This window comes from Lynx rufus, unplaced genomic scaffold, assembly GCF_022079265.1.
Source record: "Lynx rufus isolate CCGP_SWC_20201006 ecotype Redwood Valley unplaced genomic scaffold, mLynRuf1.p SCAF_6, whole genome shotgun sequence".
In the NCBI taxonomy this organism is placed as follows: Eukaryota; Metazoa; Chordata; class Mammalia; order Carnivora; family Felidae; genus Lynx; species Lynx rufus.
Window position 1 is genome coordinate 27098090 of NW_025814878.1, and position 110065 is coordinate 27208154.

At 37.7% G+C, this 110065-nt stretch overlaps 1 protein-coding gene across 3 annotated transcripts; it reads right to left on the reverse strand.

Annotated features, from left to right (window-relative positions):
* Positions 1-22537: 22537 nt before the first annotated feature.
* Positions 22538-100745, reverse strand: ENPP3 (ectonucleotide pyrophosphatase/phosphodiesterase 3). 3 transcript variants are annotated; one of them, XM_047102881.1, is made up of 25 exons: positions 100639-100745; positions 94086-94161; positions 88384-88506; positions 86511-86636; positions 82993-83053; positions 81194-81291; positions 72608-72687; positions 69605-69724; positions 68973-69082; positions 67436-67501; positions 66623-66695; positions 59045-59153; positions 57861-57989; positions 57069-57100; positions 54345-54472; positions 48747-48813; positions 46012-46099; positions 44286-44464; positions 42744-42795; positions 41270-41424; positions 34271-34406; positions 31681-31758; positions 30936-31068; positions 29171-29327; positions 22538-22804 (listed from the first exon to the last, which is right to left on the reverse strand). In XM_047102881.1, exons 3-25 carry the CDS (start codon positions 88442-88444, stop codon positions 22634-22636), a joined length of 2409 nt encoding a protein of 802 aa, XP_046958837.1. In that variant the 5' UTR covers positions 88445-88506; positions 94086-94161; positions 100639-100745; the 3' UTR covers positions 22538-22633. The 3 variants fall into 3 exon arrangements, with proteins under 3 accessions (XP_046958837.1, XP_046958836.1, XP_046958838.1); XM_047102880.1 differs by lacking the exon at positions 100639-100745 and adding an exon at positions 97683-97988; XM_047102882.1 differs by lacking the exons at positions 82993-83053; positions 88384-88506; positions 94086-94161; positions 100639-100745 and having other exon boundaries at positions 86511-86598.
* Between the last annotated feature and the right edge of the window lie 9320 nt (positions 100746-110065).

The window sequence follows — 110065 nt, forward strand, 5'->3', positions numbered from 1 at the left end:
TTAAATTCTAGTTAGTTAAAATATAGTGTAACATTGGTTTCAGGAGTAGAATTTAGTATGTGTGTCTAACCACACAGAAATGATGCCCATCAGGGAGCATCTTCAATCAGACCGAGGCATCCGCAACTGCTCCCACATATATAGGGTAGCAAATATTCAATTTTCCAGTCAAGCAGAAACCACCATTTAACTGTTATTGGAAAAGTAAAAACAATGAAAATGGAAATTTGGACACAAAAAGCCACATAATACCTAAAATAACTAAAATGGTTTTAGATAGTAACATGTTCTCTGTACCTGATTCAGCCCTGGTTTCAACGGTCATTTATTAATTTAATTTTTTTCTTTTCCAGGGAAGGTTCCATTTTTTTCTTTAATAAATCATAATTGGACTACCTAAGGCCATAATTTCCCTGAGGCCTATGACATATTTCATCTTATTGAATCCCCCCAAACAACTATTTGGGAAAGTGCTGAAGCTTAGAAAGGCTAAGTGATTTATTTGTGGTAACAGAGGCAGGACATGAAGATGTCTTCCAATGACTTCCCCACTCCATCATATCTCCTGGCCTCCAAAACCTTACAACAGGCATGAAATCAAGCAAAAATGTACTGAAACATGCTGATATATTAACAGACATAGGTAATTAGATAGACAAATAAATATCTAGATTCATACATATGCTATTTCATGCATATTGAATTCAACCATCTGATGAATTCATCTCCCAGAACTCAAGATCACCTATTCATTTTATGTATGCATGCATGCATTGATGCATATATATAATATGTATGTATTTGCTCACCTTTGGTCAGCTTTCTCTTGCATATCCCACAGAACTGATTGTGGGTTTTTTTTTCATTATGGTAAAAATTATGGTAAGTGTACTCTTTAAGCCCCATCACCCATTTTACCCATGCCCCCACCCACCTTTTCCTCTGGTAACCATCAGTTTGCTCTCTGTAGTTAAGAGTTTCTATCTTGGTTTGTCTCTTTCATTTTTCCTCTTTGTTTGTTTGCTTTGTTTCTTAAATTCCACAGATGAGTGAGATCATATGGTATTTGTCTTTCTCTGATTGACTTATTTTGCTTAGCGTAATACTGTCTAGCTCCAAGTACATTGTTGCAAATGGCAAGATTTCATTCTTCTTTATGGCTGAATAATATCCCATTACACACACACACACACACACACACACACACACACCTTCTTTATCCGTGTACCTATCAATGGACAATGGACATTTGGGCTGCTTCTATAGTTTGGCTATTGTAAATGCACTAAAACATTGGGATGCATGTATCCTTTTGAATTAATGTCTTTATATATTTTTGGTAAATACCCAGTAGTGCAATTGCTGGATCATAGAGTGGTTCCATGTTTAAGTTTTGAGGAACCTCCAATCTGTCTTCCACTGTGGCTGCATTCCCACCAACAGTACAAAAGGGTTCCTTTTTCCTCACATCCTCACCAGCACTTGTTGCTTGTTGTGTTGACAGGTGTGAGGTGACCACAGAATTGATTCTTAAATTTCACACCCCAAGCCCTCTGGCTTCTTTTCTCTCTGCAGTTGACAGAGAAAGTTAAGGCCCATCTTTAATTCATTTATTCATATGTTTACTCATATGCATGAAACTGCCCTCGAACCTTCTACGAAACTTATAAAAACATCCTCAGTGTCTTTCAACATAAACACACACACACAAACACATACACGCACGCACCTACATTCTGCAATCCTGAAATCTCTCTGGTTTCAGTAACTTACAGATATGATCTCAAATTCTCCTTTTAGTCATTAAACATTATATTATTTCAAGCATACCCCAAGGACCATACTAATCACCTAGGTTTGACAAATCTTAACATTTTAACATTTTACCTAATTTTTCCTTTTATTAAAGGAATACAACATTATAAATACCATAGGAGCTCTCATATGCCTCTCCTTGACCTCTTTTCTTTCTCTTCCTCACCGAAGGTAACCACCAACATGACTTATCATACAGGGGTTACATCTTTTATTATTTGTATATGTATTAGTTAACACTAATCTTTCGTACTCTTAAAATTTCCTTTAAATGGAACATTGAAGTATCATTCTGAAACTCTCTTCATTCCTCCAATACTGCTTTTGAAACTTATCTGCAACAATACATGTCGTCAGTTAATTGTGACTGCATTTTAGTAGTGGGCTTCTGTAAGTACATGTTACCATTTGTTTATACTGTTACCTCTTTATGAATATGTAGGTTATTTCTATTTTTTTTTTTAATTACAAGATTCCATCTCTTGCTCCTTCATGGAAATGAAGCTCTCAGCACCAACACTGGTACATTCCCCGGAGGCTGCTCATTGCGTGGGGGTGAAGTTATCCCTTTGTGTATGGGCCCTGGGGATATCTCTTACTTTTTGCAAATTCAGCTACACATTTAAAGTATGTTTGCCATATTTTATCCAACATAGTAAGTGTTACTTAGCAAGGATGTTTTCTGGTTAGCAGATCCTTCTTACCACCTGAAATGGGAACGTTACTACTTTCTTTTCTAAACTTTCCTTTTTGTTGGTGTCACCACATTCTGTTGCTTCTCTCCCTTTTTGCTCCTCTTCCCATCTCTTGTCTTTTAAATATCAAAATTATCACAGGGTTTGTCTTAACCCTTCTCGCTCTAATGAGTACTTCCTGGGTGATCATTTTCGTAGACATAACTGACCACAGCATGCTGATGACTCACCAATCAGGAGCCCAGAATTCTCTGACCAGAATCTTCCTCACTTTGTGCTCTGTATATCCAATTATCTCCTGTTTATTTCCACCTGAATGGGCCACTGGCACTTTAAATTCAGCACTTCTAAAACTTAACCCATTCCATCCCCACAATTTTCTCTTTGTCTTATATTTCTAATGTCATCCACCCAAGTCAGAAAACTTGAAGTCACTCTATACTCCTCCCTCCCTTTCACTCAGACCTTGGCTTTCTGTATCCCACAGAGTCATTAACTACCACATCCATTCAGGTCCACCTGCCTTCTCCTCTATTCAGTCCTCCCACCCCCCGCCTTTTTTTTTTTTTAACTTTTTGAGGTCTTTGTCATCTCTCTTTGAGCAATCACAAGAGTCACTTTGCTCTTGTGCTTTCCAACTACGGTTGCCAAATTTAGGAAATAAGAATACCGAATTGTCAGTTAAATTTGAATTTCAGGAAAACAATATTATTTTAGTGGAAATATACCTCAAATATTGATGGGAACCTATAATTTATCTGGCAACCCTACAAACACACCTTTAATATTGCCACCAAAGGGAGCAAAAAATTTTACCATGGTGTTTCTAGCTTCATGTCATCCAATTTCCCCGTTGCCCACAAGACTGTCTTTGGACAAATCTTCACCTGGGACACAAAACCTTCCATGACCTGGCCACTCTATACCTCTCCAATTTTCCTCACATATCTATCCCCTCATTCACTGTGTTCCCACTACACTAGCCTTAGTCCTGGAATGCCTGGAGCTGTTTTCTGTCTTAGAACTTGCAGACCCACCTACCCGGATCACTGACCCTCAGATCTTTATATGGCTGACTGATTCTCATTTCTCCAAACTTAGTGAACTGTTACTTCTTCAGAGAAACCTTCTTTGGGCATACTATCTATAGTAGTTCCTGGTTACTCTTCGTCTCATTCTTGGTTCTTTTCTTGATAACACTTTCATAATCTGAAAGAATTTTGCTTATTTGCTCATCAGTTTATTATCTATCTTTTCATCAGAACATAAGTCCTATGAGATCAAAGACTTAACTTGTTCACCACTGTTACTCCTCAGGCTTAATACAGTTCCTAACACATTGGTGGTATCCAATAAGTATTTATAGAACAAATGAACAGGTGAAGTAATGAATGAATGAATGAACAAATGATTGAATATTTAAGCCCATGAGTTCCTTCTGAGTCCTTGCTTACACTTTATGCTTTCAGCCTATCTTTGTCAGTTTGGGCTGCCATAACACAATATGGTCATTTAAACAATAGACATTTATATTCTCACAGTCCTGGAGGCTAGAAGTCCAAGGTCAAGGTGTTAGCATGGTCAACTTCTGATAAGGACTCTTTGGCTTTTCCATGGTTGCCTTCTCACTGAATTCTCACATAGTAGGGAAAGACAGAGTGAGCAAGCTCTCTGGTATCTCTTTTTATAAAGACACCAATCCCATCATAAAGGCCTTACCTTCGTGACCTCATCTAAATCTAAAGATCTCCCAAAGATCCCATGTCCAAATACCATCACACTGGGGGTGAGGGTTACAATATCTGAGTTTGAGGCACACACAGTTCAGTCCATAGGATGTTCCAAGTGTATTGCCCTCTTTTCCCTTCTGAGTGCTCAAGAATCTCTATATAGAGATTCCAGGTAAAATAAATCACTTCTTCCTTTGAACCTCACCAACATCATATGTACCTGTTGTACTTACTGTAATGAGTTTTTTACACAACTGTCTCCCTCTCTGAGACTGTAAGTTCCTTGAGGGCTGTACCAACACCTCTCTGTGCCATGTCTGGCATGATGTCTGGAACTATATTCACAAGGTTTAATACAGTCCAACCAATATTCATTAACTGCATAGATAATTGGATGAATGAATACTAACATCTAAGAAGTCAATATAAAATAACGAGGATTTGAGCAGCCAATATTCATATTATGTAGCTCGTAAAAGCTACTCCTAGAAGATATATTCCTGGACTATTTCAAAGCCTATTTATAGTTAGTTTTCATGGTATTCATTAATTTGGTTACATGATTTTCAAATCAATCTGTATTAGTTTGCTGGGACTGCCATAACAAAGTACCACAGACTGGGTGGCTTAATCAACAGAAATTTATTTTCTCATAGTTTTGAAAATTAGAAATCCTCAATAAGGAGTTTGGCTGGGTTGGCTACTTCTGAGGGCTGTGAGGGAGGGATCTGTTTCTGACTTACTCCTTGGCTTATAAATGGCCATCTCCTCCCTGTGTCTTCACATCATCTTCCCTCTGTAAGTGTCTGTGTTCAAATTTTCTCTTCTTATAAGGACCCTACTCATATAGGATTAAGGCTTACCCTAATGACCTCATATTAACTTGATTATACTTTCAAAGACTCTACTTCCAAGTAGAATTACATTCTGAAGTATTGGGGTTAGAACTTCAACACATAAATTTGGGGGAGAACACAATTCAGCCCATAATGTAATCTCCATTATGCAAATGAGAAAAGTGGAAGACAAGGCCCGTCTAAGCAGCCACCTAACTGCAGAGAAAGAAATGATAAACAGTCACCTGAAACCAAGGGACGGAACATGGTGGGCATGGAATGCAGAGGAGAACACAGTGAAAAGCAAGTGCACGCGCGTGCATACACACACACACACACACACACACACACACACACGGCTGACCAAAAAGCAGAGTGTACTGCTGTATAATAAACAGAGCCTATAGGATAATACTTGGTTATGTTCAGAATGGCCTGTTTAAAAGGGCAGGAAAGGCTGTGATACATTTTATAAAGTGATCCTTCAAGTAAGGTTAAGTACTTCTAAATATAGCTTCTTGAGATGAACATCCAGACACATGAAAAAATTCATTACTCAGCCCTCCAGTGGTCCCAATGGTTTCTAATAGCTCCAATTTTGAAATGAATTACCATAGATCATAGAGTAGAAATGAAAAACCAACATATCAAGTTGTTCCCCAAAATGGGTTAAAATACCAGGAATATGCATTCAGGCGAGAAATACCATGTGTAAAATAAGATACATCCTAGCGTTTAATTTTTATGTTTGCCCTTAATTTCTCCTTTGCCACCCACCTTCTAGAACATCCTGGAAGAGTGAATCACCATGTGTTAAGGAAACTCAGGAGCATTGGTTTCTTGGAAGTCTGGCAGGTGACTCATATTTCATAGATTTTGTCTTAAACAATTTCATTTGGAAAAAAGTCTTCACATTTCCCAAATATACAGTGTGTCTGTTAAAAAAATTAAACATGATAAAATAATTCATAGCTTGGTAAAGCTGGAAAGTGTTATGTACTTTTTGTAGCATAAGATATTTTCACTTCATCTTGTCACCTTCTACACTCATGTTTGTAACCATAACTACACTCAATAATTGTATTGATCATGGTAATGCTAATTGTTTTGGCGAATACATGACCAAAATCAGGTTTCTGTTCGAACACAAGCACCTTGAATATTTTACTTTGGACAACTCAGCTCTATCTTGGCAATCCTACCACTTCTATATTTGAAAATAAGCTGACGGGGCGCCTGGGTGGCGCAGTCGGTTAAGCGTCCGACTTCAGCCAGGTCACGATCTTGTGGTCCGTGAGTTCGAGCCCCGCGTCGGGCTCTGGGCTGATGGCTCAGAGCCTGGAGCCTGTTTCCGATTCTGTGTCTCCCTCTCTCTCTGCCCCTCCCCCGTTCATGCTCTGTCTCTCTCTGTCCCAAAAATAAATAAACGTTGGAAAAAAAAAAAAAGAAAAGAAGCTGACTATGAGGGCACTTCCTATTAAATTTCAATCAACAAAAAGAGAACTCTGTACGTTGGATATTCCTGAATTCTTTCTTCTGTAGATTAGATAGTTTGGTTTTGGTCTGGATTTCTTTATATTCCTGAAATCTCCTTGTGGACTTTTTCAATTTAGGCCAGTGTCTGGACCAAAGTAACAATGGACCTTACCTTTTCAAGGCACCACAGCCATAAATAATAAAAAGAGTGCCCTTGTAGAACTCTCAAAGCAGTTAATTTCTACTTCTTTAGACAGTCATGTAAGATAATATTTTAAATTCAGCACAAGTGTTTATTTATTCATCTCTTTTTACAGCTGAAATTCCCCTGTTAATCGCATAGTCCAAACTACCCATTTGCACAATGGGCCCTATTTCCCCATTAAGAATTTCATGTGTTTAGGGGTACCTGGGTAGCTCAGTTGCTTAAGCATCCAACTTTGGCTCAGGTCATGATCTCACGGTTCGTGAGTTCGAGCTCTGTGTTGGGCTCTGTGCTGACAGATCAGAACTTGTAGCCTGCTTCAAATTCTGTGTCTCCCTCTCTCTCTGTCCCTCCCTCCCCTACTCTCTCTCTCAAAAATAAGTAAACGTTTAAAAAATTTAAAAAAAAGAGTTTAATATGTTCAAATTTTTGTTAGTAATATAAATTATAAGGCATAAATGAAAGGAAATTTTTCTTGCCTAAAAAAGTAGTCACCCTCTTTGGCTTCAACATGCTAAATTTGGAGGAAAAGTATTAATGGCAGATAACATGATAATCATAACAGCATTTTCCATGGAGATCACTGCCTGGAAGTTTGAGGAACCAGATGTGCTCCCATTCCCCTCCTGTGCCGACTCTGAAGCCAAACTCAGCTTTTTGTCACATCTCCCAAATAAATCCAACACTACAATGCATTCATAAGTAATAGCCAATTTTACTGATGCTTTCTCGGGGGAAGTGAGGAAAAGAAATTACATCACATATCACCCAGAAAAACTTAATGAAAGTTGATCTTCACTGTTTGTCCCCACATTCCCGTCTCTCATCAAAAAACAAACAAGCAAGCAAACAAAATCTTTCTATTATCTTTACATTCAAATCCAGGATTTGACTTGAGTTCCTCAGTTATCAAAAAGAAACCCAGGCAGGTGACCAGCAATGCTGTCCACAGACAGCCATCATCACCACCACAGTGAAAAAACCAGATCAGTTGATATTTAGTGTTAGTTAAGTCTGGCCCATTGGTGTTTCATGCTTCATCTCAAGCAGTTTATCAAAGTATTCACCCACCAAAGCAGGTGTATGTGTTGGTGGTGGGAGTGAAATTCTGCAGCTAAGAGAGTATTATTTTCGCCAGATAGACAAATATGCAATATTGTCATATATCTGTATATGTATAGATAAATATACACGTATTTATACACGTATAGATAAATATACAACAGGAAAATGGCAAGGACTCTTTGACTTTAAGTCCCCTGTATGTGGGAGCCATCTATATGCCCTCTCAGAAAGCACAGAGCAGTGGCTTCTGAGGACACATGGAAACTCCCAGTACAAGTAGTTTTTCAATAATTTTTTTTCAAATGTTTATTTTGGGAGACAGAGTGACAGAGTGGGGCAAGGGCAGAGAAAAAGGGAGACACAGAATCCGACGCAGGCTCTAGGCTCCTAGCCTGTCAGCACAGAGCCTGGTACGGGGCTCGAACCCATGAAGCACAGGATCATGACCTGGGCCGAAGTCGGTCGCTCAACCGACTGAGCCACCCACATGCCCCCCCCCCACCCAGTGCAAGCAGTTTTTAAGAAAACTTAAAAAAATTTTTTCTCTATACTTTTATATAACACACTTGACTGATCAAGATGAGTTTTAATTGGAAATACCAAGCAAACCTCTACTTTGCTTCAATAGTCAAGGGTCTTGTTGGTATATAAAGTTATCTATAACATAAGAATAAGAAATCTTACCTTGATAGCTGTCACGAATCCACATTCAAGCGTTTTTCCAACTATTGACGCCATCACTCAGCAACCAGTTAGTAATTGCCTAGTTACTGTTTCCAAGTATGTAGGCTCTGGCTTGTAAAGTCGGAGTGGGAAAAAAGGAAAACCCAGCCTACAAAGTTTCCATCAAATAAGTCTGAACTCCAGACATGTCTTGAGTCACTCTGAGTCTACTTGGTTATTGAAATTATATGGAAACTTTTTCTACTCATTGGCACCGCTAAAACCTCCAGACAACTGGTTTCCAGCCTTACGGAGTGCTGTGCTGTTTTTCCCTAATTGCCTCTTGAAACGTAAGAGAGTCTAACTCTTCCATTCTCTTCTTTGCTGTTTTGAGGCTTCAAAATTTATGTTTGTGTGTTATCCAGGTCATTCTTATTTTGAAATAAAGATAATTGCCACTTTAGATTTTAATATTGCATTTCTTCATTTGGTATTGCTCCTCAAAACCAAAGTCAACCGCTTGTCTAAAGTGGCTACATTCCATGGTCGTCCCAGACGTACCTGATGAATACGGAATACGGCTTTCCGGCAGCAAGCGTGAAGGAGGATTTATTTGCCCTGGGTTGCCCCAAGCTCTCCTTTTGTGGATCCTTTCTCATTATCAGCATCTATCCTCCAAGTTTTACCCAGAGCTCTCAGGCAACTATCATCTCTAGATATCTTTAATAATAATCATAATAATAAAGAATTGAGTGAGTTAATCTCTTAGGGATACATACAACTCAAAATAAGGCACACATATTTAGGATGAATTTAGCAAATCTCTGGTGGGAATAGTTAAAACTACAAAGGAAAACATGTCAGGACATACTTTTCAGAGGGGGGGGGCATCACACTGGGATAGGAACAGTACTCTAAATTTTCTGACCCTCACTTGCTGCATCTCTAACCTACCCTCAGGATTGTGTAGAAAATGAGATTGTGTAAATAGAAATAAATAATATTGTGTAAAACACGTAAAGAGTGGTGAGGTCTGAATAAGGCCAATAGTCTAGTTAACAGTATTATACAATGGCATTTCCCAGTTTTGATATTTCACCGTAGGCACGTAAGATGTTACCACCGGGGGAGGCTGGGGGAAGGGTATACTGGACTCTGTACTGTTTTTTCAACTTCCTGTGAGTCTATATTATTTCAAAAATACTTTTTAAAAAGATGAGAAAGGATTTTAGAGTCTTCCTAGAAAGGTACAGTGCACTGAAGAAATAATATTAAAATCTTATGTCTCATTTCCAATTATCTTCTGTGTCCTGAAGAGCAACATTATCCCCTCAGTATAACTCATAAACAAGAAGCATCTTCAGTTCTCAAAAAAAAAATTGTTTTTGAAAAGCATTATTGTAATTTTTCTCTTGTGCCTATTTTGAGCACAGTTATTCATCCTGACTTGCCCAAAGGTGGATAAGGGTGAAGTAGGGAAGATTAATATGTTTTTCATTCTTTAGCAAATATCAAATAAAAAACACTGGTGTTCTGATAGTCAAAACTAGGACTTTGCCCAGAGACATTAACCTTTCACCACAGATTATTATTTGGGGAAATGATTATGTGAATTCCTTGGTCTCCTCTTCAAAATATTCAGAAACGGACTTGACTGCCAAAACACAGAGCTTTCAGTGCAGCAGATCCAGAAGGAGAAGAGGCTGCTCCTTTTTGGCCTCGTTGGACTGTGGAAAGAAGGAGAAAAAAGAAAATGGCAGCAATTAGTTGTCCCTGTCAGTTTTTACATCCCTGGGCTGCAGACCAAATGTGGTAGGTTTGTGAGGAAATAACTTATGAGGATACAGGGGAGGTGGCCCTGCGTTGTGGACTTTGGGAGCAAGCTGCCTGGAACCAACGCAGGGAGACGGGGCACGGTCATGGAGGCATGGAGCAGATGAGGCCCCTGAAGCTCATTTTCTAAAGTTACTGTTTCCCTGTGGCATGGATCCTGGTTTGGAGCCAGCTTGTGTGAGAAGAAATCCCACATTTGGGGATACGATTGGATTTCGAGGCCAGCTGGATAGAAAAGATGATGCTGAGGTGCCTTAGCCAAATAGATGGACCTTGAGTTCAGACTGGTAGATTTCAACGCTGGAAACCAATAGGGCACTTCCATGGCAAGGCAGAGGGGAATTTACCTCTAAGCACAGAAGACTTGAACCCAAGTCTAGTCCTGTTTATTTTATTTTTTTCAACGTTTATTTTTATTTTTGGGACAGAGAGAGACAGAGCATGAACGGGGGAGGGGCAGAGAGAGAGGGAGACACAGAATTGTTAACAGGCTCCAGGCTCTGAGCCATCAGCCCAGAGCCGGACGCGGGGCTCGAACTCACGGACCACGAGATCGTGACCTGGCTGAAGTCGGACGCTTAACCGACTGCGCCACCCAGGCGCCCCAGTCTAGTCCTGTTTAAAGCCTACTGTGGCCTTATAATGTAAACAATTGTTTTGGGTAGTATTCAGACACTCTAGGATGAGAGATTCTTTTAGTCTGCTGTGTATGTGTGTTATAAGTTACGGGCACTCTACAGTGTACCTGGGAAGCTAAAGAAAAGAAAAAAGATTAAAATTGAGCAGAGTTTATACTCACTTAGATTTGAATATACGTCAGGACAAATCATGTTACTACATCGTCACGAGTAAAGTCTCTCTGAGCATAGTTTAGTATAGCTGAAGCTTTTAGCACTTTTCTAATGCAAGTTTAAATGGGCGCAGATAGGTTTACTTATATTTTCTGAACTGCTTCCCGATCAGACACCCTGGTGGTTGCTGGGACAAAGATGAATGAGATAAGATTTCTACTCACAAAGTGCTCACAAGCATATAAATAAATAATTATGATATAATGAATATATACACTAAAATTACTTTCAAGAGTAATGGTATCAGCAGAAGTTCTGAAGTTATGGAGGAAACAAAGCTCCATCAGCCAGCTTTTCGCTATGACTCTATCCAGCAATGTCATTGAATCAATAATGTGTCTAGTAATAGTACCATCTATAGTGGTTCAAAGGATCATATTTTAAAATTTGTAGATTGTTTTATATTTTCCAAAAAAATGCATTATGTTCCTGCAATCCAACTTTTAAGACTAAATTCTTCCACATTGGAATCTATAATCCCAAGGTTAATTCTCAGGGCAAGTAGATTATAATAACAGCAATTTTCACTTTTCAGAGCATGTGTCCTGTGTTAACTCACTTAATCTTTACAACAGGTATTGAACTATCCACACAGAGTTCATGCAGTATGATACAAGAGCCCCACCTTTTAACCATTGTGCTGTACTTACGGTTCCCTGTGCTTTCCCTAAAGCACTTGGCAGACCCTTCCATGTAGTACTAGGCTTACAAATTGGCTCCACTGCTTATATTTACAAGTATATTCCCCAGAACACTAGCACTATATGCACAGCTTACTGGTGCCTTTTGTTTTTAGTTACAAAGCTTTTGTTTTTCTTTTTTAACTGAAAAAAGTCCTTGGAGCCTTTGATATATGAATGTGCACTGTATATACTTCTGAAGGACACAATAGTGTTTAATGCTTCCCAAACATATAGACTACTGGGTAATTGAGCATTCCAGGTTTGTTAGGTTTCTCTAGAGAAACAGAACTAATTAGATATGCACACACACACACACACACACACACATACATATATATACACATACATCTATATAAATAATAAGATTTATTTTAATAATAAACTGACTTACACAGTAATGGAGGCCAGAGAATTCAAAATCTACAGGGTGCTCCAGAATGCTGGAAACCTGGGGAGGAGCCAATTTGCAGTTCAACTCCAAAGAGATAATGCTGCAGTTGAAGTCTGAAGATAGTCTTCTGGAGAATCCCCTCTTGTTTAAAGTCAAACTTTCAGATAACTGGATGAGCCCACCCACATTATGGAGGGCAGTGCACTTTTCTCAAAGTCCACCTATGTAATTCAAATTTTATCCAAAAACATTTTCTCAGAAACATCCAGAATATATCCATCCAAGTTAACACATACAATGAGACATTATACCTGAAGATCAGGATTCCAAAGATATCATCTTAGAAAACACTGCCTTGGTTGAATTGTTAGCTCCTTGAAGGCAAGACCTGAGTTTTGAGATTCTTGTATCCTTCAATATTATCATTGATTGATAGTAATAGACTGTAATTATGGTAAAATGGAATGAGCACTGAACTTGGAGTTAAAAAACCTGGAGACCAATCCTGGCTTAACGTTCCATGAACTTTGAGGTCTTGAGTAAATAATTCAAACTCCATTCTTATCAGGTTTGTTATATGTGAAATGGGAACAATAATAATTGTGTCAAAAGATTGTGGAATTAAATGAGGAGATATGTGAAAGTGTGTGGTGCATTCTATGAATTGAAAAGTTTCATAAAGCAAACAATGATAACTCCATGACAAAAGACTATGTCAAAATATGGCAATGTCAAAGTACATCTCTGAAAATCAAAATGCTTCATTTTATTTCAATGTCACCGAAACATGGTATTGGTTAAACCATAGGAAATTGTCAATGTTTAGCATATTTGTAGTTTTGTACAACTTTTTTTTATACTATAACATGAATAGAGCATAAAATGCAGAGTTATAATACTTGAGGTTATTGCTAACAGACTTGTTATTGCAAACTAGAACTTGATATACCCTATTCATTATTGTCTTTGCCCACAAGGAGATTTTAGTCTGGAATAGGGTGACTCAGAGTACCTATTAAACACAACAAAAAGGAAAAAAAAAAAAAAACGATCACTTTCCTGAGTTGGTTGCAACTTTGAAAATAATCTCCCTTATCTATTTTGTAAGGTGGATCCCAGGAAATGGTTGTAAGTTTGAGAAGACAAGAAATTTTTTCTAACAGCCATTCTGGCTTTCTACAGCTCCCTGAACATACCAGTCATGTGCCTTTATAGCTTCCCCCACGAATCTGCCTGGTTAATACCTCATCTTCTAGTCTGCTCATATCTCGCCTTCTCAAGGAAGGCTACCCTGACCACTCTATTTTATATGTTCAGCAAACTGCCCTCACAACCCATTTTCCTGATGCTTTCTAACATTTCTTTCTTTCTTTCTCTTTTGATAGCACCTATCACTTTCTTACACATATAATTTAATTTTCTTATCTGTTGTATTTATTATTTATTTCTTGTCTGCCTTGCTAGAATATAAGCTTCTCAAGGGCAGGGATCTTTGTCAAGTTTGTTCATTGATTAGCCTAAGCTCCTGGAACAGTGCCTGGGATATAGGAACTCAATAAACATTGGTTGAATAAATAGATTTAATGAGAAGATCTTGAATAGGCAAGATATGTTGCTGAATGGCTAGGAAAAGGTAGTTGGTTCCAGATTCGAAGGGAGAGCAAGAGAAGAAGGTATTTAGTATCAAAATAATTTTTAAAAAGATTATTGGATTAATTAAGATTATTATTAAGATTTGATTCTAAATTTCTTATTTTCATTTAAAAAAAATTGCTTAAATGCTTTAAGAGGCCAAAGTTGGAATCTGAAGTGATACTTGGTGAAATCTCTGCAGAATAAGCTTATTTTCTGAGATGAGATCCACACAAATCTGGAAGAAACTCATGAAATTACTGCCAAGGCCAGTTGATCTGAGCCACTGTGGTCAATCCATTTCCGTTTTTTTTTCTTTCTTTCTTTCCAATATCCCAGAGTAACAGGATTAACCATGCCATGACTCCTTTTCCCCCCTCCCCCCACACCCTTAAATTGCTTATGTGGCCATAACTTATAAAATATTCTTGGACCTAACTAATGGATAAGGATTGTAATAGAGGCAGGCCAAATTTAAAGATCAGGGCAACCACAAACCATGATGGAGGATGCTATTAATGTGACTAACTCGTCCTGGCAGGAAATATAGGAGTCAAACCTACAAATCACAGGACAAAGATCAACTTGACACAATCCACAAATCTGAGTCACTAAGACTGTGCCTAAACCCAAGTGAAGCAGTAGCAATTGCCTGGTTAGCTCAAAATGAGTGCTTTCTATATTCCTTAGGAGACTATCATAAACAAATCTCATAAGTATCACATTAAATAGACAAGATACTGTTGTAATCATTAAGCAAATTTCTTAATTTCAAGAAATAGGAGAACATTTTTAGATCTTTGTTCATCTCTTAGAGATATAGAACATTATTCCTTAATTGATTAGCCTTAAGAGAGAGACTAGATGGCCTCTCCAGATTTCTTCTAGACCTATGAGTCTTTAACTTACACATTAACAAACATAGTATCATAGGAGAATGGAAATAGTATAGTTCTAAGTGCCAATCCTGCTTTACTAGTCATCAATCAACCATCTCGATACTGTGGATTTGGGAGTCAAAACTGCATGAATTCTCTGTCACTGGAAGACTGAGGTTTGTTCCTGTCTGGAAGTTTGTTCAAGCGTGAGTCCACTGATTGAGGGAGTGATTGTGGTCTGCCAAGGGTGCTGTGTAAAAAGGAAGTTGTTTCTCCCAACAGCCTTGTTTGTGTTTTCAAAAACTGTTTCAGTTTATGTTCTGTTTCCATTCCCATGCCCAGCCCTCCCAAAGTAAACAGATGACAAGTAGTGGTGGTGGGATAGCGGTGATGCAGCGGTAGGGATGGAGGTGGAGGAAGGAAAGAGATGTCCCCAGGGCAAGAGGATTTTCAAAGAACCCAAATGTAATTTGGAAATGAACTCAAGTGCCAAACCAGATGGGATTTATACCAACAAGATCAGCCCAATCTATAAGCATAAAAACAGACTCCTAGAAGTTCCATTTACTTATTTGAAAATGATCAAACACTGATGGGCACTTTTATACTAAACTCCAGCTAAATTAGTGGCTAAAGATGAATCTTTGGCACATCAAAAGGTATACCCCTTTCTTCCATTCATCCCACTCTTCCACTTCTATTTGTCCAGAAAACTCATTTATTTCTCAGAATTTCTAGAAGAATGGACCCTGAATTCTCTTAATTCCAACTATGGCACTAAAAACTCTGAAAGGTTAAAAAAAGAAAAAAAGTAGAAAAGAGAAGGAAAAAGAAGCAAATGCACTAAGAAAATAAACTTCCAGAATTTTAACTAAATCTGGAAAATAAGTCAACATTTAGAATTTTCTTTCTTTCCAAGTCTACTCCCAAGACCTTAGGTGACCTCAGTTGGATTAGAAAGTTCTCTTTCTACAAACAAAATTAACCATAATCCTTGATTCAGTAATACTGGAACTCATAAAATCTTCCTTTTATATGCCTGTCTACCAAAATACATATAACTTAAAATAGTAGTGCTATGTGGTTCTTCTATTTAAAGGCAAGTAATTCTATTGTATTAAATTATAATTTATATAAAAAGCACTTGTCAAAATTTAGTTGATCACATATTCCTATGTTAGCAGAATAAAAGAAAAGATAATCACATCACCTGAGATGACATAGTTCTCTTGTCCAAAAGTAAAAAATAGCTACATCTATCTATCTATCTATTTATCTATCTATCTATAAAATAACAACATGTATATATATACATGTTTGTGTAGTGTTACAGTGAGTATGTGTTACTTTTATGATTCAGAAAACATAAATTATTTCCATTTTTGGTGGGGGAGAACTTTATTTCATTAAATTCAGATTTTGAATACACCGATTTAGAAATTAAAGTTGTATCAATATAGTACTTATAGTTTTAGAAAATAAAACTACCATATATATGTTTTCCCACTTCTAGGAATATTCACAAGAGATATTCTTCCAACAAAACTGCATATGCATATGGTTATACACTGGTGTATATTTGTAACTATAAAATATTGGAAAATCTAACTGCCCTTACATAGAAGATTGACTTAATAAACTACGGTAGCCCACAGGTTTGATAACCTCGATGAAACAGACCAAGTCTTTGAAAGACATAATCTATCACAAGAAGGAATAGATTATTTGAATAGACCTATATCTTTTTAAAAATTGACTGAATCATTAATGAACTTCTAAAACATAAAAAAACCAGGCCTAGAGAGTTCACTGGTAAATTCTACTTAAAGAAGAAATTATACCAATTCTCTACAATCTTTTTTCAGAAGATAGGAGTGGATGGCATACTTCCTAACTCATTTCATGAGGTTAACATCACCTTAATACCAAAACCAGAGAAAGACATTATAAGAAAAGAAAGCTAAAGACCAATATCTCACGTGGACATAAATTCAAAAATCCTCAACAAAATATTAGCAAATTGAATTCAATAATGTATGAAAATAATTGTACTACATGACCAAGTGGGATTTATCTAGGTATGCAAGGCTAGTTAAACATTTGAAAAGCAATTAATGTAATCCATCACACCAAAAGGCTAAAAAAGGAAATGTTAATAGTCTTATCAATAGATAGATATAAACAGAAAAAAGACTAGAATAGAATAGGCAAGAACATTTAACAAAATCCAGGACCAATTCATGATAAATAAGTCTCAGTAAACTAGGAATAGAGAACTTCCTAAACTTGACAAAGAATACCTACCAAAAAACTACCACTAACATCATACATAATGATAAGAGACTCAAAACTTTCCCACTAAGGTCAAGCACAAGGCAAGGATGTTCCCTCTTACCTCTCCTTTTCAACATCATGCTGGAGGTTCTAGCTGATGTAATTAGACAGGAAAAAGATACAAAAGGTATACAGATTGGGAAGGAAGAAATAAAACTGTCTTGTTTCTCAGATGATATGACTGTCTATGTAGAACATCCAAAAAAATCAACAATAAAAACAACAAAAACTCTTGGAACTAATAAGTGACTTTAGTAAAGTTTTAAGATACAAGAAAAATTTATAAAAGTCAATCATTTTGCTTTATGCTTGCAATGAACAAGTGAAATTTGAAATTAAAAACACAATACCATTTATATTAGCAGCTCCCCAAATGACATACTTAGGTATAAATCTAACAAAATACATATAAGATCTAAATGAAGAAAACTATAAAAGTGGTAAACAAAACAAATAACTAAATAAATGGAGATATATACCATGTTCATGCATAGGAGGATTCACTATTGTCAGGATGTTAGTTCTTTACTTGATCTATAGATTCAATGCAATTTCAATCCACATTCCAGTAAATTATTTTATGGATATCAACAAACTGGTTCCAGGTTTATAAAGAGGTAAAAGTTCCAGAATAGCTATCATGATATTGAAAGAGAAGAACAGAGTTGGAGGACTGATGCTAGTTGACTTCAAGACTTACTATGAAGCTAGACTAATCAAGAGAGTAGTATTGGTGAAAAAACAGACAAAAAGATCAATGGAATAAAATAGAGAGCACAGAAATAGACCCAAATAAATATAGTCAAGTGATCTTTGACAAAGGAGCAAAGGCAATACAATGGAGCAAAGATAGTCTTTTCAATAAACAGTCCTGAAACAAGTGGAGAAAATCCACACGCAGAAAAATGAATCTAGACACAGATCTTACACCCTTAAAAAAGTAACTCAAAATGGACATATATGTAAAATGCAAAACTATAAAACTCTTAGAAGATAACTTAAGAGAAAATCTAGATGTTCTTAAATTTGGTGATGACTTTTTAGATATAACACCAAATGCATAATCCATAGAAGAAATAATAAGCTGGATTTCATTAAAATTAAGAACTTTTTCTCTGCAAAAAGACAATATTAGAAAACAAGCCACAGACTAGGAGAAAATATTTGCAAAATATACACTTGATAAAGGACTGTTATTCAAAGTATACAAAGAACTCTTAAAACTCAACAATAAGAAAACAATCTGATTAAAAAATGGGCTGTAGACCTTAACAGACACGAAACCAAAGAACATAACAAATAAACATATGAAGCTTCTCCATATCATATATCATCAGAAAAATGTAAATTAAGACAATAATGAGAGGTGCCTGGGTGGCTTAGTTGGTTAAGCATCTGACTCTTGATTTTGACTCAGGTCATGATCTCTCACAATCGTGAGATGGAGCTTCCTGTCAGGCTCCAAGCTGGGTGTGGACCTTGCTTAGTATTCTCTCTCTCCTTCTCCCTTTCTCCCTCTGCACTCCCCCACTGGCACACATATGTGCTTTCTCTAATATAGATATAGATATAGATATAGATATAGATATAGATATAGATATAGATGTATAGATATACTTATGCACACATATATATATACACAATGTATATGCATATATACATATATATATACATATATACAATACAGTGTCTGTGTGTGTGCATATATATATATATATATATATAAAATGAGATACAACTACACACCAATTGGAATGGCCCAAATCCAGAACACTGACAACACCAAATGCTAGCAAGGATGCGAAGCAAAAGGAACTTTGATTTATTTTTGGTGGGAATGCAAAATGGTAGAGCTGTTTTGAAAGACAACTTGGCAATTTTGCACAAAACTAAATACACCCTTATCATATGCTCCAACAATTTTTCTCCTTGGTATTTACCCAAAGGAACTGAAAACTCATGCCCATACAAAAACCTATACATGAACATTTATAGTACCTTTATTCATGATTGCCAAAACTTAGAAGCAACCAACATGTTTTTCAGTAGGTGAATGAATAAATAAATGAGTATATCCAGACAATGGACTCATGGTTTTTTGTACACATAGTTATAAATATGAGTAGAGATACAAATAAAAAGATCCTAGACAAAAAAATGTAGACATCAATTGTACTTTTGTTGACTCAAGTGGAACAGTTTCAATGATACTCCAGAAGTAATGAGGGCACCAGTGCCCACTAAATAGAACCAGGGCTCCTTGGAGAAATAGCTGATTCCAGAGTTAATATAGGGAAAGTATAAGATGAACCTAAACATTTTTTATACCACAAAGTAAGGAGGTGCTCTAAAAATGATAAGGATATGTCAAAGGACACAGAGTCCACTTAAAGGAGCTCCCACACGCCAAATCTGGAGCGATTTGAGTACCAGAACAAATAATAATAGTGTATTTTATTTCATTAGGATAAAAAGAATCCGTGAGTCTATATAAATCATAAACAAATGAACACATAAGAAAGGAAAACTTTTCCTTACAGTGGAATGCTAATAAATGTAGAAGGACTAATGGAATTTTAAAAAATCACCCTTTTGCTAACTATCATAGTAAAAATTTAATCAGGGAAGAATTATTAATGGATACTAAAGACAGTGGATGATTTAATGAAAAACAGGAAGTTTATAGGGTCTCAGGTATACCCCCAAAATATCTTATAAGTTATGAAGGGGGAAATACTACCTTTACAGAAAGGAAGCCAGGTAAATACAGACTTCACCAACTGATCAAATTTGGCATCAGTAATAATGGCACAATTGAACATTTTGTGCTTCCTGATATGAAGTGCTGAGAACACACTATCACTGATGTAGTATTGTTCTTATAAAAATGCAAAACATGGATCCAATTATGAGGAAATGCCAGAAAACCCAGTTTGAGGAACAGTCTACAAAATAAATGATCTGGACTCATCAAAAATGTCAACATTATTTGGTAAAGGCTGAGGACCAGTTGTACATTATAAGAGAACAAAGTGGAAAGAAAACTTGATGCAATGAGTGATTCCCTTCTGGATCCCAGAAAAGAAAATATTATAAAGGACATTACTGAAAATATGGAAAATTTGAATTAGGCCTATAAATTAAATAATAGTATTGTACCAACATTAAACCTCCCACTGCGGTTGTATGAGTTAATGTCCTTGATCCTAGGAAATACACATTGAAGTTTTGGGCATAAATGGGTGTGATGACTACCATGTACTCTCAGAAAGTTCAGGGAAGAAAATAAAGATGTATATAAATTATATCATGAGAATATTAACAATTGGTAAAGTTGGATGAAGGTTATAGAAAAGTATAACCTTATTTATTTATTTTTTAAATGTTTATTTATTCTTGAGAGAGTGCAAGTGGGAGAGGGGCAGAGAGAGAGGGATACACAGAATCCAAAGCACTTGTCAAGCTCTGAGCTGTCAGCACGGAGCGTGATGCTGGGCTTGAACTCAAAAACTGTGAGATCATGATCTGAGCCAAAGTTGGACGCTTAACCAACTGAGCCACCCAGGTGCCCCAACCTTATTTATTTTTGAGAGAGAAAGCACAAGTGGGGAAGGGACAGAGAGAGAGGGGGGAACAGAGGGATCAGAAGTGGGCTCTGAGCTGACAGCAGCAAGCCCCATGCAGGGCTCAAACCCATGAACTTTGACATTCTGACTTGAGCCAAAGTTGGACCCTTAACCAAACTGAACCACCCAAGCACCCCTAAATTCAGGTGATCTTATCTAATTTCCACACTGTGGTGGGCAGAGGAACATGAATTGGAGGAATTCTGACTATATTAATTTTTGCCATGTAGCTGGGAATAGTTTTCAATTTGTGCCTTACATTTTTCACTGCACAATTTTTTAAACTAAATCCTACAAGTGGAGAAAATATGTTTTAGAAAATCCAATGGCATTTAAACTATCACTTCAATTAGTTGTAGTTAATGACCATACTTCAATTGACCTCCTAATAGAAATAGTTTATTTATTTTTTTGAAGCTCATGTCACAGGATTTTTCATCACTAGCAAAGCCTTTGTTCCCTGAATGAACTGGTCTTTATATCAGAAAATAATCTGGAACATTGCTAGTCTAGTAATCCAAAAATCTGACTAATGGCATTGCTCTTCAAATAAGTATGGGATCTCTTTGATTAATAACTATATTTTGAAAAATTAAAGATAAACATATACAAAGTGATTTTTTTAAATTTTAGATAATCCCGAAGGTCACAAAATAAAAATTTTATTTCCCTATTTCTCTTTACTATTAATTCCTACCTCTCCCCACCCCAGCTTTATTATGCAAATCAGGGGTTGACAGAGTATAGCCCATCCAAAGGTTTGGGCTTTTTTGTTTTGTTTTGTTTTGTTCTGGCTTTTGGTTTTTTTTGGTTTTTTTTTTTTTTTGGTTTTTTTTTGCAAATAAAGTTTTCTTGAAGCCAAATCTAGCCCTCCATGGTGTCTTTTGTTTTTGTTTTTGTTTGGTTGTTTGTCTGTTTTTTGTAAATAAAGTTTTCTTGGAACACAGCAACTCTCCCCCTTTTTTAAAATATTATCTATGACTACTTCCTTGATGTAATGGCAGAGTTGAGTAGTTGCAAAAGAGACTATATGCCCTAAAAATTTTTATTATCTGGCCCTTTAAAGAAAAAGTTTGCTGACCCCTAAAAAATGATAGAATGCTATTCTACCTTGTTCTTTATTTAACAATAGACATACACTCAATATATAGATCTACTTCTTTCTTCATAGTATTGGAATAGCATTGCACTCATATTGTTTGTATAAACAAATTCCAGAATTTGTTCAACCAGTCTTTTAGGTTGTTTCCTAGTCTTTCCTACAGTAAAACATATACTGGCATGGGGTTTTTTTTATTAAAAATTTTTTTAATGTTTATTTTCGAGAGAGAGAGAGAGACAGAGTGCGAATGGAGGAGGGGTAGAGAGAGAGGGAGACACAGAATCTGAAGCAGGCTCCAGGCTCTGAGCTGTCAGCACAGAGCCAATGCGGGGCTCAAACTCAGGAACCGTGAAATCATGACCTGAACCGAAATTGGACCCTTAGCCAACTGAGCCACCCAGGCACCCCTGTTGGCAGGTTTTACAAGTGAAATTACTGAATGAGGTAATGTGCTTCTTTTAATAAATATTGTCTAATTGTCAAATGCAACATTTCTTGTATAACCTTCACCAAAGTGACACTTAACCTGGTCTCCTTTCTCTTTAGATAATGCTGGGCAGAAAATATGGCCAAAGATTATAAATAAGATAATAAATATAATATGGTAGGTATACCACAGCACAATCTCTGTGCAAAAAAAAAAAAAAAAGAGGAACTTTAAAATAACACACGTTTGTAGAGATGAAAAAGAGAGGGGAATAATGAAAATTCTGTGACATGGCTTTTTAGAAGAGTTCAGGAAAAATAGAACACTTTATTTTGTGATTATTTAACAGAAAAATCATTTACATTCTGCCCCAATTCATTTATATATTAAGTTAAATAACGGTTTCAAATGTGGGTAAATATGTCTTAAGTTGCAAAATTTCAGAGACAGGCTGTACTTTTTCCTGGTAAAAGTCCAGCCCAGTAAGAAGTTCCACATCGCGGACCCGGGCAATGTGGGCTTTCCATCTCTCTTCAATCCAAACAGCTTCTGGTTTATCTTCCTGTAAAAGTGAAACAAAAGCCTGTTTTTCATAGGGCATTATTTTTCATTAACAGAGGGATCTTCTATTATTTAGAGGTTTTCCTTTTCCCTGTGTTTTTTATTGCCTTAAATCTTAACTTGATACAGCTAAATTTTGTTGTTTACTAAAATAAAAGGAAAACAGAAGTACAAAAAGTATGTTATAACAAATACAGACCACCACAAAGTCATAAAGCTTAGCTATTTTAGTATTTACTTCAGATATAAAAGAAATAAGATATTACAGATGAAGTTAAATCCCCAATGTCCTTCTACTCAGAACTAATAATTAGCACGAGTCCATGTTTTAAAATTTTTACAGCACATCAATCTACAAAATATAGCATGAGTTATGAGTGTTCCAATTTATATAAGCGGTATTATAAGTGGTATTCTATAATTACTTTCTCAATCAGTATTACATGTGCAGGGGTGCCTGGGCGGCTCAGTCAGTTGAGCCTCTGACTTCAGCTTAGGTCATGACCTCACATTTCATGGGTTTGAGCCCCATGTTGGGCTCTATGCTAACAACTCAGAGCTTGGAGTCTGCTTCAGATCCTCTGTCTCCCTGTCTCTTTGCCCCTCCCCTGCTCATGCTCTGTCTCTCTCTCTCTCAAAATAAATGAACATTAAAAAAATTAAAAAGAAAAGAATTATGTGTGCAATCTATCCATAGAGATATATCCAGAGCCAGTTAAATCAGTTGTTTTTAGCTGTGGTTTGTGGTAGCATAGTTTATTTTCTTTTTATTGCCATATTGATAGTATTTTTGGCATTGTAAATAATCCTGTAATGAATAACTTGGCACATGCCTCCCGTATCCAAGAATATGAGTTTCTAGGATACATAAATGGAATTGCTGGATCATAGAGTACATGCAACTTAATTTTCCCAGATATTAAACCTCACGCTCCTCAGGTTATTTATACCAATTTACACTTGCATTGATAGTGGAAGAGAATACCTACTTCCCCACATCCTTGCCAAATCACAGTGTGAAATAGTGTTTTATCTGTTTGATTTTATTACCCAGAGTATCATCAGAGTTGAGTATCTTTTCACATATTTCTTGGCCATCTGACTTTTAATGGGTTTTTTACTATATAAAAATTAGTTCAATCCTTTAGAGCTAAGGATTTCTATAAAATTTCTTATTTTTTATATATTAATTTTCTGATATTCATATGGTACTGCTAATTTCCATTTAGATTTTTTTAAAAGTAAGAAAATTTAAAGGTTTGTTTAGATGAATGTGTTTTAATAACTCTCATTTGACTTCAGCATAGTAGTTTACTTGTTTTTTTTAAATTTTTTGTTTATTCATTTTTTTGAGAGAGACAGAGACAGCACGAATGAGGGAGAGGCAGAGAGAGGGAGAGAGAGAGAGAGAGAGAGAGAGAGAGAGAGAGAGAGAGAGAATCCCAAACAGGCTCTGCACTGTCAATGCAGAGCCGACATGGGGCTCGAACTCATGAAACCATGAAATCATGACCTGAGCCCAAACCAAGAGTGGGATGCTTAACCAACTGAGCCACCCAGGTGCCCCTGGTTTACTTCTTTTTTTTAAATATGCAAGCTTAAAATAGGCAGCTATTATTTGAGCCAGAGGAAGTGTAAGAGGAAACTACTTCTTGTTTCTAACCACTCAAGCATTTCTCTGAGATTCACGATGTGCATTAATTTTTTAAGTAAATACGCAGTGTACTAACTTGAGCCTATTTCCAACGAGAATCTAATTGATTCTTTTTTTTTTCTGCCCTTATTTCCCATTTCAGCAGCATTCACTATTTTTTATCACTTTTTTCACAAAGTTTTCTCCCACTTGATTTATATTACTCTGCTCCCTCATGGCTTAGTTGGTACCCATCCAACTAAATGTTCACTCAACACCTGACTAGGTCTACCCTCTTTTAAAACTGCAATGAAATAAACCTAAAGCAGGCCACCTAACTCTGTCTAGTCAGGGGTAACACTCAAGTTCTTTAATACCAGGTAGTTCACCTGCACCAAGCAATCTGGACAGAAGCCAGCAATAGACAACTCTTACTGTACTAATGCATCCAACAGAAGAGCAGCCTTGCAAACATAGAGTGATTATGAGCTATATTTAAAAACAACTGACCCTTGAACAACATCGGCTTGAACTGTGAGGATCCACATATATGCAGATTTGTTTCAATAAATACAATACAGAACTGTCATTGTAGTTTCTCTTCCTTGTGCTTTTCTTAATAACCTTTCTTTTCCCTAGCTTACCTTATTGTAAGAATACAGTATACAATACATGTAATAAAATATGTGTTAAATGGGCTACTAATGCTATTGTAAGGCTTCCAGCCAACAGTAGGCTATTAGTAGCTAGATTTGGGAGTTAAAAGCTATATGTGGGTTTTCAACTGTGTGGCGGTTGGCACCCTTAACCCCCCCCCATATTGTTCAAGAGTCAACTGTGTATGTGTTCAAATTGTTACATAAACAGAAGTATTACATACCCCTAAAATACAATGCCCTTTGTTGGGTTTTTCAGGCAATATCAGTTTCAGTATTTTTCTACCCTACTTCTTTATCTTCTCCCCTTAACCACATACAGTTTGGTTATTGCTGCTACCACACTAATGAAATTGCTTTGGCAAGGATAACCCAGCTGAGTGGATTTTTGTTTTTCGAACTTTCACTTAGTTGATCACTACAGGCTTCTAAAATTTCCTTTTTTCTTTCATAGCTCTAACTGATGACTTGTTCAGTGAACACTATCTCTTCAACTGATGCTAGTGATTTCCATCCTAGCAGATAGACATTTCCCTCAATTTGAACTTTGGATCTCTTCTTTCCACTTCCTTTCCTTTGGCAACTTTACTTCACTCCCATGATTTAATATCAGATCTATTTCTTTTTTTTTTTTTTCAACGTTTATTTATTTTTGGGACAGAGAGAGACAGAGCATGAACGGGGGAGGGGCAGAGAGAGAGGGAGACACAGAATTGGAAACAGGCTCCAGGCTCCGAGCCATCAGCCCAGAGCCTGACGCGGGGCTCGAACTCACGGACCGCGAGATCGTGACCTGGCTGAAGTCGGACCCTTAACCGACTGCGCCACCCAGGCGCCCCAATATCAGATCTATTTCTATAGTTTTGGTTTCTCTTCCAAGTTCCATGCCTGCATTTTCCAATATCTGCTGAGCAAGCTACAATAATGACAGTCACTTGGACTCATGACAACATTCTCTTCTAACTGACAGGGATTTAACAATACAAAGCTGAGGGAAAAAAAATAAAAAGGGGAAAAAAAGGCAGAAAATACGGAAAGGACAAGAGACGGAAGAAAATAAATGAGGCAGCATGAATCTAATTCCCTAGACCAAGTGTGGGGTGGAATCATGAATCTATCGTTTCTACAAAATGGTGTTAGTTGCCTCAAACCTCTTCCAGTGGTGGAGTGATTGTTTAAAAGTGCAGTTTCCTTACAACATACCCCTGAAAGCAAGACAACTATTTCATTGGGAGCTTAAAGCACTCGTACCTTTTCTAATGCTAGTGGAAATATTGGTTGATTTAGCCATATTAGGATATAGTTTGTATATGTACTGGTACTTATTGGGTGATTTGATATGTAGAGGATTTTGCTTGTATGCAATTTCACTTTATGTTGACTGTAGCTCCAACATAAGATGTGATTTCTTTAAAACTTATCTAATGCTCACAGCAATTTTATTAGGGAAGGTGATTTTTTTATACAGTTGAGGAGATGAACATTCAATTATTTACCCAAAGAAGCCATATCAATAACTGAACACAAGATGTCCAACTCCCAAATCCGTGCATTTAAGATCTATCCTATGCTGCTTCTCATGTAAAAAGACTAAAAAGAGCGAATTCATCCTTCCCAAAACAACTGATTGTCTTATATGTGTCCTAGTCAGTTATGCCTAAGTTTTCAGTTACATTTGACCCTTTCCATACTGCCTCTCACTTCCCTCATGTCTGACAGCCACATCTTGTTCACAATCTCTCTCATAGCTTGGTTTAAATTTGCTTTACACTCATCATATTATGTCTCATAATTACCTTTATAAATGCCATACCCTTATTAGTATACTTCAAATTCCTTAAAATCTTAGATAATGTTCATTAGTGTTGATGTCTTATTCCATGGAGATGACTCCCTATTAATTCCAAGATCACCTTTACTTGGGATGTCAGAGGCTTTATAGCATTTGTTCTTTACCTTGAAGCGTAGGTAGAATTTTTAGCAGATGGAAAACAAGGGCACTATAGGAGAGAAAAGTAGGAGCAGTGACGCTGAGGTAGGGAAACCCAAGATATGTCAAGTAGTTTCAAGGACTTCAGTTAGCCCACAACTTGGGTTTGCAGGTCTAACCAAAGATAAATTGTGAAGAGTCTTAAGTGCAGGCTAGGAGTTTTTTGTTTGCTTGTTTTCATTTTTTATTCTGGGTAGATAACGTTTTGGGATGAAAAAGTATGTCATAATGAAAACCTAAGGTTTAAGGTAAACTGGTATACTACAGAGGTGAAGGGGAGGAGGACAAGAGACAATGAAGCTACTTAAGATTCATTTTTAAAAGTCCTGATAAAAGGTAATAAGGACCTAGATCAGGGATATCCAATAGTTTCTTCTACCTAGAACCCATTGTAAAGAACTATTTAATTCTGATTCAGTGGTAGCCAGCACCATACTGTATTAGTCACCACTGTCTGCCACTGGAAGAGTAAGTGAAGAATGATGGCTTCCCTGTTTTTGGAAACCTTTCCCCACTCTAGGACTATGAGGGACCCACTGTTTAGCCTCTAACCTATGCCCTCCATCTTTAGTCACTGAAAAACCATTCAAACATTCAAGTTCACATCCTATCTTCAAGACCCAGTTAGAATGTCGCCTTCCAGGAAATATTTCTCCTTTGAAGTCCTACAACAATTTTATCTGTCCTTCTTTGTGCCACTTTTCTTTCTTCTATTTTACTAGGTATCTATGGGCTAGCCTATGAGCACTTTTGATAGAATTCATGTCTATTTCATCTGTGTATCTCCCACAATACATAGTATGATGAAGGCAGTTATGTGTTGAACATCTAAAAGAATAAAGATGAATCCCAGTCTGGCCTAGAACCTATGCTTTTTCCAGTCTCTACTAGCCTATGGGATTTTCCATGTGAACGCCTATTTCTACAACGGACATGCCTAAACTTAACTATCTTATCTACCTGCCAAAATAGTTCTCATTCCTAACTTCCCTCTATGTTTTGTTTTGTTTTTTCTAATTACCTACATTTAAAATCTCTGATTCATCTTCCAGTCTCCTTTTTTCTTTGGCTCTTGCATCCAACCCGCTACCAAATCTTTTCTCCACTGAAGGTTCTTCTTAATCCTCTCAATTTGTACAAATTCTGCCCATTGTCAGGGCCCAGCCCTACTCCCTTCTCATTTTACGTAACCTTCCTTTATTGATTATTCCTGCCAAATGTGTTTCAAATTTGAAACACTAAATCCTTATAGCAGTATTTAGCAATTAATAACAACTTTGTGACATCTCTTACTTTTATATTTTAAAAATAATTTTTATATTATCAACTGATAATATTATATTATCTACATGTCCATATTTAATTTATCCTTACTTATATTTCATTTTTATGTCTCATTTACATATCAAAGTTATAGATGTACTCCATGAGGGCAGAGACTATGTGTTTCTCCTTGGTGCATTCTAAAAAGTTTCTTTCACAGTACTGTACACTGTGAAAATATATTTGTTGAATGACTAGTGAAACCAAATTACAAGAATACATATTTTTTTCTAAAAAAATTCAGGCAAATTTAAGTAACTAGTTACATACAATTTTCCTTGATCCATAAAGATGCTGAAGTAGACTAACACATGATGTTTAAAAAAAGAGTTACTTTAACTCATTGTACGTATGTATATGTAATTAATTTCAGACCTCACGTTTCAAGTTGATGGAGTTTTTTTTACGTATTCCTTCAGGAAACATTAATTTAGTGCCAACTTTGGCACAGCACCTTAAATTTCTATATTAAGAATCAAAATATTAATAAGGTACCAACCCTTCCCTTCTGAGTGAGTGTGAATAAAATGTGTATGAATAAAATACGTAAGATACGCATATCTAAAACATGTTCATGTAGGCATATCCATATTTAAATTGATATCTATTACATAAAGATCAATAGTCTAAGGAAAAGCTTAAAAATGTGGTAATTTTTAGTACAACCCTGCCCATGTTGTAGCCAAAGCCACTTTTATAAAAGCCTGGAGGAGATCTGACTAATCATTTTCTCAGGTCCTGAGGACTCTCCAGGAGCATACTCACAGGGCAGCTCTCCACGTTGGTAGGTCGGTGAGGGATAATAAAGGGCAGGACATCCAACCACCCAGGACAGGCGTTGGGGGTGTGGCTCTTATTTTTGCAACTGCTCAGCACCACAAAGTAATGAGTTGGGATGGGAACACTAGTGTTCTTTATATATCTAAAAACACAATGGAAAAGATTGGATGTTGTTATACTTTTGCTTCTAAAATTTATAAATGTCATTATATAAATATTTTAAATGCCAAGGTAAAAATATAGTCCAAGAAAAAAGTACGTGAATAGAAAGTACAAAATCTTATCACATATTTTTAGACTTCCATGAGCCAGAACAGAAATTTATAGAAGTCCAAACTTGGTCATTTTAGCATAAATGAAGAATATTAGAATCCAAAGAAAAGCAGACCATGACATTTTGCCTCCTGTGTTTCCCAGCTTTGTTGACTTTATACTTCACAGAGACCTTTTCCAGGGGAGCAGGGACTGGGACAAAGAAGCCCCAATTCCAACCCTAACCGTGCATTTCCACTAGATATTTGGGCGGGTGCTGATCCTCTAACTTTCTATGACTTAGTAAGTTTCCTCAACTTTAACACGGAGGTGATCCTGTGCTACCTACTTCACAGTGAGGATATGGAAATAAATCCGTACAACAGATGACAGTCTTTTAGATCATGAACATGAAAGTATTTTAAAAAAAATTTAAGAGCACGATAAAGGAAAGCTATTATTATGAGCCTGGTAAAAAAAAATATGAGCTGCTACAAGGAGCGATATTACTGGGATTTTAGGATTTTTACATGAACCAGAGCTAGACTTCTGGGTTTGTATCTGGCTTTGCCACTTAGCAGCTGTGTAACATAGACAAGATACTCAACCTCTCTGTGCCTCAGTTTCCTCCTCTCTAAATGGGGGCTAAAAGAATCTAACCTAAGAATGTTTTGTGGACTAAATGAAGTATATGTGTACAGAAAAATACTTGGCATATAGTAAAGTGCTATCAAAGTGTTTGTTAGAATTATCAACTGGTGAAATATAGGATTAATAAACACTAAAATAAGAACAAGGCAAATGAAAATAGAAAAAGGCCACACACTGGGTCATCAAAAATGTTAATCAGAAGGTATAGGTAGAAATTGTTGTGTTACACAATGTAGGCTTAGACAGCACAATGATTTAGTTTGCCTTTCATACATTTTGATAATAAAGATAAAACTTCTAAAACTCTGTATGCCTGTATACTGCACTCAAAGGTAGTTCTTAGCAACATATTATGACCAGGTTTAGTACAAAAATGTACAGATTACTAGGACTGGTTTTCTAGGGGAAGCCTATACCCTCTCCTGGAAGGTATTTTATGGATCACTCACTATTGGACAACATTGTGAATCGTCACTACTTGACATTTTATTTATTTATTTATTTTTTGCTGGAATGCTTCTATGTTTACTGATATACAGTGAGTCTTCCTTATCTCTTTAACTTTTACAAAATCACATTTTCCCTGTGCCCATTTGTTTAGAAATTTTCCAAATAAAAATTTTGCTGAACTCTTCCTGGACATTTTTTCCTTGCCTATTAGTTTAAATGTTTGCCATATAAAAGTTTGGTATATGTTTAGATGGTTGAAAATAGTCAATGATAACATCTCTATATAAATATATTGTGTAATATTTCAAATACTAAGCTTTTATTTAGAGTACTGAGGTTTCCCCTCATGATATCCCACTGCTAAATCAAAAAGTCCATTTGTTTTCAAATTACTTACTCTGTAATTTCATTTGGAGCATCAAAATGACCATCATAATTATAATCAAATACTGGCCCACTAACCACATTTACTCCATTTCTTTCCATGGCATGTTTTACAAGAAGAACACTGTGGAAGTAATCCCACATTTCTAAAAATAATAGAATAAGATGTTAAAAATATCAACCCTTATTGCATATGGAAATATTTTCTATTACAGACAGGTACATTTAAATAGCATCAGAGACTGCTTTGGTAATTGTCCATGGTGATTAGGTAATTCTGCAAAACAGTCCATACAACACAATTAAATAGCCACATTGATGATATTTCTTGTTGCCGATGTAGTTGCCGTTGTGAAATTACAGTAAAATTTGTTTCCAAATTCCTCCCTAGTGCTGAGTTGCTTTGGGGACAGTGATACTAAATAATGGTCAGAACCTACAGACTGCTGTATTGATTATGATTCTAGGGACAAACCACCTAACATTTACTTACGGTAAGTGTCAGTAAAATTTTGTTTTGTGAACAGTCATTTACAGCTAAATTAGGATTAAAAATAAATTATTGAAGCTCTAGTCACAAGGCACCCAAAGTTGAAGTAAAAAAAAAATTATGCCAGAGGTCCTTCCTATTCCTAAATTTAAAGCAGTAGAACATAATGACCCAATATCATGGAGAAATTACCATAAAAGATGTGTTTAGTTTGTAAATTCACAAAGTCACTTAGGTACTTAAATTAATAATCTAAATGTATACTTACTTTTAAATGCTTTATACATAGGGACCAAGTTACTTGTGATTAAAGCATCATATTGACTATCAGAAGTTCTATTGTTTGCTGCAAAACAAATGAATTTGATTAAATCAAACTAGAAGAGAAAATATATCATACTCCATACTAAGCAAAATACAATTACATACTAATGAAAATTCATTAGCAGTCAAAACATAGGGATACTAAGTACTCTCCAGCAGACATTATCAATAATGCCAGCAGTTTTATGCATTTGATGCCTGTAGGTTGAATGGTGACCCTCAAAAAGATACGTCCAAGTCCTAACCCCGCTGTACCTGTGAATGTGATATACAGGAAAATTGGGTCTTCACAGATAGAACTGAGTTACGGGTCTCAAGATGAGATTATCCTGGACTTAGAGAGGGCTGGTGTTTTTTATAAAAAGAGAGTGCGTTGAGAACAGGAGAGAGTCAGGCGAGAAGGCACTGGGAAGACGGAGGCAAAGATTAGGAGTGATGAGCCATGTATCAAATGATGCCTGGAGCCCCCAGAAGCAGGAAGAGGTAAAAAAAGGATTCTCCCCTAGATTCTCTCCTTCAAAGAAGGCCTGGCCCTGCCAACACCTTGATTTAGATTTCTGGTGTCTAGATCTGTGAGAGATACGTTTCTATTGTTTTAAGCTAGTGGGTTTGTGGTAATCTGTTACAACAGCCCTAGAAAACAAACACTATACCAACGTGAATGCATAGTTATTGAATGTGCACAAAATAATAATGCTATTATAAGTAACCATTCTAAAGTCAAATTTTCTTCAGAGAGCTAGTTTTAACTCAATGAAGACTGCTAATGACACCACACAGGATTGGTTCTGAGGACTCATGGATGTGCTGTCTAGCACAGTGAGTGCTGGGCATAGTATGTTCTAGAACCAAGACTACCTCGGTTGGAACCCCAGCTCCATCACCTACCAGCTGAACCACTAGAGCAAAATGCTATGTCCCTCTGCATTTCATTTGTCTCATGGCATCTATGTCATATAAATATCCTGAGGATTAAAAAAGCTGCAAGCCTGTAAATGTTTATTATAATTATAATGCTCTTTGTGTTTAAACATACATTTGGGTGTGTTAACTAATATTTAAATGAAAGGCTAATGAGGGGGCACCAAAAGGCAAGGAAAAACAAGTTGTTGGGTTTTTTCTTTAAAATTTCACATGTTATTCACAGTCCTCAGAACCCCTAGAAGCCTTTTCTACTTTTTAAACTAAGCCCTGAAAGTTGGGATAGCCATCAATATAGCATTACCTCCTTTTCAGAGAAAAATAAGATTAACTTACAACGGACTTTTTAACAAACAGAGTAGTGGAGAGTTAGCAGAGTTTCATTTCATCCTTAATAATTTTTGAGACAAGTTGTTTACTTATTAATTTCATCTCTTTGTCAAGGCAAACATTTATATATCAACAAATGCCTTATGGCTCAACAGATACAATATTATATGCCAATTTAAAAATTTTATTAATAAAATGTTGCAACTATGTAAGGTTTATCCTATGGTTTGCATAAGTTTGGGAGCTTTGTCTGAAGATATTTTAATAAGATATATCAGCTTATTTGTCCTAATTCAGCATTAGGAATTTAAACTGACATGCTACTTGGTTTCATTAAGCCTTTCTTTCCTTACTGTAAGAATCCCTAAATTATAAATCTCTAAACTGACCTTGTAGGTCATGGCTTCCAGAAAAATGAAGCCAAACAGCAGAAGCAAACCCATTCCCAGAAGCTGAAATTGTTGAAAATCTCATGAGTGAGTTAACAAAAATGACATTTCCTGCTGAATAGGGAAAAGATTTGAGTTTAGAAAAATGACATGGGTGGGGCACCTGGGTGGCTCAGTCAGTTGAGCATCTGACTTCAACTCTGGTCATGATCTCACAGTTCATGAGTTCGGCCGCGTCGGGCTCTCTGCTATGGGCGTGGAGCCCTCTTGGGATGGTCTGTTCTACACCCCCCCCCGCCCCTCCCCCACTTGTGCTCTCTCTTTCTCTCTCTCAGAAATAAAAAATAAACATTTTTTTAAAAAAGGGAAAATGACACTGGTTTTTGTATGTTCCCAAGAGAAGAGACATTTTCTAAAACAAACAAATGAAAAACGTAAAGTTCATTCAGCTATTTAATCCACGGTGTGAAATTGTCGGACATGAGCTTGCCCCATGTGTGACAGGCCAGAATTCCAGCCTGATTTCTCGCCACAGACACAGCTGCACTCTCGGTGCAGGCCTTAGCTGGGGTGGCAGCCAGAAAAAATATTTTTTTAGACGCTTTGCATCCATCTCCAAAGAATCTTCCGTTTTAAAATTAAACTTAAACCTGACGAACTCTCTAAACATCTGGGCCAGATTAGAGCCGATGTGTGGTTCCCACTGCAAAATTTATTAGTCTTTATTATAGCTGTTACACTGTATCAGGTCAGCCCACAACCACTGGAAGCCTCTGGGCAGCTAGTTTAGCCCAAGCAGGTAGTTTAGGTGGGGAGCATATGTTTAAGGCACATGCCCACATCCAGCTGATGAGGGCTTTCTAAGTTGTTGCCCTAAAAAAGAGTTATACTAACCAGGAGGATAGAGGAAGCCGTGGGTGATATTCTCGTCTGCTAAATAAAAGGAACAGTTTTGGCTTTCAGAAGGAGCAACCCTAACATCAGCCCGCAGACAGTCTGGGACAGTGGGAGGAAGAGGCGATGTGTCTCCCTGTTGAAAGAGAGAAAAAGAAAAAAAAAAGTTACACCCACAGTTGTGGCTAACCCATCACCTTATATGGTTTGTAACTTCCCTAGAATGTTTTTCATTTAACCTTTTCCTATTTTCTTAGTGAATCAGGTCTACGCAAGCAATGGAAATGGATGTCTTCAGCAATGTTTTCTTCTGTGGTTCCCTTCTGGTTAGGGACACTGCGAGGGCAAATCAAATACATCTTGGAAAGGAATATTTACAGAATAAAATCCTGAACTGGGAGTAAAAAAGGAATAATGGGAGCTACTGCTAAAAACCAAAATTCTTTTTAGGATCTAACTTTTAGGTGGTGAAATATATTGTACCTGCAAGTAAATTTTGAAAATAAATAACAAACAATTTATTTCAGAAATACACATATGAACTAAGGATGTTGTTATTCTTCAACTGGGCAACCTGAGATTAATTCAAAGAAGCTATGGTTGTCTGATCTTACTTATTTGGGGATTTAAAAAAAATTGTAGCCATGTTTAATTTATCATGAAATATAGGAACAAGTTTTTTATAATTTTCTTTGTAACTCTATTTAAAGACTAATACAATAATTTATCCACTAGCAAGCATCCTATAAATATGCTGCCTAACCCAAGTACTTAAGGTAATACAGTATTAAATCATCATCATATTTCAATTAGGTTGTAACCATGAGTGAGTAAACATTTTGTTATTCATTTTTTTTCAGATTTTGATTCATATGCCCACTACTGCCCACAATGTATATATTTCTTAACAAAATTTTTTTAAATAATTTATAAAAAATGGTTAAATTAATTTAAGATATCCTTTATTCACTGCATGTGCTAAAAGCAAAAATAAGCTATGATGTCTAAAATGTATATGGCAATCATTTTACAATATACAAATCATGTTGTATACTTTAAACTTATACAATGTTATGTGTCAATTATATCTCAATAAAGTGGGAGAAAAATAATATGCATAAGCTCAATTCACAAAGAAAAAGGCAAAAAACACTGTGCACTACATTCATAGGCAAGAGAGTACGATGAAGAATAGGTAGGAGAATAGACATTGAATAGACATGGAATAGGTAGGAGATAAAGATGAGGGAAGTCTGGGGAAAGTCACCCAGAGAATGTACCCTCTAACATACTACAACACTTCGGTTGTAAAACACTTATACAGAAATTGAATAGACTTGTCAACTTGATTGAACACATTTATCTCTGTTCCCTTCTGAAATCCCTTGAAAAGAACATTAATGATGAAGACACATAATGGATAAGAAATTTTCAGAAGCTGGAAATCCTATTTGTTTACTATTGTAACATGACTTGATAGAGCAGTAAACACTGACAACCAAAAGCCTGTGATTGGGGAAAGCACAAAGAAGCTGATTCCTACTGCCAAACCCCAAGGGTAGAACTTGGGAGTTTCCTAAAGACAGGTAATGTACATAGGGCCAGAAAGAAGAGTATAGGTTGAAAGTCTGTAAAAGAGGCTAGATAAAACATCTACTCACTAGAGAGGTTGAACCAGAGGGATGTCCAGACTAAAGGACACCTGCCCAGAGAGCAGGTGCACCATATTGAAAGTAATGGGATTAAATAAAAATCTATATACTGAATGATAAGACTCCTGTCAGTCTCATTGCTACCATGAAGGCTACCAATTATATATGCTGGATCAGATTAAAAGTGTCGCTTTTCAGGGAAACAAAAGCCAGCCTGAAAGGAAACCTAGATGCTTACCATTGGGAATCCCCAACAAAATGGCTGGTTCTCATCCTGATCAACCTATAGCGAAGTCTATCATCTTGCAAGCCCCAGCCACATAGCTTAGTTCCTCTCCCTTAACATATAAAATTACAGCCAAGGATCATCAGGCGTTTTGTCGGGGTGGGGGAGGAACCAAGACAAAAAAGAGACAATGCAGAGAGAGAAGAAAACTCACTCCTTAGAGAGATGAGAGTATGTACGGCATCCATACAGAAAGAAGAGAACACAATAGAAAAGCAGAAAGAGGGGCGCCTGGGTGGCTCAGTTGGTTAAACATCTGACTTCAGCTCAGGTCATGATCTTGCAGTCTGTGAGCTCCAGCCCCACGTCGGGCTCTGTGCTGACAGTTCAGAGCCTGGAGCCTGCTTCAGAGTCTGTGTCTCCTTCTCTCTGCCCCTCCCTGAGTCATGCTTTGTCTCTGTCTCTCAAAATAAATAAATGCTAAAAAAAAAAAACGGCAGAAAGAGCTCTTGGATATAAAAAGTTATGACAGCAGAAACAAAATATTCAATAAGAGTTATAAGATAAAGTTGCAAATATCTCTCAAAAAGTAGAATTTAACAAAAGATGGAAAAAAAATTAGAGAACATATAAAAACATTAGAGAATCAGTCCAGGAAGTCTTATTAATTTGAAGAAAAATCACCTCTAAAATCTAAACGTAACCCATCAAGTAAGTGTGTAGATGGAATAAGAATTTGTTAAGATGCACAAAGTCGTTGGGGTGCCTGGGTGGCTTGGTCAGTTAAGCGTCCGACTTCGGCTCAGGTCATGATCTCATGGTCCATGAGTTTGAGCCCCGCGTCAGGCTCTGTGCTGACAGCTCAGAGCCTGAAGCCTGTTTCAGATTATGTGTCTCCCTCTCTCTCTGCCCCTCCCTTGTTCATGCTCTGTCTCTCTCTGTCTCAAGAATAAATAAACGTTAAAAAAAAAAAAAGATGCACAAAGTCTCAAAAATGTACCTTTCCGTCTTCCTTTCTCAGGAAGTTCCTGAGTGATATAATCTACCAAACCAAAAAGTAAACCAAGAAACATGAAGATTTTTGTGTTAGAGGCAATGGATTAGCTCTCATCATTTATTTCACTCTCCTGGTGCAGACACTGGAAAGCTAAAAACATCTGTTTATATTCTTTCAAAAACACACCCTAGCAAACAGTTCTCAATGACCAGGTTTCTCCACTTGACATAAAGGGGCACGTGAAGATGTTGCAAAATGGGAGAACCAACAATATCAACTGTCAGCTGCGTAGACAACCAGAATATTGTGAGTTGATGGTTCCTACCACACATCCCTATCGCTTTCCTCTAAATCTTCACATGCTTTGTAAGCTTTACTTGAAGTGTGCATTACATGAATGTAGCCACGGTCACATTTTCCGTAATGTAAGCAAGGTGAAATGCCTGCATTCAACAGTTAAAATAATAAAAATGTTAAGGAGGGAAGTGTATTGTAATTTTTAATGAGACTGCAGCTGTAGAAGTTGTACTCAAATAACGGGCAAAAATATTTGCTATTTTCTCTAAGTAGCATAGACTTTGGGGCACATGGATCAAAATGGGTTTAGTCAGAAAGTACTAAAAAAAAGTTACACTTCTTTTGCGTACTGAAAATCCTGTTTCTTACATACATACCATACTTGAACCCCAAATATAAGTGCATCAAGACTAGGAAAGACAGGATGTGGCCTCCTGTATGAACATGAGGTTATGCATTAGGCAGCCCTTTAAAAGGATAGAGGGGAGGTGTGGTCACGTCATTTCTGAGTCCTGGGTTCCTGAGAGAAGATACAGTGAACCATTGCCCCCACCCCCCCCCCCCAGCACCTCCACACACTGAAACAGGTTCAGCCCTGCTAGCTTTTCAGAGTTCCTTAGAGTTTTTTAAGCCAGGGGAGAAAAGTCAGGAAAAGAATAAATAGAACTCAGACACTCAGATAAAATCTGAACTCCCTAGCTCTCAAAATTCTTCAAGAGAAGTAGGTGATGAGCACAGACAGGAAAGCAAGATACTTTCATTTCTAGTCTGGCATGGGGTTAAAATAAAACTTGAACAGGAGATAAAAGTATTTTTATTGAAGCTACAGACTCTCTTTACCTGTAGGCTGATCATAAAAGCTAGTTATTTATTTGAAGATTGGATTGTTACCATCTGAACTTATGGTAACAATACTAACTGTATACTTTTTAAATTATTCTTCTGGGCATGTGGCTTTTTTCTATAGGGAAAAATATTTCTTATAGTTAAAAAAATGTTTGCAATACATAATAATGTTCCTAGTTTTTTAAAGAGTCACAAAACATGATTAAGTCATAATTTATAATATTAGCGCTAGGAAACTTTGGAAACAAAACAAGGCTATTTAAAAATCCAGCGAAGGAATGTCTGGGTGGCTTAGTCGGTTGAGTGTCCGACTCTTGATTTTGGCTCAGGTCATGATCTCACGGTAGTGAGATTGAGCCCCTCCTCCCCGTCCACCGCCCCCCCCCCCCCCCCCCGGCCAAAATCCAGTGATAAGCGAGGTATGTACGAATATAGATCAAGAGAGAGAGAAGTGCTTGGCAAGTGTGCTAGATTTTCTTCTCTGAAAAAGTTCTTTGATTTATTTTAAATTTATAAGGCATACATTCTAAAACATAATCATAGTTCTTGCTCTTAATTTCAGTTTTTCACCTAGCAACAGAAAAAGCCATTCATCTGGCCCTACTGAGCAGGCCCAGAAGCAAAATGCATATACAGTCTAATCAACTCTAATGGTTTTGAAGCAGTTGTTGTTAGGACCATGATTTCAAATCACAGCTACTTCTCCAGAACTCTTCTGAGATAATAACAACAACAAAAATTAGAAAACCCACCAAAACCACAGAAAAACAAAAGCTCCATAAAACTTAAAGGCACAAGCCAATTGGGCCCATGCTCCAAAAAGTGCTTATTTAAAGTCTGATTTTTTTTTTTTTTTCAAACACAGGGCTGATTTACAACATTTTTATGTGAATCTCAAAACATCCTTGTATGTAATTTTCTTGAACCACAACATACTAACAGAGTAATTTCTGAATTAGAAAGCAGAAAATTGCTAGAATTCCATCCTGTCACATGGAGGGAGAAATATACAAGTAGGTCTGTGGGATCAGTGAAAGGGCAGGAACTTTTGGTAACAATGAAGCCAGTTTTAAAACAATAACAAAAAAGAATTGTACTAAACGCCTGGTCTGAGCCCACTTAAAATCTCTCTGCCTCTGATTTCCGCTAAAGCTCATATAAATTCGGGAATGCAAGACAGCAGGGGAAAGTATTAAAAACATCAACATTCCCCTTAACTCCACAGAGTCCCTGATAACCTGGACTTTTCAAAATAGAGAACTGAATAATAAGACTGGCCTTAAATATACTGCCCTTCTCAAAAACAAAAACAAATAGAAATTATTTCAAGGAATAAACAACTTCATATTGTTGTTCCACAGTATGTTGAAGAAAATCACAAACACCATGTTGTGTATTAGGAAAGTGATGTTGCCATTAACCATACACATGAACTCAGGTAACTGTTGGTAAAATATTTGCCCACATTGGGAAATATCAGGGCTCTCCTACCACTGACCACAATTAAACCATTGTCAGCAGCAGAGCTGGTGTTCAGAACACACAAAGCTTCAATTAATAGTGGGAAAATATGCTTATTTTTCTCCAGAAATCTTAAATTGGAACAGAAGAAAAGTAAATAAACCAATCACTTCCTTGCCATTAAAAGGGGTGGAATATCTGTACCCTTAGGAAGAACAGTATAGGTTGACGTTTGTCATCAGAATCTTTGGATCTAAGATATCAAGATTTTCTTTACAAAACAGCTTCCTGATTATTTATTTACCCTGCTGGTTGAAAGTACTGCATTGTCCTAAAGCCTTTAAAAATAATGGTTGGGATTAATCTAGCCAACACAGTCATTCAGGAAGCATTGACAGGGCAGCTCTATTGTGCGGATACGTTAAACAGGACCATCCATGCCCTGAAGGGGGGTTTTGACTGGTTTTTGGCAGACTGATTTTTGCTTTGATTTACATTTCCCTGATTGCTAATGAAGTTCAATTGCATGGCTCATAGTCTTTGTCCATTTATTAACTAAGAAGTTTATCATTCTCTTGTTCTCTTGTTTATTGGAAGAAATTTATTAGCTAGTCTAGATCCTAATTACCATTCTGGATACTACTCATCTCTTGTTTCTTATATGCAATGCAAATATATTGTCTCATCCATAACTTTGTCTTTTTGTCACACATTAATGTTAATATGGTCAAATTAATAATTTTTTTTATTCTTGGGTCCTAAGAAATCCTTTTCTATCCCAAGGTCATAAGGATATACACAAAGGAAAACAGATTTGCTGTTCACGTTTAAGTCTATAAATCTACCAGCAATTTAATTTTGTATACGGTGTGAGTTAGAGATCTGACATTTTCTTTATTTTGCTAGCCACATGTCCCAGGGTCACTTACCCAAAAGGTGTTTCCCAGACAGTGAGAAAGGAAGAGAATATAAACAATTGGATTCTCAACTTCAGTCTGGAGAGCTCTATGACAAGGCATATCTATACATGTAAGTCTAGCCTGACTTACTAGAATACTGTATCCTTCAGGGAAGGATTACTTTTTATTCACATTGTGTTCCTTGTGCCTGCCATAATATACACAGCAGATAGTAAGGTATTTGTTAAATAATCAAATAAATATAAAGCCCTTTATAATCTAGTTACCATCACCTTCCAGGTGCACCCACTGTGTATGTAGGATATACAAAATAAACGGTGTGCCTCTGTATTCCTGTTGCTTCTTTTTGAAATCTTTCCTACCTGCCTTACCAATTGGCCTGTAAGCACCTTCTAATTTCTCCAGGCAAAACTCAGTGTGTTCCTCTTTTGCACCCATACAGCACCTATAAATACCTTTAAACAATATCTGGGCTATTGTCTTACAAGACAAACTCACTTTGGGACCTCTACTGAAAATCAAAATTCAATTCTTAGAATATTAGAGAGCTACAAATGTTTTTTTCCCAGTCTTTGGAGATCAATGGACACAGAAACTTACTGGCTTGAGTACTGTATATGAGCTCCACATGGGCATCCTGATAGCTTTTCCAAATCCACTGACATATTCCCTGTGATAGAGAAGACAGTGCTCCTTGTTCTTCTGCATGACCCTGGGCCTCCCAAATGGCACATTCAGTTTCTCTGTGGCTGTTACTAAAATGACAATAACATAAAAATGGTTGTAAAATTAGCAAATGCTTCTATGCATAACGCTATCATTCTCAGGGTGCCTGGGTGGCTTAGTTGGTTAAGTGTCTGACTCTTGGTTTCAGCTCCGTTCATGATCTCCGTTCATGTGGGTTCGAGCTCTGCATGGGCGCTCTATGCTGACAGCACAGAGCCTGGTGGGAATTCTCGCTCTCTCCCTCTCTCTCTGCCCCTCCCCCACTTGTTCTCTCTCACTCTCTCAAATAAATAAAAACTTTTAAAAAACCATCATTCTCTGGTGGTTTATTATATGCCAGTTACTCTCATAAATATTTTACATACTTAACCTCTTAATTCTTACAACTCTGAAGTGTTATTATCCCACTCTATATATTACAAAACTAGGGCTTAGATAAGTTATTTAGCCAAGCAGCTAACAGCTCACAGGACATATTTAAAGAGGGAAAAACCTCAAAATCAAAAGGGCATACTTTGTAACAAAGATGACCTACATTAATAATTATCGTAGGAACAATGTTGCAATTTTATAAAGAAAAGTATGTCCTAATGTATTTTTTTTATTTGCCCATTAGTATATTCTAAAACTCCATCAATTATTGATACTTTAAAAACCTGCAAGGTATTCATGCCATGAAATAACACTCAATAGATTATAAAAAGATTATAAACCAACCAAGACATTGACTGAACTTTTACTGTGCGTCAGGCACTATTTTAAGTGCGCACATAGATTAACTCATTTAATCTTCATAAAAACTATAAAGACGGTATCCCCATTTTATAAATGATGAAACAAGCCCAATGAGTTTAACACAAGAATACTTTAAAGATAACGGATATTAATAACGTCGCTACAGGCCAGGCGCTGTTCTAAATTCTTTCCATGGATTAATTCTTTCAGTCTTTACAACCACATGAGGTGGGTACCATTATTATAGATGAGTAGACAGAGGCACAGAGACGTTAAGTGATTTGGCTCAGGTTACACAGCCAAGAAGCAGTAGAGGTAGGACTCCAACCCAGGCAGTGAACCCTGTTCACATCTAAGAAAGGGAACAGGGGACCGTAGAGAAGGCACAACCATTTCAAGGAATTTGTTGTGTTCCTGGAACCACTATAACTACCCAGGCTTGCAACTGATCTTACCAGATCTAGTTCTGTTTTTTCCCCCTCCTATACATTGGCAATACAATCTTTATGTTCAAAGGCCTCTGTGAGTTTATTTTAAAGAACCCCCAAAAAGGCAATATTGTGTTTTGTTGGGCCTAAACATCAAAGACTTGACATGTTTTCTACTGACTTACTTTCATTTTGGGAGAGATTTAGCATTAGATTCACATGTTCTAAAGCAGCATTCTGTAAAACAATGTGGGGAAGGGAGAAAGTAAGTCAAAGTGATAACACATGTTGTAAAAGGTGATCAGGATTATTTCCTGATCAGGATTGCAGTAATCACATGAATATTTTACTACTCAACAAAGAAGCCAGACTAACTTGAGTTTAAATTCCAATTCTGCCACTTACTCAGAAATACAGAGATACTATTACTCATTAAAAGACTTTGTGTGGGAGTTTGCAAAGATACAATTGATGTTGGGGCAAAGCATTTTGACCACAGCTAGAATCAACTGCTAAACTGAAATAACAACATCCCTGGGCTTCTAGGGCTTTAATAGGAGTACAACTCACTTGAGGGTCTTGTTAAAATGCAGATTCTGATTAGTAAACCTGAGCTCAGTGGGGCCTGAGATTCTAGATCTCTGAGCAGCTTGCAAGTGAGGCAGATGTTGATCCTGTGACCACACTGAATAGCAAAGGGCATTCTTTACAGAGAAGAATTTGGAAGCTGGCAGTCAGGAGGTAGACCAAACACCCATGACCTGAGACAATTTACCTGACTTCTCTGACCCTTCTTCGTTCCTAAAATGTAGACTAAAACACCCACACTGTGATGTTTATTATTATTACCATTATTTTAAATGGCACTTCCATCAAAGTTGTCTGTAGGTAAGAAACCCGCATCCATACTTTGATCTTGACTGTGGATTTGATTTTTATTGGGAAGCTTAACTGGACTTTTACCCTTTAAAGCCTCTTTTGGTTGGCATCTATCTATATACTTTTTGATCTGTGTGGTGTAATGGTATTTGGAGGATTATAGAAGTCTTTGCTGACTCCTTGTTATAAGGAATAATTCTTGGCGGAGGCAGCAGGTGCTTATTGAACTCTACAACCACATTTTGAACTTGGTGTCAAATGCACGTTGACATTGGTTTTAACTTGATGGATTCCTGATAACTGGGCTCTGATTCCATTCTGAAACCCCAAGCCCCATCCATGTGCTCTAGTTCTCACAAGGAGAACTTGCATTTTGAGCTCCTGTTCTGACTCCTTGCCTTTTTGGGGTGGGGGTGGGGGTTCCTAGCACTGGAATCTCACCTTACTGACAGTCTCCTGGGATCTGAAGTCAAGCTCCTGAACTCAGCCAAGTGCCTGATGCACTAAAAAGACCTGTAAGAGGTCTTGTTGCTGTAAGAGGGATGATTTACCAAGGAAATAAAAAAGAGCTCCAAGATTCTACTATTTTGAATGGTTAAGGACACTTAGCTCACAAGGGAATTAATAAATTCCAAATAGTGCTTTCCAATTTACAAAGCATAGTCACGTACTTAATTTACAATGCATCTCTCATCCCCAGACAAGGTTCAGAGAAACCACATACATTTACTTAGTAACGATCCTAACTAGAACACAAACCTGGTTGTCAGCTACCCTGACTATAACCCGGGTTATGGAAATTAGTTTGCCCCTTTATATTCTTATGAATATATGAAGTTATTACTTACGCTTTGTAGCATAGGACATGAACAATGGAGAGTATCTATGGGCAGTGGGACAGTAAAGCCACAAACAGAAAACTTCGACACTTCCTCTGCATGGGATGGCTCATAAAAAGGGACCTTCAGAAGATGGTTTAAACTACCATGGGTGCCGTTATTTGGTGCTGGTTGAATGTGTAGAAGGTCTGTTTTTAAAAATAAGTTCAAAGTAGTTTTAAATTAAAAGGCAACAATATCTGTCTAGGAGATGGAAGAAAACAAAATTTCCATTAATAAATTCCGCGGTAAGGGGCACCTGGGTGGCTCAGTCGATTGAGCATCTGATTTCAGCTCAGGTCATGATCTCGTGATTCATGAGTTCGAGCCCTACATCGGGCTCTGTGCTGTCAGGCTGACAGCCCGCTTCAGATCCTCTGTCCCCCTCTGTCTGCCCCTTCCCAGCTTGTGCTCTCCCAAAAAATAATTAATTAATTAATTAATAGATAAATAAATAAATTCTGCCATAAAACAGTCTTGGACTGCATGTGCCATTGGGTTTACTGACTCTTGCCCCATGGTTTCACCACCTCCTCTTTCTAGAGAATGGGGACCGTTGCTGTAAGAGCTATAGGAATTTTCAGGAACTGTGTCTGCTCCTCTAGAGAAAAGTATTATTGCTTAAAGGATCACTTTGTTCTTTAAGCATATCATGGTCTTTCTAGCATAAAAAGCTATAGTTTTATCAAAAAACAATTTTGAAGAAGTTAAATAATTTACAATCTTATTGGTAGTATATTTATTTACTTAGTTATATGAAACTTCTCTAAGGACAGATACCTTTAAAAAGTTAAACTCATAGATTTTGCTTAATATTTAGATAACTTTTTCTATTTTGTTCTATAACAATACAATATACAAATATTTTATGAACATAGCCTTTTAAGTGGCCCCTGCTGAATACCGCCTAATAGATCTCTTCCAGAACTTAAATCCTATCTGGTTCCTTCTAAGCTTCCCCACAAAGGGCCAGCATCTCTGACCACACATCCAGGTGGGGAACCAAGAATCGAAGTTGTTAAGACTACAACACAGTATTTTCAAATGGATACTCTTTGGTTTCTAAGTCATATTCAATCACCACACGCCTTTGGCAAGATTAAGAGTGACAATGGTGAGGATATTTATGTCAGAATTCTAAAGCTCAAGGTGAAATTGCAACTTACCCATTACCTTGCCTAAACGATTTGTTAATACAATGGTTTGAAGTAAGCATGTAGGCATAAAGGTAGGGGAAATCCCCTAAAACTCTAATTATTTAAGGTTTTTTTTTAACACTGAGTATAATAATGAGCACCTATACAAATAGGATTTCTATCATCCTTTTATACCAGAAGCTTTTTCTCTGTAATTACAAGAAAATACTTGTGTTTTAGAGGTTCTTTTCCTACTCTGAAAAGTTGGAAATGTAATTTTACTCACCTAAGTTTTATTAAGTTTTCAAGTAGTAACTAACTGATAGAAAGGCTCATCTCCTGAGATCTAATCTTTGTCATTACCAGCAATCAGAAACAATAATTTCATAAACTACTATGGCTGAATAATTCAGAATGGTGATTCGTTCTTATCTTTTCTACTTTCTGTCTTCTTAGTGCAGAGCAGCCCCCTCTGGGATTCAATTTATTGCCAATTTCAAAATATGTATTTTAAAAACTACATCCACATTTTGATGTTAAATTTATATAGATATACTCACCACATATTAGGTTATAGACTTCGATATTTTCAAATGGTTCAATTTCAGTCTTCTCTTTAAAACTGGGTCCATGTGCCAAAAAGATAGCCTAGGTGATGACAGTCCTACTGTTACTAGATGCCATCTAAACTCAAAAACAAATGGTGGAAGAGACACAATTGCCTTCTGTCACAGCTCTCCTAGCTGTGTCTCCTGCTATTATAAGGATTTCTTTTCAGATTTGAAAGTGACTTGTATGTCACTTCCACCCGTGACTGGGATTCCACAAATCCCAATCAAATATAATGCATATTGTATTTATTTTTTTCTAAATGTACCTGATTCCACAGCACCTTGCGTGTCAACAGACGAGGAGAAAACAAGCAACAATGGACAATGTCAGCACAATTCTACAACATCTGGACAGTATAAATTACAAATTCATAATATAACATCAGGAATTCTTTTGGTTGTCTTTTCATATCATTGTTCAAATATGTTAATACATGACCAAAACATGCTGAAGTTTCTAAACACAAAAGTTTTTTCACAGCTTAGACTAACCCACCGATTTCTCAAATATCTCCCCTTTACCTTTCGGATGTACCTCCCCTCAAATATCTCCCCTTTACCTTTCGGATGAAGAATTCTAAATACTTTTTATTTATATTTAAATAATTAATGTTAAGTTAATTATGTTATTCATAACAATCTAATTCTTTCAGATTGCAAATAACTAGAAGAAAAGTGTCAAACATAATTACTTTTTGGTAATAGGACTATATAATATGTATATATCCTTTTTTTCCAAGATAGCAAATAAATGGAGACATAGGTTTTCTTTCTAGCAATTAACTTAATAATCAAATAGTACTCTATTTGATAGAGAGGCACTCTGTCTCTAGAGACTTTTCAAATGTTTACAAGGGGATATAATGCATCACAGCAATATTAAAAGGCAGTATATTCATAATGAGCCCAACACATTTTCTTTATTTGAGAAGGGATGTGTGTGTGTGTGTGTGTGTGTGTGTGTGTGTGTTTGTGTGTGTGTTATTAATGGAAATAGGAAAGACAATGAGGTTGCCTGTTAGAATGGCTAAAATTAACAATTCAGGAAATAACAGACGTTGGTGAAGATGTGGAGAAAGGGGAACACTTTTGCACCGCTAATGGGAATGCAAGGTGGTGCAGGCACGGTGAAGAACAGTATTGAGGTTCCTCAAAAAATTAAAAATAGAGCTACCCTACAACCCAGCAATTGTACTAGTAGGTGTTTATCCAAAGGATACAAAAATGCCGATTTGAAGGGGCACACGCACCCCAATGTTTATAGCAGCACTATCAACGATAGCCAAAGTATGGAAAGAGTCCAGATGTCCACTGACTGACAAATGGATAAAGAAGATGTGGAATAAGACTCCTTGGCGATGAAAAAGAATGGCGATGAAATCTCGCCATTTGCAACAGTGTGGATGGAACTAGAGGGAATTATGCTAAGCGAAATAAGTCAGTCAGACAAAGACAAATAACATGACTTCACTCACCTGAATTTAAGAAGCATACTAAGATGAACATAGGGGAAGAGAAGGAAAACATAAGATAAAAACAGAGAGAGGGGCAAACATAAGAGACTATTAAATACAGAGAACAAACCGAGGGTTGCTGGAGGAGAGGTGGGTAGAGGGATGGGCTAAATGGGTGATGGGTATTAAGGAGGCACTTGCTGGGATGAGCACTGGCTGTTGTATGTAAGAGATGGATCGCTGGGTTCTACTCCTGAAGCCAAGACTCCACTGTGTGTTAGCTAACTTGAATTTAAAGAAATAAATTTTTTAAAAAGATAGTGAGGTTGCAAAAAATCATGAAGTTTACCTATGTGGGCCTATCAGCTACACTTCTCTCATGGACTCTTCCAAATAGTCTCTTCCCTGGGGTTGCAGGACATACTCCGCTCCAGGTTTTCTTCTTTGCTCACTGGCTATACTTCTAGGTGTCTTTGCTAGTGACTCTTTTTCTTTCAACCTCTTCAAGTAGAAGTGCTTAGAGTTCAGGACTTGGTCTTCCTCTCTACCTATACTCACTTTCTAAGGATCTTGTCTAGCTGCGTATCTTTTAAATAATCGATATACCTAAAAATCAATTTTTTTTTATTTCTGGGTAGATTCCCTTTAGGTGCCTATAAAGCATCTCTACTTACATGTCTGATAAATATTTTCAACTTAACATGCCCAACTGAACCTTCACTCCTTCTTCTCCAATCAGCCACGCAGTCTTACATCCTTCCAATAGCCGATGAAGGCTCTCCTGCCCCCAACGCATCAGGCACAATCCTACCTTTGGGCCTTTGTACTTGGCTGTTTCCTCTGTTGGGTACACCTATCCCCTGAACATTTGAAAGGCTGATTCTTTCACCTTCTTCAAGTCTCTGTTCAAATGTCATCTCAATGAATCTTACCCTCTCCACTTTATGTAAAGTTGCATACTGCCCCCATGGTACCCTGGGACATGCCCAATTTCCACCTACTCTGTGTTACCTTTATTTCCCATGGCATTTATCCCCTAACATACCAAATAATATATTTCCTTATTATGCCAATTGTCTATATCCCTCTGTTAGAATGAAAGCTTCATGAGGGCAGGGATCCTTATCTGTGTTGTTCACAGGTGTATTCAAGGGCCCTAAAGACTGCCTATGACAAAGTAGGCGCTCAATAAATATTTGTTAAAAAAAATAAAATAAAGCAGTAAGTTACCTCCATGCTCTTAAACTCATTGTTATAACCGTGGTTGCCTCTTCCACAGGATGAATATGCTTTACTCCTTTAAAGAAATGATATTGCATTGCAATTAATACATTAATATGAGACCTTATTGTAAACTGACTTTTAGCGGATTTTTATGCAGCTTATGCTTTTATATAAGTAAATTTTCTGTCAACAACAGCATAAATACAGTTATTTTCATGCTCAAGTTCATAACCACAGAGGAACAAACAGAATGGTAGCAGAATGGTAGCAGGAAGGAGAATTCCAGAACCAGAAGTAGAATTCAAAAGCCTTTGACTCTTAGACATTGACAAGATAATAACAAAGGCATAGGTTAAAAAAAAATTGAATATAACTTCATGTCAGCTATATGTCAATAAAAATCTATTTATTAATTTAAAAATGTAAAAAATTGTCTTCAAGCTTATCTGTATCTTTACACATTAATGTCTGTGTGGTTAAGAATAGTTTAATTAGGGGCGCCTGGGTGGCTCAGTCGGTTGAGCGGCCGGCTTCAGCTCAGGTCATGATCTCACGGCTAGTGAGTTCGAGCCCCGCGTCGGGCTCTGTGCTGACAGCTTAGAGCCTGGAGCCTGTTTCAGATTCTGTGTCTCCCTCTCTCTGACCCTCCCCCGTTCATGCTCTGTCTCTCTCTGTCTCAAAAATAAATAAACGTTAAAAAAAATTAAAAAAAAAAGTTTAAAAAAAAGAATAGTTTAATTAATATACTACTTTAAGCATTTCAGTGCTTTAGAAATAAGTCTTTGAAACTGGGAAACATATTGATTCCTATTTTACAGTAGAGATATGTAGGGAAATAATGTAAAAGTATAAAGGATACTGAAGGAAAGTTCATTATAACACTCGGTAAGAAGAAGCTAGTATATTCTTGTAAATTCAGAACTTATTTTTAACTTTTGGGCTTTTCTTCTATAGGCTGTTGTGTTCTGTTACTTGAATGACTTTTCAAATTTAATTTGCCTTTTACCCACCTTCTCCTATTTTAGTATTTGAATTGAGCAATTTTAGCAGTCCAAACTGGCAATAAATAAACCTAGATTTTTTTTTTAAACAACAATGCCATACTGGTTCAAATTAGGTCTCTAATGGAAAAAGAGACTCTTATTCCCTAAGAGATTTGTCTCATTTGCTTTCCCACCCCCTACCTCCCACTCCTCGGGGAAAACACACACACACAATGTTTTTGTTTTTATGTTGTAGGCAGGACTTTAGTGTCCCAAAAAATCAGCTTCTAAAACATTAATAACTGAGTCTCAGCTTAAATAAAAACAAATCACAAAATAAAAAATAAATCATCACACTGAGCAGGCTACACTCAGCTACAGTCAACGCTACCCAATAGAGGGAAGAAAGGAGAGGCTAAGTAGTGACTTACTAGCTGGAATGGGGAAAGAAAGGGAGTCCTATTTATAAGGCGTTTAAATTCAATTACCCTAAGATGCCAGCTCATTACCTTAGTTAATTCCAATAAAATGTGGGGCTTAAGGTAAGAGTTGTTTTAAAAATATTTTTATCCTTCTTGCATACATATTTGCTTCCTTCAAGATTACTGGAACTAGGGTGCCTGAGTGGCTCAGTCAGCTGGGTGTCCAACTTCGGCTCAGGTCATGATCTGCCCGTTCGTGGGTTCAAGCCCCATGTTAGGCTCTGAGCTGTCAGAACCTGCTTCAGATTCTGTGTCTCCCTCTCTGTCTCTTCCCCTCCCCCGACTGTGTACTCTCCCTCTCCCTCTCTCTCTCTCTCTCTCTCAAAAATAAATAAATAAACATTAAAAAAAGATTACCGTAACCATTTGGGGATAATTCAGTTTTAAATTCTGTGTGGGAGGCTAGAGTATTCATTAATGAAAGAACAAAAAGGTCTTTAGAACCAAGTCATTGGTAAAATTCTCTGAAATTTGGTTTGTTATATATCTCTCTATTTTCAGAAATATCTCTTTTTATAATATTTTCAACTCCTAACCCAACTCAATCAGAAAACTTTAGTCAATATTGCAAAGCTTTATTCAGAAGTAAAAGATAAAAATTAGTGTTTGAAAAAGCTCTATTTTCTCTTCTCAAGTGAAAATGTTACAAATTTGCTCTTCTAACTGCTCATGTTTATGCTCTCCAGCCATTAATTTGGCTCTGGAAATCCATATGGAAAAATGGAAGCTGCCATTTGGAAAAGATGAGTTGATTTTATCTGTCATGATTTAGCTCAACTTCCAAGTACCATATGAAATCTTCTGGAACAAACTCTCTTTTATCTTCTCCATGTCTAATTCATAAAGTCAAAATCAAGGCCAGTGTCTCTGCCACAGTCGGGTAATGACACAGATGGGAGACGAGTAAGACTTCTTTCCTGACTGCCCCCCGCCCCTCCAGGCAGTTGCCAACTATCTGCCTGTGTAGTACCTTTCACATCTTCCCTTGCTTTCCTACTCTGCCACCATTCTAAGCTAGACCCTTATTACTTCTGACCTGCATGAAGTTCCTAATTGGTTATCCTGACTCTGAACTTCAGAATCTTCCCACATAAAACACACACACACACACACACACACACACACACACACACACACGCACACACGCACACACGCACATGCACACACACACCTAATCACATTGAAATTGAACACTGTGAGCTCTCAGAAATGCAAATCCACACAACCACATATTCACCTGCAGCCACCTTGTATCTACCAATGGTCTATTTTCTTCCCAGGCAAAGTCACACTTTTCAGTCATGACAGGTAAGGTCTGTCAGGCGGAGAGTGGCTTCATTTACCTGGTGCTCTGGCAACACAGAACCAGTGCAATCGAGGGCATCTAGCCCGTCTGCCTGCAGACCCTCCCTTGCCCCCAGAGCAGCTGCTGGCTTTAAAAAGGTGCCCCATTGCTCTGGACAGAATATTTAGAGAAAGAAGCACCCCTGAGAAGACACAGGCTGGCAGTACTCAAGGCTTGGCAAGAATATGGATGCCTTCCAGCAAAAGAAAAGTGGTTCATGGCCTCCTGCAGACAGGCCCCCCATCAGGGCTCAGTGAGCTGAGCAAGGGTTACTTTTCCACTGCCTCTCATCTTCTTGGCTGAGTGCCTCTGTACAACGCACAGACTGCCCAACAGCCTGGGGCAGACCTGTTGTATGTGATGGCATTTAGCCGATCTCATCCTTAATTTTCAAAGCCCAGAGCAGGAATCACACCTACCAGGAAGCATCCTCTGGATGTTCTGTGACATCCACATCTAGTCTGTGTAATCACTCTTATTGTTTCCTTGTACCTTGCACTTGATCCTAGTGTGGCCATTGTTATACCTGATTATAATTGTTGTCTTCCTCCCTGCCTGGGCAAAGATCCTTAGGGTGAGGACTGGGTCTATCCCCATTTCGTAGAAACGTGCCTGGAAAGTATTTGTCACTTTCCAATCATAAAATAAAAAGCTATTATTCATGTTCTCTAAGGGGGCAATACTTCAGCTGTAGTTTCAAATAATTGGGTTTCCCCAAATTAGTGAAATCCAACATGTTTTAGGCAAAATGAGGATAGTGACGATGATGATGATAGGTTGTACTAAATGACAAAGTTTGCTATAACTCTGGGAAGGGAATACAATCTAGTTATCAAACATTTGACACTATAACTAAAGACAACATACTTTGCCATAGAAACTAGGTAGCCTGACGTTCATGTGTTAAGAATTGGAGGTAGAGTGACTTAACCGGATGAGAACTTGGTTGCTCTGGTTAGGGCTATAATCAACATTTCTTTTGAGGTAAGTCAGTTTCCTTTGACATCAAGAGAATAATAAAACCACGCTAATCTTGTGTTACAGATGATGAAAATGAAGCCCCAAGACATTAATTTGTTTACATTTCCCCCACGCTAGGCGTGAAGGCGGGTCTGGAACTCAGCCTGCTGCTCTTTTTACATCTCACTGCTAGCTATTAAATATAAAAAGCTCATAATTTGAGACTGGGTGTTATGTAATACCCAGAGGTACCCTGGCGGCTGGACTCTCCTTCTATAACCCACAGGGCATGTTATAGGATGGATGGGCACTTTCTTGTTTTGTACCAGTGGCCTCCTAACTTCTTCGATCTCATACTCTCAACAGTAAGTATTTGGAGAATTTACCCACATTTGGGACTATATTTGCTTACATATTACCCACATACATTATTTAAAACCCGATATACTTAATATAAGTAAAGCTTAGTCTTTTAAAATCTCCTGGAGAAGGCTATGTTGAGCCACACAGCATATAGCCAAGGACCTTCACAAAGGGTTATGAAACTTCTTATCCCAAGAAGAGAGGCCAGTGCCATCTAGTGGCCAAGTGTGAACATGCACACTCTCTGGCCTAGCGGTGTTTTGCTTGAGTTTCCTGGTTACCTCACAGAACAGGCTCTCCCAACTCCCTCATCTTTTTTGTCTCCTCTTTATTAAATATATCTTCCAGTATCTGTAATCCCATTGTCCTCTGTGTCCCCCGACATGAAGTAGCATGCAAATAAGGCCAGAAAACAATGTGATCCTGATTCCATTTAAAACCACTTAACGCACAGGGAAAAAAAACAAAACAAAACACTGGAATAAAATACAAAAAAAAAAAAAAAAGGAAATAGTAGCTAAACTATCAGATAGTGTATATTTTTTGGTTTTCTGGCTTATTATCAGTCTTCTTCATTTGACAAGGAAGGCAGGAATCCTGTCTGTGTCCCAAATGCCTGGAACAAAGCCTGGCATACACAATAACAAGCATCAATAAAATTTTGTGAAACCAACGAATTCATTGGTTATCTTGGGATGAAGTGATCCAGAATGGTTTTTATCTTCCCTAAATGCAATTGTAACTTGCAGATGCTCAACAATCAACATGAATTAGAACTAGAAAAAAAAATGTTCACCTAATTGGTTAGCTTAGCCACAAATGTGCTCTTTCCTAAAAACCACAAAGATGACAAAGATTTCAATGACCTATCTAATCAATTACTTATGCCAACCTGGAAGACAACTGATGTCATCTTTACATCCAGTCAACTACCTGAAAAAAGATCTAACTGGGGGTTAAGAATGTGCTGGTACTTGTGGTTTCTGGAATGGCCAATAAACAGTGCTAACCTTCTTCCTTCTGTGCATCTATATTGTGAGGATCACGATTTTAAGATTGGCCCCTAATATTTCAAATGCAGAAATGCTAGGTAGCATATAGAAAGTCAAGGATTGAGGCACCTGGATGGCTCAGTTGGTTGAGCGTCTGAGTCTTGATTTCAGCTGAGGGCATGGTCTCGCTGTTCGTGAGATCAAGCAAGCCCCAGGTTGGGCTCTGTGCTGGCAGTGTGGAGCCTGCTTGGGATTCTCTCTCTCCCTTTCTCTCTGCCCCTCCCCTGCTCAAGTGCACCGAACACTCACTCTCTCTCTCAAGAGAAATAAACTTAAAAAAATACATATTGAAAAAAGTCAAGGAAATACCAATGCTCAGGAAAAGTTGCATGATCATAATAGACCGGTAAAATGAAGGCAATTTATAATGAAAGATGGTGGTTAAAAGTATTATGAAACAAGTAAATAGATGCACAAACCTCACAGCCAGCCACTGTCGGTCCACCAAAAGATGAACTTTGTCAATTCTGACATTTTTGGCAAAGTGTAGTCGTTTTGGCAAATCAGGAGTCAAATAGGGTTTGAAATGCTGATCAGGTTTTCGGCACTAAATAATAGGTAGATTATTTGTTTGTGTAAGTTATAAAATATGCAGGCTAATTTAACAATTTCATTTGCTAAGACAATTAAGCGCTCTTTAAAAAGTAAGAAGATTTAAGCATGGCTAATAAAATAAGGCTATTAACCCTATTCTCAGTGTGGCCAAATTCCCCAATTAGGTTGCTTTTATTGTTGCAACAATACTTAAATTGCAATTAAAATATATGATTTAAATTATGATTTGGTGTCTGATGTTCTAGGTTTTTATATCTTTAGCCACCATAACCCTCCCCTCCTTTTTTGACAGACAATAGATATGTCTGGATTTCAAGTGGCAATTACAATTTTTGAATTTAAATTATGTATGCATATTATATAACACATTAGTAGATATCAGTAAAAATTCTAAAAACCAATTTAATTGCACCAAAATCCTTTTACAGTCGATTCAATTTACCCTTGAAATAACCTACATTTGCTTAATTCTCAAGCCAAGTCAAAACCTAGTACAGCCTCCTTATTTGTGAACAATTCATGGATTTCTCACAAACTGGAGTGAAATTTTGTGTCTTTCATAATTACTGCTGTAACTAGACGGCATATTTTAAAACTGTGTAAAGATGCAACTCAGTCACCTAAAAAAAGAAGTGAGGAAATGAGAAACAGAACTACAAAGGAATTTTTTCTCCCTCGTGAACTTTTTTTTGAGAAACAAGAGGAAAAAAATACAGGTAAGCATATGGGAAAATAATTTTTTTCTACTTTCTCATTTTCTTATTTATTTTAAGCCTTGATAATCACACAAATATTTTAAGTCTGCGTCACTGCTGTTTTGGGCTCAATTTATATAAGAAGAAAGATACTATGAAATTGAAAAAAAAATTTAAAAGGAAGTATGGACAATAGAGCAAGGAGAGTAACAGAATGAAAAGGGGAAGAGAAATTATTTATTGCACAGATATTTCGGCCAGTTTTTCTTTGCTTATTTTGGTATCTCTACCGGGCTTCTTTTTCTTTTTAATTTATCATTACTTCCTGTTGAAGTCAATATTTTTGTAACATCCAGGCAAGTACATGATGGCAGCAGCTGGTTATGAAGCTTCGTCAAAGATACAAAGAACTAGAATGTGCCCTTGAGGACCACAGATCATCTGACAAGTCACACTTTCCTAGCTGGTGTGTAGCCAGAGTAAATCCAGAGGAAAGTGGAGGCACACTGCCAATTTCCGAAGCAGGACGCAGTTATACTTTGCATTTGAGAATTTAGGATGAAGACCTTAGAGTTGGGAAGACTGTGCTCATTTTATCTAAGAACAAGGATGCCATTGTCTGTCATGCAACCAGAATGTTGTTGAACTTAAAGAGTCATCCGTTCATGTTTGATTACGTTTGTCCAATATAAGCTCAACAGGCCTACTGGGAATACTGTACCCCCACATGAAAATTTCCTGGGAATAATGGACTATTCAGGAAATGATGGTCCATTTCTTCGGGGTTCTATAGCTCTAGGCCCAGTCTTTATTTGCGATACCATTAATGGTTTCCAAAGCCCGTGGTATCCAATCCTCCTCCACTACAGGATTATTAGAGATTTTCCCTTCCTCAGCAACAGGGCTTCTGCTATATGGCTCGTGAGGTGATGGGGAAAAGGACAACAATATGTGGTTTTAGAGAGTCCATCTGTTGAAAATTCTGAAGTACCCATCCAATCAGCATGAACACACTGCCTGTATGCCCTTCGCCAGCAGAGGGAGACATTGTCCACCATGTTTACTCAAGACCAAAATATCAAAGTATAAGAGAAAAAAGAAGTGATTAACACTCTAAAGAATTGCTGCTCTAATGGTCATTTCTGCATCAGACTTGCAGTGGGTCCTAGGTGACAGTAACATTCTTCATGCGGTGTTTTCTTACCTTCAATCATTCCCAGTTCATCCTAACAGTTTGCTTCTATAATTGCACATGACCTATATACTTAAATAAACCTAGCTCCATCCCAAGCAATGATAAACTCATGAATTCCATATAATAGATAATATGCTTGTGAATATACCTTAAATACAGAAGTATTAAAACTACATGCAAGAACATTTCAGGTCTCTCTAGGAGTAGGGAATTCTACTTTGAAAAGCCCAGTTTGCTTTAAGATCTGTATCTCGAATTTGCCCCACTAAGTTTACTCACAACCTGGAATGTGGGAACCAGTCAAAAGAAGTTGGAATTAGACTTAGAGGGTAAAGAGATGATTTTTCTGACCTCTATGAAAAGATGTGTAAGAGTTCATGATTCACTATTTTCTTATGTTAAGTCACACAACACATGTGACTGGCATGGCCCTTTTGAATGGGACAGCAACCCACTCAGTAAAAGCCAGGAGTCAGGGCCACTGTTGTCACAAACTAATCTCTAGTGGTAGCGACTGTAAATGAAAACACCTAAGACAAAAGCAGCTGATCTGCAGGTAAAATACTATCAACGGAGGGTTTAAGAAATAAATTTCAAGTGGATTGGACTCAGAAATATGGAACATAAATTTCCTCAAATCCAGATTTTAAGGACATTATATTAACTTAGATATATGTATTAGGACACTGTATACTTACACTCAGGTTCCTAACAATTTCTTCAGAATTAACTGTTTCAAAAGAAAAAAATAAATAAATAAACCACATTACAAATGTGAACATATCAGATGAATTTCACACATACATTTATTAATGACAATGACCTGGTAAAATTAATAAGAAATTCTTTTAAAATTTATTGATTTGTTTTGAGAGAGAGAGAGAGAGAGAGAGAGAGAGAGAGAGAGAGAAAGGGAGCATGAGCCAGGGAGAGGCAGAGAGAGGAGAGAGAAAAGTCCCAAGCTCCAGGCTCCATCTCACAAACTGAGATCATGACCTGAGCCAAGATCAAGAGTCAGACACATAACAGACTGAGCCACCCAGGTGTCCCTAAATAGGAAATTATTTTCAGCAAAGAATTATTTTAGAATTTAACGTATAAGTAGAATATGTTTTAACCTAATGATTAAGTAGAATATATTAATATTTTTGTAATATTGATGTTTAATTGATGTTTTAATTATAACCTAATAATTACGTGGAAATATCCATATTTTATTAATAGTAACATTTGATTGTATTAATTAATATTTTATTGGTATTAATATAGTTAAGTAGAGTATACTTTTACCTAATGATATTTGATATTACCATAGACTTTATAGGCTGATGATATTTAAACAAGGACGGGGATTTCTTATTTGCTTCTTTGTGGTCTTCCCAAGAAGACAGAAGAGGGGGCCTGGCAATCCCTATATCCTCAGAATCAGGAAGTTATGGTTACACACTTTCAATTTACCCCGTTTTTCACATGGGTGTCTTCATACTTACAAGTGTAAAAGTCCTGAGGTATATTACGAGCCCTGATACGAGGGGCAGGCCCTTCATACATGTAGAAGTTTATTCGATGAAAATAATTAGTCATATATTCCATCTTGTCACAGTAAGTCTTATCCATTCCTGAATTAAAAAAAAAATCCACTGAATGCATATAGATGGTAACAATTAGTTGTCTTTCATGATGTCAAATCAGAGATATTTTATGTGGCAGATCTCAAACTAAGTTTCACTGAGAATCTATATTAATTTAACCTATTATTTCACCCTAAATGGCAGATCTTAAAAATCCTGGCAGTGGAGGAGAAGGGTCGCATTGATCAGAGAAGAATAAACAAGAATTATAAACAGATCATTTGCTCAACATAAATCAATTAATTTCAAAGAAGAAAATCCTCTGTAGAAAGCTCATTAGATCTTAGATGTATTATTTAACTTTATATAAGTAGCATGTGCTTAAAAAAAAGATTTGGTAGTTAAAACCTCTTCTATTTGTAGATTCTTCAGACTGCCCTTAAATTTTTATTTTCATATTTATTTATAAATTTATTTCATGTTTTATAATATCTTTTATCAAAATGCACATTAAAATGGTTCCCTTTAATTTTAAAACAATAGGTCAATGTGTTAAGAAAACATTTCAGAAATTTTTAAATAAATTACTCTGTTTCTCATTATCTTGATGTCCTAAAATAAAAACAAGAGTTCTGTACACATGGTCCTTTTCCTCCTCTCTTCCTTGACTGGTTCCTTTAAAGCCTTTGGAGCTTAGCTTGACTAATGTAGAAAGTATCACCCCATCTAGAAAAGGCCTATTTCTGCTTTACACACCTCCAAACACACTGTATCTAGGAAAGTACTTGACATTGAGTAGGCACTCAAAAAATATTTGGTTGACTAACAACCCAACCATATCTCTGTTAAGTACTATGACCTCCATTTTCACAAAAAAGTAAGTATAAGGATGGATTTTCATAATGAATGTTAAAATAATTAAAGTAGAAATTTTAGTTTTAGTATTGTATTCATCACAGCCTACCACAAAACGTATTCTTTGCTTGTTTGAGAACCTTTAGGTCTAGAAGTATAGACTTTAAAATATCACTATGCTTTTTGCATGCTCCTTGAAGTGAGAAGATATCATCAATGATAAAATATAATTTTTAAAAAAAGCGTACCATGGTCGGCCAAAAGGATTATATTGACACAATTGTCTAAGTTCCGCTGTTTTAGGCCTTCCATCAACATTCCAAAAGTCTTATCTACCAACTGTAAGGCTTGAATTACCTAAGGGAAAAAAAAAATGGAGTTAAGACTGTCTTCATAAATTAAAATTTAATTGATGAAATCATTATCCAAGGGAGTGAGTAAAAACTGAACACATTTCCTTCTCTGAAATTTTTGGATTTTGAAATAGGACATCAGAGCCCAGCACTGTGCTACCACATTTACCAAATACCAATTCCCTGAATTTCTATAAACAAATAAAAAAAAGTAAACCATGTTTTCCACAAAGGAATATAGACTACTGTCCAATTAGTATTTGAGAAAAATGTTCTGCCTCAACAAATATTCAGCTGCAAAGGCTTTCATCATAATACCCAATGCTGGAGAGGGGAGTCCACAGACACTTCTATAGAAGTCCACATGGTTATTTGGGTGCTAAGGGATTATGTGACAATGCCTAACCAGAGCGTTAAAAAAAGGACCTACCCTATAACTTAACAATTCTATTTCTGGAAATTTGTCCTCATAAACACTTATAGTACAAATGGCTATTTACACCTAGGACTATTCATCACTTTATTTATTTATTTATTTACTTATTATTCATTCATTCATTCATTCATTCATTTCTAATTTTAATTTAAAATATAAAATTTCAATAAATTTCAATTTCAATATAAAAATAAATATGCCACACATGCTTACAAACATTTCAAAATGTATTTTAAAAAACCATGACATGGGGAACTGCTCATAAATACAATGCTAAACATAAAATATTAAAACTAAACTGTATGTACTCATAGATATTTCATAATCCTTTCATGTTTAAATATATTTAGCACTCCTTAGTAAACACACATGCACAGAAAACGAAAAAGAAATATATCAAGGGACTATTAACAATGGTTGTCTCTGTATAGTGAATTGGAGTTCATTTTTATTTTATTGCTTATATTCTTTTGTGTTTTAAAATTTTTCTACACCTTATCAGCATAGTACATTAAACTATTTTAAGTGTGTAACTTTTTTTTAAGTTTATTTACTTTGAGAGAGAGAGAGGGAGAGAGAATGAGCAGGGAAGGGGCAGAGAGAGGGGGAGAGAAAGAATCCCAAGCAGGGAGCCTGATATGGGGCTCAATCCCACAAACTGTGAGATCATGACCTGAACCGAGATCAAGAGTCAGATGCTTAACTGACTGAGCCACCCAGGTGTCCCTTAAATGAATAACTTCTAATTGACTAACTGTCCATTATTTCAGTGAAGAGGAAACTGTAATAGCAAATGGATTGGGGGAAAATGTGTAATCTCTTATAGTACTATTATAAAAATTATCGCTTTTTTATTTTTTGAGAAGGAATTTTACAAGCTAATTATTGTTAAGAGCTTTAGTACATTATCTCATGAAATTGTCATGGCAAACATGCATGGTTGGTGCTACTTCCACCATCTGGAATTTCCAGTTGGAAATACCAGGAAACTTGAGGCTTAAAAATTTTAAATAACATGTTTATGGTCCTACAGTTAACAAGGGATAGAACAGAATTGACTTCAAACCAGCTCTATCTACTGCTAAAATCCATCAACTCGGAGATAACTTTCCTGACTCATTCTTACGGTGACCATGCCCTCTGGTTTACGAGCATGAGTTATGGTTCCCGCCCATTGTCATGGCATGATTATGTCCCTTTTCACAGTCACCCTACTCACTGCTCCCAACTGCAGTAATAGCCCCTTCTCTGTCCTCTCCCAGCACCCTGGCATCTGTTACCATTGGACTCTCCACAGATTTGAAATCATCTGTGCGTATGTCTGCCTCCCAAGAAGAGTGTGAGCTCCTGCAGGGAAGGAACTGGGCAACCTAACTCACCACACGCTTTCCAAGCATAGGGTTTTTCACACAGTATCCACTCCACAGATGGCACATATTGCTGAATGTAAAATGACTAGATGCCAGCCCCTTACTCTAGCCCAGACAAAGGAAAGAAGAAAAATCCCTGTGACAGACCACAAGTGAGCATTTTGGGGGGTGGTAAGATAATAAATAGGAATAGAAATGTCTGCAGCTTTGGGGTAAACCAAGTCTGGGTAGAAAACCTTGCTTGTTTCACATGGAATCATGATCCTTCACTTTCACAGTGGATATTGTGGAAACAGTAAAATCAATCCTGATAAAATGGGTTCAATGCTAAGACCCTCAATAAACAGTTGCTTTTTGGATCCAAACATTCCCTTTTGTAAAATGAAATTCAAGACTGCAGAGGATCCTGCTAGTAGGAAGCTCTATGCAGCATTAACATAGTGGGCTTTTCAATAGGTACAACATCCTTCCTGTGTATTCTACCTCCACATGCTTTCTTGTGGGGGATAAGCTTAGGAATCCCCCGGGTTTACACCAATGGGTTGACAAGGCATAAAGAAATACAAAGTCATGAAATGCTCACACCCTAGTTTGGGTAAACCAGATTGGCACCCCAAGAATAGGGGGTGCAAAGGCACCCCAAAGTAGAGAGGGGGTGCAGAGCCCCCAAAATAGAGAGGGAGAGGCAAAGGCCTGAAATAGAAATGGCACAAAGGTGCCCAATACATAGGTGTATGAAATAAACAAGATTAGATATTCAGGGTTGAAGTACTATGCAGAAAAGCTGCTTTCACAGGAGGATAGGGCCAGGTTAGGTAAAATTGGCGAACTGGACTTTGGACCCCTGTGCTGCAGGCAAAGCAGCCCAGAGCGGAGATGGTTAACAAAAGAAAAGATGCCTTATTAACCCTGAGGTTATTTCCCCTATCTGTCTCATCCCCTAGGCTGGCAAAGATAAACAGAGGTGCTGCCTCACGTCCCCTGTAACCAACCTTACTCCCGATTGCCCAGCGCCCAGATTTTGTTTTATATTGACCCAAACTGCAAACACCATAAATCTTCAAAAATCCCCTTTTCCCTCACGCCCCAAGTTAATGTTACCAGTTTCTTTGTCTCTTTGTATACATCCATCACTTTTGTAAGCCTTATGAGCTGAATAAATACAGGGCAAGGACCCTTATTCTGGGCTCTTGTCTTTTCCCGGACATTAGCCATCTCTCGCTTTCAATCCTGCATCCCGCTCTTTTACTAGACAAGAGAGAACTTTAGACCCAAAGTCTATGACACTTTCTCAAAAGTGGAGGTCCTCAGTGCTGTAGAATCATTCTACCATGTACATGAGCATTATCAAGAATTAAGTCGATCTGTTGTTCATTTCAATTTTCTTTCCAAATTGAATTTTTCTTCCTAACTTTTCTTTCCATCTAACATGTAATAACTTGTTTTTCAATCAGGAGTTAACAGGTGAAACTTGTTAAAGTATTAGAACATTACTTAAGGTTATTCAAGACCCATCAGGACATTCTGTGCCTAATTCAACTTCAATACTAGAGAATCATTGAAACAAATTTGGTATCAAGAAGTTTCTGGGGTGCCTCAGTTGGTTAAGCGTCCAACTTTGGCTCAGGTCAAGATCTTGAGCTCAGGTCAGTTAGTGAGTTCGAGCCCCACGTCAGGCTCTGTGCTGACAGCTCAGAGTCTGGATCCTGCTTCGGATTCTGTGTCTCCCTCTCTCTCTGCCCCTCCCCTGCTCACGCTCTGTCTGTCTCTCTCTCTCTCTCTCTCTCTCTCTCAAAAATAAACATTTAAAAAAAAGAAGAAGTTCCTGGTTTCACAAGACTTTAAATCTCTCCACCACCTTCTACATCCCTAATTCATAAAGCCTTCTCCAGCTATACCAGGCCACAATACTCTTCCCATTTTAACACTGTTGTTTTTAGCTCAGGAAACAACAGATGTTGGCAAGGATGCAGAGAAAGGGGGAACACTTTTGCATTGTTGGTGGGAATGCAAACTGGTGCAGCCACTCTGGGGAACAGTCTGGAGGTTCCTCAAAAAATTAAAAATAGAGCTACCCTATGACCCAGCAATTGCACTACTAGGTATTTATCCAAAGGGTACAAAAATGCTGATTTGAAGGGGCACATGCACCCCAATGTTTACAGCAGCATTATCAACAATAGTCAAGTTATGTAAAGGGCCCAAATGTCTACTGACTAACAAATGGGTAAAGAAGATGTGGTATGTATACATGATGGAATACTACTTGGCAATCAAAAAGAATGAAATCTTGCCATTTGCAACAACATGGAAAGAACTAGAGTGTATTATGCTAAGCAAAATAAGCCACTCAGAGAAAGACAAATATCATATGATTTCACTCATGTAGAATTTAAGAAACACAACAAATGAACATAGGGGAAGGGAAGGAAAAATAACATAAAAACAGAGAGGGAGGCAAACCATAAGAAACTACTAAATACAGAGAACAAACTGAGGATTGCTGGAGGGGTGTTGGGTGAGGGGATGGGCTAAGTGGGTGATGGGCATTAAGGAGGGCACTTGTTGGGATGAGCACTGGGTGTTGCATCTAACTGATGAATCACTGTGTTCTACTCCTGAAACCAAGACTACACTGTATGCTAACCAACTTGGATTTGCATTTTTAATTTTTTTTAATGTTTGTTTATTTTTGAGAGAGAGAGACAGAGACAGAAACAGAGACAGACAGAGACACAGACAGAGACAGAGTGTGAGCAGGGGAGGGGCAGAGAGAGGGAGAGACACAGAACTGGAAGTGGGCTCCAGGCTCCTTGCTGTCAGCACAGAGCCCCATGCGAGGCTCCAACTCACAAACTGTGAGATCATGACCTGAGCCAAAGTCAGAGGCTTAATGGGCTGAGCCACTCAGGCACCCCTAAATTTAAAAAAAAAATGTAGGTGTGAGAAAAAAATAAATACTTGTTGTTTTAATTCATTTTTTTAGAGAGAAAGCACACATACACAGGACTACTAGCATGCAAGTTGGGGAAGGGTGGAGGGCGAGGGATAGAGAGAATCTTAACCAGGCTCCACACCCAGCACAGATCCCAACACAAAACCTGACCTCATGACCATGAGATCATGACCTGAGCTGAAGTCAAGAGCCAGATTCTCAACCAACTGAGCCAGGCACCCCTAAACACTGTTTCAGCTACCAAAATTTTAAAGGTTTCTTAAAATAAAACTTGCTATACATTAAGTCATTACTTATTTGCCCTTTCAACATAGTTTCTGGGTAATGGCTTCATTTTCTTCAACCCCTAAGAATGCCTAGCACAACATCACACCCACCAGAAACTATTACAAGTAGACATTAAAAGGATAGCAGAGCAAGAGCAAGAGAGTATCGATGACTGAAAAATGTAGAAGTTAATAAGCTTGAAAAAGAGTGAGTAAACAAACAAACTAAAGTAGCCTTTTGCTTTCAAATTATGTCACATTCACTCCAAACTAAAGTATATGACTAACAATAATAACAGCAATAAAGCCATAAAGCTTTCCAGGTTCTCCATCCATTTTGCCTCTTCTAAAGTTTTAAATGAGGCATGGTCTTAATCCTTCTATTTTCACTTTTCACTCTCTCCTTAGGACATCTTCACTTCCATGCACCATCTACATGCTGCCAAGCTGCCTGATTTCATCCCCTTGGAGCTTTCAATCCATATTCAATTGCCTTCTGGGCATCTTCATTTGGACACCACAAGCCGCTTAACCATGACAAGATCTTCTCCTTCAAAATTGACCCCCTTCAGTCGCCTCATTGATGTAAATGGAAACACCTGCCAGCTAATGATAGCAATCTGACAACTGTCCTTGATCCTCCACTCCACCACCCGAATCCTACCAAGCTGTGCCAGGTCTATCTCCCAAATGAATCTCAAATGCAACTTCCTCCTCCCATCATGGTTGCCACTACCCTAGTTCAAGGTGCAATTATCTCTTTTCAGGAATGTTGCAAAGCTAACCCATCTCTCCCCGCCTTCCTCTGTTCCCTCTAACCCATTCCTCTTGCATAGTAAAACTGATCTTTAGATACAACCCGATCTGGTCATGTTGCTTTCTTGATTAAAATGCCTCAGTGCTTCCCTTGCACATTACATGGCCAACAAGGATCTGCATGATTTGGTGCCTGCCTCCTTCTCTAGGCTTCTTTCTAGCCATTGCCCCTGGGTCACAGTGCTCCAGACATGGGAGGGAGATAATCCTCATAGCGTTCCAAACAATACTTGGCACAGAGGAGCACACAAGAAGAGTTAACTGCCATTACCATTCTTACCATTATCACCATGTCTATTTGTCCCTTTGCCTGTCTGTCCCTTTGTTCATTCTGTGCATTCCTCTACCATGCTCACCTCCTCCCTCAACCAGGCTGTTTGTGAACTTTTTTCCTTTTTCTTATTCAGAGAACTTTCTAACCAGTCACAGTCCCTGCCTCTCCTCAGACTAGTTAGGACCTCCTCAATCACCCCGCAGGGCACCTTGATCTTTTCCTTTGTGGCACTTTTCAACATTACACTTAAAATTTATTTGGGAGCTAAACTAGAGCATTGATTAGAAAAAAAGATATGGTGCCTAATATTAACTCAGCTGTATGGGTCAGACAAATACAGATTATAGTGTCCCCTCTCAAAACAATTAACCATATCAAGTGTGGATAAGAATTAAAACAGAAAAGAAGTGGTGAATGTACTTCAGATAGTTACTATGCCACTCACCCTTAAAATAGCCTGATTAAATGTTAAACTCTGGGATATCACCAAAGTGGTGTTGGAATATGGAGAACTAATGGGTTAAAAATGGTAGGACTTGAGCAAGGCCTTGTATCAGGAATCATTTTGGTTTAATGGGAAAAAAGAAGGGCATTTCTGATAAACCACAAAATCAGGGTACCAGAAGAAATATGCTTTGTTTTCCAATGGAGGATAACTGTTAAATAAGTTTCCATGAAGCAGGAAAATGCCTCCATACTCATGGAGGCCTTCATAGCTTTACATTATGTCCAGGACAATACAGGCTTCAGTGTAACAATAATAACAGCAATAAAAGAGATGACTTTTTTTTTTAAGTAATATTTAAGGTCTTTATTTCTGTAGTAAAAATGTAACATAACGGTTTAGATAATGGCAAAACTAATATTTAAAAGTCTACTTCAATTTTAATGGAGGCCCAGGAGAGGAAGGACTCTGCTGGGGGCACCAGCATATAAAGTCCAATTACAAGGATCTTATGAATGGAACGTAGTGTGTGAATAGACAGCTGGATAGTTCACAACAGACTTGCAAGTGACTTAATTTGGAATGAGCTACATTAACATGTTGAATTGGCATGCAGTATCTAGCCTTGATGGTTCCACTGTATGAAATAACAGTGCTACATCTAAGTTTTCAATGAATGTTTATCAAATGAATCAAGATGTAGTCATAAACCAGGTATATCTTTTAGACTTTTAATTTTTTTGGTAATTTTTAAAATTTTTAATAAGGTAGAGATACTTTTAGACTGTTCGCTATTTTAATGTCTTCATGTTCATATCAGATACATTTGTATTCAGTGAGAATTAAAGAATATTTTACTTTGTGGGTTAGGGCTAGATGACTTTATATTTGTTCAATAAAACCAACTTACTCCGGCACTGACTGGCCCATTTTTATGTCCTGCAGAATCAGGCTCTTCCACATAGATGGTATAAAAAGCAGGTCTAGGGGTAAAATTGAAGCAGAGAAAGACATTATCAACTTGGAATAAACCTACGGGTTGGATTTGGCAAGTGCATAGGTTTAGAACTTGGTGGCAGTTTCCTTCCTTTTCTCTGGCCTCCTTGTCTTCATCCAGGCCCAGTCGTTCCACTTGGCCCAGAGGGGAGGTACTCCTAACAGGAAGTAAGACCTTCCTGGGCCTGAGCGTTGGTCTGACTCACTTATGACAATCTCCCTTATTCTTTCTGCTAAGACCTCTCTTGGTGTGCCTCAGCCTTCTATAGTTCCCAGTCTCTGACTTTCCACCCACTCTTTGTTCTGCCATTTGAATTCTTTCTTTAGATGGCTGGTTTCTGAGGCACTGTTGACATGTTGCTCTCTTTCAGGATGCTCTGACTCAGGACTGTTGGCAGGGCCTTGCTCTGGCAACTCTAGCTCCATGAATCAATCCTCATAATGAAGTTTCAGACCCTTTCACCATTCTGCCTCCAGTCTACATCAGGTTCTGTGTCACTTGCCTCTACTCCTGGTACTGGCTCTATCTCTATTGCCCCATAGTGCCAGTCACATTCTCAAGAGCAAAAACTCAACTCAACTGCTCTCAGGAATAATTCTTGAAAATTTCTTAAAAAAGAAAATGCCAAGTTTCTTTCAGAAGGGGCCATTTAAAGTAAAGAAATAATTGCATTTTATACTCGCAGATATCCCAGTGTGCCAGCACTTCTCTGATTCTAAGTAATACCTTTCAGCTTTGGGCAGGTCCAGCCATTTCAACAACGTAAAGATCCTTTCTTCATATGGGATACTTCTGAAAAGGAGAGAAAAAATAATTTTCAAAAACTACTCAAATAAAAAAAATAACTCCACTATATTCCTACTCAGAAAGACAGTTAATATTTTCAGATGTCCATTTTGTGTTCATATACGATCACAATACTGAAGGGGATTCAGTATTACTCAATGGGATTCCTGTTTTCAATACTTATATAGAGATACGTTTGTCTCAGTGTAAATTAAATATATATTGTTTTCTTTCTTTCTCATCCTTCCATCTTCTGATTTTCCCCCAACTGAAATAAAGACCATTAATTACTATCCATTCGGTTTATTTTTATTTCATTTATTTATACATTTGTGTATATTGGGCACCTATTTGTTCATTTTAAACAAAATTTATCAGTGGGAAAACCAAAGATGCTTTCCTTCCTAGAGATGACATTCTAGTGAAGACAAACCACAAACAATAGATCTGATACATAAATAAATTCTATTGTGTATCACAAGGTGACAAATGCTAGGGATAAAAGAAACACCAGAGCACAGTAAGGTGAGAATTCAGGGTGGGGGATGGTTTGGAATTTGAAATCTTAGTTTAATCAGGCTAAGACAATATTGAGAAAGTAATTTTCGAGCAACAGCCTGAAGAGGGTGACGGAACAGGCTATGCAGATACATGGAGTGAGTTATCTCAGGCAGAGGGAACAGCCCACACAAAGGCCCTAAGAAGACAATTCTGGTGTGTTAAGGCCTACTCAGGAGGTCAGCACCAGGTGGAATAATGGGAGACAAGGTCTGAGACACAGTGGGGTGGTCGGGGTCATACCAATAGGACCCTGAAGGCTTTTACTGTGAGTGAAACAGGGAGCCATTAAAGTTTTTAGTGCAAAAGAACGTCATAATTGGACTTGTTTTTTAAAGTTAACATTCTGGTTGGTAGATAGAGAATAGATGTTAGGAGACAAGAATAGAAGTAGGGAGATGGGGAAAGTGCAATAAGATAGGCAAAATAATACAGGCAAAAGATGGTGGTTGCTCCAACCACAGCAGTAATGGTGGAAATAGCAAAAGTTCATAGATGACATATATTTTGAATTAGAGTCAGAAGCATTTACTGACAGACCAGGTGAGCGATGTAAGAGAGAGGAATCAATGATAACTTCAAGATTTTTGACCCAGGGGCGCCCGGGTATCTCAGTAGGCTGGGCCGCTGACTACCGCTCAGGTCATGATCTCGCGGTCTGTGAGTTTAAGCCCCCCATCAGGCTCTGTTCTGAATGCTCAGAGCCTGGAGCCTGCTTCAGATTCTGTGTCTCGCTCTCTCTCTCTGCCCCTTCCCTGCTTGCTCTCTGTCTCTCTGTCTCTGTCTCTCTCACTCAAAAATAATAAACAATAAAAAAAATTAAAAAAAAAGATTTTTGACCCAAACAACTGGAAAAATAGAATTACTACTAAGGTTAGTAATCATGCCTGCCTAGGAGCAATCATATCTTCATGACTACCTGTTATAACTCATATATATAGAAGGAAAGGAGCCATTGATAGCGACGTCTGATCCAGGCCAAAAGAAGCTACCAGCTTTTAAACCTTGATACGTTGCTGTCAGCCAGATCTATAAGAAGAGAAAACTTAAGGTAAGTGGAAGTCAAAAGAATAATCTGTTTGGGTAGAACTTGTAGAAATGGTGCCATTTTTTAGCAACTAAACAATATTAATTAACATTCACAAAATTTAATTATGTAGGGATCCACCCCAAAAGTCAAGAACATAGTAAGGTGTAAGAAAGATCACTCTTTTTCAAATTGGTAAAACTGTATAGTTCCTCTTTTGCTTTTAAAGAATTATAAAACAGAAAGGGGGGGGGGAGGGAGGAAATTAACAGAAAACCCTTCTGAGAAACCTCTAGATTGTTATGTTTAGAATACTACATCCAAGTTTCAACAGAAGGCAAGTTAAGTGAACAATCATGAATACTTACATGATTTAAACTATAATTATAAATGGTGAAACACCTTCCCATTACTCCCCACACTTAGAAATTAGAAAGATCATGTAAAAGTGCAGAAAGGAAAGTGATCCACTATCACACTGAAAAATGGAGATTATTTCGATGCCACATGTAGATGCTACATACTGGTTGCCCTTGCCACCAAGCTGGATTGTTTTTCTCCTTTGATGAAAGTGAAAAATTCTTGTTGAGGTTTACATCATACATATTATTATCAATGATGCCATGGGATTCTGGATATAATCCCTAAAATGATAATTTCAAAAAAGATTTAAAAGAATATATCAATCAATCACTTTTAAATTAAAATATCATAAGATCTATAACTCATATCTTAGAAAGACATCATATACTTTTCAATACAAAACCTCTGGGTCTGAACCTATACCAAATATATATACATGTATATGTATATATGCAGGTATAGGTGCAAGTGTAGGTATTGGTATGTATAAGTGCAGATATAGGTACAGGTATGTATGTAGATAGGTATAGGTATAGGTATAGGTATAGGTAGGTGTAAGTGTAGGTATAGGTGTAAGTATAGGCATGGTTCCACCATGGTCTAGAGCAGGAAATGAATGATATTAGGCAGATGGCTTGTGCTAATGACATTAATATAACTCTTATGCGATTAATAACTGTTAATTAAAGTTTCTTATATTATAATAATGATCAGCCACTGGTTATACTGGCAATAATAGCAAGAAATGTACTACTTAGAAGCTTTTAAGTATCAAATATCTTGGCTAAAGGGGTTAAAGTGTGTTACCAGCACTTTAGAAGGGAGCCTGCCAAATTTCTCTCCATCTTCCCTTCCACTTACCCATCAATCCAATAACACATATTTATTCAATTATTCCACACATTTTATTGAATGCCTATGATATCCCATGCATTTGTAACTATTTCTAGATAGATTTTAGGGTTCTTATTTCAGAACATCACTATATGGATACATATACACATACACAGTAAATTAATAGCACTTATGTATAACACCTTATTTATATATACATACATATGTGTTATATATGATGTGTGTATATTTATGTATATATGCACACATATAGTCAATTTTTTTTTATTGAAGTGTAGTTGACATACAGTGTTTCAGCAGTTCCAGGTGTACAACACAGTGGTTTGACACTTCTACACATTACACTATGCTCACCACGGTAAGTGTAGTTACCATCTGTCACCTTACAACATTATGACATAATTATTGACTATATTCCTTATGCTGTACTCTTCATCCCTGGGACTTATTTATTTTATAACTGGAAGTTTATACCTCTTAATACCTTTCATATATTTTGCGGATTCTCCCCAACTCCCTACCCTCTGGCACTACCAGTTTGTTCTCTGTACTTATGATTTGTTTCTGTTATTTTGTTTTGTGCTTGTTTGTTCATTCGTTTTGGCTTTCAGATTCCACATATAAGTGAAATCATAGGGCATTTGTCTTTCTCCGTCTGACTTATTTCACTTAGCATAATACCCTCTAGGTCCCTCCATGTTGTCACATTGCAAGATATCATTCATTTTTACAGATGGTAATATGCCATATATAACTCATCTTCTTTATACATTCATCTATCAATGGACACTTAGGTTGCTTCTATATCTTGGCTATTGCAAATAATGCTCGTTTTTATATGTCTTTTCATTTTCTTTGGGTAAATACCCAATAGTGGAATTACTGTATCTTATAGAATTTTATTTTTAATTGTTTGAGGAACCTCCACATTGCTTTCCACAGTGGTTGTACCAATTCACATTCCCGCCAACAGTGCGTGAAGGTTCCAATTCACATTCCCGCCAACAGTGCGTGAAGGTTCCTTTTTCTCCACATCCTTGCCCATACTTGTTATTTGTTGTCTTTTTCATACTATCCATCCTTATAGGTGTAAGGTGATATCTTATTGTGGTTTTATTTGCATTTCCCTAATGATTAGTAGTCAATTCTTGTTATCTGTGGTAATTATGTTCTATAAAGTTGCTACAAACACTGAATTAGTGAATACTGAACCATTGCTCCTAGGGAAAATAAGGTGCAAGCCTCTAGTCACAACACTTTTATCTGCTGATCAATACATAATCTTGTTTTTGTCTATTTCTGTTTAAAAATTATCATTTAATATATATTGTTGGTTCACTATAACTCATGCCTGAGTAAAGCTTATCTAACACACATATAGTCAGTACACTGTGAAAACGTTTGTTTACTATATGAGAGTTAAAACAAGAAAGGCAGAGTGTCACCTTTTAGACCTCAACTGGGAATATGTGAGCTGGCAACTCAAATATTTAGGTAAAATCTGCAAATATATATATATATATAATACATATGTTTTATATATATGTATATATATAATACATATGTTATATATATTATATATATATATTACACACATAATATATATACATTGCATACATTAGACATTGTTACTTAAGAGTTAAAATTTAAATAAATTATAGTTACTGTCCTATAGTAATAAAAGAGTAAATGCAAAGTGGTAAAGACATAATATCCTTTGGTAATAAAGTCTGAGGTAGAGGACTCCTTAAGATGTGTTGTAAATCTATAAATGTTAAAAAATTTAATTTGCCCTTGAGTTCATTTTGATCATTTCACTTACATCTTATTACACATTAAGGAGAATTCACTTGGTTTATTTCCTTTATCTAAAGACATATAGCCAGCATGCATTTGTTTATGAAACAGAAGTCTTTGTCAAATTAAATACAATGAAAAGATTAGGGAAAAAAGACATTTCCTACATCAAAGTGGCTGTCTTCACACATAACCTACAATTCCCAGCAGACTCAGAAAAGTGGAGGCAAATCAAAAGATCAGAGGAGAATGGTATTTCTCACATTCAAGAAGCTATCCTGGCCTGTCACACAGGTGAATTAGCCTATTGCTGGGACATTCATTCATACGTAAGACCTCAGAGCACTGGATGGCCTCACAATGAGATGCTACCTCCTAGCCTGAATGAAGCCACATGTGCTTCTGAAATGTGTGTGTGACATGGGACTCAGCCACTTCCTGTGTAAGCATGTCTGTCATGGTCAGTTGCCTGTCTATGGCCTGTCAGTCTTGCCACTGGGCCAAACACTTACCGTGACAATAGTGTAATGATTTGGGAAGGTTTTGGTTGGATAGACAGCTCTCATGTATTTTGAATGAATTCCACATGTTTCTGCAACAAAACATAGTGAGAAATTAAGAAGTTGTTTTTTCCTGGTAAGTTTTTTTAAGTAAAAATCTAAAATAAAGTTTTTACAGAGAAATAAAAAGCTAACTAAAGAGTGGATTGAAGATGGAAAGAGGTTGAAATTCTTTTTTTTTATCTAATTTTTTATTTTTAAAAATTTACATCCAAATTAGTTAGCATATAGTGCAACAATGATTTCAGGAGTAGATTCCTTAGTGCCCCTTTAGTGCCCATTTAGCCCGTCTCCCCTCCCACAACCCCTCCAGCAACCCTCAGTTTGTTCTCCATATTTATGAGTCTCTTATGTTTTGTCCCCCTCCCTGGTTTTATATTATTTTTGTTTCCCTTCCCTTATGTTCATCTGTTTTGTCTCTTAAAGCCCTCATATGAGTGAAGTCATATGATTTTTGTCTTTCTCTGACTGACTAATTTCACTTAGCATAATACCCTCCAGTTCCATCCACGTAATTCCAAATGGCAAGATTTCATTCTTTTTGATTGCCGAGTAATATTCCATTGTGTGTGTGTGTGTGTGTGTGTGTGTGTGTGTGTGTGTGTGTGTATACCACATCTTCTTTATCCATTCATCCATCGATGGACATTTGCACTCTTTCCATACTTTGGCTATTGTTGATAGTGCTGCTATAAACATGGGGGTGCATGTGTCCCTTCGAAACAGCACACCTGTATCACTTGGATAAATGCCTAGTAGTGCAATTGCTGGGTCGTAGGGTAGTTCTATTTTTAGTTGCTTGAGGAACCTCCATACTGTTTTCCAGAGTGGCTGCACCAGCTTGCATTCCCACCAACAATGCAAAAGAGATCCTCTTTCTCCGCATCCTCGCCAACATCCGTTGTTGCCTGAGTTGTTAATATTAGCCATTCTGACAGGTGTAAGGTGGTATCTCATTGTACTTTGATTTGTATTTCCCTGATGATGAGTGATGTGGGGCATTTTTTCATGTGTCCGTTGGCCATCTGGATGTCTTCTTTGGAGAAGTGTCTATTCATGTTTTTCGCCCACTTCTTCACTGGATTATTTGTTTTTTGGGGGGTGTTTTTTGGGTGTTTGATAAGTTCTTTATAGATTTTGGATACTAACCCTTGATCTGATATGTCATTTGCAAATATCTTCTCCCATTCTGTTGGTTGCCTTTTACTTTTGCTGATTGTTTCCTTCACTGTGCAGAAGCTTTTTATTTTGATGAGGTCCCAGTAGTTCATTTTTGCTTTTGTTTCCCTTGCCTCCAGAGACATGTTGAGTAAGAAGTTGCTGAGGCCAAGATCAAAGAGGTTTTTGCCTGCTTTCTCCTTAAGGATTTTGATGACTCCCAGTCATACATTTAGGTCTTTCATCCGTTTTGAGTTTATTTTTGTGTATGGTGTAAGAAAGTGGTCCAGGTTCATTCTTCTGCATGTCGCTGTCCAGTTTTCCCAGCACCACTTGCTGAAGAGACTGTCTTTATTCCATTGGATATTCTTTCCTGCTTTGTCAAAGAATAGTTGGCCATACGTTTGTGGGTCCATTTCTGGGTTCTCTATTCTGTTCCATTGATTTGAGTGTCTGCTCTTGTGCCAGTACCATACTGTCTTGATGATTACAGCTTTGTAGTATAGCTTGAAGTCTGGGATTGTGATGCCTCCTGCTTTGGTTTTCTTTTTCAAGATTGCTTTGGCTATTCGGGGTCTTTTCAGGTTCTATACAAATTTTAGGATTATTTGTTCTAGCTCTGTGAAGAATGCTGTCGTTACTTTGATAGGGATTGCATTGAATATGTAGACTGCTTTGGGTAGTATCGATATTTTAACAATATTTGTTCTTCCTATCCAGGAGTATGGAATTTTTTCCATTTTTTTGTGTCTTCTTCAATTTCTTTCATAACCTTTCTACAATTTTCAGTGTATAGATTTTTCACCTCTTTGGTTAGATTTATTCCTAGGTATTTTATGGTTTTTTGTGCAACTGTAAATGGGATCGATTCCTTGATTTCAAAAAGGTTGAAATTCTGATGCCTACAATTCCTACATTCTAAGTAATGTCAGTTTTTAATAGAGAAATGAAAGACTCTACAACATTTCTCTATAAAGGCCAGGTCATAAATGTTAGGCTTTGTAAGTCCATATGTTCCTTGTTATAGCAGCTGAATTCAGCTATTGAGGCCAAAAGCATCCATAGATGCTACACCAACAAATAAGCATGGCTGTCCTCCAATAAATCTTTATTTATGGACATTGAAATTTGAATTCCATGTAATTTGTACATATCACTAAATATTCTCTACCTTATTTCTCAACCAGTTAAAAATGTAAAATAATTCTTAGCATTTACTAGGCCACACAAAAATAGAGTGGGCCACATTTTGTCCATGAGCCACATCTTGGGGATCACTCAGCTAAGCATACCCCAAATTACACACTGCCACCAGCTTTGTATGTTTGTGTTGCTCCTCTCTTTCTGACTCAGGTCATTATGATGAGAATTTCTATGTAACATTTTCATCCCAGCTAATAGTTCTTATGTGACAGCGTCCAATATAACAAAAGTCAACACAACTATCTAGGTAACTGAAAAGGAATTTGCCCTATAGACGAGCATAAGCCTATGTCACGTAGTAACATTTATAAAATAAGCAGTAAAAATAAGTAGTAAATAACTTTACTACTTATTATTTTCAGTACAGTTTACATTTGATCAGTGAAGTTTCCTGTGATCTGTTTTCCACAAAGTGCGGCATCAACTTTGCTTTCAAATGTTCTGCTGTTTTCGATCTGTGCAATAACGCCACTCAAGGTCAGAACCACTCCAGCATTGCTATTTCCTCTCCAACAGTGAAGGATAAGAAATTTTCCATTTCAAAATACTGTCAACTCAAATTCTAAAAGAAAGCTTCACCATTATTGATTTTATTTAGGTTAAAACAAAAAGCAAAAATGATTGTTGTCCAGAAAGTTACAAAGTTTATAGTTGGAAACAATGAAAGTTTTCTCAAATAGGCTTGGAGTTGGTCCAATATGCAGTGTTTCCAATATGACCTAGGGATTATCTCCTTCAGAACCTTCTTGGGCTCCATATCAAGTTTACTAAATAGGACTCTGGTAGGAATGGAGGGGTAAGTAGAATATGAAGAAAGAGATCTGGAAAAAAAATCAACATTTGTGGCAAGCCACCCAAAGTGGTTCTGATGTACCTAAGTTTGAGGCCTGCCCTAGGATTTGATTTCTAAGTATAATTAAAGATTAAAATAACCTTTTTTTTTCAGTCAATACTACCATAAGTCTCATACTTAACCAGAGTAAGACAACATTTATTATTTTTAAGAAGTCATACAATAAGAAAATAAAATGAGATCCAATTTGCTTATATAATTAAAAGAATTTAAGTAGGGGGGGAAAACATACAATAAACAGAAATATTAAAGTCAGTTTTTCTTTTCATTTCCTTCAAACATGGGTGATGTAATCAAATTCTTAAATGCCTAAAGCCATGGAGTATAAAATAAAACACAAACTAAGCTACCAGTAATGTAAAAACATGACATTAGTTGGGATGTCCCAAATAGGACACACCTGCGGACTATCCATGATTCATGCTACAATTTTGGATCACCTGCCTTTGAACAAGAGCTGTTGTAGAACAGCTCACAGAAAGCAAAATATTCTATAATTGTTTCTTCTAGAACTTAATAATCTAAATCATAAAAGAAGGAAGGATACACAAGAAACCAACAAGAGTAGATGCTTCTGCAGAGATAAAGCTAGAAAGATCTGGAAAGAGTTTTTTTGTTTGTTAGTTGGTTGTTGTTATTCTACTATATACATTTTAATATCATTTTTAAAAGTTTATCATTTGTGTATTTTACTCTTTAAAGAACTTTTTCAAAAAGGAAGTACCAACCCCCCAAAAATCTGGAAACATAAATAGAATAAACACATATCCTTAGAAACTATAAACTTGGGGCACCTGGGTGGCTCAGTTGGTTGAGTGTCCGACTTTGGCTCAGGTCATGATCTCACAGCTCAGTGAGTTCCAGCCCCACGTTGGGCTCTGGTGCTGACAGCTCAGAGTCTGGAGCCTGCTTCGGATTCTATGTCTCCCTCTCTCTCCACCCCTAACCCACTCTCATTCTGTCTCTGTCCCTCTCAAAAATAAATAAACATTAAAAAAATTAAAAAAAAAAAGAAACTATAAACTCTAAGAAAGAGCAGAAAACTAAATGCGTAGTAGGTGAAACAGCTGACAGATACAGCAAAAACAGTACGAGGATGGAAGTGTATAGCAACAAACAGCTACATTAAAAAAGAAATTTTACATAAACAACCTAACTTTACAACTCAAAGAAGAAAAGGAACAAACTACATCCAAAGTTAGCTGAAGGAAGGAAACAATAAAGATTATAGCAGATATAAAGGAAACAAAGAGTAGAAAAATACTTGTAAAAGTCAAGAAAATTAAAGTTGGTTTTTTGAAAAGATAAAATTAACAAACCTTTAGCTAGACTACACCTCCTCCAGAGAAAAGTGTAGGATTAGAAGGCTTTACTGATGAATTCTCTCAAGTATTTAAAGACAAATTAATGCACGGGGCTCCTAGGTAGCTGTCAGTTAAGGGTCCAGTTTCAGCTCAGGTCATGATCTCATGGTTCGTGAGTTTGAGTCCTTCATCAGGCTCTCTGCTATCAGCATAGAGCCCACTTCGGATCCTGTCTCCCTCTCTCTCTGCTTTTCCCCCTCACATGCTCTGTCTCTGTCTCTGTCTCTCTCAAAAATAAACATTCATATGAAACAAAGAAGAATCAATGGCGATCATTCTTAAACTCTTCCAAAAAACTGAAGAGAAGAAAACTGTCCCAAACTCATTTTATGAAGACAGCATTTATCCTGATACCAAAACCAGACAAAGACACCACAAGAAAAGGAAACTACAGGACAATATCCCTGATGAACATAGATGAAAAAATCTTCAACAAAATACCAGGAAACTGGATTCAACAGTACATTAAAGGAATCACACACCATGACCAAGTGGGATTTATCCCTGGGATAAAAGATGGCTCAACATATGAAAATCAATTAATGTGATATACCACATTAATAAAATACAGGATAAAAATCACATGATCATCTAAATAGATGCAGAAAAGGCATCTGATAAAGTTCAATACTCTTTCATCATAAAGACTCTCAACATACTAGAAATGGAGGGAAATTACCTCAACATAGTAAAGGTCATGTATGGAAAGCCCACAACTAAGATTATACTAACAATGAAAAACTGAGAGCTTTTCCAGTAAAATTAGGAACTAGGCAAGGACCCTTTCATATACCATAAACAATATCTAACTCAAAATGAACTAAAGACTCAAGAATCTTACAAGAAAAGAGGAGGAAAGATTTGTGATATTGGTTTTAGTAATGATCTCATGAATATGACACCAAAAACACAAGCAACTAAAGCAAAAATAAACTAATGGGACTGCATCAAACTAACAAGCTTCTGCATAGCAAAGGAAACCATCAACAGAAACAACATATGGAATGGAAGAAAATACTTACAAACCATATATGTGGTAAGGAGTTGACTTCTAAAATAGATAATAAATTCTTACAATTCAATAGAAAAAAAACCCTAATAACCCAATTAAAAAATAGGCTAAGGATTTGAATAGATACTTCTCTGAAGAAGACCTACAAATGACCAATACATACAAGATGATCAATGTCATTAAACATCAGGAAAATGCAAGTCAAAACCACAATGAGGTATCACTGCACACCTGTTAGGATGGCTATTATCAGAAACACAAAAGACATGTGTTAGTGAGGGTGTGGAGAAAGTGCAACCCTTGTGCACTGACAGTGAGAATAAAAAAGTTATACAACTATCATATGATCCAACAATCCTACTTCTGGATATTTATCCAAAATAATTGAGATCAAGTTCTTGAAGAGATATTAACACTCCCATGTTCAATGCAATACTATTCACAATAACCAAGATGTGGAAACAACCTAAATGTCCATCAATAGATAAATGGATTTTTAAGTGGTGTATATATGCAATGGAACTTGATTTGGCCTTAAAAAAATGAAACCATAAAAATGAATCTTGAGGACATTAAATGAAATAAGCCTGTTACAGAAAGACAAATACAAATAATTCCACTTATATGAGATCTAAAAGAGTCAAGGTCTTAAAACAAAGAATAGAATGGTGATTTCCAGGGTCTGTGTGGAGGAAAAAAATTGAGAGTTGCTAATCAATGGGTATAAAATTTCATTTACGCAAGATGAATAAATTCTAGAGATCTGCTATACAACATTGGGCCTATAGATAACAATATTTCATTATACACTTAAAAGTCTGTTAAGTGGTTATATCTCCTAAGTATTTTTACCACAATAAAATTAAAAAGAAGAAAGAAAGAGGAAGAGGGGGAGGAGGAAAAGGCAGCAGACAGCAAACGGCATCTGCTGTGGAGAAGTTAAGAATTCTATTGTTTGTGAAAGTAAACTTTGCTAACTAACTCTAATCTTCAAAAATCTACAAATGTTGCCTGCCAGATACACCTGTTACTACTAGTGTTGATCTATCCCCAATTTCCTACTTAACTTTCCAGGAAGCCTGACTTGTGGTGCAAGTCGAGTCACTTCCATCTCACCTGACAGTCTGCTGTTCTTGGGCCTGACCCTTTTTTTTCTGTCCCCACCCACACTAAGACAAGATAATGACCTTGTCCTCTCACTAGAGTTGAGTCTGAGTCCTTTTAAGTCACCAATATGACTCACTGTGCTGTGGTATTAGTTCATGCTCAGCTTCCCAGACCGCTGTCACCCAACTCAGGCAGCTTCTTGGGATACTGGAGATGGGGTTCTAGACTTCCTTAAAGTGATGTCTGTTGTCACACACCTCACCTCAAGCCTACTTTTCCCAGGAAGTCCTAATCCTAAGTCTCATTCACATCTATTCTTAATCAGGCCTCCTGGAAACTAACAGCCCATTTTGCCTTGGTAGACCTAGTTAGTGATGTCTACACATTAAAGAATCAAATGTTGTCTGCATGACTTAAAAAATACATATTAAACTTTAAAAAGGGAACATTCTCAATGGCCCAATGTTTCATTGGTGTCATTTCCAACCCTGAGTGGGATGAGCAAATCAAATAATTCCCCTTCAGAAGGAGTTCGGTTCAGCCTGGCTAGCTAAATTCCCTTTTGGATACAGAATTGGATATCCCGATTGTCAAGGAAAATTCAGATGAGGAAATACAAACTGGGAAGTGTTAATCAACTTTCCAGGCCAAAGTAACTCAGCAGTTAAATGACAAATCCTGAATTTGAAGCTAATTCAGTCAGAGCCCCAAACTCTCAATGTCTTTGCTATAGTTCTGCCTCAGGGAATAAGAAAAAAGCTGAAGAGACAAAGTATCTTGTGTTGTAGGGGGAAGCAGTTCATCTCTCTAGAGTCATGGAATTTTAGAGCTGGAATTAACAGTAGAATTCCATAAAGTTAATCCTCTCATTTTACAAATGAAGAAACGAAGACCCAGATGAGGTAATTGACTTACTCAGGCTCAAACAGCTCTTTTTTAATAATTTGGAGAAAAATAAAAACAGGATTCCAGTAAAATTGTGATAAACTTTGAGAACCTTAGAGGCAAAAGAAGGCCTAGTGGAGAGGGGAAGAAAGAAAGGAATTGTCAGGCAGTGAAGAATACAGACTCTGGAACCAACCCTCTGGTTCCAACCATGCTCTGATATACTTCTTGGCTCTGTATCCATAGGTACTTAATTTATCCTTATTAATAACTTTATAAAATTGTATGAAGGCCAAGTGTCCTAAAAAGAAGCGTCACATCCTGATAAAGATAATAACAGAAACAATAATTACAATCACAGCTTAAAACCATTCAGTGTGTACCACATATACATTCTCACAGTATTTGCATCAGGTAGGAAGTGACCATTTTACAACTGGAGAGAAAGAGCGCCAACAGGTGAGATAAGTTTGCCCAAGGTCTCACAGCTAATAAGCGGTGAAGCCAGGTTCCAGGCAGTTTCATTCCAGAACCAGAGAGAGATACTAGACTTTTTGCCTTCTGGAGCGTATGATGTGCTGACTCTGCTCTGCCATTCAGACTCCTTCAGGATCATGTCCTTGCTGGTCATATTCTCGTTGCTAAGACCCAGAACCCAAGTCTGACAAACACGACTTTTGAGACATTATATGTGAACAGATTTCCATAGGATGAAGTTATATTCAAATACGAAACGAATCATAAGAAACAAACAAAACGATGAACATGCTTCAAAAAAGATGAGGAGCCAAAAGTATGAAACTAGGAATCCTGAGTGGTGAAGTCCTCAGGATCTCCAGAGGTCCTGGGAGAAGACAAACTACTAATATGGAAGGTCAGGGAGAAAAGTGCACATCTACAGGATGGCTAACTAGGTGTCCTCATCGTTTGTGTGCCTGTGGTTGTGAAAGACTTACTCAGTTTATGAATGTTAGGTAGGAGAGTATCCCAGGTCTGCAAATATTCAGCTCTAAATCCATCCATGGAAAACAAAATAACTGGTGGCAATTCAAATCTGAAAGTGGAAAACAGAATTAGTACATGTTTTTATTGTAAAAAAAAAAAACAAAAACAAAGACGTCTGTACTACTTACAATTCTCTAAATTAGAAAATACTTAGCACATTAAGACAATTATCATGTTTTTTTTTCTTTCCCTTTTTAACGTTTATTTTATTTTTGGGACAGAGAGAGACAGAGCATGAACGGGGGAGGGGCAGAGAGAGAGGGAGACACAGAATCGGAAACAGGCTCCAGGCTCTGAGCCATCAGCCCAGAGCCCGACGCGGGGCTCGAACTCACGGACCGCGAGATCGTGACCTGGCTGAAGTCGGACGCCTAACCGACTGCGCCACCCAGGCGCCCCATCTTTCCCTTTTTAAAGATTTATTTTTTGATGTTATTTATTTTGAGAAAGAGAGAGAGCATGAGTGGGGGAGGGATGGAAAGAGAGGGAGAGAGAGAAAATCCTAAGTAGGATCCGCACTGATGATGATGTTGACTTAATTCTCACATGAAATCTTCTGAACTTGGCATTATTATTGTTATTATTATTATTACTACTACTACAACTTTAAATTTTTTAATGTTTATTTTTTGAAAGAGACAGAGAGATAGAGAGAGAGACAGAGGCAGAGACAGAGACGGAACGCGAGTGAGGGAGGGAGACAGAGAATCCCAAGCAGGCTCCAGGCTCTGAGCTGTCAGCACACAGCCTGATGCAGGGCTCAAACCCACAAACTGTGAGATCATGACCTGAGCCAAAGTTGGACGCTTAACTGACTGAGTCACTCAGGTGCCCCTCTACTATAATTTTATAGATGAAGTTCAGAGAAGTGACTAGTGCAGAGTCTCAGGGGCAAGACCAGGAGTCAAACTCAAGTATCCTTTTTATTCTAAATTCTTGGCTCTTCCTCCTGGATGCTGCTGAACTGGGCAACTGGATCTGAGGACTGGGGTAAACCAAAGTGGCATGGTACAAAAACAGACATTATCCACACACATTTTTTATATATAAAATAATGCTATCTAAAAATGACTGCACTAACTCTTCCTATAGCCAGGTATTCCTTTTTTTCTTCTACCTCATCATCTTCCTCCCACTGCTTGGGCCAGAATGAAGTAGGGGACGGGCATAAGGGGCCACTGGAGAAGAAATCCATCCTGACTGGGACATGATGTGGGCATGTTTCCAGGATTGGGAAAAGTCCAGTAGCAGCCACCACAAATGTTTGGAGGAGATGCATAGGAGGGGTCAGCGAGGGCTTCTACCTCACATGTTCATCACGCACGTACACATAACGAGTCCTCCTCATCCTTCAAGGTCTACCTTTCCTTGTGAGGCCTTCCATGGGCAAACTTCTTCCCCTTCCCTCAGTAAGTATAAATTCGAGGTACCGGGATGTATTAATAGAGAAGAGTTCTGGCTGGAGTAATTCAGATCTAAATTCCAGTCCTGATCATAGGACCTTGGGAATGTCAGTATGTAATAGCCTAACAAATCTTTTTAAGTCATTGTTGTAAGACATGAATATAAAAAAATTAATTTAAAAATGCTTTGTAGACAAAACTCTGAGTTTGAAGTCAGAAGAATCCTCATCGTTTCTTAACTTTATTGTTTTGAAATATAAATATAGTGGAGGAAATTCCACCCTGTGTCTCAACTACATTCCATGTGCCATCTGTTAAAGGAGAATAAAAACTGCCCCTATTCTCACCCTTCTGGACACTGAGACGGCTGGGCTGTGCCACACTCTTCTTTCACCCATGGGGTTTCTCCTAAAAAAATGTAAGATCAAAATCTTTAGACAACTACACCATAAAAAAAAGAACAAATGTTCAATGACCTTGATCTTTCCAAACTACTTAGTTCATGTTATTCCAATGACTTAATTCTACCGGAACATGTTAAGTGTTATTCCACATGGTGAAAAGGTCAGTGTGTCCAGATATTTGCACAGATCGAACATCAAGAAGCTCATCTTTACCAAGAAAAACAAAGGAGATTCATTTAACTGGAAAGGGACAATTAGAAAAAATGAGTTTAACAAATACAGATATACCATCTAAAGAAAGGAGGAAAGAAATCATGGTGGGGGGGGTGGGCAGAAGCAGCCAATGAAAGTAACTGGTATCAACTGGGAAAACCTGAACAAAGATCTTAACTAAAAAAAATTTGACTTCATAAATGTTTCTGTTTATAGAACATTCCAGCTGATTAATGAAGTAGAAATGATAGTGCATAAATGTCATCACTTGCACCCCTTGATGGATACACGCAAGATCATCAATGGCTAACATCCCAGAAAAGGTGACAAGCAGTCAAGATGTGCCTCTTGATGGAAGTAATACCAACATCTACGGAGTATACTTGCAAAATAAAAACATAAATAAATAGCACCTGAATCTGAACAGTCGTCTGATTCTGATTGCAACTACCAATTTTCAGGAAATGAGATGACAAACTGCTTAAGTTACAGGGGATGCAGTCTACAAAGCTCAGACTGGAAAACTGTAGAACAAGTGGCCCTTTTACTCCAACATGTAAATTGCAAGGGGATAAAAAGAAAGAGAACCTACTTTTAAAGGACTTAAAATACATCAGCCACTTGTAATGTATGGAATCTATTTGGATCCTACTTCAGACAATCTTTTTAAAAATGTTATGAAACAAGCAGAAAAATCAGAACAGTGGATATTTGATGACAACAAACAACAATTGATATTTTTAGATCTATTAATGGTATTATAATTTTGTTAAATACTTACATTTTTTAGATATGTCCTGAAAACATTTTTTAGATATGTCCTGAAAATATTTATAGATGAATATTAACTCTAGGATTTACTTAGAAATAATCTAAAATTTAGGGAGAAAAGCTGGGGTGAATAAAATTACATTTTTTTTAAGAAAAACAAAATCCAAAACTTGAAGATAAGCAAAAGGAGGACTGATCACTAAACTTCATTTTAATATCATTCTGGGAATTATCTAAAATGGACGTTATCTAATCAAATGGATTATCTAATTACCTAGGAATGTATACCTTTATTTAGCTTATTCTTTACCATTTATTTTACTTCATAGTAACAATAGCAGTTAATTGGTAGAAAAGTGATAGCAACACAACTGATTCTTGTCTGATAGCAAAGAAATTTTCCTGTAGAAATGCAAATCATTTCTATCCCACCAAAAGTTACAGTACTTTTTACCTCATCCTAACATTCTTTCCATACTATATATACTTAGTCTCTTTCATTCTCTTTAAGCCAACTGAACATTCCAGTTGGTTATCTCATGAATGAGCTAATTACTCTTTGACATGTTCACGTTACATTTATATGAGAGTTGTGTTTTTATCTTTTGAAAATTATACTTTGTCAAGATGAGACAAGACTGGCCATTAGTTGATAATTGCTGGGGCTAGGTGCTGGACCATACTATTCTCTTCTGTACATATGTTAGAAGTTTATCATAAAATCTTTAAAATTCTAAATTTAAAATGTAAGAGTAACTGGCTGGTTTCTTCCAAAATTATTCAAATACCTTCAAGCTACTGCTTAAAGATTTAATTTTGGCAAAAATCATGTAACCTCTTTAAACAAAATGTTGAGGGGCGCCTGGGTGGCGCAGTCGGTTGAGCGTCCGACTTCAGCCAGGTCACGATCTCGCAGTCCGGGAGTTCGAGCCCCGAGTCAGGCTCTGGGCTGATGGCTCGGAGCCTGGAGCCTGTTTCCGATTCTGTGTCTCCCTCTCTCTCTGCCCCTCCCCCGTTCATGCTCTGTCTCTCTCTGTCCCAAAAATAAATAAAAAAACGTTGGAAAAAAAAAATTAAACAAAATGTTGAATCCTTACAGTAAGAACACATTTACATTTATTTTGAAAAATAAGCTGAAATGATGAAATTAACTCCATCAAAGTGCCCAATTAGTGGTGGTAGTAAACTTCTACACTGCTAAACAATTATTTTTGTATCTATTAAGTTTGAACAATATTGTGCAAGGAATTCAGCAGGAAATTTTACCATATGACCTGAGGATCAGTCTTGAGATAAAAAGTTAAAAGTTATATATTTGGGGTAAAAACTGGGAAAATATAGAGGTCAGAGGCAGTGTGGTCAGTGAACTTATAGAAATAAGCAAGCAAGAAATTATGCTTGCCTTCGTGAATGTAGCAGAATTTTTAATGATACAATACTAAATGTCAAGCAATAATTATTTGAAAAAGAAGTTACCATTTCAGGCTTTTATTTTTCTTTTTTGATAGCTCTTTTCAGTTAGTTTTCAATTACATTTTGTAATAAAAACTTATTCATCCATTAGTGCAAAACCTATTTTCTACTAAGGGATGACAGTTAATGTTTCTTCTATAACATCTTCCTCCTATTCCTCTTATTGGGTGTGGCATTATGAAAAAAAAGGTTGAGGGGCGCCTGGGTGGTGCAGTCGGTTAAGCGTCCGACTTCAGCCAGGTCACGATCTCGCGGTCCGTGAGTTCGAGCCCCGCGTCGGGCTCTGGGCTGATGGCTCGGAGCCTGGAGCCTGTTTCCGATTCTGTGTCTCCCTCTCTCTCTGCCCCTCCCCGTTCATGCTCTGTCTCTCTCTGTCCCAAAATAAATAAATAAAAAAAGTTGAAAAAAAAAAAAAAGGTTGATAGCTTGAAGCAATTTTGTTGCTGTGTGTTTATGCTCATTTTTCATAAATTTCATTAGGTGTTCAGAGGGATTGGTAATTAAAAAAAAAAAATCTACAGTATCTCACTTAGAGCTGGAATCAGGAGTTGAACCTGTATCCTAATCAGGCTCTGCATTAACTCTCTCACGGTCCTTAATCAGTAATTTAACCAGTCAGGACACAGCTGTTTCAACAGTAACATTGGTTTCAGACTGATACACAAGCCAGATAATCTCTTTCCTCATGTTTTAACTTTAGGATCTGCTATCTGGTGTCTCAAACCACAAGTATTTCTATCATAGTCATTGGACTAGAGAAACCTTGCCTTACCAAGAAATACAGAACTTTCATCTTTCTCTTCTTTTCTGTAGTCCCTATGTTATGAGCTCCCTCTCTCTACAGCACACAAGCTGCATTTCTTCCCACGGTAAACACACTGACCATTTCTTCTACGTGGAGTAGCTCAAGATTCTCTGACTCGTTTTCGTTTATGCAGCCTAGACCAGTCAGCTCTGGGGTCACTGAACCCGCGGAGGCAAATAGTTCAATCTCCTCTGCTTACCTTGACAGACACTGTTATAGTCAGCACAGCAGTCTTTCCTCTGCAGACAATCATCTGAACAAGAGCAGAGGCTGGAATCTAGTCTGGTCTCCCCACAACGAAATCTATTGCATGTCCATATTTGAGCTGTAAAATCACACAGTTCGGTTGCCAGCATTTAACTTCTTGTAAGTATCCAATATCAAACACGAATTCCATGCGTTTATCCCTGTATTACTGGGCAGTCAAAGTCTTGGCTTATCGCACTAATAAATGAGAATATGTAAGACAAACAAGGGGCTATCCACCGCTTTTCTTCATTTGGCACGGGTGCAGTCTTTCAAGCAGCATCTCTGATCCACCTAGCAGGTACACCTCTGAGTTTGGAGAAACTCTGAACACTGGCTCTGTCCCCACCCAAAAGTAGGAGTTCCCAACAGCGATGAACCTTTATGCCTGAGTGATTGTTGCCACCCAAGAGCAGTTTTGTCTAAGGACAGGCAGCAAGGAAGAGGCAGTGACAACAGAAGTAGCAGGAACACGGTCAGGTGGGTAAGGATGTAGGGAGGTCAGGGCACCTCGCAGCTGAGGGTGACAGAACTGGTGGATAAGCCTCCGCCATGCCCTTGCTATTCTCCCAGGCTGTGTACTCAGTTATGACATCAGTGTAAATAAACATCTGTGCTAAAAACAGCAAGAGGCTGCACCGCCGTTGTTTCCTAGTGCCACCTGCCAGGAGTCAGTGTCTAAAATCAACATCAGCCCTGTGCAGAGACAAATGCATTGAACAGGTAACTGCTGTGTGCTTCCATTGTGCACAAAGTTCTTCATTGCCCTTCACTTATTATTTACTTAGAAAATACTGGGAAAGATTTAGTAAAGGAATACACATCTTATCTACAGTACGTTATCCCTTCCCTCTTGTCCTTTTCAGAAAGCGTAATGTAAGGAGTTCTGTTATTCTAGTCTTACTCTCCTTGAATCACTAGCCACCCCCGTACACACATGCCGTCGCTGGTTTCTTAAAAAATTAAACATTGTGAATGGTCTCTTCTCCCCAGAGAATAGTGTTTTTCAAGTTGCATTCTGTGGAGCACTGGCATCAGAATCACCAAGAATCACCAGCTTTCCAAGTGAATCTTATGCATCCTAAAATCTGAGAGCCACTGCCAATGAAACTAAATAAGATGATTAACTTGAGTCATAGTGAAACTCCATTGTGACATCTGTACTCCATGCAACATACACAGCATCTTGTCTGCTAGAGACTAGTACTCCTCAACCTCAATCAAATCAAGTGTGGACTCTATGTTTAGTACTGTAAAGGGGGGAATGGTAATCATAGATCCCATACACAAGCTGTTATGAGTTAAATAATGTCCCCACAAAATGTTGGAGTCCTAGCCCCCAATGTCATGAATGTGACCTTGCTTAGAAAAAGATCTCTGTAGACACTCAAGTTAAAATGAGGTCCTTAGTGTGGGCCCTATCCAGTGCGACTGGTATTTTTATAAAAAGGGGAAAGTTGGACATGAACTCACACACACAAGTAAGACTGCGAAGACACAAGAGAACTATCCGTGAAGACGGAGGCAGAGTTTGGGGTTACGCTATCACAAACCAACAACTACCAGTGACTGCCAGCAACCCACCAGCTAGGAGAGGGGCAAGGGACAGATTCTCCCTCATAGCCCTTAGAAAGAACCAACCTTCAAAACAGCTATATCCTGGCTTTCTAGCCTCTGGGACTGTGAGAAAATGAATTTCTGTGGGTTAAGTCTCCCCCTCCCCAGTTTCTGTGTTATGGCAGCCCTAGAAAACTAATACACATCGGACGTGCATTCGTGAAAGCACAACCAACATGTTACAATGAACTTATCCTCAGAGTCCATACTTGATTTCACACAGGTGTCTTCAAAATCCCAGCAACAGTCACCCCGCTGTTTACATTCCATATCACACCGGCAGCTCTCCAGTCCTCTGAATGAAGAATCAAAGCATTTCTTCCTGCAACTTCCTGCAGAGTGGAGGAAATGAGAAAACCAGTGCTTAGGAGTTATCCGGTATCTCAGAGCTGGATGAATCACACAGAAGAGGTACCTAGTGCAGACCTGTGACCTCTGTAGGTCAAACAGGTATTTTGTTATTGCGCTGTATGATTCATCAGTGCAAAGTGATAAATAATAAGCAATTTTTCCCTAGGACTCCAGAGAGGTCCCAGACTCAGAAATACCAGGCACCATTAGGTGAAGGTAGGGGGGACAGGCAGAGGCTAAATGTAGTGGAATTGGGTGAAAGTCTGGAGCCGGAACAGCAACTATCCACCCCACTCTGTCTTCACATTGAAGGCTCATAATCTGGAGAAATTTAGGAAAAGTAGCTTTCCTCACAGAGGCAGACACAGAGGATAGCTACGAGGAGAAAAGAGGAACACGCCATATTCACAAACATGAACAGATGGTTACCAGACATTTGAGGATAGCAAGATAATATCCAACATAAAAACATAGACCAAAACAAATAAGAAGAAAAAGAAAGAAAGAAAGAAAGAAAGAGAAAGAAAGAAAGAAAAGGAAAAAGAAAAGCTTGATTTTAAAGGAAACAATGCAAGGAACGGAAGAGTTAAACACAAATATACACACGCACAGCTAATGGTGAGATCCTGTGAAGAGACAACATTGTATCCATGAAATAAGAAAGAAAGCTATAATTTAAAAAAGAGAAATAACATCCTGGGAGTAAAAACATGAGAGATAAAAACATAAGAGCGGTAATGAAAAATTCAGTAGAGGGGTTGTGGTAGGCAGAATCATGGTTCCCAACATGATTTGTTCCCCTAATCCCCAAGACTGAATATGCTATGCTGTTTTACACAGCAAAGAGACATTGCAGATGTAATTAAGGCTATTACTTAGTTGACCTTAAAACAGGAATGTGGTACCTAAAAGTGAAAACAAAGAAAGTGGAGATGATATTATTAAAGAATTCACATTATAAAATTCACCAGAACTGAAAAGCTTAAATTAGTACATCAACATTTTGCAGGGCAAAACTCACACCAAGAGGTCAACAGGAATAAAGTGATCTTGAAAGCTCACGGAGAAAAATCATAAGCAATCTGTAAAAGATCACAAGTCAGAATGGTATCAAATTTCTTAAAAGCAATACTGGAACCTAGAAGATAGGAAAGCAATGTCTTCATTTTTTTTTAAAGGAAAATTATGTTCATCTCAGAATTCAGTATCTAGCCAAACCATTAAGTGTTAAGTTAGGGTGATGAAGATATCTTTATATAGGTAAGAACTCAAGTTAAATCTCATATGCATCCTATTTTAGGAAACTACTAAAGATGTTCTTTAGCAAAATGAGGAAGTAACACAAAGAGATCCAAAAACTATGAGATCCAACACAATGGAGAGTCTAGGGAAATAACAACCATAGGTATATGAGAGCAAACAAAGAGAGCAAACTAAGAGAGCAAACAACACAGATCAGAGCAGCAGGACAGAGGAACAAAAATTAAAATAAAAGATATCACTCTATACCTAACTTTACACTGCCAAAAATGAGAGAGCCAGAGAATGCCAAGAGTTGGTGGGGATACATGGTATGACAGAGTAGGCTGTAGCAGCCATTCTAGGAAGCAATCTGGGGCTACTCAACTGAGTTAAAATACAAACCCTAATTATGAGGGAGCTTGGGGCAAGCTGAAGGCAAAATATAGGTTGGTACACACACACACACCCAGGTGGAATATGTGTGATATTCCTCGGACACTCCTGGCTACCCAAGAACAAAGGAAAGGGGTTTAAGTGCTTGCCATGGTAATACGGGAAATTAAAGCAAATGAAAAATTAAATTCCCTTACTGCCTACAGCCCATTGATAAGTCCTTGAGACAGGCAGAGTGACCTCCCTCTAGGAGCTCAGCTGTTGGATAACGCTTTGCCAGGGGCAAAAAGGAATCTCGGCATAACGTTATCCCAACCTTGAGGATCCCGTAAGTCTGCTTCCTTTATCCCAACTGCCCCAAGATATATGCTGGCAATCATACTCCAAGCTTATGGCCCCCCGATATACATCTAAAGAGTCTCATGACTGAGGTTTTATTAAATGGTAATAAATGGCATTTCCCTAGTAACAGCTAGCCCCTCAAGGTCCTGGAAACCCTGCTTCCAAAATTCCTTAGAGACTTACTCTATCCTTGACCCTCTCCCAATCTGAGGGTATGTAATGAGTTACTGGTCAGGACCCCAGTGAAGTTCTTCCTGCCCATGGGTCCTATCCCCATGCTTTAATAAAATCACCTTTTTGCACCAAAGACATCTTCAAGAATTCTTTCTTGGCCATCAGCTCCAGACCCCACAAACCCTCCATCACCCCAAAATTTCATCACTAAGACCCAGGAATTCTATCCCTGGTAGATGATGAAGCAATCTCACACAAGTCCATAAGGAACCTGCAGGATATATGTGGTGTAAAGGAACTAAAGTCAGTCAGGCACCAGGGGGAGGGCATAGGTTAAATAGTACATTAGATACATGCTAAAGAGTATTAAGTAGTAAGTAGATAGATGCATAAGAATAGATGCATGATAACAATGTAGATCGATCTTAAGAAACATCCAGTGAAAAAGTAACCAAAAAAGTGTTATACCATTTATATAAAAGGCCTTTACATTTTTATATTCACTCACCTGCTTTGAAACATTTTCTGCACATGGTTTCTAGGAAACAACAATCACCTGGCTTTCCTCCCACATTCCTGACAAATTCTTCCTAGGCTTCATCTGTGGGTTTTTTCCCCCACTGCATGTTCCCAATTCTGTAAGGTTAGTGTGTTCCGGTCACATTGCTTTAAGTCCCACGTATGATGCTGATAACCGCCTCACTGTATGTCCATCTAGAACTTCCCTTCAAAAGACAGCCTCATACATCCAACTGCCTTCGTGGTTTTTCCTCTTGGACATCTAGTAGATATTTCAAATTTAACATGTCCAAAAACGAGCTCCTGATTATACTCCCCAAATCAGCTTCTTCTACAGTGTTTCCCATCTCAGGGAATTTCTGTATTTCCAGATGTTCCTATCAAAAATCTTGAGGTCATTCTTCTCTCCTTCTCCGTATCCATTCTGTCAATAAAATCTATCTACCACATCAAAGATATCCAGGACCTAAACATGTCTCACCAGTTACAATCACTGCTGTAGTTCAAGACATAAAACTTGTATGGATTATGGCAATAATTTCCTAATTGGTGTCCCCACGTCTCCTCGTTTCACTCTGCCATTTATTCAAACACAGTAGCCTGAATGAGTGTACCGAAAGCAAACCACAGCATGTCATTTCTCTGCTCCAATCACTTCCCAGCACTCTCAGAATGAAAGCCTGTGGCCATATTCAATCTATCAGCCTCACTGATTTGGCTTCTCTTCAGTCCTTTGGTCCATCTCATTTTATGACCAACCTCCTTCTTGTCCTCTTAGTTAGAACTCACTGATCTTGTTACTTGTTAAATGAACTTGCCATGCAAGCTCCTGCCTTAAGCCTTTGCACTTGTTTTTTTTCCTCTTGCCTGGAATGTCCCTCCACAAATATCCCTGTTTCTCCCTTACTTCTTCAGCTCTTTACAAAAGTTATTTCACATACACCCCCAATCCTACCCCAACTCAATATTTTATAATCCCCTTTTCAGTTTTACTTACTCCCTAGCACTTCATCATATATGTATGTATATATATATATATATATGACTTATTTATTTTTTTATTGTCTCCCTTCCATGCTAGAATGTAAACTCTTTGAAGTTTCCCAGTAATTAGAATAGTACCTAGCATACAGTCAGTGTTCAATTATTGAAGAGTAAGTAAAAAGCATGTGCACATAAAAGAACACATTTTTTAATGTTTTATTTATTTTTGACAGAGAGAGAGAGAGAGACAGAGAGACAGACAGAGAGACAGAGCATGAGTGGGGGAGGAGCAGAGAGAGAGGGAGACACAGAACCTGAAGGAGGCTCCAGGCTCTGAGCTGTCAGCACAGAGCCCGACACGGGGCTCAAACTCACAGACTGCGAGATCATGACCTGAGCCGAAGTCGGATGCTCAACCGACTGAGCCACCTAGGCGCCCCAAAAGAACACATTTATAAGAATACATACAAACTCAAACTAGAAGAACTACTTTTAAAATTCACACTGCCTATGAAAAGCAGGTTAACTGGAATGGAGAATGGTGAAAATGGTCCAGGGTTGGGGATTAGGAATCAGTGGTAAAAGAATGAGGAGGTGAATATTTCAAGAGTGCTGGCAAAGGAGGGGCAGGAGTTAAATACCAAAGTCCTGGAGGGGGTGGTGCCACATGAGGGTTGACAGATGGAGATAAAAGGACAAGAATAAGGAACAATGACACTGGGAAGCCAGCCAGTAGGTGCAATAAAATAAGGAAGTGAGAGAAACAGTCAAAATAATCAGAGATTTTGTTCAGAGATTAGTATGTGCCTCTTGCAATTAATTTACGTGATGCAAGGATAAGAGAACCAAGAAGTGATGTACTTCTGTGCACACTTACATCAGAATACTACTACTAAAGTGGCCCAGCAACATTTGTTAGATCTAGGCCTAGGGCTCTGTAGTTCAGAAACACAACCTGTAGCTCTGTACTATAATTCAGTACATATAATTTTGAGCCAAGTGACTCAGAAAAGATAGTAATTTTCCAGGTAAGGTCCACCTTTTCAGTTCTGCCATGTTCCCATGCTATCCTGGGAGCACTGAGTGTTTGTTAATTTTTAAGTGAAAACATAACTGAAAAATTGTTTATCAGTCTCACCAAGAGTCTCCCTAATGAAGAAGCAAAAAGACCTTCCCCAAGGGAGTCAAACTAAAAGTTAATCGGCCCAATTAAAAAGGAGAACAGATGATCTCATGTCCGACCTCCTACTTCCCCTTAATAAAAGTACCCAAACGATACATAACAAGACTTAGACAATGCTTGTAAATGATTTATTTATTGTTCATATTGACCAGATATTGTAAAAAAAGATGTATTTTGATATGTTGCAGCATCTTTCTCCTATTTTTTCTTTGCTTCTCAGGAGGAAAAATAAAGAAACATGAAGCTTTTAGTCTGTACTACATTTCAAGAATGTGTCATTGCCTAGCCAAGAAATGGTGAGATTTCAATAAGAAAGTGATACCTTCTCCCAGGAGGTACTGGGAGGGGAGTAACCAAGACTTTTGAGGCCAAGTTTATCAGCAGGTAGGAATGACTAGAGTAGATGCTGAGACAGAAGGAGTCTTTGATCCAGTTATCAAATACTCTATGAAGGTGAGAACAAATGAGGGGAAAATACAGGAATGATATGACTCTCAAAGGAGTAAGGGGTGGGGGTAAAAGAGTGAAGCCCAGAAGTGACATTAGATAATGCTAACCACAGATGTGGGCTCCCGATAAGTGCGGTGTGGGAGAAGAAGAAACCTTGGATGAGACTGCTCCACGCAAGAGAGAGGGGGCTCGAGAGAAGGGACAAGTTTCAACGGTAAAGGTGAGGAGAAAGGAGGAATCAGGAAATGTGTTGAGAAAACACTGAGGGGTTACCTTGCTCCTCTTGTCGCCTGAGTCCAAGCCCCAGGCCCAGTCCAAGTGACACAATCACCAACAAAGCAAGGAGAACCTATATTTAAAATAAGGAAAAGTGACCTTTACAATTTTTAAAAAATGTACAAAGGTACAAAGATCCTGCCCTCTGTCAGTGAATCTAAAGCCACACAGCAAGCTAGTTATTCATAACACCAGATCCAACAGTGACAGGGGAACGTACAGTTTTAAAGGCCTGAAAATAAGAAAGCTCTGGGAACAAGTTTAAAATAGTATTTACTACGGATCTTTAAATTCCAATGTATGAGTCCTGGTTAGTGTAACCCCAGATTGAGTTAAAGTATGGATGAAACTACGAGGGCCATTTACCTTTGCCCACTTCTCATTCTTAACTAGGTACCTGTTTGGAGATGATTTATCTAAGAGCATTCCTGAGTTGTGAAATCGTAACTACCTCATTCCTAGGGAGCAGGGGTTTCCCTCCCAGCTCTGTCCTATGGAGGGGATGAGAATAGTTAATACGTGTGAAAATACAGCATTCAAATAATTAACTGGCAAATGATCGCTTTGATCTCTAGCACAGACAACCATGTGGAAGCTCTATGACCAAAGATTGTGTGTGTCACTCATTATCACTACTGCTGACAAGGCTCCTCAGTGTAGTGGACTTTATGCAATGACTAGAATTAAACTGTGATATAATTGCAGAGAATTATTCCCACTCACCTTTTTCCCCACCCAGTAAGTCCAATGATAAGCATGCTGGATGACAGAGCTTGAAAAATATATATTGCCATAGAATATGAACACAACAGACACATGAATTACTTAGGAATGTATTTTACAACTCCAATAACCTTTGTTATAGCTTTTTAAAAAATCACTTTCATAAAAAACACAATAACAAAATTTGCTTCGATAATACTGTAAACCACTGATTTTGTTTTCACTCTGAAAATCAACTGGAAAATTAACATATCTAACTTTAGAACAGCATTGGATTCAGGGACTGGGAAAATATGTGAAAATACTATGTAAACAATTCTTTTTTTTTAATATTTTATTTTAAGTAATCTCTATACCCAACGTGGGGCTCAAACTCACAACCCCGAGATCGAGTCACATGTTCTATGGACTGAGCCACCCAGGCACCCCCTATGAAAACAATTCTTACATAAAGTCTGAAACTTAGCCCAAGTTTCAGTGACCTTCCAGCATTCAGTGGAAAGAGGAGAGGGAAAAAGTGAACATAAATAGTTACTAAATAGCATCACTAGCACTGAGTCCCTTATTATGATGCTAAAAAGCCACATGTGACCAGGACTAGGAATACAAAGCAGGGAAACACTGGGATATAGTCCTATGGTAAACCTCATAGATTTACAAAATCTATGTAAATCATAGATTTAAAAATTGGTATATTTTGGTTTACATCTTATCATTAGTCCTTTTACCATTCAAACTTGATGGGAAAATAAGCAGCATCTAGCTGTCCCTAGGATGCTCTAGAACTTTTTCCTGTTAAATCTTAGTGTCTGTTTCCTCACGACTCTACTTGTTCTGTGTATTTTTGGCTTGCTCTCACATTATTCTGTAAATTCCCTGAGAAGAAGCTTCATTTTTTAAAAATTTTGTTTAAAGGGGCAGAGAGAGGGGGACAGAGGATCTGACAGGCTGACAGCAGTGAGCCGATGTGGAGCTCCAACTCACATGACCTGAGCTGAAGTCGGACACTCAACCGACTGAGCCACTGAAGTGTCCCAAAGAAGCTTCATTTTTAATCTCCTATAATCACTTCCTCTAAATGAGTAATTCTGAGTTAGCTTCTTGATATTTAGGTGCACATGCATCTTAAACTATTTATGCTAGCTACAAAATGGACAGGAGAGAACTCGGACTCCAAAAATCACCAAGAAGCCAACATTTGGCTTTAGAAAGCTGTATAAAGAGTGCCAGCAACACAGTAGATACATCTAAAGTTTCTTGAATGAAACCTATGTTAAAATTTGGAAACAGGGTATTTCTGAAACTACAATTTTAAAATACTGAGCTTCTAGGGGCCCCTGGGTGGCTCAGTCAGTTAAGTGCCCGACTTCGGGTCAGGTCATGATCTTGCGGTTTGTGAGGTCGAGCCCCGTGTCGGGCTCTATGCTGACAGCTCGAAGCCTGGATCCTGCTTCAGATTCTGTGTCTCCCTCTCTCTCTGTCCCTCCCCTGCCCATGCTCCGTCTCTCTCTTTCAATAATAAATAAGTTTAAAAAAAAATTAAAATACTGAGCTTCTATTATACATACTAGTAAACCACTGGAAGGATAGAAAGAAGGAACATAAGTGATGCACAAAATTTTGTTTTCAAGGAGTTTATAATTTCTTTAATTTATAGATGGAATAAATCTAATAAATGGCATAAGAGCTAAAAGAGCACTCTAAAGTTCCCAGAAGGATAATGACTAAATAGAGTATCTTGACAGTTTACTTTGTTATAGCTCCCGGGCTCGATGCTCACACACATTGTTTCATTTACTTCTAGAAACAATGCTTGAGTGACAGAATGGTGGTGACATTACCTAAGGCAGGGAACTTAGGAGAAAAATGCAGCAGGATAGGTGTGAGAAATTATGCAACTGTTTTTGGCTGGAGTTACTGGATGAGAGCCAGCAAGCAGGCATTTGAAGTCTTGTGCCAGAAACTCAGCAAGAAGTCAGACCTACCGGCCTACTTGAAATTCTTGGTTGAGAATATGACTTTTACAACCATGAAAAGATGAGATTGCCTAATGGAAAGATATTGAGACAAGGTTTGGTGGAACGCTATGTGCAAGAAAGAAGAAAGTCAGCCAAGAATGCAGATAAAGAGAAAAGTCATAAAAATGGGGATATCAATGCCATCACGGAAGCATGGGGAGAGAATAATTCAAGATGAGAACAGAACAATATCCACATATTGTTGTTATGGAGACACAGCAGGAGGACAGAGGAGAAGGAAAGATTTTCAAGGAGATGACTTCAGGAGAGTGAAAACAAGCAAGGGAACAGGGAATGAATGGGTGAGTGGTGAGAAAACCGGGGCAGTGGATGGAGCTCCCCTTCCCCAAACATTTGAGAGAGTAATCAAATCAAGGAAAGCTTTATTTTTCAGAACAGGGAAGATCTTAACATATAAAAAAAAAAAAAGCAAAGAGAAAAAAGGTAAAAGAGACCGTCTTTAGGAGTAAAGAAAACTAGATAAAAGCAACAGTCCAACAAAGAATATGACATACAGTGATCTTTGATTTTTTAAACTGTGGTCTTAAAAATATTCACGCAATAAAATGGTGATTTGGGATGGGGTTATAATAGTGCTAAAATCAATTCTGCAAAGTGTTTTGCCACAAGATGCCAACTTTTTAGGATGGATCAGATATTAACTTGTTATTCAAATTTCTTAGGCAAAATGGTATTCAAAATATTAACGTGGCATTGGAGCTGTCACAAGGGCCAAAGTGAATGCAATCACTTAAAACTTTACACTCAAAAAGCAACACCAATGTAAATGGGGAGTCATACACTTAACATTTATCACAAAGCTACAAAGACTGAAATTAAAAGCTGTACTTACAATACAAATTATTTTATACGTCCTAACAGTGCTCCTCTTGACAGGTTCTTCCATTGATAGAATCTGCATAGACTCCATTAGCCGTATAAACCTGTTTTACTAGAAGACAGTAGTACTCCTTCCTTTTTCTAGTCCAGCAAAGAGAAACTGAATGAGTTACACAGCTGTGAGTAACTTCAATGTTTTGGAAGGTCACAGCTCGTTAATGATTGGACAATCAAAAGGGAGGAAAAAGGCTGTAATGACAATAGTGTCATGAGATCAAAGTCCTCTTCCAGGACATTGTAGACAAATACTACATATTAATAAAAGTATATGTAACAATAATAATAATCAAATTTTAATACAATTTGATCATTTGTTTTCTTCAAAAATAACCCAAAACAAATGGTTTTGTTATAGAAATTCCAGGGAGTTTCTACATTTGTAATACACTTCATTTCACAGTTGAAAGTCAACATACTAAAAATGTGCTTTAACCATATAGGAATCCCATAACTCTGTTCAATTTATATAAAGTACTTAATTATAAAAGAATTATGTCTTCTGTTTTAAAGGGTTCACGGTTTGAAATGTTTTCATACGTATTATCTCATATCAAACTTAACAACATCCCTTATAAACATTTTATTCCTATTTTGTAGTTGAGTCAAATAAAGGTCTGATTATTCAAAGTCAGGTCTGTGACTTACTTGTCCCAAGTCACATATTTACTAGATTCCAGAAGTAGAACTGAAACCCAAGTCTTCTACTCCCCAAATTCAAGTTAACTTTCACTGAGCAATTAAACTCGCTCTTTTCTTCTTTACATAGACCAGAGCATCCTCATACATGCACTTCATGCTGAGAAGGGGAGTACAGGTTTATGATGAAAGAAATAAATTAACAGCAATGTAGCCAGAGAGTTATGGTAAATGGTGGGCATAAGCTCTTCCAGCTTAAATGACTCTAAGGCAGTAATTCTCAAAATGTGATTCCCTGGAACACTAGTCCTATGAAAACCTCCTTGGTTACATAAAGCTTTAGAACTCTTTTCTAATGTAAAGATTATTTTAAAAAATCCTGTAGGTTCAGTATAGTCTTTGGAAAACACTAAACTATTACAATCTTAAAAGCAGTGAAAAGAAATAGGAAAAGAATCTATCCCAATATACAATGACTTATAAATATGAATATTATTTCTGAAAGTCATGTCAAAATCCCCTTTTCTTTCTTTTTTTTTTTTTTTAAAAATTTTTTTTTTCAACGTTTTTTATTTATTTTTTTTGGGACAGAGAGAGACAGAGCATGAACGGGGGAGGGGCAGAGAGAGAGGGAGACACAGAATCAGAAACAGGCTCCAGGCTCTGAGCCATCAGCCCAGAGCCTGACGCGGGGCTCGAACTCCCGGACCGCGAGATCGTGACCTGGCTGAAGTCGGACCCTTAACCGACTGCGCCACCCAGGCGCCCCAAAATCCCCTTTTCTACTATTGGAGCCCATGCCCTTAAGGAAAACTGCAGAATAAGAGCCATGTTTCCTTTTAAGGGTTTGTGCTGTTCTTTCTCAGCTCAGGATACCCCCCCCCCAACTTTACCTTGATGCCTAACCAGTGGAAGTACCCGCATGAGTTGCTGACACAGAAGAAATGAGTTTTAGAAGAAGATGCCATAGAGATAACCTAAACCTAAATCAAAGTCCAAAGCCCTCTTTACATGGACAGCAAAGAAGTAAACAAAAACATGTTTGGATGCCTTTGGCAAAAGGTTCTCTGCAGAGGATAGACTTAGAAATACCCCAAGTAGTTTTTTTTAATTTTTGTTTTTATTTTTTAAATCCTGAAGCCCAGTCCACTTCAACTGAATTAGAATCTTCTGGATTTGGGGCTAAAATATCCCTCCAAGCCATTTTATATGTAACCAAGTTCAGTGTAAACACTTTGTTTTGAGCAGCACATGCACTTTTGAATTCTCTTTTGCAAATATTTACTACGGATTCTACTTAAACTTTAGGTTTAAGATAAGACTAGAGGACCTCTAGAGCTTGACTACTTGCCCAAGATCACCTTGGTTAGTGCTATCTCAGAAGTCAGATTCTGCCTGGTGTGGAAACTGCCGCTTCAGGGGGTACTGTTGTCATCATTGCTGTTGTAGCAAACAGATTGTAAGAAAGAAAAATCCAGCCTACACCACAATTTGTATCAAAATTAGGAGATTCCTAGGAATTATGGCTTTTATCTAGTTTTCTGACATATAGCTTCAATTTTTCTATTTGCACTTAAGACAATCTATCTAGTCTGCCTTGACTCTCATTAACAGTGCTCTTACTTTTACCTTCCTCTCTGTGATGGTAGTTTTGCACATCAGTTTGGCTAAGCTATGCTACCCAGTTATTTAACCAAAAGCTAATCGAGGATATTGCCATGATGGTTTTTTTTGTAAAGGTGGTAATATCTACAATCATTTGTCTTTTAATGAAAGAAGATTACCCCTAATAATGTTGGTGGCTTTCCATCCAGTTTCAGACTAAAAGAACAAGAAATTTTGCCTCAAGATTACACCATCAGCCCAAGTTTCCAGCCTGTCAGCCTGCCCTGCCCTGTAAGTTTCAGACTTGCTAGCCCCCACAATCAAGTGAGCCAATTCCTTTCTCTCCCTCTCTTCTCTCTCTCTCTCTCTCTCTCTCTCTCTCTCTCTGTGTGTGTGTGTGTGTCTTTCTCTGTCCATCTCCATCTCCCTCTCCCTCTCCCCCTCCCCCCCCACCTCCACCTTGTTCTGTTTCTCTGGAGAATCTTGACTGATACATCCTTTGAACATCTCACATTTTTCCTTCTTTTTAAGACTTTACCTTATTTTAAACTCCCTTCCTTATTTGGCCCTCCAGGATCTATTATCTTGGTTTTTGTCTTCTTGATTTCTAACTCTTTGTCTTGGTATTTTCTATAATAATTTGTATACCTTGACTCCAGAAGTCTTACCTGGTACTCATACCCCAGTTGCACTCAAATGCTCCTTGCTGGTACTCTCCATGATGTCACTTGATTCTATACCAACTTTGTTCACCAGAATACACCGACTCTGGCTCTGTCTTTTTGTTACTATATTCATTACCTCTCCCCACTGCCCAAACTTCCTTCCTCTCTGCTTCTACCCTCATCCTCTATCTTTTTTCAACCCTGAGAACACAAAAACACCAGATAAGAAAGTCAAGCGGCCTCTGATAAAGTCTTGCCTGTCTCACTTACTGGTTGACTCTTAACACCAAATTCTACATTTTAAGGTGATCTCAAATTATCTCAAAATTACTAAATTAATGGAAAAATATCTTAGTCCTTCAGATCCTGAGGTGAGTAAACCTCAGGGAATTTACCTGAGACACTTACACGCAGGAGTAGTAGAGACGTTAGATTGTCCAGTCTCTAGTCATATTTTCTGCTATTAGCAATTCCCCTAAATGAACCCTAACCCCAACCTTTTTTGAGTGTCTCAAGTCTTAAAACTTATTCCCAACAGGGGCACCTGGGTGGCTCAGTTGGTTAAGCATCCAACTATGGCTCAGGTCATCATCTCACTGTTCATGGATTTGAGCCCCATGTCAGGCTCTGTGCTGATAGCTCAGTGCCTGGAGCCTGCTTCGGACTCTGCGCCTCCCTCTCTCTCTCCCCGCCCCCACTCATGCTCTGTCTCTGTCTCTCTCTCTCTCAAAAATAAATAAACATTAAAAAGAAAAACTTATTCCTAACAGTTCACCTGAGCATTGGACTCTGGACAAATCCACACCTTCCATGCAACTTAGACTTTGGAATACACTGTACAGTCACCTGGATCTGATCCTATTACTCTCTAAGTTACTTGAACCTTGTAAGCCACTGTATTCTTTACCCTTGTAAAAACTAGAACAATCTGCACCTTCTGGGTTCTCTGAAAGCTTCCCTGTGCAGACTGTAATACTTAATGGCCTAGAACACTTATGCTCTCAAAGGCAGCGATCATTACATCTCCTACCAATCATAAATATTTCTCACACTCTACAAGGTCCTTGTGCCCACAGAATACTGAGAACTTTTCTAAAGTCAAAGAAAAAAACAGCAAGTATGCTGCTGTCTTGGGAAAGCCCCAGGGACATGCCAACATCAACTTCCTTAAGGCTCATAAACCTGTCCTTCCTGGTTCCAGCACTAGAGCTTTGGTGGTAGTTGGACAAGCCAGACTGGGAAGGCCCAGAGAAACTGGATACACTGAGGGAGGTGGTGAAGTTGAGGCAGATACTGGGCTCAGGCCCAGCAGTAGGAAGGAGTCCGTTAAAGTTGAAAGACTTCAAATAACACAATAACAGAGGGGCAGGTGGCCAACTTCAAGGAGGGCCTCTTTTAAGGAAAAGGCAAAAAAAACCTACAGAGAGGTTGACGAGCATGCCTAGCAAGCAAAAAGCTACCCTGATAGGCAGTTCCTTAGTATAGGAAAAGCAGATGCTAGTCTTTGGCCAGTGAAGATCCCGTATTGGAGCTAATTCCAGGACTGGCAGTCCCGGTGGGACTGGTGTTAGCAATGCTGAACCAGGGCTGGAAGGCAACATTTTACCTGAAGGTCAAAAGCTCAGCGTGGGCCTCAGGACCCAAGTTCTCAAAACTGAAATATAAGTAAATAAATAAAGTGTCTGGGTTACTAGACATCCAAACGATGACTATAATAAAGTAAAATCAATTCCCATAGCTTGAGATCAATATTTTGCAGTACTATGTGTGTGAAATGACATTTTCCAACATAAAACACATAAAATCTCATTGCCAATAAACACAGTTGAACATTTATAATCAACTTAGAGATAGGGAACAGTAATTTTGAACCTCGGGTAAATAAAACATTTTCTCTATAATTATTGTGTTTTTAATTTTATCAATAAAAAATTGCAAAAATTTATTTAACTTAGTATATAAACATGCACACATCTCTGATTTTATATACATAACTACATAATATCTTTAGTTTTGCTTTTTGGCTCACAATGTTTAAAATATTGACTAACTGGACCTTTACAGTATTGCTAATCCCTAATCTACCCCTAAATTCTCCCAAGTTTCAAAGACTGCCACTTACTTACCCAGCCACTAACGTACTTACCCAGAGAAACATGCACCAGCCTGTCATTTGAACCACCAATTACCACCTCTTGTGATTCAGAAGTCAGGAAGCTGGTCTGATGCCTCCTAAAGCATTGCAATTATTTTCTACTGAATAATCAACATTTCTAAGGTCGTCTCTAGGTCCTGGAACACTATTTCTCTTACTTTGTCTCAAGTGCAGAAATATGGCCCAGTAATGTCAGAATTCTAAGACTCTTTCCTATACACTTCAAAACTCAAAATTTTTACTTCCAAAAATTTTCCAAGCTTTAGTAGGCTCTTCATGTTTTCAATGTTCTCAAGTGGACCTCATTTGTGACTGAAGTTCTAGAGACATCTCCAGAAAGACATCCTAAAACTAGAGGGCTATCATACTACCTGAGTTCTCCAAGGCTATCCAAGGTCTATGAACATATAGGCTGTGGGTTTGTTCTACTTCTCTGAAGCCTGGAAGGAATTGAATTATTTCCCAAAACTCTGGAATCTCTCTGGCATGTCAGCTCCATGCAGTTTTGGCTTGCCATTTGGTCCATTATCTGTCACAATGGCCAGCACCTAGAAGACATTCAATAGACACTTGTTAAGTAAATCATTAATGGTTTCAGAAACAACCTGGGAGGTCTAAGCCCACTCTCATAAATGTCTAATAAACCAAATTATAATAAATTATGATAACTTTATTAGATATAACTTTGTATGTGATCCACATCTTTTCCTACATCTATAGCATTTCAGAAATAGCTATCACTTCAGAGGTAAGACTTGCCCATGAAATAAAAGCCCTTTGGATGCTTTCATTTAATTCAGAGTAAGAAATAACAACTGAGCACCATCAAGCCCTAGATTTTATGCCAGGTGATGCAAGAATGTTTAGCATCTACTCTAAAGATCTTCTGTCTGGTAGCAGAGACATTTTTAACCATAATACAGTGTGATATGTGCTATCTTAGTTGCATTAATGAAGTGTTACGGGAATGGAGGAGGAAATAATTGAAATTTTCTCAGAGACAGGGTGCCTGCGTGACTCAGTTGATTAAGCATCAGACTTTAGCTCAGGTCATGATCTAACGGTTCGTGGGTGTGAGCCCCGTGTTGGACTCTGTGCTGACAGCTCAGAGCCTGGAGTCTGCTTCAGGTTCTGTGTCTCCCTCTCTCTCTCTGACCCTCTTTTGCTCACACTCTGTCTCTCAAAAATAAATAAAAATGTTAAATTTTTTTTTTAATTTTCTCAGAGAATTCAGAAAGGTATCAACATTAGTTTGCTAGGACTGCCATGACAAAATACCCCAGATTGGGTGGCTTAAACTACAGAAATTTATTTTCTCACAAGTCTGGAAGCTGGAAGTCCAAGATCAAGTTGATGCAGAGCTGGCTTCTCCTAAGGCCCCTCTCCTTGGCTTACAGATGACCACCTTCTCTCTGTGACTTTGCATGGCTGGCTCTCTGTGCATGCACCTGTCTGATATCTCTGTCTGCATCCCAATCTTCTCTCCTTCAAAGGACACTAGCCGTATCGGTTAGGGCCTACCCTATTGACCTCATTTTAACTCAATTACCTTTTTAAAGACTCTGTTTCCAAATACAGTCCTATTCTACAGTACTAGGACTTCAACATATGAATTTTAGGGAAACAAATAATGCCATAACTTAAGAGGTAACATTTCTAATAAACATTATCTGACTTAAAAAGTAACTCAAGCACTATTGCTGAGTAGCAGGATCATAAGTCCCATCACCCATGCCATTTATGTTTAGAGAACAGTCTTTGACCAGGTTTTGTGCACCTGCATGTGTAGGCTTCAAGGGAAGGTTAGTGAGCCACTTGAAATTATGCACAAACTTGAATTTGTGAATATGTGTATGCATATGGATATGTGTGTATTTGCTTTCTCTGTAGCTTACATCAGGCAAAGAGCTAAACCTTGTAGAAAACACTTTAAAGGAGATAACAGGACCAACATGGCATGAGAAATGAGACAAAACCAAATTGAAGGACATTCTGCAAAACTATTTACCTGGAATATTAAAAAATGTCAATTTTATGAGGTGGGGACAGGGAGGGGTTACAGAACTGTAATTTGAAAGGAGGCTACAGAAATCTAACAACTAAATGCAAGATAAGATCCCTGATTGGATCCTGGAAGAATAAAATGGAAAAAAAAAAAAAGATCATTGAAGGACAGTATGGAGATAATGGAGGAAATGTGAGTATGGATGCATTCCAGGTAATAGTATTATATTGATGTATAATATCCTGAGTGTGATGAGTGTATTGTGGCTAGAAAATTTGGGTCCTACATGCATGACTTTCAGAAGGCACATGGTGAAATATTTCAGGTTGAAGTTATGAGTCTGTAAATAATTCTCAAATAGTTCACAGAGAGATAATTAGATTGGTGGGGAGAGGGAGAGGGGCAGAGAAAAGTGAGAGAGAGGAAGAGACAGATAAATAGTAAATGTGGCAAAATGTTTAAAATATGTGTTGATTGAAAAATTCTTCAAATTTTCTCCATGTTTTAAATTTTTCAAAATAAAAGTTTCGGGGAAAAGGAATAGTTTTTTGAGGAAGCTAACGGAGGATCTGCTCTCCTCCATCTTCCAAACGAGGAGTATACTGAGGAAGAGGAAGTCGTGAAGCTGAGCACACGGAAGATGTTATGTAGGAGAAGGCGAAAGAGAATCACCAGGATGCTATCTGTCCCCTCCCCCAACACACACACATACACAGTAGTTGTGTGGCAGGTACGACAACAGCCAATCCAGACAGGCAGAGGATCCAAGAGGATGTCCCTAACAGGAAGATGAAGTTTATAAATACCTTACGTGTCTAGTTACTGAGAGGAGATTTACATCTCAGGCAGAGGTTTCTGGATGAATTAGCAATAGTCACATCCAAAACTAAGCAAAGAAGAACACCAAAAAAAAAAATCCCACAAGACAATTATTAACTCCAAATACAAAACAAAAAATTGTACAGAAAAGGAAAACGCAATCACAATGCACTGTGTTGTTAAGTTGTAAATAATAGCTACAGAGTCAGAACAGTATGAATGGTCTGCAATTATTTACACAACAAATTCTGATATATGAGTAGGTTGGAGAAGGAGGAAATGTGAGGCTTGTCCAAGAACACTAAATGTTTGTCTTTCATGGTAACAAGTTGAAATATAATATCTAAAACTGAAACAGCAAGAAATAGTTGCAATGAAGCATGATATTTAGAAAAAGGATTGCAAGTGACTAACTTCTGAGAAAGGGAAGTTAAAGATGAGGAGGAGCTTGGTTGAAAACTTATTTTTTTAACATAAGCTTTGGAGAATTTTTCATTTTTTTAAATATTTACAGATAGTATTTTGAAAAATAATAACAGCAAAAAGGAGTTAAGAATTATATTAATAGTATTATAAATTGATTTCATGGTGTTTAACCAGAAAATTAAAGTTTTTAATTCTGGACAACACAATGAACACTACTAGCATGAGTCAAAGTACTGTTTGAATCAAATCATCTCTATACAAATAAAATGATCCAGGAAAAATGACGTTTTTACATGGCAAAAATAAATGATAAAAATCAAAATCCTTTAGGCTGTGAAATCTGTGTGGTATGATTTAGAAAATGATACATTTGGAGTTAAAAATCCATTCTTTCAAAAGAAAGAAAAAAGTCGCTGGGATTGGAGAGATTTAAACTGTGAGTCTGTAGGAAAGGAAAAGCCAAAGAAGGATCTAAAGTCAAAGAGTTACATGATGGAAGATGTGCTTTCAGAATATTTACCTGGATCTGGAGAATAGAGTAGACTGGAATGGGGAGAGATGAAAATAGAGGCACCTCGTAGGTATGGCTGTCGCATTCCTAGAGCGAAGTGACAAGCTCAATGAAACCAATGGAAACAGGGAGGTGTTGGGTTTGAGAAATATGACAGCAGCACCTCTGAACTTAGAGACCAATTCTAAACTAGTAGAAGAGGAATGCCCTTGGCAGAGAGGGGCACCAGAAATGTCTAGTGTTCTAGAAAGATTAGGTTTTGGACCTAATAAGGTTGAATTCTTTAGGGAAAATACATGTTGAAATCTTCAGCATCGAAAGTGAAGAGACTACCTTCTAGGAAAGAAGTCTCTACTCTATTTTTATAAGTATCACTTTAAAATAAATAGTCAATCTCTTCTATCTCTTTAGGTAGCCAATATTGACAGTTAGGCATTTAGATTAGTTTTCTGTGGCTGCTGTAGCAAATTGCCACAAACTTAGTGGCTTAGTACAACACAAATTTATTTTAAAGTTCTGTTTGTTACAAGTGTGATACAGGTCTCACTGGGCTAAAACCAAAGTGTCAACAGAGCTGGGTTCCCTTCTGGAGGCTCTCAGGGGAGAATCAGGTTCATTAACTTTTCTAGCTTCTGGAAGCCACTCACAGTCCTTGGCTAATGGTTCCCTTTCTGCATATTCTAAGCCAGAAATCTCACATCGCTTTGACTATTCTTTCTTAGTCACATCTTCTGATTCTCCAACTCCCTCTTCTACTTTTAAGGATCCTTTTGATTACATTGGATCTATTCAGATAATCCAGGGTAATCCCCCTTGTTTATGGTCAGGTGATTAGCAATCTTAATTCCATATGCAACTTTAATTCCCCTGTGCCATGAAATCTAACATCTTTTCAGGCTCTGGGGATTGGGACATGGAAATCCTTGGGGGGCAACTATTTTGCCCATCAGAGGCAAAAATACTTCCATACTTTCTCCTGATACATGCGAACACATGTCTATACAGATAGATAATGGTTAACGTTTTCTTTCTTCCCTTCCTCCCTTCTTCTCTTGCTCCCTCCTTCCCTTCTTCCTTCCTCCCCTCCCAGGCTTTCTCCCTTCTCTCCTCCCTTCTTTCCTTCCCAAGAGAAGTGGAATTGTGGTGTGTGTAGTTAAAAAGAGCAGTCATCAAGATTATCCTCACTTTTGACACCCATTCCAAGTTTGGGAGTCCCTAAGACAACACTTAGGTTTGATAATTTTCTAGAAAGACTCATGTTATACCCATGGGTATGGTTTATTATAACTAAAAGATACAGATGGAGATCAGCCAAGGGAAAAAGGCACATAGCACAGGGTCCAGGGAAGTTCCAGTTGTTCTCCTCCCATGAAGTTGTGGACAGCATTACTTTCCTGGAATCAATACATGACAACACACATGAAACATTACTGACCAGTAAAGTTTGCTTGAGCCCAGTGTCCAGAGATTATTGGGGATCCATCATGCAGGTATGGCTGACACCCATGTAGCCAAACTCAACCTCCAGTGCCTCCAGAGGTTGACCTCATGAGCCAACCTTCCTCACTCCAAATCACACTGTCAGACTGTTTGGGGTAACCCAAGGGCCCCAGGAAAACCAAAACACTTCTATCAGGCATGATATTCAAAGGGATTAAACATTATCCTTCAGAATTCAAGGGCAAAGGCCAGATCTCTTTTTGGTCAAAGTTAAATTCTTTTCCTATTGAGGATCATATAATCCTCATTACTGCACAATGTCTTCTGTCCCCACTCCTGCATTACATCACAAAAACCTACACTGAGATGGTTAGATGATGTTCCTTTATAAGATTTCCCAGAACAGCTCTCCAGTGATATCCTTCCAGTCTTATAACAACAGGATAATTTCCTCTTTAACTATCCACGCATTAAGCAAAGATTCAATGTCTCCACCAAAGGTCTTATCCATGAGATAAGGATTTGCTCCCACCTTTCTTTTTTAAGTTTATTTATTTATTTTGAGAGAGACAGAGACAGTATGAATGGTGGAGGGTCACAGAGAGAGGGAGACAGAGAATCCCTAGCAGGGATTCCGCACTGACAGTGCAGAGCCAGATACAGGCTCCAACCCACAAAACTGTGAGATCGTGACCCGATCGAAAACCAAGAGCCGGACACTTAACCGACTGAGTTACCCAAGCACCTCTCCCATCTTTTAGATTTATATTATAGTTTTCCTACACAACTTGAACACTGCTAATGGTCCCAGCCATCTTGGAGTGAAGGAGTTCTAAAAAGCGCATAAATTCCCAAGAGCTATTGATGCTTGATAGCTTACCATATGCCTGATGCTAGACTGAATCCTTTGAACACATTCACTTTTCTTAGCCACAGGACTTAGGTGTTTTGCAGATAGTAAAATTGAAGCTTCAAGAAATTAAGGGGTTTGCTACTTGTTTAGTTAAGTGGGATGTGTCAGGATGTGAACCTAGGCTATCTAATGCCAGAGTCCATTTGTCTTGAGTGAGTGAGTGAGTGTGTGTGTAAATACAGCTATATATGTAGATTCAGGTCACTCAGAAAGATTGACACAGGAGCTTAACAGACTCTTCCAGTCTTCGTGTCATCTCCATTCCATGTGAAACCCCATCTTTGCATTGGGGAGACTGTTCTCAGGTTAATTAACTTTACTTCTCGCTCCAGAATCTAGAAAGAACAGGCTTTCAGCATTCCTGGTCTAGCATCCTCTACCCTGCTCCTGTCATCCATGTGCAATGGTTCATTCCCCAGAAGTAGGTCAAAGTTGCCCGCCTCAAAAACCACCAAATGCTGATTCCTCACCAATGGGATTTTTATGGGTAAGCTAATGGGATTTTCATTTCATTGATGACTCCGTGAGATAATTTATCTGATTGGAACCTGGAACCCAGCCTACTCTCCACACCTTCCTTTACAATATCAATAGTTTTTCATTCATCATTTATTCATTCATTCATTTTATGACATTATACTACAATTTGGAATAGAAAACATGACTATACAGATGATGCCTTTATGTTGCTCACAGACTTATGGAGTATTCCTCCTCTCTACTTCCTTCCTCCCAAGGTCCTAAACGACTTCATCTCCCCTCAACATGTAGGGTTTCCGACTCCCCATTACATTTGCTATCTCCATTCCTTAGGGAGGTAGGTGTACCCCCAGACCCTCAAATCTAGCCCAGTATTTCTTCTAAACCATATGCTTATTATTATTTTTTGTGTCTTTCTTATAATTTATAAACCCAAAGCAGTCATCTCATCAGCTGCTGACTCAGACTCCACACTGTGGCTTTCAGGGCCCTCCAATTCTGAAAGGTGTCTACCCTGGCCTCACTCTCCGGGCTGATCAAACTGTTTATCTTGAGTCCAGCACTAACAATGATCTGAATGTACCAGCTTTTTTTCAGAGATGTCCTGGCTGTTCTCAGTTTGTTCCAGTCTTGCTGGTCACCTCTATTTTCATTTCTGCCTTTATTTGTTTCCTGACTTAG

Bases quoted from the DNA above. Each gene is read 5' to 3' on its own strand.
- ENPP3 (XM_047102880.1), bottom strand. From the start codon at position 97,760: ATGGAGTCTATGCAGATTCTATCAATGGAAGAACCTGTCAAGAGGAGC. The intron at 57,101-57,860 runs GTAAGTATGAAG...CTTTTGAAACAG, and splicing joins ACCTCAGGACTTTTACACTT to TTAATTCTGAAGAAATTGTT. The intron at 44,465-46,011 runs GTGAGTATATCT...TTTTAAAAACAG, and splicing joins AGTCTATAACCTAATATGTG to ACCTTCTACACATTCAACCA.